Consider the following 125,505-nt stretch of genomic DNA (forward strand, 5'->3'; position numbering starts at 1 on the left):
GTTCCCTTCCTACAATGGCATCATTTAAGGCTGACTGCAAAGAAAACTGGAGCCTTTATAGCAAATCAAATCTCAGTGTTGGAAGGAAGCTCTTATGGAAATCAGTGCTTAGTTCCTGAAAAAATGTATATGCACAGCAAGTTTCAGCTCAGTTTTCCTGCCCATCCTTTAATTTGAGGCAGTCTGTCAGGTATTTTTTTTATCATCTTTTTGTCATTTCTTCTCTAGAAGGAAACATTTTAACTAACTTGTTTACAGGAGATTCCTATATGTTCCTAGTTCTAAACAGGACTATCAAAGAATTGCTTCATAATGAATGTCTAAGTCAATGTACATAGAAAAGATTGATAATTGAACCAGAGTAAGTAAAATGCAGTCCACCTCTCTTCAAGGGTAGTCTGGTACAACTATACTCTGATCTGACCAGAAGTGCTCCACAAAATGACTAATATGTCCATTTTTACAGGCTTAGAGAACTTCTCTTAGGGACAAATTTTTCACATACTTATTTATTACTGTTAGTTTTTAATGAGCTGTGATTTAAAATGCTCAGAAGCATTTAAAAACACTTTTTATTCAGCAAAATGTCCAAGCTCAAGCAGCAAGAGGCAGTACAGCAGGTAAGGGACTTGCCTTGCATATGGGCTAACCTGGGTTTGATACCTGGCACCAAATATGGTCCCCTGCCCCATCGGGAGTGACCTCTAAGCACAGAGCCAGGAATAATTCCTGAGAACAGCCCCCATGTGGCCCCATCTCCAATTTTACAAGGGTGTATTACTGTTACTCTGTTAAGATGCAATCACCAGTACTATGATTACAAACCATAGTATAATTTTATACTTAGAGTGAGTCTGCGCTCTCAAATTTTGAGCTCCGCAAAACATACTAACTTTGCCCCATTTCCCACACACTAGTTTTGCCACTAGTGCATTTGTTCAAAAACATTTGTATGTCTCCCTTGCAGGTGTGTAAAGTAGTCATGATTTCTAGGATAAACATTGACTGCTCATTGCAGAGGAAAATCTCTTTCCAAGTCTCAATTCCAGCCTATGAATATAAAAGGATACTGCCCTCCATTTTATAAAAGCAAAAGTTCTCAAAGAAAAAATACAAAGGAATACAAAATTACAAAGAAATACAAGGAAATTTTAATTTTTCAGTTCTTAGTTTTTTTTTTTTTTCTCCTTTAGCACAAAATGTGGTTGTCCATTTAACCTAAACACAATGTTATCTGCAGTGGCAAGTCCGGTTCTAACTTCAGCAAGTCTTACAACCCCATTTCGAAAAGCAACTTGAAAATGTTATTAAAATCAAGGTAACCGTACATAATTTTTCAAGATGTTATTTGAAGCTTAGCCATTAACTGGGAGGCACCAAAAAGGAAATCTGACTATAATTAACAAAAACCATTAATCCAGAAAACCAAACCCGTATTCAGAGGCAGTGAAGGAGGAATAGAAGAAACACCACCGAGATGATCAGGTGCTATTTGATTAAATCAGCGATTCAATAGGAGGCAGAGATAGGCCGAGAAAACCCTTTCTAAATAAGTGGATTTTTAAATTGCTAAATGGTAATAAATACAGATATACTTTGTTAATACCAGATAAAAATTTGTTTAGCTTTAGGAAAGTCCCAGAACAACTAAAATTTGCCTAATCTTTCTAAAACTACTTGACAAAGAGAGCAAGAATATCATAATAGATCAGTGTAATTTCATATTTAAAAAAAAATCTTTTAATTGTAAAACAGTTCTAGTAAGATGAAAAAATGTTGTATTAAAAAAACACATTTCAGTATTTGTGCAATGAAAAAATATTTTCAACTATGTTTATTTCACGTATGTATCTATTGGCTATTTAGAAATATAGAGATCTTATAGCATAAGAATAAGCGTTGATGCATTCTATTTTTCTGAACCTCTTTTAATAAAGGTTGCTAGATGACATAAAGCAAAGTTTATTTCCTAAAATATTTAGTACAAATCTAATTATTGTATCCTTCAAAAACTAAGATTAATCTCAGCAATAGGAAGTATGGACTGAATTAATCTTATACCACATAATGAAAATAAAACTAGGGCAATTAATATCTTATAAAACTTATGCTGATTTACTTCATATAAGAGACAAAGATATAGGAAATAAAAAAGGTGTGTTATATACTTTAATAAAATACAAACTATCAAGTATCAAGTTTTTGAGCTTAGAAACAATAGCCAAAGAAATAAAAAAATTCTTGATTTGTTGAAGGCAGGAATAAAAGGAATGTCCAACTTTATTCAGTAGTTTTGTCTATCATAACATTGTACAACATTGCATTTCCTTACCTTGAACAATGAGGCAGCTAACCCCAGGATCTTGGGATACATACACTAGGAAGGAATTGCAAATATTAAAACATCAGCTAATTCAGAGGTCAGGGATATATAGCTCAGTGGGCTCGAGCGCGTGTATACAGGAGGCCCAGGCTCAATTCCTGGCACTGTTTGATTCCACAAGTACCACTGGGAGTGACTCCAAGCACTGACCTGGGAGTAGCTCTCAGCACCACTGGTATGTCCCGAAAACAAAAATGAACAAATTCAGTATTTCTGTATGCATTTGAAACGTATAATAGATGTTTATAGAACAGTATGGAAGAAAAATGTTATTCAAAGGGGTTACATTCGTAAGCCCAGCACAAAGTATCTTCCATCTTTTTATGCTACTTTAAATGTTTAATAAAAACTGTCTTTGACATTTTCAAATCAAGATGTGGCTGTTCACTCAGCTGTGTAAATAAACATCCAGTGGACAGAGTAAATACAAGAAGGAAATAAATGGTATCAATAGATAGTATTTTGAGGTATATGTTTTTACATGTAAAAGTTGTTTCTTTTCTCCATTTCCATGTAATTTTATCTTGGGGCCAGAGTGATTGGACTGTGGGGAGGGCACTTTCCTTGTACTCTGCTGACTTGGGTTCAATCTCTGACATCCCATATGGTCCTCAGAGTTCACCAGGAGTGCGAAGCCAGGGTAAGCCTTGAGCACTACTAGGTGTGGTCCAGAAATAAAAGCAAAAGCAAAGTAATTCTGTCTCATTTATAAATCTGTCAAATACTAAAAGTATAAGAAAAAATCATAACATTACAGTTCAGGAATAACCACCATTGTTAACATTATATATTATTGTAGTGCCTTTGGGCTCATGAATTAAATTGTGCTTCAAGTAATTTTGTTTTGTATTCTCTGTCTGAAATGGGAATCTCAAGTATTATTAAAATAAAAAAATTTACTCTTGTAATTTTTTACCTCAAAAAGGTTGAAAACACACAACCAAGACTCATTGAAATTACTTTCTGCCTCTCTGAAAGAATGTTATAACCAGTCTAAATAAACTATTTCTTTTGGATTTTTGTAGTAAAGAAACATTAAAACTTGGAGGACTTAAGGAATTATATCACTAAACTTGTCAGGAATGACATAGACCAACTTACTATCTCTTGGTCCTCTGAACCAATCAATCTGCCAGCAGTCAAAGCCATGAAGAGGCCATGAAGAGAACAGTCCCAGTCTATGAGACACCTGTATCTGGTCTGTGTCACTCCTACAGAAGCAACAACAAAGTTTGGTGCTTATGTTTGACTGCTGAGTTGAGCATGGTTCTAAAAACAGTTTACCACTCCCCAGGTGTATGACTATGAGCTACTTAATTTAATTTATTTTACCTTAAGATATCAAAATAGCAGTACTTTGCTTCAAAGTATTACTAGAAAGATCAGGGTAAACAGTGAAATGTAACGTGCCTGGCCCTTGGTAAACGATCAGTAAACATTGCTTATTACAACTCCAACTTCATACTAAAGATCAACATCTCTGACTATACTGAATACTTTAGAAGTTCAAGTGAATTACATGGAACCACCTTACATCACCCCAACACTTTGGATTACTTAATGGATACATCAACCTTTTACAAAACACTAATTAGACAGTAATAGGCATTTGCCTCCAATGATAGACTAAGCTATTCTCATATCCACTAGCCATTTAACTTACAGCTATCTTCAACACATAAAAAAGAAAAGCAAGCAAGGGGATCAGAGCTATGATAGCACAGTAGGCAGGGCATTTGCCTTGCTGCCTTGGCTGAAGACCCAGTTCAATCCCTGGCATCCTATATGGTTCTTGAAGCCTGGCAGGAGTGATTTCTGAGTGCATAGCCAGGAGTAACCAATGAGCATCACCAGGTGTGGCCCAAACCTCCCCACAAAAGGGAAAAAAGAAAAGAAAGGAAGGAGGGAGGAAGGGTGGGAGAAGTAAAGGAGGGAAGGAGAAAAGGAAGAAGGGGAGGAAGGAATGAAGGGAGGGAAGGAGGAAAGGAGAGCAGGAAGGAAGGAGGGAGGGAAGGAGGAAAGAAAAAAGAAGAAAGGAAGGGGTCAGAGCAATAGCACAGCAGTAGGGCGTTTGCCTTGCATGCAGTTGATCCAGGACTGACCTGGATTCAATCCCCCAGCATCCCATATGGTCCCCTAAGCCAGGAGCAATTTCTGAGCACATAGCCAGGAGTAACCCCTGAGTGTCACCAGGTGTGGCCCCCCCCAAAAAAAATCCTGCAAAAAATGCAGGGCGGGGGCACTGTCTTCTTTCTCAAGAGAGGAAGTTTGATATGGAACAAGTGTCAGATAGGACTCAGGCCAAGAATACCAAGCCTGTTGCATGAGGGAAAGAGTCCAGCAGTGACATACAATCTGTGAGGGGGTTCAGGTCTGGTGAGGGCACATCTTGGCACCCTGGGAAAGGAGGTAGGTAGAGATGAACTTAAAACCCTGGGCTTTATAGCTGTGCCCTGATACTTACAGGGCGGGCAGAAGCAACAGTTCCTGGTGACCTGCTCTGTTCATGACTTTGACGATGGATTGTAACCTGATCTACTCAGACTGGGCAACACAAGCCTCAAGCTGTGCCACTCTTAGTGGCCACAGGACACTGCTCCACGCTACTGGGGACTGGTATCAGTCAATGGCAAGTGTAGCAAACACAAATATCTGGTAGCTACCAGGCCTGCTTGGGGTTCTAATTGCTATTCGGCACTTGTGAACATCACACACACACACACACACACACACACACACACACACACACACACACACACACACACACACACACACACGCCACCACTACCACCACCACCACCATGGCTGCTATCAGGCACCAGCGTGTTAAACCAGGGCTACTGGACCCTGGTGCTGTGGCTGCTGCAATTCACATGTGCCCACAAACACCCCAAGTTTGTCCAGAAAACACCAACTCCAAGCCATCAGCAAGTATGAACCCCAGACTGCTGCCTGGGCCTGTACAAAAATTAGAGCTTCGTCCCTCACCTTCATGAAGCAGCAGATGTAGAGGATCTCACCTCCACAGATGGGTGAAAACCTAGAAGAACCCCAAACACACAAGAGCTTTATTGACTCCCTGATGAAGACTTCAGAGCACCAGCAGTCAGTCTGATGTACAATGAATTGAGGATATAGTGTAAGAGACCCCGTCTCCCTCAGCAAGGACATAGAAAGTTTGAGGGAAAATATTATCAGGGTTAAATAACATAGTCATAAAAAAATAACATAGTCATTAGATTAGAATTAAAATACAATAGAGGGTACAGAGAATGGAAGGATTGGTGTTCCTTGCCAAGAAGGAACAGAGGCAAATGGGGCCCAAGTAGGGCTGGGGCGAGAGAGCTGCCCCCAGGGCTGAGAAGACAGAGATGGGCTGAGCTGGGTTTTTTGTTTTGTTCTGTTTGGGGGTCACACCTGGTGGCACTCGAGTTACTTCTCAGAAATCATTCCTGGCTGCACAGAGAACTGGTCATATGGGGTGCCGGGATTCGAACTACCATCCATCCTGGATCATCTGTTTACAAGGCAAATGCCCTACTACCGTGCTATGTCTCCAGCCCCATGAGCTGGCTTTTTTTTTTTAAAAAGCAAAATAAGGTCCACAAACTCTCAGCTAGACATTAAGAATAGAGGAGAGGCCTAAGAGTCAGATGTGAAAGGGAAATTTGACCAGAGATTGCTATGAACAGCCACATACTACTGAATTGGAAAACTAGAGAGAAGGCTGAAACAATACAGCTTTCAAGACTGGCTAAGGGTAAAACAGAAAATCTGAACAGACGGGGGCCGGCGAGGTGGCGCTAGAGGTAAGGTGTCTGCCTTGCAAGCGCTAGCCAAGGATCAGGACCACGGTTCCATCCCCCGGTGTCCCATATGGTCCCCCCCCAAGCCAGGGGCAATTTCTGAGCCCTTAGCCAGGAATAACCCCTGAGCATCAAACGGGTGTGGCCCGAAAAAACAAAAAAACCAAAACCAAAACCAAAAACAACAAAAAAAAGAAAATCTGAACAGAGCAATAGCCAGTAACCAATAATTTTCTCTTCTCTTCTTTCTCTCTCTCTCTCCCCTTTCTCTCTCCCTCTCCCTCTCTTCATCTCCCCCATTCAGAGGAATTCACTAGTGGTTCTCACAACTTTCAAAGAAGATCTATTAAATTACCTATCTTCAACTTTGCCCAAATGGGGCTGGAGTGATGGCATAGCAGGTAGTGCAATTTTTTTTGCACATGGCCAATCAGATTTCAATCCCCATCATCTCATATGGTCCAGAGCCTAGAGTAACCCTGAATCATCACCAGATGTGGCCAAACAATTAAAAACAACAATAACAAAACAACTTTGCAAAAAAAACAAACACAAAACAAAACAAAACAAACAAACAAAAAAACCCTGGAGAAGCAGGGATCATCCCAAAGAATTTCTATGAGGTCAATGTTACCCTGATACCATAAGCTGACAGAGACAACTTTAAAAAATAAAATTACAGGTGGGGAGGAGGGGAAAATAAATAAAATTACAGACCAATATCCCTGATGAACACAGATGCAAAGCCCTTCAACCAAACATTGGCAAAGTGATGCAAGGATGGGTCAATATAAGCAAATTAATTAATGTACCTACATCAAGTCAAATACAGATAAGAGCATATAATCCTATCAATACATGTCATATGTGAAAAGTTTCAACAGTCAGTTTTGATTAAAAAAAATTCTCAAAAAGGACAGCAGAGATGTATATAGGCGGTAAGGAGGGAAGTCGCTTGCTCTCTTGTGAATACTATCTCCCACACACCACTAGGGGTCACTCCTGAGCAGAGTCAGGAATAGCTCCTGAATACCAATATCACTGACCCTATTCACCCTACCCCACAAAACAGTCATTCTGCCCCCAAAAAACACAATCTACAAAATGTGGACAGAATGAACCTACCTCAACATTGTAAAGGTTATATGCACTACAGATCCACAGCCAACATCATAATCTAGTTAAAAAAAAAAGGAATATATTCCCCCGTACAAGATACAGCTGTCCACTTCCAATACTACTATACAACACCACAATGGAATTCCCAGGTATAAGAGAAGTAAGACAATTATTACTACATATCTGTAGACAATATAATAAACATAGAAAACTCTAAAAAAAAAGAAAACAAAAATTCTCCCCAAAACTTTTATTTGTTTTTGTTTTTTTGGAGGGCCACACTCGGTGGCGCTCAGGGGTTACTTCTATGTGCTCAGAAATTGCTCCTGGCTTGGAGGACCATATGGGATGCTGGGGGAATTAAACTGTGGTCCATCCTAGGCTAGCGCATGCAAGGCAGACACCTTACCAGTCCACACCACCATTCCGGCCCCTCTCCCCTAAACTTTTAAAATTAAAGAACAATCAAGTTGCAAGCAACAAAAGTGGACAGTGTTGATATTCAAACAACGAACTGGAAGATCAAAAAAATACTATATCCCATTTACAATTGCTAGGACTGGAGAGATAGTATTGGATAAAGGTACTTTCCTTGCATGCTGCCAACCAGGGTTAGATCCCTGAACACAGAGTCAGGAGTAAGCCCTAAGCACCACTAGGTGTGGCTCCAAAACAAAACAAACCACTTGCAATTGTGTTACCAAAAAGTCAAGGGGCTCTGGAGGGAGGGCATACTTGGGATGCAGGGGCACTGGGTTTGAGCCCTTCCATGGCATTGCAGGGTCCCCTGGACATTAAGCTACTGAGCACTCTAGGTGTGGCCCCAAAACTGAAAAACTGCACCATCACCAATGGTCCAGCAATTTCACTTCTGGGTAGCTAACCCAACACCACAGTAATTTGAAAAGATCTATGCACGACTTTGTTCACTGCACTAATTACACTAGCCAAGATCTAAAAATAACCCAAATATTCAATGAATAAAAGATGTGTAGAAAAAGTTGTGATATATAACATATATTAATATATAACTAATATGTAATATGTAATATATATCTCAACTTTTTCCTGTATGTATAGTATATACAAATAATGACATGCTATTTGGGTACAAGAAAGATGTTTTGGTTTTTGCTCCAACATGGGAACCAAAATGTCATATTTAGTAGCATAAATGAGTAGGCAAAAAACAAAATCTATAAGATCTCACTCAGATACTGTAGAAAGCAAGAAAAGAAATAGACAATGTTCTATGAAAACAAACCCACAGATACTGACAATATAACTGAATGGAGGAGTGGAACTCTTAGGAACTGTAGTAAAGGATTATTAGTATGTTGATGGTAGGAGTTACTGTAACATTACATCCTCAAGTTACTGTAACATTACATTACATTACAACTGTAAGTGTTTACATGCTTATTTTACTCCAATTATTTAAAAATATTATTTAAATTTTTATTTTATTTTATTTATTTAGTTATTGGGCACTCAGGTTACTCCTGGCTCTGAGCTCAGAAACCACTCCTGGCAGGCTTGAGGGACCATATGGGATGCCAACAATTGAACCCTGGTCAGAAGAATTCAAGGAAAGTGCCCTACTTACTCTGTTATCGCTCTGGTCTCTACCGCAATAATTTAAAACAATCTTTGAAAAATAAAAAAATGACCCACATTGATAAAAATAACTATGATAGGGGCCCAAGCGATAGCACAGCAGTAGGGCGCTTGCTTGCCTTGCACACAGCTGACCCAGGGCAGGCCTGGGTTCAATCCCCAGCATCCCATGTCATCCCCCAAGCCAGGAGCGATTTCTGAGCACTGCCGGGTGCTACCAAAAACAAAACAAAAAACAAACAAAAAAAACAACACAAAAACCCAACAACTATGATGGTGTGGAATTAATATGCACAGATCATATTCTTGAGTTTTTTTTTTTTTTGGTTTTTGGGCCACACCCGTTTGATGCTCAGGGGTTACTCCTGGCTATGTGCTCAGAAATCGCCCCTGGCTTGGGGGGACCATATGGGACGCCGGGGGATCGAACCGTGGTCCTTCCTTGGCTAGCGCTTGCAAGGCAGACACCTTACCTCCAGCGCCACCTACCCAGCCCCATATTCTTGAGTTTTAATGATCAGTCTCCATAAATCTTTAACATAGTAATTGTTAGGACTAGCCCATGCTAGTGTATGAAAACCAGACATGATATGAACAAAATTCTGTTTGACAAAGAAGAAAAATGCTAAAAAGACAAGGATTTTGTTTGTTTAATAAATTAGTAATATGGAGATAACTACTAGAAAAAAAAAGAAAAAAATCATGTCTTTTAAAGTTCACTATTTCTGCATTAAAACCCCCCAGTAAGAAGTTTATTTTAGGGCTGGAGTGATTAAAAATTTTTTTTTACAGTTAAGTTGTACTATATCTAGCCAAAAATGTTATATTCAAATATTTTGTTTTCTTTTTCTTTTTGGTTTTAGGCTACATCCAGCGGTGTTTGGGGGTTACTCCTGACTCTGTGCTCAGAAATCGCTCCTGGCAAGCTCAGGGGATCATTGGGGATGCAGGGGGTCAAATTCGGTCTGTCCCAAGTCAGGCCTGTGCAAGGCAAACGCCCTATTGCTGTGCTCAAATATTTTGTTTTCTATTATTTTATTTATTTATTTTTTGGTTTTTAGGTCAAACCCAGCAGCGCTCAGGGGCTACTCCTGGCTCTATGCTCAGAAATCGCTCCTGGCAGACTCGGGGGACCATATGGGATGCCGGGATTCAAATCACCGACCTTCTGCACGTAAGGCAAATGCCTTACGTCCATACTATCTTTCTGGCCCCATGGTATTAAAGCGAGCCAGCCAGGAGTCCAGATTTTCTGATCTGTAGTCAGATGTATTATCCATTGCGCCACTGGCCCACACTTATTATTTATTCTAAAAGCATACTGACCATTATGGTTTACAAGACTGTTTTTGGGTACAACTTCACATCTCCTCAAAATATATACCACATCACTCCTGTCGCTCAAGTACCAATATTCTAGTCAGTCCACTGGACACTCTCCTTCCCTTTCTTTTATTTTTGGTTTTTGAGCCACATCCAGCAGCGCTCAAGGGTCACTCCTGATGACTGATGAGCGGTACTCAGAAACCGCTCCTGGCAGGTTTGGTGGACCATATAAGATGCTGGGAATTGAACCCAGGTCTGTCCCAGGTTGGCCACATGCAAGACAAACACCCTACCGCTGTGCTATTGCTCCGGCCTATTCCCCCTCCCCTTTAAATCACTCCATCATTCTCTTTTGGTGACTTCATATCTGTGGTCAGAATCCAAGGGTTATTTTTCACATGGTTCTTTCAAAGTCTTTGTTCCTTTGCTTTGATTCTTTCTATCCTATCAACTGCTATTGGATTCCTTGTGACTAAATTCACCTATTATCCACCCACCCATTCCATCCCTTGTCACAAATGACCCCATCTTTTCTTTTTTTTTTTTTTTTTTTTTGGTTTTTGGGCCACACCCGTTTGACGCTCAGGGGTTACTCCTGGCTATGTGCTCAGAAATCGCCCCTGGCTTGGGGGGACCATATGGGACGCCGGGGGATCGAACCGCGGTCCTTCCTTGGCTAGCGCTTGCAAGGCAGACACCTTACCTCCAGCGCCACCTACCCGGCCCCCCCATCTTTTCTTATAGCTGAGCAGTAAGTACTTCATCCGATGCTCTCATCTGTCACTAGGCCTAAAAGGCACCTGGCCTGTTTTTGTATCTTGCCTGTCATAAACAAAGCTGCAACAATGATGAAAGTATTTTGTGTCCACTGAAGACTCTGGAGTTGAAGCACTGGATCATGAGTCCATTTTTAATAGTCTGAGAGATTTCCATTCTGCTGACATTCTTTTGGGGGGATCACACCCAGCTGGTGCTCAGGGATCATCACATGTGGTGCTGTGAAACAACCAGGTTGGTTGCATGCAAGACAAGAGCCTTCCCCAATACTATTTACCCTCTGGACTGTTTCATTCTGATTTTTGGAGAAATGTCTGTTTTGTGTTCCAGAATTTGATTCAGCTTAGATACCAACAGTGAGAAAGTTTTTTTTTTTTTTTTTAGTGAGAAAGATTTTCTTCTTTCACTCTTGTCAGCACTTTTTCTGTTCTCTCTGATATAGACCATTTTCAGAACTTAATGTTAGGTAAAAATTCATCATTAAAAATTTTTTTTTTTATCACACCTGGTAGCGCTCAGGGGTTACTCCTAACTCTATGCTCAGAAATCGCTGCTGGCAGGCTCAGGAAACTATCTGGGATGCTGGGATTCGAACCACCGTCCTTCTGCATACAGGTAAATGCCCTACCTCCATGCTTTCTCTCTGGCCCCCATTTCAAATGTTTTGAGGGATGTTCAGAAGGAATCCCTGGTAGTACTCCTGGTGAACTGTGTCAGCAGGCTGCAAATCTAGTGCCTTAACACCTGCAACTGCTTTCTCTAACTCTTCCTTCATCATTTTGACTTAATAACACTAGCACTTTTTTTCATGTTGAGCATCTGTGCCTCTTCTTTGTTTATTTATTCCTGTCTCTTCACTCAGGAAATATTCCTGGCATTGCTCATTCTCCCCAATTTTTATGAACTTGCATTTTTGGGGAGGTGAGGGACATACCAGGCAGCACTCAGTTTACTACTGGCAGGCTCGGGGGGACCATATGGGATGGTGGGGATTGAACCTGGGTTGGCTATGTGCAAGGTGAATGCCCTACCCATTGTACTATTGCTCCAGCCCTGGCTTGTGAATTCTTTATTAGCCCCTTTGCCAAATGTATTGCATAAATATTTTCTCCCGATTAGAACTGTCTTCAAAAAATCCACTGTTTTTGTTTTTTCTTTTCTTTGCCTTTTTTTCCCCGTGCTTTGATTCATCTTTATTTCAGGATCGTGCTTAGTGTTTGGTTGTTGTCTTTATTGCATTGGTGCTTTTCAGGTTTTTGTTTTTGTTTTGTTTTGGGGGGGTTGATTTTTCTTGTATTATTTTTATGTCTTCTTTTCTTTATACATTTCTTTTCTTAAACTGATATTTATAGTCTTCAGAAGGACTCCTCACATTTTTTACTTGTTTGAATTTTTGCTCCCCCCCTTTTTTCCTTACTTCCAAACAGAACGACATAACTTGAACCATCTTGTTCTGCCTCACAAATTGAGGGGGAAATCATGGAGGGCACCAAGACCAAACAGTCGTATGAACATTGAGAAGAAATAAAAAATGATCAGATTTGAACACCAAATCCAAAGCCGACTACAAAAGAATTGATACCCAATGTACAACAGGCTAGACACAAAAGGGACCTCTTATACTAGCAGCCCAGGGGGGCAAAGGAGGAGTGATATGGGATGCATGCTGGGAACAGGGGTGGAGGGAGGACAACATTGGTAGTGGGAATGCCCCTGATTCAATGTCACTATGTACCTGAGATACTACTGTGAATGATTTGTAATCCATTTTGGTCAAAATAACAATTGTAAAAAAAAATCCACTTTGGGGAGGTAGTTGGGTTTTTTTGGGTCACACTGAATTATATTCTTCCCATATGCAAAGCAAGCACATACCCCTTATACTATCTGTCCAACTCCCAAACCTACAGCATTTGTCTTCCATGCAGCTGGTTCACCCCCCACAACATCCCATGTGGTCCCTTGAGTCCGCTAGGAGTCATTCTGAGTGCAAAGCTAGGAGTAACCCCTGAGCTCTGCTGGGTGTGGCCCAAAAACAAACCTAAAAACCCCACAAAAACACTTTTTGAGGTGGTATATTTTATTATTAAACTTAAAACATAGAAGAACACTATTCAAGACTTTAAAAGTAGGAGAATAAATACTTAGTAACTGGATGACTTGTTATGATTGATAGCGGTAGGGATTTGACATCATTTCAAAAGTGTCCTACATTTCCTAAGAAACCATCACTCAGGTGGTCTTCGTTGGGACAGTTTCCTAACTGTGCACACAGAAGCCCTCAGCCCAAAAGACTTTCTTAGGTAAACCCCTGTCACAAAGAGGAAATTGGCTAGAAGAACATGAAAGAGTGATAAAATAACAAAAACTACCTCTCCCCTACACATTCAGAATGAAACTTACATACCACTAAATCCCTTAAACTGAAATATCAAATTATATAAATATATATTTCAAATGGTTATTTAATTTTGTTTTTTTTTGGGGGGGGGCTACAACCGGTGACACTCAGGGGTTACTCCTGGCTATGTGCTCACAAATCACTCCTGGGTTGGGGGACCATATGGGATGCTGGGGGATTGAACCATGGTCCATCTTAGGTCAGTTGCATGCAAGGCAAATGCCCTACTGCTGTGTCACTGCTTTGGCCCTGGTTATATATACTTTTATAAGTTTATCTTTGGTCTTTGGGTCACACCTGGGGTTCAGGGGTTACTTCTGACTCTGCACTCAGAAACCACTCCTGGCAGGCTGGGGTGACACTGTTGAGATGCTTGGGACAAATCTGGGTCAGCCACGTGCAAGGCAAACACCTTTCCCACTGTGCTATCGCTCTGGTCCATCAAATATTTATATTTTAATTTTTGCTTAGAATTTATCATAGGAATCAGGAACTTAAAGATACAGAGAAAGGAGGTAGCAAAGAGACAACAACTGACAAAATGGCAAACACCATGAAGTCAGGCTATCAATACTAACTTGTTATTTCAGGCTAGAAGAATCTGGAAATGAAATTAAAATTTGATAGAGTTCATAAAAGTACACAGGAAAATCTCTCAAGAAGAACAGACTTTATTTTTAACATAAAAGTTCTATTTTCTTGTGAGGCAGCAACAAGTGTTCAGATACAGGGAATACATAATACATAGTAACAGTATTTATCACCATTGGAAATGCTATCTTGGGAATTATTTTTCAGAAAAACAAACAAAAGGTTTTAACTGCATTTGAAAAAGATTTACAGGACTTCAACAGAGATAAACAATACAGACTTTTAAAAAACATAAATTATATTCTCAACAGGTTTGTATAAACAAAATATCATCCAGGGCTGCTCTGCTCATTATAAATTTAGGCAGAGTAAAACTTAACTCTAAAGTGTGGAGTTAAGTACTTTTTTTTTAATACAAATTCAGCACTTACACTGGTCTGATTTCAGAGCATCAAAATTCTAAGCATGAAGGAATGAACTGAAGTTTAGAAGAGTTAAATTCAGTAGTGGCAATTGTATTTCTTTTCTTTTCTTTTTTTCTTGTTTTTTTGGGCCATACCCGGTGGTGCTCAGGGGTTACTCAGAAATAGCTCCTGGCAGGCACGGGGGACCATATGGGACACCGGGATTCGAACCAACCACCTTTGGTCCTGGATTGGCTGCTTACAAGGCAAACACTGCTGTGCTATCTCTCCAGGCCCCGGCAATTGTATTTCTTTTAACAAAAAGACGGACAATCTGGTCCTAATTTTGGAACAAAGAGAAAGCTATTAAATTCTACTAAATCTTTTTCTAGTAAAAGTCAATCCTTAAAAAGAAAAGAAAAAAGCTTGTCTTGTTGCCAGTTACTCCACAGTTAGCAATAGCACCTTCTAAAAGGCTGATTTGGCTTTTTATCGATAGAAAACATTTAAACAAAAGAAAGAATATAATTAAAAAAATTATTTTGGCATTCATGCTCATCATATGAACCAAAGCAGCAAAGAGGGTATTTGAGAAACATACTGTTAATGAAAACCATGAGGAGTTTTAGAGTTTAGTCATGAGCAGAAACAGGAAATTGACTTGAGATTCATTATTACAAAAAAGAAACTGTGTAAGGGAGAAAATTGGCTGGAAAATGACAACATGAATAACCAAAGAACAGCTCCTGTCGCTTATATATACACTTCTACCCCTCCCCACTTCATTACAACGGAAGTACGTTTATTTCGGAAATTTAAATTATATTCCCTTTGACACGATTTTAACTTAATTACCTTCTGTACAGTTTCCTAGGAAATAACAAGATAATTATGGAATGTAATATTAGAAAATAATAGTATGCTTTGAGAGTTCACTCATTGACTTTTTTTCTTTTAAAGACCACATGTGAACTACTAAGGGTTAAGTAAAAGCTGAATGGATCTATAGTTAATATTTTCTCAAGACTGCAATAAAGCTTATATGTTTAAAAATTAGCCCTTTGGCACTGGCAGTTAAGAATTATTTGTACCTTGTACTTTTTTTTTCTCCAGTCTCCATTTCTCCCCAAACCAAGGGATATATATTTGGTTGCTATGTAATTATTTACCTGCAAATTCACATTCTCCTTACAAGCAAACATCTGACTTGAAGTTTTGTTTATAGAGTTATTATCTTAAACTTGTTCTTCCATTCCATTTTGAATTACTTCTTAAGTTAGGTTATATGAACCCCCACTAAAAGGTCTGACTAAAGTATACCACATAGTGAAAGGAAAAACTGTTTACAGAGGGATATTTAGATATAAAATACCCACCCCTGTGATTTGTGGAAGATAAAAGTAAGGATAAGGCAAGGAAAAGAACAGATACAACAGAATTCAGTTAATACTCAAACAGTAATCAAATACTCAATACTTAAACTTAGAATTTAACGTCCTCCTCTACCATTTGTACCAATGCACCTGATTTCAATTTTACCTTTTTAGTCTTTTACTCTGATAGAGTAATGGTAAATCAATGGTAAAATGGCAAAGAATAAAGGGCCTCAAAAATATAACCAAACAGGTCATTTAAACCCTGAATAACTAAGACTTTGATACTGAAGTCACAACAGAATAAGTCGAAATAAATCAATACTGGACAGAAAAGATACCAAAATCTATATGCCTTATCAACTGAAATGTGATGGATTAAAATGTCTGGACTTACCGAATTTTCCTCAATTTCCATCTTAAAGACAACTTCATTTTAAACTTGGGGGATATTTTCAATGCTTTAAATGTCTTAAAGGTATATGAGTATAAGAAATTCTTTCAGAAGATTTATTGCTACCAGTAGGTACTCTGATGGGCTATATCTGGACAAACTGATACAGTTCTAAACTGTATCCCTTGTATACATATTTTATTTCACCCTATAATGTGTATAGGGACTGAAGTTATTTCATCATAAGGTAATAGATGAAGGTCTTAGAAGGATGCTTTTTAAAATCCGTACCATTTGCTAATACTCATTTTTAAAGAGAGCTGCTCCTTCTCCTTAATGACCACCATGTACAGTAACATGAAACAGTGTGGTCACGTGATACTGGCCAGTGCTACTGTACCAAGGAGGAGCGCAAATCCAAAACTCGACTTATCTCTCAAGTGTCTGCTTTCCCCACCATGTAGGATGTTGGAAGAAAAACTAGCAAAAAGTTTTAGGCAACGTTATCTCAGTGCCAACCACCATAAAGAAAATGTCAGTTGCAAGATTGTGTGTCTACGGGTTGCTATTCAATGGATTACACTCCTGGCAAACTACTAACCCTGACCAAATCCACAAGACAACAACATCACAAAAGCAAAGGAGGAAATCCATGCATAGCCATTTTAGGATCTCTTGGGACTATGATACAGGGATAATCAAAGGTAGAATTGACACCTGTAGTACAGAAGGGAGATCGTGTGATCAATATTTCACAGAAAACCAAAGGGGCTCCTTACTCTTGGTCAGCAACCAACACTGGGCAGTTTCCTTTTGAGTCATTCACCAAGTTCCAATGACGAGTGAGAACAGATTAAAGCACTTGTCTTCAGACTACAATTTTTCTGACCACATGGCGAAATGTGTACAGGAGAAACGGCAGTTTTTACAATTTCACCCAATGCACAAACCTTGGACATCATAAAACATAAATCACATAATGTACTAATATTGCTTTTTCTCTCTCTCTTTTTTAATATATATAGACATGTTCAATGCATTTACCTATCAATTCTTGTTTGGGAGAAGAACATAGTCGTTAAGTTTAAGACTGTGGGAAAAGGTCAACGATCCCTTTGGTCCCAAAGCTGAGAACAGCTCAAAAAGCACATAGCTAGAAAGGGAAACGAGAAACAGAGGCCACCAAAGCAGCTTTTGAACATCCTGTTTGCTACGGTCCAGAAAATGTAACATTGGCATTATAAAAAAGTCATTTTCATATAAAAGATGGTTCCTGCAGCATCATCCACCTCTCCCTTCAGGAACCAGGTTTTTGGGGTGGGTGGGGATGGGGTGAGTGGGGTGTCCCTTTGTTTTTCTCTCCAGTCCAGAAGTCTCGTTGGACAAGGAAACAGAGCAAAAGCCAACAATGGGGGATTTCAGCTCTTCAAAGGTCAAGAGATGGTCCCGGTTTCCATCAGTGCTTTAAGAACAAGCAGGCTAAGCACTGAGGACTGGCTGTCTTGGGAAGGGGGAGCAGGACCTTCGGGGCATTCTTCCTTCCAGAAGCCACATTGTGGCCAGCTGGACCAGAGCACAGCTGAGTGGGAGCGCACGATGCCATGGGAGTCAAGAGATCTGAGCAGGTCCTCAGTTTCCCCACTGTGGATACACAGTGTAAGGACCTACCCTTCGGCTTCCTCGATGGGTTCGGGGGTTGGCAGCAGCGAGGCTGATGGCAGGACCGTACTTGTTCCTCGGGAGATGCGGTCTTGCTCCGTGTTTGTAGACAAGGAGGCCACAGCGATGGGCTGGAGCAGGGTGGTGGCCATGCCGGTGGTGACTGTCAGACTGTGGCCAGAGCCCTTGAGGGTCAGATCTGGTGTGGGCAGGAGGGGCTTGAGGATGCTGACGAGGCAGAAGGCAGAGCCGCTCTTCGGAATGAAATTCACTTTGTTTTTGTCAGGGCAGTAAAAGGCTGGGATTTCATGAAGTTGTTTGGGCCTGGATACAGAACAGACAACCCAAGACTTTTAAGTCATGGAACAGTGGACTTACACTTAAAAAAAAACCCACAAACCCACAAAATACAACAGAACAATAACATGGTTCATATCAAAAGCTTCCAATGCCATGAACCAAAGGAGAGTCTCAGTTACATAATTTATCCTACCAGCAAGGACACTGTTAAGACACTATTCACTGGTGCTGGTCAACCTGTTATCACATATCCTTCTCTCTGAAGGTCTAAGATGAACAATAAAGATAGTTTCATCCAACAGAAGCAAATCTAGGTGTTTAAAAAAAAGTTCCTCTACCATGATTTTATCCAAAGTCTAATATTTTGAAAGGAAACAGCAAGCAAATTAGTAACATATAATGCTGCCTTGTTACATGAACCTTTTCTAAGTTCTACATTGCATTGCTGAACTTCAACTGGCTTACATTTTCAAGAGCACTTAAAAAAATCTCTTTGAAGGAATTCTTGGATTAACTTGATGGTTTTCTGTGTAACATTACTATAATTCTGAAGTCAAAATAAAACAAATGGTGGCTTTATATTTGGAAGATTTTATTCAAGTCAAATCTTTCCAAGATTCACAGGCACTCATGCAAATTAATCACACTGTTAGGCAAGGATAAGGAAAAAAAAAATAGGGCATTTGCCTCACATGCAGTCAACCTGGGAAGGGATCAGGGGTGATTCCCGGCATTCCTTATAGGGCCCCAGCCTGCCAGGGGCTATTTCTGAGTGCAGAGCCAAGAGTAACCCCTGAATGCTGTGGCCCCAAAGCCAATCAATCAATCAATCAAGTTAAAAAATAAAAATAATTAAATAAATAAAGCCAAAACAAATAATAGAATAAACTGATATAGTTACTAGAGGGAGGAGGAGTTGGGAAAGAGGTGATAGAAATAAAGAGGGTCAACAGTCTGCTGATGAAAATAATTGACTTCTGGTGGTGATACACCATTGTTAAATCACAACACCTAAAGCAAAGTTACAAACCAACACTACTAAAAATCTATTTAAAATTAACTGCTAAGGGGCCGGACGGTGGCGCTAAAGGTAAGGTGCCTGCCTTCCCTGCGCTAGCCTTGGACGGACTGCGGTTCGATCCCCCGGCGTTCCATATGGTCCCCCAAGCCAGGAGCGACTTCTGAGCGCATAGCCAGGAGTAACCCCTGAGCGTCACCGGGTGTGGCCCAAAAACCAAAAAAAAAAAAAAAAAAAATTAACTGCTAAATAGGGGCTGGAGTGGTGGCACAAAACAGTAAAGCGTCTGCCTTGCTGGTGCTAGCCTAGGACGGACCTCGGTTCAATCCCCGGCATCCCATATGGTCCTCCAAGTTAGGAGTTATTTCTGAGTGCATAGCCAGGAGCAACCCCTGAGTGTCACTGGGTGTGGCCCAAAAAAAAACCAAAAAACCAACCAACAAACAAAAATTTAATTGCTATGAGGGCCAGAGCAGTGGCACAGTGGTATGGCGTTTGCCTTGCACACGGCTAATCTAGGATGGTCTGCAGTTCGATACCCTGGCATCCCATTCGGTCTCCCAAGCCAGGAGGTATTTCTGAGCGATTTCTGAGTAATTTCTGAGCGTCACAAGGTGTGGCCCAAAACAAAACAAAAAAAAAAAAAAAAGAAAAAAAAAAAAGAAAATTGCTGGAAATACCACAGAACTTAAAATTTAAGGTAGGAGAACCTAAATAGTTGAGTTTTAGTGGAAAAGCTTAAATCTAAAACTAAAGTATAAAGTTAAAATTCTTATTTTAGTTCTTATGCCTAATGTGATAAAAAAGTAAATGAACATCCAAGAGTGTGATTTCTGCTTTAGAATCTGGGAAACCAGGAAGAAATAATCAGCAAGAAAGTTGAATAGGGAGTGTCATGGGGGAGGTTGTTGCTGTGTACAGAACTATACTTCAATATCATGAGACTCCTTGTATCTTTATGTTTTAAGTATGTAAAATATTATTCAAGGGGCTGGAGCAATAGCACAGTGGTAGGGCATTTACCTTACACACAGCTGCCCAGAACGAACCTGGGTTTGACCCCTGGCATCCCATACGGTTCCCCAAGCCAGGAGTGATTTCTGAGCGCATAGCCAGGAGTAACCCCTGAGCACCACCAGGTGTGGCCCAAAAACAAAAATAAAATTATTCGAGTAAATTTTAGGTCACTTCATAGTACCTATAGCTTTACTGACTGCAGTAAAGTGTTCAGAAGGTGTTCAGAACACTAAAAAAGGTTAAGCGTTAATCTAGAAGACTTTAAGATATGATAAAAATAAAAATTATATTAAAATAAAGAAAAGAAAACAAAACAACAACAACAACAAAAACACAGCTATAATTGCAGAGAGAAAGAAGAAAAAGCATTAGCTAAAGCAAAATAATTTACAAATGCACACAAAAAAAAAAAAGATTGTAGGATTTGTTGGAGGTGTTTCAGATAGTTTAGGAGCCTGGCACATGGCCAATCCAGACTAACACCCCAGCACTGCATATGGTCACAAGTACAGAGCCAGGGATCAGACTACCACAGGGGGAAATCACCTGAAAAAAATTTTTTTCCATGAGGTCTAGAGGTAGCCAAAAGAGGACACAAAGCAAAGGATAGGGAATTTTATAAAGCAAAAAGAGGGCTTCAGAGAAAGTAATACCTGAGTTTGGTTTTAAAGAATCAACAAACAGGGCAAGAGACACAAAACAGTAGTTAAGGCAATTTGCCTTGCAAAGGGCTGGCCCAAATTCCATCCCTGGCACTGAATACACCCCCACACACGCCTCTCACCGTCTTGCCCACAGTAATCCCTGAATACAGAGCCAGGAGTAAAGTCCTGAGTACAGAGAGTCTGTCTTAAACTCAAAACAAAGACAGAGGGAAAGAATGAGTAGACTGGAAGTAAACATAAAGGAAGTTCCTAGTAGGCAATGCTTGTTTGTAGAAGTTTTAATTAATAGCAGATAATACCAATGGATCGTTTTAGCAAAATACTTTCACTTGTTCACTACTTTTTTTTTCTACAGTGTGATTTTAGGGCATCATGATTTCCATGTCACAAAAATATATAGATAATTAAAGTTGTTTGTTGTTTAGGGGTTATGCCTGTCAGTGCTCAGGGATTACTCCTGGCTCTGTGCTCCAAGGTCACTCCCAGCAGAGCTCAGGGAATCATATGGGATGCTGAGATCTAAACCAGGTTGGCTATGTACGTGTGTCTCTGTTCCTGTTGTACTCTATCTCTGGCACCAAGTAAATGTATTTTTAACTACTCAAAGAGGAGAGAAAGTTAAGGTTTTTCTATACATAGTGCTTGAATTTTCTTGTGAAAATTACCCTTTCATTCTTACACTTGAAAAAAAGTTATTATTAAAATATTTATTATAAAAAGAAGATTTATTATTTACTTCTGCCTCTAAATAATACCTATCCATTCATTGTTTTGAGATTATCTTGCTAAAAAATGACTTGAAACTTATGGTTTCTCCTGGACCTTGAGGGCAAAAACCTCACATTTCTGAAATAAAAGGCAACTTCCTGACCCTTCTTAATGACAGTCTAAAAATAATTTAACTTTCTTGCTGCTTTCATGAAAGTACCTATAAAATATATGACATAAATCAGTGGTAGCCTATCTACTACCTAGATCTAAACAACATAAATGGCAAAAAGTAGCAAAAGTATTACATTTATCCTAATTTCTACTATTGGAATCATTGAACTTCAAGGATTATTACTGAGAAAGACAAATCACCTAGGTGTATATATGACCTATACTTACACAACTAGAAGCTTTCACCTATAATTATGATTTCAAACTTTCTTCAATTTAACAACTATATATTCCAAAATAGAAATTTCAGGAATAGTTTTAAATTTTGTTATTTATAAGAATTTATTGCCAAAAGATTACATCTCAAAATAGATAAATGTTAAGTATCTGGAAATAGAAGTCTTTTATGTTTTTTTTTTTTTTTTTTTGGTTTTTGGACCACACCTGGTGATGCTCAGGGATTACTCCTAGCTCTGCACTCAGGAATTACTCCTGGCAGTGCTCAGGGGACCAGATGGGATGCCGCAGATCGAACCCAGGACCGCTGTGTGCAAGGCAAGCATCTTAACTGCTGTACTATTGCTCCAGCCCAATTTATGATAAATATTTTCTTACTGATGCAGAAACTTACCTTTTTAAGGGAGGTTTTAAAAATCCAGGCATAAAATATACACAAAGAAAATGGTTGCTTTATTTATGAATAGAGAGAGTGAGGAAGGAGAAAGAAACAGAGGAAGAAAAAAGAAAGAAGCAAACAACAGCTTGTTATGTTGTACATATATATTCAAATATATATTCTCAAAAGAGGCAAAGATATCTGGAAATCAAGGAAACCAGGAAACAACACGCCTGACTCCACTGCAAAAACACTTCCTCAAGAGAAAGACAGTGCGGCAGTGAAGGTGCTTGCTATGTTTGCACCACAAGACCTGGCTTCAGTCACACCCCAAGCACCAACAGTGATCTCTGACCAGAGCCAGAGAAAGCCCTACTTGGAGCGAGGCGAGGCCACCAAACAAAAGAAAAGAAAAAACACTTCAAAGGTGCATATATTTGTGTTTATCTTAGTTTCATTTTTTGGAATCTAGTTATCTACACATATTACCCACTCTGTCCTTCTTCCTTCTTCCTAAATACAAATAATGTATATAGCTCAGATGACTCATCAGAAGAAATTTCATAATCGACAGTTTTGTGGCAGATACCACAAAACACTGAACTGTATAAAAATATTATATCAGGGGTTAGAGTGATCTAGCACAGAAATAGGGCATTTGCCTTGCATATGGCCAACCCAGGACAGACTCAGGTTCAATTCCTGGCATCCCATATGGTCCCCCAAATTTTCCAGGAGAGATTTCTGAGCGTGGAACCAAAAGTAACTCCTGAGTGGCATAGGGTATGGCCCAAAAACCAAAACAAAAAAATTTTAACATATATTATATCAAAGTCTTTTGTAAAAATTTTTTTGAATTACCATGGACCAGCCCTTTTTTTTGCAATGAGTTGAATCTTAATTAACAATGACTACATCCAAATGCTGAAAAAGTTGAGAAAACTTCGTTTGGACTGTTATGTCTTTCAGAATAACTCCATTTCTTAAAAACCTCTTCTGGGGGCTAATGAGATAATACAGGTGTTAAGGCATTTATTTCCCTTGCATGCTGCCAATGCCAGTTTGCTTTCTGGCTTCGCATGTGATCTACTGAGCAAGATCAGGAATGATTCCTGAGCACAAATGCCAGAGCACCACTACCAGAACAGCAGCAATACACCTCTTGTGGAAATTTTACATGAGTATACAAAAATACCATGTGAAGTACAGTCAAAGATGCAGATTCCAAGTCCTAGATTCATACTTCCATATTCAAATAGATATTTGCATAATCAAATATCCCAAATATTTCTATTCCAAAGCCCTGGGAAGAAACTAGGGATCAGTGGTCCTGATACCTAGGCTGACCAGGCTGGCCAGGAGGACCACGAGACAGGTGGGGAGACACCCTGCTTCTAACTTCAACTGGCTTCAGCTATGGTTTTTAGACTGACGTGGTAAAAAACTAATAAGCAGTTGCTAACGCCGAGTTTTCAATTACTGTCTCAGAAGCAGACATGAGACCAACAGCTGGAGTTTCCCAGCTGAGAAGCGGAGGCATAAAAACTGCTCTTTTGTGTAGGAAGATAAATCAGAATTTAGGTTCAGGGAGGGGACTGAGAGGAACAAAAGTCTGCCTTATTTCAAGTAACTTGAAGATGTTCATGATGAAAGAAAAGGACAAATTGCTCTTACTCCATTCAGACAGAAACTGGGCAACCTCCACATTGAATGTTTGGGTTTATTTTTTGTTTGTGTGTTTGCTTGGGGGGCCACACCCAGCTCAGGGATTAAGTCCTGGCTCTTGCACTCAGGATTTTTCCTGGCAGGCTTGGGGTAATTATGTGGGATGATTGTGAGGTTGGGGGGAACTATTGGGATCCAAATCAGGTCAGCTGTATGCAAGGCAAAAGCCCTACCTGCTGTACTACCTCTCCAGCTCAACACACTAGAAAAAGCCAAGATTGACTCAGACTGGACAGAGAAGGCTAAGTACTGTTATTACACCCCATCATGCTGTTTAGTCTCATTAACACCTCACATCCTGTAGCATTACTTACAAAGCAAGAGGCCATAGTGATTGAAAACACAAGGCAGAAATATTTTCTTGGCTGAGTGTATGCTTTCAGTCTAAAATTGGAGTTTTTGAATCAAGTGCCAGCTAACAGATGTATGTGAGTATTGGAACCGCATAGTTAAAAAATTACCCTTCTGGGGCTGGAGCTATAGCACAGTGGGGAGGGCTTTTGCCTTGCGTGTGGCCGACCTAGTTTGATCATGGGCATTCTATATGGTCCCCTGAGCATCACCGCGAATGTCTTTTGAGAGTAGAGCCAGGAATAATCCCTGAGCAACACTGGGTGTGGCCCCAAAACCAAAATAAACAAATAAATTACCCTTCTATTAGAGAAAATGAATCTTCACTTTAAAAGAGTTCTGTATCTGTATTGAGGGTAGAGGGAGTGGGGAAGAGAGGAGGAAAGGAGGGAGAAAGAGTGGGGTAGAGAGGGGGAGAAAGGGAGGGAGGGAGGGAAAGAAGGAGGGAGGGAAGGACAGAAAAAGGAAGAGAGGGAAGGAGAGACAGACAGATAGATGGGAGTGGGGTGGGGAGAGCATGCTAGCTCAGCAGACTGGAGTGGAGGTTTCGTGTGCAGGAGGCCCAGGTCTCCTCCTTGGCGTGGACCACATGGTTCCCCAAGTACCACTGGAGTGATCTTGCAACAGAACCCGAAGTATTCCTGAGAAAAATCAGGGGCAATTCCAAACTACAGATGTATATATGCTCATCTCTTTATTTCATCTTTGGTTTCATAACAGCATCGTGGTTTTATTAGGAATAATGTACTTTCGTCACTATTGGAGAAATGAATATTAAACTAGGTTTAATACGTTAAATGTCTTATTTGAGACTTATGTTCAAACAGTCTGGCAGTGCTTAGGGCCTACTCCTGGCTCTGTGCTCAGGGATCACTCTTTGTGTGGGTTGGGGGACTCTGTGAGTTCTGGGGATCAAACCCAGGTAGGCCACATGCAGAGCAAGCACCCTACCCTCTGCATGGCCTCTCTAGTTCCAGTGCATTTTACCAACAGACACAGCAAACATAGCAGAGAACACAGACAGGGAGATATGGGCACACATGCGTGCGTGCGTGTGTGAGTGCGTGCGTGTGTGAGTGCATGCGTGTGTGTATGTGTGTGTGCGTGTGGGCGTGCGTGCGTGTGTGCGTGTGTGTGTGTGTGTGTGTGTGTGTGTGTGTGTGTGTGTGTGTGTGTGTGTGTAAAGGGATACTTACGAGCATTCCTCAAAGACTTTGACTCTTTCACAGCCCTCTGGAGGTTCCCTTTTGAACATGTAACTATTATTAGGTTTCGGTGAGGTCGCATATTTGGGAAGAGGAGAATTGTTTTCATTTTCTGCAATAAGGACACAGAGGGTTAGAAAGAAGTACTTCTACATCAAAGCACAATCATAAAAGACCTGAACTCTTCTTGGCCTGCCCCCAAGCCAGTAATTGAAGGTGAAGAGCAGTGTGTTTTAGTCATCAACATCCCCCCATACCTATTACAATTCCTAGGAAAAATATAAATGGTTTTTGTTAGATAAAAAAACATTAATATATAAAAAGATTTTTTATCTCTTCTTCACTTACAAACACCACCCTCCAATCCAGGCCTTCTCACTTAATCCATAGTATTAAGACACTGCCTTATCTTGCTGATTTACTTTGATTTCCATAAATTTACACATTTCCCCATGAAAGTAGCTGAAGTGCATCTGCACTGCATGTCGTGCATTGCTGACCTGCCTTTCTGAATTTCTCACTTTTATTTCTGTTTCTGTTTCTTCTATCTACTCTCAGTAGTCACAGTCTTATGCTCCTGTATGCTGGCCCCTTAAGTTTGCCTATGAACATCTCCATACCAAAAAGGTTCTTTTTCTTTCTTTCTTTTTTTTTTTAGTTTTTGGGCCACACCCGGTGGTCCTCGGGGGTTACTCCTGGCTCTCTGCTCAGAAATAGCTCCTGGCAGGCACGGGGACCATATGGGATGCCAGGATTCGAACCAACCACCTTAGGTCCTGGATTGGCTGCTTGCAAGGCAAACACCGCTGTGCTATCTATCTCTCCGGCCCCCAAAATGGTTCTTTTATGGGTTTTTTGTTTTGTTTTGTTTTTTTGTGGGGGCCACACCTGGTGACGCTCAGGGGTTACTCCTGGCTATGCATTCATCAGAAATCGTTCCTGGCTTGGGGGACTATATGGGACACTGGGGATTGAACCCAGGTCCATCCTGGGTCAGCCGCGTCCAAGGCAAATGCCCTACCACTGTGCTATTGCTCTTTTCTAAAAAAAATAAAATAAAATTCCTGCTCAGGGGCTAGGACACTTTTTTTTTTTTTTTGGGTTTTTTTTTGGGGGTCACACCCGGCGGTGCTCAGGGGTTACTCCTGGCTCCTGGCAGGCACGGGGGACCATATGGGACACCAGGATTCGAACCAACCACCTTTGGCCCTGGATCAGCTGCGTGAAAGGCAAACGCCGCTGTGCTAGCTCTCCGTGCTATCTCTCTGGGCCCGTAGGACACTTTTTTGCATGCAGCCAAAATAATGAGTTAAACTCCTGGCATCCCACATGATCCCTTGAGTACTGTCAGATCTAATTAATGAATGCATAGCCAGGAATAATTCCTTAGCATTGCCAGGAGTGGCCTAAATCTCAAAAAAGTTTTTTTCTAGTGCAAAATTTTAGAGAATTCCCTTCATAATTCCCTGTCATTCCTGGTCAGTGTCTATGTGTATCATGGTAATTCTAATAAAAAAATATTAGTTTGATGGGGCTGGAGTGGTGGCATAGCAGTAGGGCATTTGCCTTACACACACTAACCTAGGACGAACTGCAGTTAGATTCCCCTGTGCCCTACATGGTCCCCCAAGCCAGGAGCAATTTCTGAGCGCATAGCCAGGAGTAACCCTGAACATCACCAGGTGTGGCCCCAAAAAGCAAAAAATAAATAAATAAAAAATATTAGTCTGAAATATTATAAACAGTTCTCCAACTTTTCACTCCAAGTTTGTGTCAAACACTCATTTTGTACTGATATAAATCAATTTAATCCTTTTAGGAATATATATGTATAACATATATGTGCATGTTTTATATATATATATATATATATATATATATATATATATTTATATAAAATCCTAAAAATACTAATCTGAAGGTTTTATATTCCAACCAAAAACAGTAAAGCCAGGGAGCTGAAGCGATAGCATAACAGCCAGGGCATTTACTTTGCATGCGGCCAACACAGGACGAACACCGGTTTGGAGTCCAGCATCCCATATGGTCCCCCAAGTCTGCTAGGGGCGATTTCAGAGCGCAGAGCCAGGAGGACCCCATAAACGTGGCGGGTGTGGCCCAAAAAACAAACAAAAAAAAATTAAAAAATTAAAACACACAACAATAAAACCAGGACCAGGGACACTGCATGGCAGTCAGGGCACATACTTTTGCATTCACCAGTTTCCCACCCTGGCACTATATACCTTCTGAACAACCCTCCATGCTTTCACTGAACCAACTGGCCTGGTTGGCTGAGCGACACTAGGAGTGGCCCCAGGTTCCCTGAGGACTGCTTAGCAGTGAACCCATGGAAGGGAGAGGGGGGAATAAAAAAAAAACAAACACGACTAACAAAATGACAGTGAACAAAGGATTTTTTTTTTTGCGTAAATGTTCATTTTATTCTAAAAAAAAAGGGTATGTTTCTTATAACAAGTGAGAAGGAACAGCATAAAAATTCATAACCTTACCGAAATACATAGTCACCATAAAAACTGGTTTGAATTCCATTTCAAGAAAAAAAAAATTTTTTTTTTTTTTTTTTTTTTTTGGTTTTTGGGTCACATCGGCAGTGCTCAGGGGGTTACTCCTCGCTCTACGCTCAGAAATCGCTTCTGGCAGGCTCGGGGGACCATATGGGATGCCGGGATTCAAACCACAGTCCTTTTACAAGCAAGACAAACACCCTGCCTCCATATCTTTCCGGCCTCGAAAAAAAATTTTTTTTGTTTCAGTTATATCTCAGTATAAATGCTTCAGTGGCCTTCACTGTGTTGCTAGAAAAGGAAAAGAAAGACCAAGTGAGAGAGAGGGAAACTGGATTCGCTGGGGGTGGGAGACAGGTGCAGTGGTGATGGATGTGGTGTTGGAATGATGCCACTGAGAAATAATAATACTGCAAATCTGTTATTAAAACTATTGTAAATTGGGGCCGGAGTGATAGCATGGAAGTAAGGCATTTGCCTTGAATGCAGGACAGTGGTTTGAATCCCAGCATCCCTGTATGGTCCCCCCGAGCCTGCCAGGAGCGATTTCTGAGCATAGAGTCAGGAGTAACCCCTGAGCGCTGCTGGGTGTGACCCAAAACCAAAACAAACAAAAAAAAGTAGTATTGTAAATTGAAAAATAATGTAAAAAATAAAACAGGCTGGAGCATTAGCACAGTGGGGAGGGCATTTGTCTTGCACACAGCCAACCCCAGTTCAATCTCTGGCATCTCATTTGGTTCCCTGAGCACAGAATCAGGAATAACCCCCTAAATACTGATGGGTATGGCCCAAAAACCAAACCAAACAAGAATAAAAATGAATTACAATAATTTTCACAAGTGTGCTTGCTACTATTTTTTTTTCTTTTTCATTCCTCCCCCCTTTTTTTTGTGTCACACTTGGGGACACTCAGGGGTTACTCCTGGCTCTGTACTCAGAACCACATGGGATGCTAAGATTAGGACCACCATTTGTCCTAAAGCAGGTGCTTGCAAGACAAATGCCTTAACATTGTGCTATCTCTCCGGCCCCTTTTTCTTTCTTTTTTAAATTTTCTTTTCTTCTCTTCATTTTTTAAATTTTATCTTTCTATATTTTTCTATAACTTTGTTTTCACTTATCGGGAAACCAATGTATCATGGTCAACTCTGTCAACTATGTGATTTATTTTCTTTAATAAAAGTTTAAAAATGTGGGGCTGGGAAGGTGGCGCTAGAGGTAAGGTGTCTGCTTTGCAAGTGCTAGCATAGGGGGATCGGTTCGATCCCCTGGTGTCCCATATGGTCCCCCAAGCCAGGGGCGATTTCTGAGCGCATAGCCAGGAGTAACCCCTGAGCGTCAAACGGGTGTGGCCCAAAAACCAAAAAAAAAAAAAGTTACAAAATGTAAAGAAAAAAACCCTACCATATTTTTTGTACCATAAAACACACTTTCCCACCCCCACCCCCCAAAAGTGCATCTTATGGAGTGAATGCCACCTAGAGCTGAAGCCTGAGTGCAGGGGAGGAGAGAATCTAAAAACTGTGTGTGTCTTGTGGTCAGGTACGTCTTTATAGAGTGAAAAAATATGGTATTTAGTGGGTGAAAGAAAATGAAAAGAATGATATAAAAAAAAAAAAGTAAATACAAAATGGACCTGTTATACTGGTATACCAGGAGGCTAAGGGTGGAGATACAAGATGCATGCTGGGAACTACGGTGAAGGGAGATCAACACAGGTGGTGGGAATGGCTCTAATTCACTGTCACTATATTCCTGGAATACAACTGTGAAATTCACAATGGTCTCAATAAAAAAAAATTTTTAAAAAAGTTTAAAAGCAATAAATAAAAAAGTAAATATACCTAAAAAATTGGCCTATTTGCAAAGAAGTCTTTTTGTTTTTTTTTTCTGTTTTGTTTTGTTTTGGGGGGGCACACCTGGTGACGCTCAGGAGTTACTCCTGGCTATGTGCTCAGAAATTGCTCCTGGCTTGGGGGAGCATATGGGATGTCGGGGGATATGGGATGCCTAGGCAAGGCAGATGCTTTACCGCTCCATGCCACTGTTTCGGCCCCTGCATAGAAGTCTTAAAAACTTCCCTCCTAGGGCCAGAGCGATAGTGCAGCAGTAGGGCGGTTGGGAGGCTGATCTAGGAGGGGCCTTGGTTCGATCCCCCATGTCCCAAATGGTCCCCCAAGTCAGGAGCGATTTCTGAGTGCAAAGCCAGGAGTAACCCCTGAGTGCCACCAGGTGTAGCCCCAAAACAAAAACAAAACAAAACAAAAAAAAAAATCACAACAGAAAACTATCCTCACCAAAATATGTGTGTGTAGAGAAAAAGAAACACCTCTCCCCACTGAAACTACTTCAGGAAATATCATGATGGGCTTCTATTCCTTTTAAAAGCATATTTGAAAAGTTGGATTTGTATTTCTTTTGGAATTTAGGATGTTTGTTTAACAAATTTTCTTCCTTTAAACTGTAAGCCCTCCTAGGGGAAGATGTCCTGCACCAAAATGTGAACATATAGTATCTGGCACTTTATTGTTAAATAAAAATATACCAAAAAAAAAAAAAAAAAGAATCAATGTCAAAAGAGGAAATATTCACACAGGATCGGAAACCAATCCCTCCCCCGCTGTACCTTTATCCCTGGGGTCCCCAAGCAGGTCGTCGACTGAGCAGGGACTCTCCTCACTGCCCTCGTTGGAGATGGTGAGGAAGGATGTGGGCGACACCGACTGGGAGCGGCTGCTGTTGTTGCTGCCCCGCTCGGCACCACCCGGGGTCTGTGTGTCCACGCTGCGGGTGCTGCTGCTCCTTTGGACCAGCGGAGGCGGCGCGCGGTGCCCGTCGGGAATATCCTGTGGCTGCAATAAGCAGAGGACTCAGATACTGAGACTCAGCCAGGAGGGTACCCAGACCCAGGCTCCCGAGTCACCCCCTCACCGCAAGATCCACATGTGGAAAATCCCTTCCTAGGATGCCCTGTTAGATCCCCCCACCCCCGCAATGAGCTGCAAGTGTGATGGATGCCTTGGAGCATCAATTACATTAAATAAATTAAATCACAATGAAAATTATGTGAGAAATGAGTTTAGGGGCCGGAGAAATAACATGGAATAAGACACTTGTCATGCAAGTAGCTGACTCTGGTTTGATCCCTAGCACTACTTAGAATCCCTTAAGACCCACCAAGGGTCACTCCTGGGCACAGTGGCGGGAATAGCCCATGAGCACTACCAGGTGCTCCCTCTGAACAAAAGGCTTAATTAAATGACCTGATTAAAGAAGGACAAAGGTAAAGAGCAGAACTGTATGAGGGAACACTGGGCTCTATCCCATTTCAGAGAAAAACGTGTGAGCTCCCTAGTTAGCCTAGGCCCTGAAAGTTTTGTCGAAGAAACCTTTTTTCTTCAGTGAGGAAAATTCCATCAAAGCAGTGCTGATTATTTTGGGGTGCTGGAGGGAGAGGGACTTAAAGTGAACTTTCTGAGGCAAGTTTGTACATCTCACTTAATAGGGAAATCAGCTCAATCACCTTTGGTTCATTTAACTTGATTCCATCAGAGGTTTCCCTATCATGGAGTATGGAGAACAGGGACTGGGCACTTGTGTTTTCTCTAAGTAACCAACTTTGATTCTTTTTTTTTTTTTTTAAAAACATGAACATTTAATTTACATTTTGAAAATTTGCACATAAATAACAATGTAAACCAATACATAAAATTAATATAGCCTGTTGTTCTAGCAAAGTAAAAAGCCAGTAACTTTGGTCAGTTTTAACTTTTTTGTTTTGTTTTGTTTTTGGACCACACCCATTTGACGCTCAGGGGTTACTCCTGGCTATGCGCTCAGAAATCGCCCCTGGCTTGGGGGGACCATATGGGACGCCGGGGGGGTCGAACCGTGGTCCGTCCTACGCTAGCGCTCGCAAGGCAGACACCTTACCTCTAGTGCCACCTTCCCGGCCCCAGTTTTAACTTTTAAGAGAAGGGCCAACTTTGATTCTTGAGAAGATCTTAAGTGTCATCAAAATATTGGTTCATGTGCATTGATGCCTCTGATGAGTAAAAATTTCCATGTACTCTATGACATATAGTTAAATATAAACCGAAACTTTTCTGTGTCTCACACATGACTCATTCTTTTTTGTTTGTTTGTTTCTGGGCCATATCAGGCAGAATTCAGGGGTACTCCTGGCTCTTCGCTCAGGAATCACTCCTGGCAGGCTCAGGGAACCCTACGGGGTGCCAGGGATCAAACCAGGGTTGACTGTGTACAAGGCAAACACCTTAACCTGCTGTGCTATCGCTCCAGCCCCAACATGACTCATTCTTATCTCGTGATTTTTTCTTTTTAGTTTTAGGGCCGGTGTTGCTCAGGGGACCACATGGTGCCAATAAGTGCACTAGTTCAAGGAAAGTGCCTTAGGCCCTGTTCTTTCTCCACGCCTGACTCATTCTTATCTGTATTATAGTTACTAGACAGGATCATTGGAATTACACTCCATGATGTTATAATTAACCAAAGAGTGACTAAAAGAAAAATAAGGGACAGACTTATCCTTAGAAGGCAATGAATATTCTAACCCAATCCCAGGCCCCTAAAACTTAGTAATCTAAGTTTTGTTAAATGGATCAAATAGCAAATGAGAAATATACCACCTGCCTAGGTATGTTTTAATAAAAAGTTTCATGTGATTCACATTTAAGCTACATCACAATCCCTAACAGGGAACTGAAGCACAGTTCAATGAAGGGTGATTTGAAGGTTCTAAGACACATGGTGGTAGCAAGCACCTTAATAGTAGAGGAAATGGGACTCTGGAGTGGTCCTGCAGTAGCAGCACGTAAAGTCCAAAACAAAACTGGCATTATTGTAAAATCAGATTGTGTGTTTTTAGAACTAAGATTTTTTTGTTTTTGTTTTTTTTTTGGGGGGGGGGCACACCCAGTGACTCTCAGGGGTTACTCCTGGCTCTGCACTCAGAAATAGCTCTTGACTTGGGGGACCATATGGGACGCCAGGGGCTCGAACCGCAGTCTGTCCTAGGCTATCACTGACAAGGCAGACGCCTTGTAGATCCACACCACTGCTCTGGCCTCTAAGATATTCTTAAGCCTTGGCCCTTTGGTGGTGGTGAAGATGTAGTAACCTAGTACATCAAAATCACCAAAATTAACTACTGTAACCAAGTAACCATAACAATTTTTTTGAGTTAAAAATTTTAAAACAATGAGGTCGGAGAGATAGCATGGAGGTAGGGCATTTGCCTTGCCTGCAGCAGGTCAATGGTTCGAATCCCAGCATCCAATATGGTCCCCCGAGCCTGCCAGGAGCGATTTCTGAGCATAGTGCCAGGAGTAACCCCTGAGCTCTTCCAGGTGTGACCCAAAAACCAAAATAAATAAATAAATAAATAAATAAATAAATAAATACATAAATAAATAAATAAATACATAAATAAAAAATAAAAATTATTATTTATTAGAAGAATTAGATTTATTTATATTATTATTAAAATTCTGTAAGATGCAAAGAAATAAATCATTTTCATTTGCTTTCATTCCAACCTACATAAAAATAGAACTAAAATTGTGAAATATTGGGCCGAATGATAGCACAGCAGTAGAATGTTTGCCTTGCATGCGGCCGACCCAGGACGAACCAGGGTTTGATCCCCAGCATCCCATATGGTCCCCCAAGTCTGCCAGGAGCGATTTCTGAGTGCAGAGCCAGGAATAACCCGAGTGCCGCCGGGTGTGGCCTAAAAACCAAAAAAAAAAAAAAAAAAAAAAAAAAAAAAGAAATATTTAAAATATTTAATAATTAGAGTTAATGTATAAGAGATGGTTCTAAGAGACAAGACATATAAGTTGGTCTTCCGTTCCCTGGCTCTCTTTAATTATTATCTCAATCTCTTAATAAATCAAGTTAATGTGCAATGGATGGTTTTAAGAGACAAGACGACTTACTATAAGTTGCTCTTCCTTTTCCCCAGTCTCTTTAATGATTATCTCAATCTCCTGATTCAATCCTTCCACACTGTTCCGGAACCGGGAGCCAGTTGATTTGGTGATGGGAAGTACTGGAATAAGTGTACACTTTGGAACAGTAGCCTGAGAGAAAGTGGGTGCATCAGGAAATAAGAGAGGATTAGTATAATTTAATTCTGCATTCTGAAAACTCTTATCTCATAGATGAAGTTATTCAGTTATACAAAACTTTTTTCTTTTCTTTTCTTTTTGGCCCACACCTGGTGACACTCAGGGGTTACTCCTGGCTATGTGCTCAAAAATCGCTCCTGGCTCAGAACCATATGGATACTGGGGATTGAATCAAGGTCGGTCTGGATCAGCCATGTGCCATGTGCAAGACACACATCCTATGGCTGTGCTATTGCTCCAGCCCCTATACAAAACTTTCAACACTAGATTTTTCTTCAAAGACTAAAAATATTTTCAATAACTAAAAATGTTATCATTCCATTGAGTACAAGTAAATAATAATTTTAAAAATAATTACCTGAACGTTATTTTTTAATATTTGTATATTAGAAGAGAATTTTCTTTGTTTGTTTTGATATTGGTGGCTTTGGGTCACACAAAGTGACTCAGAAGTCACTCCTAGCAGGTTCGGGGGACCATATGGGATGCCAAGAATCAAACCAGGGTCGGTCCGGGGTTGGCTACATGCAAGGCAATTGCCCTACTGCTGTGCTATCACTCTGGCCCTTGGAGAGAATTGCTATTCAGGGGCATACCGGAAAGCATTCAGAGGACACTACTAGGACTCAAACTGTGTCCCAGTCCTGTGAATACTCTTCCCAGCACTAGAATTTTTATTCTCCAAGAACATTTTTTACTTGAGTCACTGTGATTAACAGTGCCGATGTTAGGGTTTCAGAACAACCTGCATCTGCAACTGGAAGGCCACTCTGGAGACCAGAGATCAGGTCTGTTGCCTTCTCATTTGTTTTTCCCTTACTGGGCTTCTTTATACCCCATGTATAAAGAGAGAACATTTTGTATGTAATATTTTGCTTTGTTTTTGTTTTTTGGGGAGCCACACCCAGTAGCGCTCAGGGATTATTTCTGGCTCTACACTCAGAAATTGCTCCCGGCAGGCTCAGAGCACATGGGATGCTGAGGATCAAACCCAAACTAGTCCCTGGTCAGTGTGTGCAAGCAATCACCCTACCTGCTGTGCTATCACTCTGGCCCATTGTACGAATTTTTCTAAGAGTATTCCCATAAATTTACACAATTAAGTTATGAAAGAAATAAAAGAAATCTTTGTATTTGCTGGGTCATTTAAAAGTAAGTTGTTCTGACCCAACTCTGAAAGTTCTTTGGGTTGTTTATTTTGGGGTATTTGATTTTTTTTTTGTTTTCATCTGTTTTTGTTTTGGGGACACACCCAGCTGTGACTGGAGGCTATTCCTGACTCACTATGATCAACTGAACAGAATTTCAACAGAGACAAACATGAAAGAACATTTTTAGTTTGTCTTGCCACAAAGAGCAGGGGAGGAGGAGGAGGTGCAATGAGGGCAGAGAAGAGACCACTATGACAACAACAGTTGGAAATGATCACTCTGGACAAGAACTAGGTGCTGAAAGAAGATAAATAATATGCATGATACCCCTTCAGGAACCACCGTTTATAAATAGTAAAAAGGAAGAGGAAAAGAGAGAGAAAGAGAGAGAGAGAAAGAGAAAGAGAGATATTGAGTGAGAGAAGAAAAATGCCACAGAGACGGGCCCGGAGAGATAGCACAGTGGTGTTTGCCTTGCAAGCAGCTGATCCAGGACCTAAGGTGGTTGGTTCGAATCCGGTATCCCGTATGGTCCCCCATGCCTGCCAGGAGCTATTTCTGAGCAGATAGCCAGGAGTAACCCCTGAGCACTGCCGGGTGTGGCCCAAAAACCAAAAACCAAAAAACAAAACAAGAAAAATGCCACAGAGACAGGCAAGGGAGAAGGCAAGTGGGAAACTGGAGACACTGGTAGTGGGAAATGTGCTCTGGTGAAGTGTGTTGGGTATGGTATAAAAGGTAATACAGTGGGGCCGAAGAGATAGCATAGAGGCATTTGCCTTGCAAGCAGCTGATCCAGGACCTAAGGTGGTTGGTTCAAATCCTGGTGTCCCCTATGGTCCTCTGTGCATGCCAGGTGTGGCCCCAAAACCAAAAAAAAAAGATAGTACAGTGAGTGGGGTGATTGTCTTGCCAACCCACGTTTGATCCTGGGCATCCTCAGCACCACCAAAAGTAGTTCCTGAGCAAGGAACCAGGAACATTTATATTATGTTCATTCCCCTCAGCTCCATACCTTGTGCCTGACTTAACTCAATTTACCTGCGGGCTGCAGGAGGCAAAGTTGGGGTGATCCTTGAGTGCAAAGTCAGTAGTAAGCCTTGAAGATTGGGGGGTGTGACCCAAACAACTAAAACAAAACAAAACAAAAAAAGATTCTTCTAGGGCAGGGCCACAAAATGTTGTACGAGTTTGAGACCGCTGCTTCAGACCATCATGGTGCCTAACTTGAATTATAAAAGCCTATAATTACAATGTTTTTCATCTGCTTTCTTCCATATTCATTCCTTATTCTGAACTCACAAGACTGTTATAAAGTGCTTGTCTATTCACCTATCAATACACAGCAGTTAAAAAAAAAAACCTGGGGCTGGAGCGGTGGCGCAAGCTGTAAGGCATCTGCCTAAGATGTACCACAGTTCTATCCCCCTGCATCCCATATGGTTCCCCCAAGCCAGGAGCTATTTCTGAGAGCATAGCCAGGAGTAACCCCTGAGCGCCAACAGGTGTGGCCGAAAAACAAAACAAAAAAAAAACAACCAAAAAATAAAACATCCTGCTGCTTCCAAGACAATGTCCAAATTTAACACCTGAGACAGGGGCCGGATTGGTGGCGCTAGAGGTAAGGCCTTGCAAGCGCTAGCCTCAGAAGGACCATGGTTCGATCCCCTGGCTTCCCATATGGTTCCCCCAAGCCAGGAGCGATTTCTGAGCATATAGCCAGGAGTAACCCCTGAGCGCCAATGGGTCTGGCCCAAAAATCCAAAACAAAACAAAACAAAACAAAACAAAAAAACACACCTGAGACATGGGGATTCTCTACCACTGACCTCTCCAGACTAATTTCTTACAGCTCCCCCTGATCATGAAGGAACCATGATTCCTTCTACTTCCAGTAGAAATGTGTCACTTCTATTTAGGCTTCTGGAATCAACTCAGACACCCATTTCTCAAAGGAGTCTTTCTAGATGGCTACATTGCCCTCAAGTATAAATGTACTTTATTAATCTTAACTTTTCCCTCTCAACACACTCATTACAGAACTGCTATTATTAACTGTTAATTTACATGTACTTGAGACCAAGCAGGGGTAAGCCCTAGAATTTCACTTATTACTGTGTCCTCTACTGCATATTACAACACCAGTCACATGGTATATATTTAATAATTGTTGCACAGATGGGTAAATAGCTATCCATCCAAGGACAAATATTTCAAAGTGATACTTTTCTCCACTGAGCACAAGTCAAAGCAAGCTACACCCATGACTCAGTAGACGGCATTTTTCACATTCAGAGTCCAAGCGTTTCAGTTCACATGAGCACCATTATTTCAGCTCTCAGGGCGTGCAAGGGTTTCACAAGCAGCTACGAGCAAATCAATGACAACAGACCACAAGGTTGGGGTGTTTGGTATGACAAGTGCGTGAAATTCAAGATACATTAATTTTTCAAGTGACTATTTTCTAGTCTTATCTATGTGTCAAGAGATGTTTTAGAATTAAAGAAATATGAAAATTGTTACAAGCTTCCATAATCTTTATTAAAAAATTCAACTTGCAAGAAAATCATAGGATTTTTTTAGTTAATTGTATTATTTGGGGGGGGGGTTTGGGCCTTGGGCCACAACTGACAGCGCTCAGGGGGTTACTCCTGGCGGGCTCAGAGGACCAAATAGGATGCCAGGAATCGAACCCAGGTCTATCCCAGGTCGGACATGTGCAAGGCAAATGCCCTACGGCTGTGCTATCACTCCAGCACCTAATTGCATTATTTCCTCCCTCCCTCCTTCCCTCCTCCCTCCCTCCCTCCCTCCCTCCTTCCTTCCTTCCTTCCTTCCTTCCTTCCTTCCTTCCTTCCTTCCTTCCTTCCTTCCTTCCTTCCTTCCTTCCTTCCTTCCTTCCTTCCTTCCTTCCTCCTTTCCTCCCTCCTTCCTTCCCTCCTCACTTCCTTCCTCCCTTCCTCCCTTCCTCCCTCCCTCCCTCCCTCCCTCCTTCCTTCCTTCCTCCCTCCCTCCCTTCCTTCCTTCCTTCCTTCCTTCCTTCCTTCCTTCCTTCCTTCCTTCCTTCCTTCCTTCCTTCCTTCCTTCCTTCCTTCCTTCCTCCCTCCCTCCCTCCCTCCCTCCCTCCCTTCCTTCCTTCCTTCCTTCCTTCCTCCCTTCCTCCTTTCCCTCCTCCCTTCCCTCCTCCCTTCCCTCCTTCCCTCCCTCCCTCCCTCCCTCCCTCCTTTCTTTTGTTTTTTGGGCCACCCCTGGTGACGCTCAGGGGTCACTCCTGCCTATGCACTCAGAAATCACTCGTGGCTTAGGGACCATATGGGACTCCGGGGATCAAACCGAGGTCTGTCCTGGGTCAGCCGTGTGCAAGGCAAATGCCCTACCACTGTGCCATCGCTCCAGCCAAGTATATCTTCTTATTTCTTAATTAAAATAGCTTTGGAGTTATAGCACAGCAATAAGGCATTTGCCTTGTATGCAGCCAACACAGGATGGACCCCAGTTTCCCAGCATCCCATATGGTCCCAAGAGCCTGCCAGGAGCGACTTCTGAGTGCAGAGCCAGGAGTAACTCCTAAGCGCTGCCGCCGGGTGTGACCCAAAACCCACAAATAAATAAATAATAAAAAAATAGCTTTTGTATGGGAAAAATTATTGAAAATTATAAACCATAAATCTGTGAATTTAATTTCACAGATTACTATTTTAGTAATTAGTTTGAAATATATAACTTTTTTTCTCTCAAAAACTATACATAAATGAGCCAGAATAGTAGCACAGTGGTAGGGCATTTGCCTTGCATGCGGCTGACCCAGGACAGATGCAGGTTCAATCCACGGCATCCCATATGGTCCCCTGAGCCAGCAGCAATTTCTGAGCACAGAGCCAGGAGTAACCCTGGAGCACCGCTGAGTGTGGCCCAAAATAACCGAAAATTATACATATAGGGTCAGAGAGGCAGCACAGTGGGTAGGGTGTTTGCCTGCACGGGGCCGACCTGGATTCAATCCCTGACATCCCAAAACCTGCCAGGAGAAACCCCTGAGCGTCGCCAAGTGTGGCCCAAAAACCAAAAATAAAATAAAATAAAATAAAACCTATATATATATATATATATATATATGTATGTATGTATAAGAAATAGGTAGAAGTCTTTTTTCCAAGAAACCCCAATTTCAATTCAATTAAACAAAAATGCTCTATCCTGAGGATAGAGTAACCAAGTATAGGGCTCTCCTAAAAAATCTGAGCTCAAGGCCATTCCCCGCTATAAGAAGTTACAATTATCCTGAATTTTCAGCTAAGGAAACTTAGACTCAGAAAGGAAAGTTTCTGTTTTGACCCCAAAACCACTGTTTCTCTTTCTACATTCTTTTGTCTCCATCAGACTGAACTGATGGAAGATTTTTTTTAAAAGGAAATATCAAAAAGCTCTATCTTTTAGAAGCCATAGGCCAAATCATTATAAACTTCACCAACAAATTTTAAAAATAAAAGACATAAATTTAGTGTTTCAAACGTGCTTTTTAAGCAATTTGTCCTAAAAGTTTCTTCTGGAAAACAACAGATTTCTTTGTCTTGATTTTGCATTTCTGGCACTCCTACCTGACCCTCTTTGATGGCTGCATGGTTGCCATGGAAAGGTGACTGTCGTTCTTTATCCCGGTGATGCCGGCTGCTGTGTTTACTTCTCTGCAATTGCTGTCGAAGTTTTGCGATCTAAAGAGGGGAAAATTAACAAGCGCATCAGATGTTTTTCAAAGTACCTATAAAACATACCCTTACTCAATAAAATCTGGTAGAACTACTCAAATTTTTAATCCATAAAACAAAATCTAATTTGCTGCACCAAGTTTGCTTACCTATAGGCAGGCATCTACGCAGGTATCTCTTGGAAAGAGATTTAAATTATGTTCCAGCGCTGTTCTGAATATGCAGATTTCCTAAATGCTAACCAAATGAAGCTTTCGGCATCAACAGTTAAGTTACATTACAGCTCTCACAAAGCGCTCAAAAATAGTAGCCCTACCAAAAGTCGTATTTTATTTAGGTCTTAAAAAATTTTAGGAATTAATTCTTGATGGTGCTCAGGGGACCTTATAGAATATAGGGATCAAAGCCTGGTCAGCCACATTCAAGACAAGGCCCTCTCAGCTTCACTCCTCCAGCCACAATTTTTAGTCACCTAACTTTTAATAACCTCAAAATTTATATAGTATTTAAAAATCAACTATAGGGCCAGAGCAATAGCAAAGTGGGTAAGGCGTTTGACATGCACTGGCTGATCTGGGTTCAGTCCCTGGCATCCCAGATGGTCTCCCAAGCCTGCCAGGAGTAACTTCGAATATAGAGCAGGAGTAATAATCCCTGAACAACACTGAGTGTGGCCCACAAAACTGAATCCAAACAAAAACAAACAAGTTAAAAATCAACTCTACGAAGTGAATTCAGACATCAACTTTAAATTACAAATATTGGGGCTAGAGCAATAGCACATCAGTAGGAAGTTTGCCTTGCACATGGCCGACCCAGGATAGACTCGGTTCAATTCCAGGCATCCCCAAACCTGCCAGGAGCAATTTCTGAGGGTAGAGCCAGGAGTAACCCCTGAGTACCACCAGGTGTGGCCCCAAAACAAAGAACAATTTTTTTTTGTTTTGTTTTTGGGTCACATCGGCAGCACTCAGGGGTTCCTCCGGGCTCTATGCTCAGAAATCGCTCCTGACAGGCTCGGGAGACCATATGGGATGCTGGGATTCGAACCACTGTCCTGCATGCAAGGCAAATGCCTTACCTCCATGCTATCTCTCTGGCCCCTAAAGAACAAATATTAGTTTTTATTTTGACATAATGTTAAAAAACAGAACTCATTAATTAGTGGCACAGAAAATGATAAACCTGGCATAGGAACTTAATCAAATTGATTACATTGGGTGCATGAATTCAGAGCTATTGCCAAAGAAACATTAAATAAGAATTTTTCCTATCACTACCATTTTAGACATTTTACGTTTATATTAATATGCATGCTCTTTTATTTTTTTTGGGGGGGGGAGCACATCCAATGATTCTCAGGAATTAATCCTGGTTATGTGCTCAGAAATCGCTCCTGGCTCAGAGGATCATTTGGGACACGGGAGATCAAACCCAGGTTCATCCTGGGTCAGCCACATGCAAGGCAAATGCCCTACCGCTGTGCTATTGCTCCGGCCCCAACATGCATGTTGTTTTTTTATTTGTTTTTTTTGTTTTGGGGTCACACCCAGCAGCGCTCAGGGGGTCCTCCTGGCTCTATGCTCAGAAATCGCTCCTGGCAGGCTTGGGGGACCATATGGGATGCTGGGATTAGAACCACCGTCTTTCTGCATCTAAGGCAAAGGCCTTACCGCTGTGCTATCTCTCCAGCCCCAACATGCATGTTCTTAAAAGACAGTGCTACCTAATCAGTGGATATATACTTATCTATGGTATTTTTATATCCAGCCAACATCATAAATGCATTTCTCTTTTCTCAAGTAAGCAAAACATCAATTTCCCCACAACAGGGAATAAACTGGAACCTGAAAAATCCAAACTTTCCCAATGCTCAAGAAACGAGTCAATGAAAGGATAAAATTTCTACATCCACACACTAACACCACTTCCTTACCTCCTTCAGCTGATCTGTACTGCCCCAAGATGCTGAACGTTTGTGGGACCCTTTCTTCTTTTCATAATATTCTTCAGCCCAAGCGGCCTCCGTCTGGTCAGAGGAAAAAGAGGAAAGGGACATTTTAATAAAAATTATATAGCAATAATTCAGATACCTTTCTTTGAGGGGCTCTCCCATGCAGTGCTCAGCCAACCAGGATGGAGAATACCCAGACTTGATGATGACAGCTCAGTGATGCTGGCTGCCCCAAGGTCATGGCCAGTGGTGTTGCTGGACATATAGGAAGGGCACCCCAATTCCTGGGCCGTACTGCCCAGCCTAACATACCACTGAACAGTGCAGTGATACCTCAAAGTATGATGCTAAGTGTAAAAAGGAAACTCTGTATGATCTTTATCTATATGTGGCTTCTTTTTTAGTTTTTAAGTTTTTTTTGGTCTTTATTTACATTTTTATTCTGAAATGTCCCTGGCACTACGATCTTGCTACTTCCTACAAAAGGCAATACCACATACTCATTCCCCCAGTGCTGTTCAGGCACAAGTCAGCCTGGTTCTCTGAGTCTTCATGAGTCCTGGCAACTTGAGGAGATTCATTTTTATTAAATGTTTAGCTTCCAGTTATGCAGTTACATACCGGCAGTGCTGGTGGGTTACTCCTGGCTCTGTACTCAGGAATTACTCCTGGCAGTGTATAGGGATCATATGGGATGCCAGAGATTGAACTCAGATTGCCACAGGCAAGGCAAATGCCCTCTTCCACTGTACTAAGGCTCAGGTTCCAGGGAATGTAATTTGTTTTTCATGGAATGTAATTTTATGGAAGAGAACTTGGCAAATGTTGCCTAAATTATAAAGATGGATACAATTTTGACTTGGGAATTCATTCTGCAGATATACAAAATAGTTACCATTATATAAAGAATTACATATTATAAAAGTCTGTAAACAAAGCACTGGCTACATGAAGGGTGGTATATATTTACAACAGAATACTATGCAGGTAATATAAGACTATGCTTATATGTATCAGAATAAGGAGATTAATACTATTGTAATTAAAAATATCAAAAGATATTGAGAAAAATACAATGTATACACATCAACTACCTTTGTTTCAAACTGCTAGAAGAATACACCTATGGAAAGTTGGGCAGAAAGTACATGGTAACAAAAGAACTATCATGGAGGGAATTCATGGGAGAAAATACTTCACTATGTAACCTCTGCATATCTTTTGTGTACTAAATTGCATGAATTAATTATGGCCTATTTAAAAGTCCAATCTGAGGGCTGGAGTGATAGGTAGCACAGTGGGGAGGGTATTTGCTTTGCATGCGGCCGACCAGGGTTTGATTCCCAGCATTTCATATGGTTCCCAAGCCTGCCTGGTGTGATTTCTGAGTGTAGAGTCAGAAATAACCCCTGAGTACTGCTGAGTGTGGCCCAAAAACCAAAAACAAAACAAAGCAAAAAAAAAAAAAAAAAACCAAAAAAACAAACAAAAAAATCAAAACCAAAAAAACCAAAAAACTAATCTAGATATGTTAAGAAATGAAAAATCACTGATAATAAGAGACAGTCTATAAGGATAAAGTGATGTCCTTAAATGAAAACAAGATTGCAGAAGTATACATAGAATATGCTATATTATAAGGGGGGATTCCTACTTATATATTCACAACAAGCAGGGAAATAACATGCTTAGATAAGGCACATCCATGGATACTAACACCATTAAGTAAAAAAAAAAAAAGATAATTAAGTAATCAAGTGGAGCATCAATGGTATTCCAGAGACCCGCTACAAAAAAAAAAAAAAAACCAAACAAGTGGCTATTGTACAGTATGTACTAAAGATTGTAGCATAAAATATTATTAACACCAAGGATAAGCTGTTTTATTGAAAGGGACTAATGACAGCCTAAGCACAATGCAGGAATCTCACACGATTAATTTATTTATGATTTGGGAGCTATACCCAGTGGTGCTTAGGGCTTACTCCTGGCTCAGTACTTAGAGATCACTCTTGGGATTCATTAGATCATATGAGGTATCAGGAATCAAACCTGAGTCAGCTATGTGCAAAGCAATTACCCTTCTTGTTATATTACCTCTTCAACCCCTTAAAATTATTTTATATGTTAGAGAAACATTAACAAGAACTGAATGTTGCATGATATGAAACTGTTACTATTTCGAGTAAGCTAATACTACTGTGGTGATTCAGGGTATTTATCCTTAGAAAATATAGGTTGAAGGGGGCCGGAGTTATTGGAGCAATTGGGCATTAGCCTTGCATACAAATCCGGGACCGACCCAGGTTCAATCTCTGACATCCCATATGGTCCCCCATGCCTGCCAGGAGCAATTTCTGAGCACAGAGCCAGGAGAAGCCCCAGAACACAGCTGAGTGTGGCCCAAAACAAACAAATAAAAAAATACACACAAAAAATAAACACACACACACACACAAAGGAAATATAGGTTAAGGGCCCTATAAAGTATGTTATCTGAAAAACTTTTCAGGAAGTACAAAACATACACATAGGTAAGCACAAAGATTATTGGACGTAGCTAATAATCTAAAATGCTATATATAAAGATAGCTATAATACTAAACTTTTTTGGTATAGTTGTATACTTTCTTTTTTTTGGTTTTTGGGCCACACCCCGCGGTGCTCAGGGGATACTTTCTTAAGGAAAACCTAGAAGTATAAAAAAGAATCAAGTGATGTTAATATTTTATGAAAATCTACTTATCATAACTTCATAAAAATAGTTTAATACAAAAATATGACTATTGGAAAACCATCATTATACATTACTATTTTCTAGTTTAAGCAAAAGAAATCAATAAATGTTTAAACGAAGGATGAAATAATCTGGGCCATGTGCTATTAGTTCCAAGTCTTTCCTACACATTACTCATTAGTTATTAAAGAAATTCATGGATCAGAACTCATATCATTGCTATTGCATCATTATTGCTAGCATGACACTGATGTGCAGAGAGCAACTCTCTGAAAGTCTATCAGTGTGAATCTCATTGTGAAAAAGCAAAGCGATGAACAAAAATCGTGACAATTCAGCAGAAATAATGGTTTGCACTCTTAAAATACATCAATGTCATGAAGAAAGACTAGCTGAGGGGACCTTCCAGATCAAAAGCTACTAGAGGCAGGATGTCTCAATGAACACAGAGAGCAGGGCCAGCCATGCAGCACAGTAGTCACGACGATGTGGCAGAGTCATGTTTTGATCCCCAGCAAATCCATCAACAAATGCAGCCTTCAGGGGTCCTGGCCAATCCAAGTTCAATCCCCAGCACCCTAAATGATCTCCTCTGAGCACAAAGACAGGAGTAAGCCCTGAGCACAGCCAGGTGTGGCCCAAAAACAAAAATAAAATTTACACAAAAAATAGCAAGGTTATCAAATTTGGTAATTCAGTTAGACCTTAAACCCTGAACATTGGCATAATGTTCATAGGAAGTAAAATTGAGTTTTATTAATTACATGTTTCCATTTTATTCAACCTTGATCTGTGTAGTGGAATGCCATTAAGTATCTATTATGGAGTCAAGCACTAGATTCACTGGAGGACTCTGTGGAAATACAGTTATTCTCAAAGAGTTTTACCTTGTAGAAAAAGGAAAATAAACAGCCAGTTGTGATACCATGTTGTAGACAACCCTTAAGAGAGGCTTTCGACGGGCCCGGAGAGATAGCACAGTGGCGTTTGCCTTGCAAGCAGCCGATCCAGGACCTAAGGTGGTTGGTTCGAATCCTGGTGTCCCATATGGTCCCCCGTGCCTGCCAGGAGCTATTTCTGAGCAGATAGCCAGGAGTAACCCCTGAGCACCGCCGGATGTGACCCAAAAACGAGAGAGAGAGAGAGAGAGAGAGAGAGAGAGAGAGAGAGAGAGAGAGAGAGAGAGAGAGAGAGAGAGAGAGAGAGAGAGAGAGAGAGAGAGAGAGAGAGAGAGAGAGAGAGAGAGATAGAGAGAGAGAGAGAGAGACAGAGAGAGAGAGAGAGAGAGAGAGAGAGAGAGAGAGAGAGAAGAGAGAGAGAGAGAGAGAGAGAGAGAGAGAGAGAGAGAGAGAGAAGAGAGAGAGAGAGAGAGAGAGAGAGAGAGAGAGAGAGAGAGAGAGAGAGAGAGAGAGAGAGAGAGAGAGAGAGAGAGAGAGAGAGAGAGAGTGAGGAGAGAGAGAGAGAGAGAGAGAGAGAGAGAGAGAGAGAGAGAGAGAGAGAGAGAGAGAGAGAGAGAGAGAGAGAGAGAGAGAGAGGAGAGAGAGAGAGGAGAGAGAGAGAGAGAGAGAGAGAGAGAGAGAGAGAGAGAGAGAGAGAGAGAGATAGTGAGAGAGAGAGAGAGAGAGAGAGAGAGAGGCTTTCGGGTCCAGAGTGATAGGGCGTTTGATTTGAATGTGGCTGACCTGGGTTTGATACCTGGCATTCCATACAGTCCCCTGAGCCTCCCAGGAGTGATTTCTGAGCACAGAGCCTGGAATAACCCCTGAATGCTGCCAGGTGTGGCCCAAAAACAACCCCCCCACACACACAAAAAAAAAAAAAAGAGAGAGAGAAAGAGAGGCTTTCAACTCAGAACTGTAAGCACAGGAAAAGCCTTGATGAATGGAGGAGGGGATTAAAGTATTAGAGAATGTTACCCAGGCAAAATATAGGAAAGCAATCCAATTTTGTTTTCTTTCTTTCTTTTTTTTTTTTTTTAAAAAGGGGGGGGGCAGAGAGATAGCATGGAGGTAGTGTGTTTGCCTCGCATGCAGGTCATCCCATATGGTCCCCCGAACCTGCCAGGAGCAATTTCTGAGCCTGGAGCCAGGAGGATCCCCTGAGTGCTGACAGCTGTGACCCAAAAACAAAAACCAAAAAAAAAAAAAAAAAAAGAAAAAGAAAAAAGAAAACATCAATGAATAAGTATGCAGGATTCTGCAAATTCATTGAGAACTGGAATATATTTTCAAACTGATTTATGATAGGGGCCGGAGAGATAGCATGGAGGTAAGGCATTTGCCTTTCATGCAGAAGGTCATTGGTTTGAATCCTGGCATCCCATATGATCCCCCGAGCCTGCCAAGAACAATTTCTGAGCGTGGAGCCAGTAGTAACCCGAGCGCTGCTGGGTGTGACCCCCCCAAAAAAATTATTTATGATAGGGAAATCAGTTACAGAACCAAGAAATTCTTTAAAGGACAGCAAGACAATGCCAGGCTCCATTTTTGATAAAACAGATTGGCCCGTTTTAAAACCAACATAATGGAGTCACCAGCATGGGGAAATCTGATCTCTAATGTGAAAACATAAAAGAACCAATGGGAAAAGCAAATAAAAGTTTAGATCCTCTTAAAATCCTAGCAAAGACAAAGTTTTTGAAGAAGTAACTGAAGTCAGGAGATGCAAGTCTCAGAGGGTCTAACACTGTCCTTTCCTCTTAATAGAATGTTCCACTTTTTTTTTTAAATTCCCAGGTGTATTTTTTTTTATTTTTATTTTGACCAAAGTGGATTACAAATCTTTCACAGTAATTTTTTAGGTACACAGCGACATTGAATCAGGCATTCCCACCATCAATGTTGTCCTCCCTCCACCCCTGTTCCCAGCATGCATCCATATCTCTCCCTCCTTTACCCTCCGGGTTGCTAGTATAAGTGGTTCCCTCTGTGTCTAGCATGTTGTAGATTGGGTATCAATTCTGTTATCGTTGGCTTCGGATTTGGTGTTTAAGTCTGATCATTTTTTTACTTCTACTTAATGTTCATATGACTGTCTGGTCTTGGTACCCTCCATTATTCCCCTCAATTTGTGAGGAGGAACAAGATGGTTCAAATTATATGGTTCTGTTTGAAGGACAGAAAAAAAAAATGGGGCAAAAATCAAAGAAGCAAAAAATGGGTTCCACTTTAAACCAGTGGACAAATTAAAAATGCCAAGAATTAATTAGTCATCAAGTCCAAAATGTTATGAAAGCAAATCTACTGAGCTAGGGACTAGTTCAAGGGTTAAAGCACTTGCCTTGCACACGGCCCACCGTAGAGTTCAATCCCCCACACCACCAGGAGTGATCACTGAACACAGAGCAAGGAGCAGCAATCTCAGTGCAGCTGAGTCCTCAGAGCCTCAGTGCCACCAACTCTCAAAGTGTCTCTACTTCTCCAGTGCTTTCTGAACAGTTTTAGTGCTGCCAATAGTTGTTTTTTAAACTACAGATCTGAGAGTGTATCTAAAGTGAAAAGCAATCTTTAATATAAACATTATTTGTTAACATGTAAATAGTTATTGTCAATAGTTCAACATGAATTTAGCCTCTTATTTTCCAAGCTTTAACTGCATGAGGCTTTACAAACATAATACCTTACAAAATTTTTGTTCTTGGATCACAACTTCAAGCCAATATATATGAAGGGGTGAAAAAAAAATGACCAAACTCCAACATCTAAAAGGAAAATAGGAAAGTCAAAAAACTAGAAGGCGGGCCCAGAGAGATAGCACAGCGGCGTTTGCCTTGCAAGCAGCTGATCCAGAACCAAAGGTGGTTGGTTCAAATCCCGGTGTCCCATATGGTCGTTCCCCCCCCCCCCCCCCCCCCGTGCCTGCCAGGAGCTATTTCTGAGCAGACAGCCAGGAGTCACCCCTGAGCACCGCTGGGTGTGGCCCAAGAACTAAAAAAACTAGAAGGCCCAAAAATGTACTCAGGATTTTTCAAAGCAAAATTAAATTTTATGCAGAAAAAAACCAGTCATCTATCATAAATCATGTACTCACATATATGCACATAATTTGGCAACTATAAAGTAAAAGAGCCTAATGGTAAAGAATGCTGGAAAAAATGCTAACAATCCAACCTTCTATTTTTCTCCCCCTAACTTGATATGAAAATTAGGCATATTAAATTCATGGCAATGCACCATAATTACACTAGATATATAAATTTGTCAATCAGTTTTGGAGAGCAATAAATTGTCTATTAAATGAACATGGGGGGCCGGAGCAATAGCACAGCTGGGAGGGCATTTGCCTTGCATGCAGCACACCCCGGCATCCTTATGGTCTCCCAAGCCTGTCAGGAGTAATTTCTGAGCGAAGAGCCAGGAGTAACCCCTGAGTGTGTCCCAAAACCAAAAACAAGACCAAAAAAAAAAAAATGAACTTGGATGCTGGATGACAGGAAACAGGTAGGAGACAGGGCAGAATGAGGCTTTGCACAAAAATTCAAAACATAAACAGTCAATCTTGTCTTTTAGGCAATGAATTCATAGGTCGCACCACCTCTACTGGCCAACAGTAAGTGAGAGAAGTGGTCCTCAAACTTTTACCAACAATGCCCGCTTCATCCTTGTTTCCTTCCTGGACTCAACCCTGTCCTACCTAACAGTGGCTTAACAGTCTTAAGTGATGTCCTGTTCCCTCCCCTCACATTTACACAACCTCCATCTGTGACCCACTTGAGAAACACTGGGCTAGAGCACTGGGCTTAGTCCCAATCTGAGGGGCACTTTGATGATAGTTGGGAGCCTAGAATTTTAACTCACTATATATAGTCCGAGTTAAGTCACAATTGCTTCGGAATAAACTTACTGAACTACTTTCACAGATCAGCAGTTCCCAATGGCCTGTAAGAATGCATATTTTCATGGAGAGAAGCAAAATATCTGAAATCACTCAACCTGAAACTGCAGAGGAAATAAAGGAGGTTGTAGGACTGTTCAAGGAAACACACCCACACTAATTTAAACATGATGCATGGAGTAAGCAAAAAGCCCAAAAGGGGGCCTGGGAGGCAGATTGGTGGCAAAGCATTTGCCTGTGTGACTTCCGGTACCATCCTATCTGTCCTAGTGCAAGGCCAGCAATCCTGAGACTGCAACAACCTAAGACATTTCCAGAGCACCGCAATCAAGTGTACGAAAGCCCCATGCGCGGCCCCTAGAAAGCACCTCAACTCCCAAGATGTAACCCCTCCGATGAAGATAAGAACCAAATGTAGCAGCAACTGCAACCACATGTGGGTAACACCCAGTTGCGAAATGACAGCATAAAGGGAAGGAAATCAATGTAAAATATCAAAAACCGATAAAGCAGGTAGTGACGATATCCATGTTTCACAATGCACGGCCTCATAAGTTCAGGAAAACTTACAGATTTAGTGTAAATGCAGAACTCTTCAGCTTCAAGGTCAAAGTTTCTGAAAAGATTCTTTTCTTTCAATGAGTACAAACTATTTGAGTTTTGGTTTGCACAGCTACTCCTGGAATAAAAACTTCAAGGTAATTTTAAAAGCAAGCCTCTTCCCTAACAATGGGATTCAGTTTCAAGAGTGTTAAAAATACAGAAGACAAAAAAGTCACTGGTAACACCTAAAATTTGGAAAATTAGTATGCAAGTCCCAAACCACTGCAAAGTGTATTTCCTAGGCTCAGTAAAGGGACAATTTTAGAAAATGCTGGGACCAAGTAGCCATCAGTGATGGAAGACTCAAAATTGAGGGACCAGGAGAAAAGAGTGATTCAGGCACACTCAAGTTCTAGTCCCAGAACTGCCTGGTCCCACAAGCCTAACAAACTCGTCTCCAGAGAACCCCCACCCCCAGCACGGTCAGGATAGCCCAGGGTTCCCTTAACATGGCACGAATTACTAAACAACATCACAGACTCAGGCCCTTACAATGGTTACCAGCCTGGTTGGCCACAAAAATCGAGGAGGAACTGCCCTCCAAAGAGCACCCCACAAAGAAATAAAAGAGAAAAAAAATACCTCTAAACTGAAATGTATCTCTCTCTTTTTTTTTTTTTTTTTTTTTTTTGGTGTTTGGGTCACACTCAGCAGCTCTCAGGGGTTACTCCTGGCTCTATGCTCAGAAATCAATCCTGGCAGGCTGGGGGGACCATATGGGATGCCGGAATTCGAACTAACATCCTTCTGCATGCAAGGCAAAAGCCTTACTTCCATGCTATATCTCTGGCCCTGATTTTTATTCTTCACTATTATAAAACTTCAACTGTTCTCTGCAATGTCCCTTCTCCCAAATTCCTTAGATATTTTTTGTCAAGTATACAAGTGTAATGATGAAAATACAGAAAAGGCCAGATACAGTTCTTGTGCCCATGGTTTTAATCTAAGGTAAGAGTATGAAGAACAGTCAATGGTATTATTTTAATACTCTAATATTCATTTTAATTTAATATTTAATTTTGATATTCTAATATTCATTTTAATTGTAACATAAACGTAAGATGAAAAAATTAAGATCTAAGATCCGGTGACAACAACTGGTTATGTGGTTTAGGACTAAACTTCCTATTTGTAAAATGAGAAAGTAGATTCAAAAGATCTCTTAAAGTCCTTTATAATAAAAAAATTAATATAAAAGTATTCAATTGTTTCCAGAGTCTGCTAAAATATTTACATGTATAAAAAGTATCAACAAGTTAACATAATCCCTGATACCCATCAATGCAAAATTTTTTTAGCATAAAAATATACGGCTGGGGCCCGGAGAGATAGCACAGTGGTGTTTGCCTTGCAAGCAGCCGATCCAGGACCAAAGGTAGTTGGTTTGAATCCCGGTGTCCCATATGGTCCCCCATGCCTGCCAGGAGCAATTTCTGAGCATGGAGCCAGAAGTAACCCCTGAACACCGCCGGTGTGGCCCAAAAACCAAAAAAAAAAAAAAAAAAATTACACACGGCTGGCTGGTATGTAAAGCAAACCCTCCTATTAAAAATAATTAATTCTAGGGACCGAAGCTATAGCACAGCAGGTAGACTGTTTGCTTTATATGCAGGTCATCCAGGTTTGATTCCTGCCATCCCATAAGATTCCTCCAACCCAGGTTTGATCCCTGCCATCCCATATGGTTTCCCTGAGAAATCACTGCCAGGAATTATTTTGTTTGTTTGGTTTTGGGCCACACCAGTAGCACTCAGGGGTTACTCTTGGCTCTGAGCTCAGAAATCACCCCTGGCAGGGTCAGGGGACTATATAGGATGCTGGGAATCAAACCATGGTTGACAAGGGTCAGCCACATGCAAGGCAAAAATGCCCTACCATTGTTCTATCACTCTGGCCCCTACCAGGAGGGATATATGAGTACAGAACCAAGAGTAACCCCTGAGCACCATTGGATGTGGCCCCAAAACCAAAAAAATAGTAATAATAATTAACTCCAGATAGTATAACAGGTATGGTGTATGCTTTGCCTTGCACACATGACTGGGGATCAATTCCCAGCACTACATGATCCCCCTAAGCCATGACCAGAGTAATCCCTGAGAACAGAGTCAGTAATAAGCGTTAAGCACTGCTGGGTGTGGCCAACAAAACAAAACAAAATTGTGCTAATTAAGCCACATTCAAGTGTGAGTCACCAGTGGTATGCACTTATATTAATGTAGTAAAAATACTGTTCTTGTCTAAATTATAAAAAAAAAAAAAGTGGTAAAAAAACAGGCTGGAGTGATAGCATAGCACTAAGATGTTTTAATTTGCACATGGCTGACCCAGGGTGGATGAGTTGTATCTCCAGCATCCCATATGGTTCCTCGAACCTGCCAGAAATAATTTCTGAGCGCAGAGCCAGGAATAGCCCGAGCGCCACTGGGTATAGCCTAAAAACCAAAACCAAAACCAAAAAAATAAAAATGGGGAGGGGACAGAGAAACAGCACAGCAATAGGGTGTTTCCCTTGCACGTGGGCAACCCTGAATGGACCTGGGTTTGATTCCCGGCATCTCATATGGTCTCTGTGCTTGCCAGGAGCAATTTCTAAGTGCAAAGCCAGGAGTAACCCCTGAGCGCTGCCAGGTGTGGCCCAAAAACCAAAAATAAATAAATAAATAAATAAATAAATAAATAAATAAATAAATAAAGTAAAATAAAGTAGTGAAAAACACTTTTATATGTAAGTCAAGACAATAAAACTCACAGATACATGGGTCTTTGGGCAGAAATCTTGGAGCACCCTCAGGAGAGGAGGAGAGGAGAGGAGAGGGCAGAAATCCTGCCCTGCTGAAGGCCCTGGAGCCACACCCGCACCTCCTAGTTACTACTATGGAGATGGTCCAACTTCACTACTTTGTGACTAATCTCTACAGAAAAAACTTTCAGGTACACCAATTTAGGGCTGAAAACTCTGGGGTCTTTATAGAATGGGGGAGGACAGCTTACCCCCAGCTGTACTGTATTCCTGTACTGCCACAAGTCCCAACAGCCACACCTCCATCCCACAGCGGCAGCCTCATAAACAACAGCCCAACTTCATAGTTCTGGTGACTCATCTCAGAAGAGATGCACATGGCCAAGCCACTGAAACCCACGAAGGATGAGTCTTGTGGCTGAAGATGCTGCAGCACCCTGAGAGGTGGGGATTGTGGGGACGGGCCTAGAATTGTCCTGGTTCTGCAGATCTTGGAGTTCCTGGAGTACACAGCTGTATATGGAGGCTGCAAGACATCTCCAAATTCCACAATACTGACAGCCCAGTAAGACCACAGCAAATTAGATGGAAGAGTAGCAGAGAAGCCAAGTAAGCACAATAAATGAAAACAGTAATGAAGGCTCTTCTAGTAACAACAGCTCAAAAAACCATCAGACAATGACTTGAATGATCTCATGTGAGAATATAACAATGTTCACAAATTCTCTTTTACTGAAATATTTTTTGATAACTGCTAGTTATTTTGTTGTAACAAATAATGTAAACAAGCAGTATATTGTAACAATATAAGTATTTTGTGCCTTCTAAAAGGGCAGGCTTTAACAAAATAAAGGGGCAGGCTTCCGGGGTAGGAAACTAGGGACAAAGATGGAGAGAAGTTGATACTGATGCTGGAATTGGTTCTGGAACAGTAAATGCTCAAAACAACTGCATTATGAACAACTTGTAAAACATGATGTTTAAATAAAGTTAGTAAACACGTGAAATGTTTTTGAAATTTTAAAATCGGGGCTAGAGCAATAGCACAGCACAGAGGGCGTTTGCCTTGCCATGCAGCCAACCTAGGTTCAATCCCTGGCATCCTACAGCGTCCCCTAATCCCAGCAGGAGTGATTCAGTGATCACAGAGCTAGGAGTAATCCCTCAGTGCCATTGTATGTGGGCCCAAAACAAAAATTTAAATTTTAAAACAAAAAGTTATCCATGTGCCTCAGAATTTCTGTTAAAAACACAGAGTCAAAAACAACTGGCATCAAGTCTGCAATTTAGCAGGTTTTGCCGGTGACCCTAACACTCTAGCACTCCCACTAGGAGTGACTTCTGAGCAGAGAGCCAGGAGTAACCCCTGAGTGCTGCCAGGTGTGGCCCCAACCCCCCCCCTAAAAAAAAGTAAAGAAAAATAAAATACAGTACGTTAATAATACCCAGAGACAATAGAGATGAGGTTTGGAAGGACCAGCCCATGATATGAAGCTTACCACAAAGAGCCGTGAGCACAGTTAAGAGAAATAGCTATACTAACAACTAACATGACAATGATAGTGAGAGAAATACAATATCTGCTTGAAGAATTGGGGGTAGAGGAGGTGAATGGGGGACATTGTGGTGGGAAAGTTGCATTGGTGAAGGGTGATGTACATTCAATGATGAAAACCCAATTATGAACATTTTTGTAACCACATTACTTAAAGAAATTATAATTAATAATAATAAAAGAAATTAATGCACTGGCCTTGCAATGGTGGCAGTCTCAATCTGGTTCGAATCCCAGATACCACCTATGATCCTCTGAGCATGCCAGGTATGGTCCCTGAGCACAAAGCCAGGAGTGGTCTGAGAACCACTGGGTGTGGTTCGAGGGGTTACTCCCCCATTCCCCAAAAGAGGAATCTGACCACAGAAGGGCTGAGTCATTGGTATAAGTGGTAAAAGAAGGGTATAAAGTCAGTGGCTGAGGGTATTCCCCCATAGTGGTTGAGTTTTTTACCTTGCATCTGTGAGGCCCTGAATTCAATCCCCAGCATCACAAGGTGCGGAAAAAAAGATCAAGCACCAAGTAGAACAAATAATGAACAAAATAGTTCCAAGTAAAACTCTCTGGAGAAGAACTCCAGCAACCTACCTGCGTAGCTTTGTCCCGCATGCAAGGTGCAACCTGGCCGTGGCTGTCACGCGGCCAGTGCCCTGCAAGGTAGGGGGCAGCGAGGGTATCCAGGGAGGAGGTGCGGCGAATGATACTCGATGGACTCGAAGAAGGTGGACGGGTTTTGTCACCTGTAGCAAAGATAAATATATGTATTTAAAAAACACAGATTAGGCAGGAAAAGTAAAAAGTAAGTTTTTTTACAATGAGTAGGATGTTTAACTTGCACACAGACAACCCAGAGTCTATCCCTGGCACCATATATGCCCCCTGAGTGCTGCAAAGAATGATCCATATGCACAGAGCAAGGAGTAAACCCTAAGCACCACAAGGAATGCCCCCCAAACAACACAACAACCACAAAAAGAATATATGACAGTTAAAACAAAAGATAAAGGCAAAATGTCATGTTGATCGATTCAAAATCTTATTTTTGTTACAACAAATACATTATAAAAAAACAACAACAACATTATTTCGGGCCAGAAAGATAGTACAGTGAGTAAGGCGCTTGCTTTGCATGTCACTGACCCACGTTCAATCCCTGACACCATGTACAGTCGCTTGGGCATGGCAAGGAGTGATCCCTGAGCACAGTGACAGTAGTTAAGCTCTGAGTACCACAGGATGTGAACCAAAAGACAAAAACAAACCAACAAAAAAAAAACATAACAAAGGGCACTTGCCTTGCACACAGCATCTACAGCTAAATACCCAGCATCCTATCCATTCCTTGTGCAACATCACAACTGATCCATGATCAAAGAGCCAGGGATAAGACTGACTACCAAAAACAAAAACAAAAACAAAAACAAAAAAAAAAAAAGGGGGGGGGCCGGGCGGTGGCGCAAGAGGTAAGGTGCCTGCCTTGCCTGCGCTAGCCTTGGAGGGACCGCGGTTCGATCCCCGGTGTCCCATATGGTCCCCCAAGCCAGGAGCGACTTCTGAGCGCATAGCCAGGAGTAACCCCTGAGCATTACTGGGTGTGGCCCAAAAAACCAAAAAAAAAAAAAAAAAAAAAAAGACTGACTACCCTGGGTGTGGTCCCAAAGGAAACATATTAACTTGGCTAGATGAGCTATAGCATGCAAAAATAAGCCTTATTTTAAGCTGGTATGTATTTACATGTAAGCAAAAAATAATTTTTAAAAAAGAGGTAGTAGGGGGCCAGGAAGGTGGCGCTAGAGGTAAGATGTCTGCCTTGCAAGCAGACGGACTGTGGTTCGATCCCCCGGTGTCCCATATGGTCTCCCCAAGCCAGGGGCGATTTCTGAGCGCATAGCCAGGAGTAACCCCTGAGCGTCAAATGGGTATGGCCAAAAAACCAAAAAAAAAAAAAAAAAAGGTAGTAGGACATGATATAGAAATGACATAATACAAATACCCCAACAACTCTTTTGTCTTGATCAGTAACAAGAAGGCTTAGTACATATAAACTCTAAAGATTAAATAAAACTAAAATAGTAATATAAACATACACACATATGGTTTTATTATGTCATCATTCTATATCATTCCTTGCTCTTAAGAACACATAAAATCTTTTCTTTTTAGACAGCTCTCTTCTATTTATTTGTGTAACAAATGTCTTAATCAGTGTCTTGCAGAATTGTGAGTATACACAATTTCTGTCCGTGTGACCCACATCGCAAATTCAATCATTGTTGTCAGCAGCTGTGTTGCTGCTGAAACAAAGTGCTGCTTCCTAGACAGGCCTCAGATACATAATTTTCTTTTAAAACCGCACGATTATCTCACTAAAACAATGCCTAATTGCTACAAAGACGAACCATTTCTTCACAGTTGTTTCCATGTCATAAACAGAAAATAAATGTAGCTCACATCTATCAACTGGAGAGGCATGTACCCATATCATAAACCAAGGGGTGACGAGCAAGAAACATTTCCATGAATCTTCCTCTAAGAAAATAATCTCTTTTTGGAGAGTCACAGATTTTTCTCAGTTCCGGAGGGGAGAGTAGAGCAGGAACACACATGACTTCGTAAGTGGTGCATTCATTATAATAACATCTCTAGGAACTCTGTTTTGTTTTTTTTATTTTGGGCCACACCCAGCAGTGCTCAGAGGTTACTCCTGGCTCTGCATTTAGAAATCGCTCTTGGCAGGCTGGGGGACCATATGGGATACAAAGGATCAAACCGGGTCCATCCCAGGTCAGCTGCGTGCAAGGTAAACACCCTACCGCTGTACTATCACTCCTGCACCTCTAGAAAATTTCTGGCACTTGCTGATTCAGTCACCCATCACGCACTCACCACAGATCTTACTAATGGGACTGGTTGCATTTAAGTATTTTTAATTATCTTAGAGTTGACTTTTCATCCAGGCCTCCTCACAGTGTTAGATTCTTTATAATAAATTAAATCAATAAGAAAGTGACACAGTCACTTATAAAACAATAAATGGGTCAAACAGACAGCACAGCGGTAGGGTGTTTGCCTTGCATGCAGCCGATCCAGGATGGATTGGCATCCCATATGGTCCCCTGTGCTTGCCAGGAGCAAAGTCTGAATGCAGAGCCAGGAATAACACGGTGTGACCTCCCGCCCAAGTAAACATTTCTTTTTCTTCTCAAGTTCCTTCACACAACCATTCATTTAAACATTTACTAAGAGTTTGGGAACCATAGCTAAGCCCTGAAAATAAAAAGTAACTCACAAGCTGCTGTAAAGAATACAACTGTATGGAGCCAGCGTGATAACAAAGAAGGGCGGGCATCTGCCTTAATCGGGGTCTCAAACTCAATTTACCTGGGGGCCGCACAGGAGGCAAAGTCGAAGTGAGGCAGGCCGCATAAGGGATTTCACAATAAAAGTCTTCAAACGTCATTATTAACAGCTTTAATTATTTCTTCTGAATATGAATAGAACATTAAGTGAAGATCATGAACAGTTCTTCTGAACATGGCATCTTTTGCCTATTCCTTGCTGCCAGAGACTTGACAGTGCTTCTTCTCACAAATCTGAACCACATTTGGCTTTAGAGAGGAAGTAGTTGAGACCCTCAGTGTGGCTGGAAGATGATCATCATTAAGTCTAGAACTGTACTTTGACTTATTGAAGTTCAATGTGGAGAATAACTTTTCACACAAATATGTGCTCCCAAAAGGCACATGGTGCGCTTGAACATTCGGGAAAGCTCAGGGAAGCTGGGGGGGCAATTCTCTCAAAAATTGCCCATGCGGGCCCGGAGAGATAGCACAGAGGCATTTGCCTTGCAAGCAGCCAATCCAGGACCAAAGGTGGTTGGTTTGAATCCCGGTGTCCCATATGGTCCCCCGTGCCTGCCAGGAGCTATTTCTGAGCAGACAGTCAGGAGTAACCCCTGAGCAATGCCGGGGGTGGCCCAAAAACCCAAAATAAATTAAAAAAAAAATTGCCCATGCATGTCTGCTTTTCCACTAATCTCCCTGAACTTGATTTTGAGATCAGAGTTGCATTGCAGGTCAATAAGCTCCATTTGAAGCACAGGGGGGGCATCTTGCACATCAAAGGAAAAGGGGTCCACAAAAATTTGGAAAGTGGCTCTGTGCTTTTTGAAGTCTGCAAATCTGTGATCAAATTCCTTCTCTAGCTTAAAAAGAGCATCAACATATTTCTCACCACTGAATGGTATGCCTGCATCCACAAGTTCCTTGCATGCTGGGAAATGGCAAAGGTTTGTCTGAGAGAGCTGGGATTTCCATAACACAAGTTTTGTGGAGAATGTTCTCACGTTGTTATAGGCGGCACTGATAAGCTGCCCCAGGCCTTGTAACATCTTGTTTAGTACATTTAGCTTATGTGTGATGTCAACAAGAAAAGCTAAGTCCATGAGCCATTTGTGATCACTCACTCAGAAATAGCATTCCCATCCTTCTCCATGAAGGTTTTTTTTTTTTTTTTTTTTTTTTTTTTGGTTTTTGGGCCACACCCGTTTGACACTCAGGGGTTACTCCTGGCTATGTGCTCAGAAATCGCCCCTGGCTTGGGGGGACCATATGGGACGCCGGGGGATCGAACCGCAGTCCTTCCTTGGCTAGCGCTTGCAAGGCAGACACCTTACCTCCAGCGCCACCTACCCGACCCCTTTTTTGTTTTTTTTTGTTTTTTTTTTTGAAGGTTTTTACTTCTTCTCTCAACTCAAAAAATCTTTTCAGGACATTTCCCCTGCTAAGCCAACGTACCTCGTACCTCGATGAAATAGAGCACATCTCCATATTCTGACTCCATTTCCTCTAAAAAAAGCATGGAACCTCCTGTGCTTTAAGCCCCTGAATCTGATTTGGTTGATGCATTTCACAACAACAGACATCACACTGACACATGGCAGGCATTTACTTGCAAAGGGCCTGCTGATGGATAATGCAGTGAAGAGCAATGGCCTTCTCTACACCCTCCTCTTCAAGTTTTTTTTTTTTTTTGAACAAATGCCACCAGTCCATTTTTCCTCCCTGTCATCTATGAAGCTCCATTGGTTATTATTCCAACAAACCTCTTCCATGGCAAACCTGCATTCTCAATGGCATCACACAGATGCCGAAATATCTCATTAGCGGTGGTCTGGCCATGCATTGGAATTATTGTGAGCAGCTCCTCTGTCAATTCAAAATTGTAATCAACACCACGGACATAAATTGTGAGCTGTGCAGTGTCTGTTATATCTGTGCCCTTGTCAAGAGCAACTGAGTATGCATCAAAATATTTGGCTTTCTCACACAGGTGATGATAAATGTCACTTGACATGTCAGAAATGCACTCTGCCACAGTATTGGCAGGAAGGCTGATTTTGCTAAACTGATCTCTTTTCTGGACAGATAATACTTGCAGCCTGTAACATGCATTTTTTAACAAACTCTCCTTCTGTGAATGGTTTCCCTGCTTTAGCAATCATCTCATTAACCATGTAACTAGCTTTGACTGATGCAACATTCTCTTTGGCTGCTTTCTTGAAGAAATCTTGTTGCCTCATTAGACATGCTTTAAGACTGGCAACCCGCTTGGCTCTCTCATTTCCTTGATATTTTGCACATTCCTCAGCATGTTTAGTTGAATAATAGCGTTTCAAGTTGTATTCCTTGTGCACTGCAACTTTCTCTGAGCAAATAAGACATGTGGGGATGCCCCTGTGCTCAACGAAGAAATACTGCGTCTCCCACTTTCTGAAATTTCTGTGCTCATCATCAATCTTTCACTGCAAGCTTTGATGAAGTCATGATGAAGGTATGACAAAATCTAATTCTGTAATAAACTTCTCTCCCTTCTCTCCCTTAGGCCTCTGATAATGCAAGGGACAGCGCGCAGGAGCAGCGGAAATGACGTCTGTGCTAGACGCAAAGTATTCACAATTATTCGCTTACTGAATATTCGGAATAAAAGATCGCATTAGTAAGAAAAAATCGCTAAAAATCGCATTAAACATTTGCATATCTCAAATGGAACTGCTCGAGGTATGCGAATGTTTAATGCGATTTTTTTCTTACTAATATGATTTTTATTGCGATTTTTACCGAATAATCGTGAATACTGCGATATTTGAAGGCTGGTCGCGGGCCACAAAATGTTGTATGAACGGCCTGCGGGCCGTGAGTTTGAGACCCCTGCGTTACATGCAGCCAACCCTGGTTCGATGCCTGACAGCTCATATGGTCCCGCAGCACTGCCAGGAATGATCCCTGAGAACAGAGCCAGGAGTAATCACTAAGCACTGCTGTGGGTTTCCACCAACCCCCACAAAAAGCAAAAAGATTACAGCTATAAAAATTAAGAATAAGAGTAAGTCACAGTCTGCTGTAGAGAGTACCTAGAACTTGTTATTATTCCATTGCAAGCCAAGCAAAGGATTTGAGGCCTACTGAAAATAGTTTAAAGATGGGAAGGTAACTCACTAGTCAAACATGACTCAGATTCCCCATCCGTGGGAACAAAGGCTTCTTTACGAGGAAACCCAGAGGAAGAGCCAGTGGCAAGACCCTTCATGCTCTGGTCTCGCCAGCCTCATGTTCCTGCCTGCACAAATCCCATCCCTCCTGTGCTGAGTGAGTGAACTCCAGCATGTGCTAAGCCTATGCACAGGCCTCGGTCTCCTCCAAGATTATATGTACATCCCTTTCCCTTCTTTGACTAATTACGGTTAACATTTCAAACTTCCCTTACGTGTCTGAACTGAAATTCTACACCAGTTTTGCTGATTCCTCTAGAAAGTCTTCAACTGGGAGTGGTAGAGCACCTGTGGGTCAATTTCCAAGACTACAAAAACCAAAAAAGATAATCTACCATCAATAGCTACCCAAATCCAAGAAACACCTCAACTCCTACTTCAAAACCTTTCTGTGCACTGCTATCGCATAGGCTCACCGAATCTCCATCAAAACAAAAAGCAGAAAAGAACAACAATGCAAAAAAAGCAGAAGTAAAAAGTCTCTTTATGTCCAAGTAATAATAGTTTTTCAATTCAAGTGATAACTGATAGCTCATCCAGAACTATAAAGAAAAATCTTTTGCTTGGCATTTGTTTCATTCATAAAATAGTTCTAATGCACCAAGAACTACAGAAACAATGAAAAGCTAAACACAACTGGTGATGACTGAGTGATAATACAGACCAGGCATTATGTGAACTGCTTTAGATGTGTTAGTTCACATAAATGACATAGTTAACACTCTGAAGTAGAGCTTACTTATTACTTAATTCATTATCTTTATCAATACTTAGTATGATTCCAGATTCTTCAAGATCTTGGTGATTATCATGAGTAACCTCACTTTCCAGACAACGAAATTGAGCTTTGTTCAAGTGAAACAGTCAACCACTGTGCAGTAAAAGGCAGTAAGAGAGAGCCAAGGCTTGAGTTATCTTTCCCTTTAAAACTAGAATTCAAGGGGCAAAAAGACAGTACAGTGCATTGGGCCCTTGCCTTGCATGTGGTCATCCCAGGTTCAATCCCTGGCACCCCATATAATTCCTTGAGCTGGCAAGGAGTGAACCCTGAATGTAGAGTCAGAAATAAGCCCTGAAGACTACTGGATGTGGCCTCAAAACAAGGCAAAATTCTAAATTCAAGAAATACATAATCCACCATTTTAGCCTCATACAGAAGCCGGAGTCTAACGACAAATATGGGTAATTGAATATATACAACACAGGATGAAAAGTATTTGAAAATGATACATTTGCAGCATTCCAAGGAAGACTGAAGAGTGGAACAGAATTCCAAGGATGGGGGCATATACTTTGTACACAGGAAGCTCAGGTCTGATCCCCTGAACCTGGGGACCTAAAGAACACCACAGGGAGTGACCTCAAAGCACAGAGCTGGTAATAGCCCCCAAGTACCACAGTGTGATCTGAAAACAAACAAACAAACAAACAAACAAATAAATAAAAGAAGTACCTACAGAGAGCCCGAACTGTATTCAAGTACCAGAACCAAGACCTTGGGCTTGATACCAGCGACCATGTGGATCCCAGCTTCAGCAAGGAAGGACCTCACTATAACAGAAGAAGGCACAGCTCGAGAATTTGACTGCTAGCAACAAGAAGAAACCTGTTGGTAGCTTTAACTTTGCTTAGAAATCTCCTCATCTTCATTACCCAACTCACAAGGCACATTTCCTACTTTCAACACCACTGAAGGCAAGAGTTGCTAAACTTGAAGTCTCAAAAGAACGAGGATTCCCCCTTCCTCTAATTTCAACAATACAGTTCTCATTTTACATGGAGCCCTCACCCACAGCTTCCTCAAAGTCTAAATTCCTATCTATAGTTTAAGAAATTAATCTTCATCATGATTTGCAACATGATTCCAATTTCCACCCAAAGCCTGGTTTTAATGTCCGTCACACCTTTTTACATACTCATTATGGTTAGCACCCCACTTGTAGATACTAAAATCTGTATTACTTAATTATCTTGATTTAACAAATTATCCAAAACTTTAGGTGCTTTTGCACCAAAAAATCCTCTCGGATTTCTTGGGTGAGAACTCCAGGTGAGATTTAGCTGACTTTCTGAAAAGGCCTCTCCAGGAGACAATGCCAGCATCAGCTAAGAACAGCAGTTCCCAAGGTTCAAGTGGAACATCACCTGCTCAGTCAAATGCCAAGAGGCAGATCTTTGGTCACTGTTGACTACTGTTGGCCACAAGCATCCTTGCCACTTGAGTCTCTCAAAAAGAATATTTGAACAAACTGAGTTTCTACCCTGATAAAATGAACGTGCAGAACAGGAAAAGAAATTTTTTTAAAACAAGAGAAAGGAAAGCAAGAATCAAGGGACAATTTTGTTCTCATCTCAGAAGTGACACCCTCTCTATCTGCTGTGTTCTCCTGCTAGAATTTAGTCACTGAATCCGGCACACACACACCAGGGCAGGCCCCATACAAGAACTTAAACAGCAGGAAGCAAACTCCATTGGCACCATCTGAGAGGCTGACTACGTGCAAGAGGTCATGCCTCCCTGAGGCTCAGCCTATAAACAAGGTCTAGCCAAAGAGTAGAGTGCCCAGAAGAGATGGTGCTGTTCTGGTTCTGAAAAATAAAAACAAGAATCTGCTAGAAATGAAAAAGAAAAGTGCAACCAAAGGGAAACAAAAGAAACAGTGCAATGTAGGTTCAGGGTCCAGAACCTTTGAGTGGTACTGTGACACCCGTAGGGGCTGGAGAGTACAGGAAGAAAGGCATTTGCTTTCTGATCTGAGCTCAATCCTCACAACCCCACATCATCCCTGGAACCCACAAGGAGGTGTACACAGAGCCAGGAGAGATCCCTGAACACGGCTGGGTGTGACCCCCAAACAAACAAAAGTGGTATTTATAAAAGGAGCATGCAAGGTGATGATGAATGAGCCAGAGAATGTCTTGAATGTTGTGATAGAATTTGGGGTTTTTCCCCATATGTACCAGTAGTAACATGTAGCATTGTTCCTTTTTGCATAGGCACATTAAAAAGGGGAAATCTTACATGTGCAGACAAGTTCTTATCTAATAGAGATAGGAATACATACATTTTATATTGCAGTGGGGCCTTATACCCTGAACACTTGTCATATTGACTTGACTTAGTCTTCAGAAGATTGGACATCGACTATTCACCCCTAAACCTTGGATCCCATCTATGGAAACAGTACTGCTTTCTACACCAGCACCAGGAATTGGACTTCTACCAGGGAAGGCTCTACTGCTGCCCTGGCATCAATTTACTCCAGAGTGGGTACATATGACACCCTGATGACTTGATAATAGCAAAAACCTGCTTTAAAGGTAGGGTTCTCTGCACTGACACCTAAAGGTTAGATGAAACCAGAAGATGCTGTGTCACCCTTACTTCAACCTATGATCTGTATAGAAACCTGACAGCAACAACCGCGATTGTGAAGAGTTTTTACTGGGACCACAGAGAAAGACTTTGGGGTTAGACAATTTAGTATACCTGGAGCCTGTAGTTGGTCTTATACCAGGATACTTCATGGGTAAGGTCTCCTGTTTCTTAGGCCAAAGGTTTTCCTTTCTATTCTCCCCATATTTGCCGTGCCTATGCAAACAACAACTGCCCCACACATACACACACCCCTTTTTTTGTATTTTTTATCTCTTTAAAATAAAAAGAGCTCACTAAACCTTCTATGATTGTGCTAATAACTTTATTGTAGAGACAATAAGTTTCACAAATATACTTGCTACTGAACTTTTTCTTTTTTCTACTCTTCCATTTTACTTTTTAGTTTTTCTTTCTATTGTCTTAATAACTTTGTTTTTCCTTATCTTGAAACAAATTTATTACGATAAGATAGCAACTATGTAATGCATTTTCTTTAAATTAAAAAAAAATCTAAAAAAAAGGAAAAAAGGGGAGTTGGAGAGATAGCATGAGGTAAGGCATTTGCCTTGGATGCAGAAGAACGGTGGTTCGAATCCCGGCATCCCCTGAGCCTGCCAGGAGTGATTTTTGAGTGTAGAGCCAGGAGTAACCCCTGAGCGCTGCCGGGTGTGACCCAAAAACCAAAAAAGAAAAAAAAAGAATATGGAAGTTTTATTAGAAAGTAATAAGGTAAGTAACATTACATATGCGTTTTTGGGATTTTGGGGGGGGCACACCCAGTGATGCTCAGGGGTTACTCCTGGCTATGCACTCAAAAATCGCTCCTGGCTTGGGGGACCATATGGGACTCCGGGTCCTATTATATAAGCAGTCCATCCTAGGTCAGTCATGTGCAAGGCAAACACTCTACCATTGCACCACCACTCCAGCCCCAACATATGCATTTTAGAACCAATGTTAGGACCAGAGTACAGATGATAAAGAATTGAATCAGGAAGATATCCTGAGGAGAAGTTGCAATTGAATCCAAATGAGCAAGTTGTCTAGAATTAAAGAAGAAACACCTTACACCATACGTCCAGAGGTCAGCAGTACTGGGTCTGCTGACCAAGTCTGTGTCCACTATATTCTGAGGCTCCAGAGAACACAGAGGTACAGCGGAGGACAAAGTTGGAAACAATCCAGGTCCCACTTCCATATAACTCCAACATTATGTTAGTCAAACTGAATTAAGTTACTTCACTGTTCTGAACCTTTCCTATTATACCTACATAAGAGTTAGGGCTGTGTGAGACTCTTTATGTACAGAGACTGAACATTAGAAATAGTATAATCTGGGGCCGGAGAGATAGCATGGAGGTAAGGCGTTTGCCTTTCATGCAGGAGGTCATCGGTTCGAATCCCGGCGCCCCATATGGTCCCCTGTGCCTGCCAGGAGCAATTTCTGAGCCTGGAGCCAGGAATAACCCCTGAGCACTGCCAGGTGTGACCCAAAAACCAAAAAAAAAAAAAAAAAAAAAAAAAAAAAAAAAAAAAGAAATAGTATAATCAATATGATGTCCCCAAATTCCACATTTAGACAACTTAAAGTATTGTTGGTTTTGTTTTAAACACTTTGAGTTTGTGTATACCTAAAGGATATATTAATGGGGCCGGGAAGGTGGCGCTAGAGGTAAGGTGTCTGCCTTACAAGCGCTAGCCAAGGAACGGACCGCGGTTCGATCCCCCGGCGTCCCATATGGTCCCCCCAAACCAGGGGCAATTTCTGAGCACATAGCCAGGAGTAACCCCTGAGCGTCAAATGGGTGTGGCCCAAAAACAAAAAACAAAACAAAACAAACAAAAAAAAAGGATATATTAACTAGCAATTTTATTCACCAGTTTATGGATGAGGATGTGAAGCTCTGTGACAGGAGACATTCAGAAGCCATCTGTATATGACCAGGTTAAGCCATGGGTGCATAACTGATATCATAATGAAACAAAATCATTTTGGGAGACGGACAAGTTTGGGAAAGTTGACTCCTTGGGGCTGCCCTAAGAATTAGATAGAAAGAATGCATAAAATTTTTGACATAGCAGTAATATCCAGGGACAACAGAAATGAGGGTCAGGAGGAACACTTCAAGGTAGGAAATTTGCCATGAAGAGTGAAGCAGTACAGTTAGGAAAGAGAAGGGACCACCGTGACAATGAGAATTGGGAAAAAAATCACTCTGGAGAAGAACTACATGCTGAAAAGAGATAAAACAAGAGTAATGCAAACCATGGTGTCTAAAAGGGGGGAAAAAAGAAAAAAGAGATAAGAGAGGAGTAAAATGTCTGCCCCAGAGACAGGCGGGGGTGGGGGGGAGGATGTGAGAGAAACTGGGGACATTGGTGGCAGGAAACATGTACTGGTGAAGGGTGTTGGACACTGTATGGATGAAATTCAATCATGAACAACTTTGTAACCACACTGTTTAAATAAAGTGATTAGTTTTAAAAGAACTCTTCACATGTAGAATCCACTGTATTTCCTTATTAATAACCAGTTCAGTAAAATGAAACAGGCAGCAATATCAGAATTGTATCATAGAAAGTAAAGAGGACATAACCCTACAGAAAATGTTCTTTATGAAGAAAAAGAAATAAAGTCCATTATGAACAAAAAAGGGAAAGAACGCTTTAAGAAGAGCAGCCCGTGAAATTATTCACCCTTTACTTCATCAGTCTAAATGAGGAACCAGTGGCGGTTTTATACTAAATTCGAGTCCAAAGCAAACAGTAAGAGGAAATGTTTTGTGGTGAGGCCAGGACTCAGCCCTCCCCATAGATAGCAGCAGCCAGCTGTCGCCAAAGTTCATCTACCTTAGTTCCTAAATGCACAGCAGCTCCTTCCTCAGTACGCACTGTCGTTTCTAAAGCACTAAAATGCACAAATTCGTCTGCAACCAACAAATAGTTGATCATAGCAGGATCCTTATATCAATCTCCAAAAACTGACAGAAAAGGAATAAAATTTAAATAGTAAAAGTTAACTAGTAACCATAACCTAAATATCAGATGGCAAAGGATACTAGAGTTACCTTAATTATCAGGGTAGCCACCCTGATGTATTAATAACATGCCATTCGTATCAACTCTCTCTCTTGCATTAGACATAATTTAGAACCATCTGACATATAATTCCACAGATGTGCACACAAGCTATTATGAACCTATCACTTCTATTACCATCTATTCATCCAAGTGTTGACTACCTTGATAGTATTCATTAAAAATTTTTTAAAAATCCCATTTACTAGGGATCTTGTATACAAATAAATGAGGGTCTGAAGGCACACAGGAGCAGGGATAAGTGTCCTGCCTTGCATGTGGCCAAACCAGGTTAATCCCCATAATGCCATTTTGTCCCTCAGCACTGCACCCTGTAATTGTAACTAAGCAAAGCCAATGTGTTATCCAGTATACTAACAACACTCTGGCCCAATAAAATTTAATTAATACAATGTAGTAATTTAACCTGGTATCCTCAAAATTTCTCAAAATTTGCCACAGCCTAAAAGAGCCAGAGGAATATAATGGTTGAAACAAGCTCTAACACCACATCTGAAGCCTTGATCTTGGGGAATTAGACTTTGTTAGTACTTTGTATGTCTAAGCTATCAACCCTTTATCTGAGATGTTGAGAGCAAATATTTTCTCTCACCCAGCTGTCTTAGTTTTACCCCATGTTTCTTTTACAGAAGCTTTTCGTTTGATGTAGTCCCGCTTATTCAAATTTGATTCTGTAGCCTTTGCTACTGGCATCATATTGTGGAAGACTACTTTGAAGTCTAGGTCTTGAAGTGTTCTGCCTATGTATTCCTCAATGTAATTAATGGATTCAGAAATCGCCCCTGGCAGGCTTAGGAGACCAATGGGATGCCAGGGATCGAACCAGAGTCCATCCCGGGTTGGCTGCATGCAAGGCAAAAGTCATACCACTGTGCTATCTCTCCAGCCCACAATTTAAAAACTGTTTAAATGCCATTTTCCAACCTGTTTTGTCACTTTTTGTAGACCACTTCATTTACTATCTTACCAAGTATTTATTTATTCTCTATGCTTTTCGTAGGACTATAGGGAATCTTGTATTGAATAGACTGAGAGGTGCTATGAAACGCCATCTAGAAGTAAGAAAAAGGCCTTGGTACACATTATGCCTTACTTCTGTGTTTTTTCAAACCATTTAACTCAGCACAACTATTGCAATAGGTATTCAATAATGGTTACATCAAAATTACATAATGCGGTGGCAAGATTTTTTAAAACAAGTTTCAAAATTAAAAAGACATATGAAATCCCATACTGAGTAAGTCTGAAATGGATTCTATAAATTAGTCTTTATGAAACTAAAATAAATACATCCTAATTTAGAGAAGTTATTACTACTTTTTCTCTTGATGCTGGAACACTGTATATCTAAAATCCAGCTATAAATAGTATTTTAAATCATGGTGTTTAATAACTAAAATTATTTTAACAAATACTACTACTCTTTCTTTCTTTAAATAGTATTTTTAAATCATGGTGTTTAATAACTAAAATTATTTTAACAAATACCACAGTTCGATCCCCTGACATCCTATATAGTCCCCCAGCCAGGAGCAATTTCTGACCGCATAGCCGGGAATAACCCCTGAGCGTCACTGGGTGTGGTGCCCCACCAAAAAAAGCAAATAAAACCCCACACTCTTCAGTACAGCATGTAAAATACATGTGTTGCACACAGATTACCTGGGTTTGAACCCCAGCATCTGGTATGGTCTCCCCAGCCCCATCAGGAGTGATCCCTGAGCACAGAAAAAGAAGGAAACCCTGAGCACCATAAGGTATGGACCAAAAATCAAACAGTAAAAAGTACCAATAAGCAAACTTTTATTGATAGAATTATCTATTTCATGTTAATTTTAAAAATGTATTTGCACTCCAAAAAAAAAGGGGGGGGGGGCCAGAGTGATAGCTCAATGATAAGGTGTCTGCCTTGCATGTGGCCGACCCAGGACTGACTTTGGTTCGATCCCCGGCAGCACATATAGTCCCTCAAGCCTGCAATGAGCAGGCTATTCACATTATTTTTATAAAGTTCTGTACATACAAAAATAGGTTTTTAAACATATTTTTTATTTTATTTTATATTTTGTTTTATTTTATATTATATTTTATTTTATAGGTTTTTAAACATATTTTTATTTTATTTTATTTTATTTTATTTGTTTCTGGGTCACACTCGGCAGCACTCAGGGGCTACTCCTGGCTTTATGCTCAGAAATCGCTACTTGCAGGCTCGGGGAAACATATGGGATGTCATGATTCAAACCACCGTTCTTCTGCATGCAAGGCAAACGCCCTACTTCCATGCCCTTAAACATATATTTTCAATTTATCATTGATTTACAATCTCATGGAGCTTGTGGAGTTTAAATTTAATCATCTATCTAGCTCTATAAATATATAATATATAATATAATATATAAATATATATGTAATATTTACATATACTTTTATCGGGTACACTACCTCCACAATAAGGTTTTTAGGAGTCCACACCCAATAATGCCCAGTTATTACTCTTGGTTCTATGCTCAGGAATTACTCCTGGAGGGCCCCAGGGACCATATAGGATGCTGGGAATCGAACCTGGGTCTGCAGCATGCAAGGCAATTATCCACTGAACTATTTTCTCCAGGACGACCGCCTACACACACACTTGATTTTTCTAATGAAAGATTTTTCTCATAATGAGGATATGAAGAAACACAGTGAAGGAAAAAAGAAAAACATCAAAAGCCATCCAAACTGGAGATTTGTCTAACAAACTGAGCTTAAATGGGAGAGTTCCTAAAGAGAGAAGTGCTGGAAGGATGCACGAATTCTATATAGTTCCCCCAAGCCTGCCAGAAGTAATTCCTGAGTGCAGAGACAGGAGTAACCCCTGAGCATCGCTGGGTGTGGACCCCCAGAAAATTACTACAAAATATTCAAGTAATCTCAAAGAGGAGAGTGTAAAAGTAAAAACAGAAAGGAATACAACAAATAAAATAGTACACAATATCCAAACAATAATTTAACTAAATGTTAATGGCCTAAACACAGTAATGAAAATAGAGAGATCATTACATCAATCTTGGGGCTGGGTCAGTAATTCAAAAGGCTGGAGCCCAGCCTCTCAAGTAATCTCCCAATAAGCCAGAAGCAGCCTATAAGCATGCCCAGCCGCAAAACATGCTCCATGCAAAAAAAAAAAAAAAAAAAAAAAAAAAAAAAGTCAATGCCCTAAAGACATGGCAATTCTAAGTATTTCTTCACGTTAAAGTTTCACAACCCAGAGAACTGAGCTTTAGCAGGGCATGTGGGAGCTGGAAAGGAGAGACCTTTAGGGCTTTGGTGGAGGGAAGTGAACGCCCTAGTGTCGTGGTGAAATGGTAGATGCAAGAAACCATCAACCGTATTGTAAACCACAGTATCTCAATAAAGAATTCTTAATATTTTAGGACCCAAATGTGCAATTATAGGCAAAAGAATAAAGAAGTTGTGGTTTAATATGCACTGTCATACTATGCATGCTGCAAGAAGAGATGAAATCACCTACTTTGCTGTAACTTGGATGGCACAGGAAGGGGGGGACAGGAGGGATCACATTGAACAAAACAAGCCAGAGAGAGAAGAGCAAGCACCAGATGGTCTCACTCGTCTGCAGTGTAGAGGGAAACGAAACATGGCACAAGTTATAGCAACTGGCACCAAAGTGGGCACTGGAGCACAAACTAAGATGATCTGATGAGGGAGACCTAGAGGTAATACAGGACCATGGCAGGGAGGAAGGTGTAGGGTGAAGGGAGGGATTGGATACTCTGGGTGATGAGGTAAGTATACTCCAAGACCATAAACGTCAACATCACTGTAAAAGCATTAACTATAATAATTTTCGGTTTCAAAATGCATGAAATAAAAAAATAACAAATTAAAAAAATTACTTTTTTGGGGGTAAAATTTTGTAAAATTCAGTATTCTCCATAACTGACAAAATAACAAAAAATTCAGCAAAAATAGAGAAAGATAGAGAAACCAACACCAATAAATTTTTCCTAGTTGTCATTTTATAAAACTCTCTGCCACCAAACAGCAGTGTATATAGAGGTACATGAAGTACTTTGTGTTTGTAACATAAAAATATAACATGCCACGTGTTAAATTGTACTCCTAAAACATGATGTTGTAAGCTAAGGTAACCTCAATAGAAAATATATTGACATAAAGACAGGAATAAACAGAAAAGTAATGGCAATGAAATATAAAGCTGCTCATTGACAAAGATCTATAAAAAAATAATAAAGGTAAGCCATTAGGTGTACACTGTGATAGTCCAAGTGGGTAGGTTGTTTGCCTTGTACACACAGAACCTGGGTTCCATCTCCAGCATCCCATATAATCTTCCAATCCCACCAGGAGTGATTCCTGAATGCAAATGCAGAGCCAGAAGTTAGTCCAGACCTTCTCCAGGAGTGGCCCAAAGACCAAAAAAAGATAAGCCATTAGCTAGATCAAGAAAAAAAAAAAAAAGGATGTTTGTTGCAGCACTATTTACAATAGCCAGAATCTAAAAACAACCTAAGTGCTCAAGAACAAATGAGCGGGTAAAGAAACTATGGTACATCTATGCAATGGAATACTATGCAGCTGTTAGAAAAAAAATGAAGTCATGAAATCAGCTTATACATCATGGATGGACATGGAAAGTATTACGCTGAATGAAATGAGTCAGAGGTAGAGGGACAGATATAGAATCATCTCGCTCATCTGTGGGAAAAGGTATGGCAAAAATATCCAGAGACAACAGAGATGAGGACCAGGAGGACCGGTTCATGGTAGGGAGATTGTCGCAAAGAGAGGTAAATGACTGTGACAATGATAGTTGGAAATAGATCACTCTGGACAAGAATTGGATGCTGAACAGGGATAAAGAGATCTGCATGGTACCCTTCATTAACAGTAGTGCAAACACACTGTGTCAAAAAAGAGGAGAAAGAGAAGTAAAATGTCTGCCCCACAGGTAGGCAGGGGAGGGAGGGTGGGGGGAAAGTGGGGACACTGGTGGCAGGAAATGTGCACTGGTGAAGGGTGGTATATATTCTATGACTGAAATTCAACAATTGAACAATTCTGTAACCACAGTGCTTAAGTAATCATAAAAAAAAAAAAGAGGGGCCGGAGAGATAGCATGGAGGTAAGGCATTTGCCTTTCATGCAGGAGGTCATCGGTTCGAATCCCGGCGTCCCATATGGTCCCCCGTGCCTGCCAGGAACAATTTCTGAGCCTGGAGCCAGGAATAATCTCTGAGCACTGCCGGGTGTGACCCAAAAACCACAAAAAAAAAAAAAAAAAAAAAAAGAAAAAAGGAAAACACAAGTTTCTAGTGTCAGGAATAAAACCCCCAAATATAATTCACCAAAAGTGAATATAAAAAACCTAGAACATATTTATATTATGTAATACTACTCAGAACTAACAAAGATGAATTGGTACATGCAAAACATGAATAAATCTCAAGTACATTATGCTATTCAGGTAGACTCAAGAGCCTACATACTACAGAATTCAATGATATGACTACTATAGGAAACTATAGGAACATTAAAGCACACTCGTGGGTTGGGGTAAGGGGAAGTCATTTAAAAGAGCTCAAGTCAATGTTTATAATATAGTCAACCTTATGTCATACTTACATAGCACAGCCCTAATTAGCTCCAATTATATTTTTTCTTTTCTTTTTTCTTTTTTGGTTTTTGGGCCACACCCTGTGACGCTCAGGGGTTACTCCTGGCTATGCGCTCAGAAGTTGCTCCTGGGGGCCGGGAAGGTGGCGCTACAGGTTAGGTGTCTGCCTTGCAAGCGGACGGACCGCAATTCGATCCCCCGGTGTCCCATATGGTCCTCCCAAGCCAGGGGTGATTTCTGAGCACATAGCCAGGAGTAACCCCTGAGCGGGTGTGGCCCAAAAACCAAAAAAAAAAAAAAAAAAGAAGTTGCTCCTGGCTTCTTGGGGGACCATATGGGACGCCGGGGGATCGAACTGCGGTCCGTCCTAGGCTAGTGCAGGCAAGGCAGGCACCTTACCTCCAGCGCCACCGCCCGGCCCATATTTTTTATTTTCTATTTGAGGGTCCAGACTCATTAAAATATTAAGTCACATTTCAAATATTTAAAGTAGAAGATTTGGGGGCTGGAGCAATAGCACTGTGGCAGGGTGTTTGCTTTGCACACAATCAACATAGGACGGACACCAGTTCAATTCCCAGCATCCCCATTGGTCTCCCGAGCCTGCCAGGAGCAATTTCTGAGCGCAGAGCCAGGAGTATCCCTTGAGCGCCGCCGAGTGTGACCCAAAAACCAAAATATATAAATAAATAAAGTAGGGGCTGGAGCAGTGTCGCAAGTGGTAGGGCATTTGCCTTGTGCGTGCTAACCTAGGATGGGCCATGGTTTGATCCCCCGGCATCCCATATGGTCCGCCAAGCCAGGAGTAATTTCTGAGTGTATAGCCAGGAGTAACCCCTGAGCGTCACCGGATGTGGCCCAGAAACCAAAAAAAAAAAAAAAAAAAAAGAAAAAAGAAAAGAAAAAAGTAGAAGACTTGTATAGATAAAACATTTTTTTTTACCAAGGAAAAGCTGTTCAATAACCTTTTACGATACTTAGTTTTAAATGTAATTATCAGTCAGAAACATGGTTGTTTTTTTTATTTATTTATTTTTTTTTTTGGTTTTTGGGTCACACCCAGCAGCACTCAGGGTTTACTCCTGGCTCTATGCTCAGAAATTGCTCTTGGCAGGCTCAGGGGACCATATGGGATGCTGGGATTCGAACCACCGACCTTCTGCATGAAAGGCAAACGCCCCACCTCCATTCTATCTCTCTGGCCCCCATAATGATTTGTTCTTTTTTTTTGGGGGGGGGTCACACCCAGCAGCACTCAGGGGTTACTCCTGGCTCTATGCTCAGAAACCGCTCCTGGCCAACTCAGGGGATTATATGGGATGCTGGGATTCAAATCACCATCCTTCTGCATACAAGCCAAAAACCTTACCTTCATGCTATCTCTCCGATCCCCAGAAGCATACCATTAAAAAAAAAAAAAAGTATCAGACTGATCAAAATAATCTCATCAATCAGTACTAGAAAGATTCAACTTTCCAGCATTAGAAGAATTTCCAAAAAAGGACTTCCATAAACATATTGTATAAATATATTAATATATTAATATATAACTTAAAAAATTGTATGTTGAAGGCTCATACTTGCTTCTGTATTTATCTTTAATTTGTTCTTTTTGGTTTGGAAGCTCTGGGTAGTACTGAATTTTCTCTTGAATACTACTTTTCTTTTCTACTACTTTTTTTTGTATTTTTGTCTGTTTGGGGGCGTTTCTCAATGGAGGCCATTCCAGGTGATCCTCAGAGCTCACTCCCAGCTCTGCCCTCAGGGCTCCCTCTAGGCAGGCAGGCTCTACATTAGTAATGGAACCTGGGTCAGGCGCCTAGGTCAGAGCCTTACCTGCTGTGCTGTCTCTCTGGCTCCAAGAAAAACGTTTTTTTAATATACTGCTGGGGATATAATCCAAGGTCTCAACATACATTGAGATATGTGCTCTACTATTGACCCACATCTCTAGTCCTGAGAAACATTCAGACAATAGCTCGAAGGCTTTTCTTCAGGCAATGAAATAGACTCATCTAAGTTTCTAACATGAAATATTACGCAACAGATACAGAGCAATTTCATCACTGCAGAAAAATTTACTGAACAACACTGCTCTATCCCCACTACACTGCAATGGAAAAGTACATAATAACAAATAGTGGAGATAAAAGGAGACCATTAAAAATACTCTATGGTGGGGCCGGAGAGATAGTACAGAGGTGTTTGCCATGGAAGCAGCTGATCCAGAACCTAACGTGGTTGGTTCGTATCCCGGCATCCCATATGGTCTCCCATGCCTGCCAGGAGCTATATCTGAGCAGACAGCCAGGAGTAACCCCTGAGCACCACCGGGTGTGGTACAAAAACAAAAACAAAAATACTCTATGGTTAAGGTGATCTAGACATCCCTCTTCACAACATCCCATTTCCTCAGGTAGGGACTATCTATTTTTACAATGTATGAAACAATTACTGATTTCAAGAAAAATAAACTCAAGTTTTTTTTCCCTAACAAGAGTTAATAGTGAAAACTATGCAAAATAAGCACCTAAATTGGCCAGATATAAAAAAAAAATCAGTCTGCTGGGCAGAAGCAATTGAGGATGAGGAAACTGTCTGGCCCACCCGGGTTTGATCCCTAGCATCCCATATGATCCCCCCGAATACTGCCAGGAATGATTCCTCAGTGCAGAGCCAGGAGTAATGCCTGTGCACCATTGGATGTGGACCCAAAATAAAGACAAAATAAAGAACAAAATAAAGAATAAAGTTACAATCCAGTATTTTAAAAAGATGAAATCAGTCTGCAGAGTTATTTTATATCTCAATTTACTGATCAAAAAATTTAAGGAGGTGGGGATTTTACCAGAAAAATGGAAAATATTTCCATCAAAAGAAAGTTTCCTTCAGAGCAAAAAAGATGGGGGAAATCATACTATATTAACAAGACAGCTTCTAGACTAAGAAATGCCAGATATATTCTCAGAAATATTTTAAGACTCTGCAGGGAAAACTGATCTGCAAAGGAAATAAGCCTCCATTGGCTTCCCTGCATTATCATTAAACTTTCCAGAGGCACCAATCTAGCATTCAAACCCAGATGGAATATCTAATCATGTTGTGTCTTAACAGAAAACTACAAAAACTTTAACATAAAAGACAAATATAGAACTCTCTCTCTCTCTCTCTCTCCCTCTCTCTCTCCACCCTCTCTCTCTCTCTCTCTCTCTCTCTCTCTCTCTCTCTCTCTCTCTCTCTCTCTCATTATGTACAAGGCAAAGAAAACTTTAAGAGAAAAATGTATATTCTCTATAAGTGTTTTTAGGAAATGTTCAGAAAACCAGAATATCAAATGTCCTTAGGAGATAAAAATATACTAAAAGAATTGGCAAGATATATCTGTTAGGAAGGACAAAAAACAGAGAGAGGTGGAAAATGGAATACAAATTAAGAAAACTAAGTCAGTTCAACAGTAGAGGTTCCAAAGGGGAAAAAAAGATGACGAAAGCAAACTTTCCAGGAACAAAGGATCCCTATCCTTCCCTGCAAAGGACAGAATGAGAATGTCAGTCTTCTTAAGAGCAATTCTAGAAGCAAAAAGATGCAGTATTTAAATCTTCCATAGAAAACAATATTTCCAACTGAGAATTCCTCTCTCTCTATACCACCCACGTAGTCCTGCCTCTCTCAAACTATTGAAGGTGACACACCAACAAAACCTGAGCAGAGATTAGGGTATTCAAACAGGTGACAGGTGAATAAATTCCCCAACCCGTTCCAAGAATATGCCACCGATTATACCAATCAGACCGTTTAGAAGAGAGGGAGGAGATCTGGCTTGGTGGCAGAACACCTGCCTCAAAGATGTGAGGCCGTGGGTTTGGCCCCTGAAGCACCAAAAAAAAATTTTGTGATTGCATAGAAGACTCTAGAAGGGTTATGGTCAAGAAAAAGACTAAGGGCCGGTGAGGTGGCGCTAGAGGTAAGGTGTCTGCCTTGCAAGTGCTAGCCAAGGAAGGACCGTGGTTCGATCCCCTGGCGTCCCATATGGTCCCCCCAAGCCAGGGGCAATTTCTGAGCGCTTAGCCAGGAGTAACCCCTGAGCATCAAATGGGTGTGGCCCGAAAAACCAAAAAAAAAAAAAGAAAAAGAAAGACTAAAACTACAAAACACTTGATGAGATTTAAAATGTTTAAGGAGGGCCACATAACACAGGTTGACCCAGGACAGACCTGGGTTAGATCCTAGGCATTCCATATGGTCCTCCAAGCCTGCCAGGAATGATTTCTAAGCCGAGAGCCAGGAGTAATCTGAGTGCCACAGGGTGTGGGCCAAAAACCACTAAAATAAAAAGCTTAAGGATCTGTTACATCAAGTGTGCATATGTGTATATATATTGTATAAAGCTACATAGAAATATCTAATATATAATATATAACAGCTACATAGAAAACGATGCAAAAAACCCAATCAGGTCAGGAATGTCTCTCCATGGAAGATTATACATGCCTCCTTTGTCTAAGGAACTGACTTCAATCCTTGGCACTGCTAAAACAACAAAAAAAAAATCAATTTTAATTTCAAGATGTATAAAAAGTAAAAGAATATACAGTTGTACCATATCCCACAAGACTGATTCTGCTCTAAACAATATTAACATAGTCATTATAATTTAAACATTAATAACGATTTAACCGGGGCCGGGCGGTGGCGCTGGAGGTAAGGTGCCTGCCTTTCCTGCGCTAGCCTAGGACGGACCGCGGTTCGATCCCCCGGCGTCCCATATGGTCCCCCAAGAAGCCAGGAGCAACTTCTGAGCGCATAGCCAGGAGTAACCCCTGAGCGTCACAGGGTGTGGCCCAAAAACCAAAAAAAAAAAAAAAAAAAAAAAAAAAAAAAAAAAAAAAAAAAAAATAACGATTTAACCACAAAGACCCTGTAACTATAATGAGATAATTGGGAAGAACAATGAAGGAGTCAAGTTACCTTTTACGTTGTAAGGACTACTGGGTATAAATCATAAAATTGAAAATATATGAATCCTGAGGGAGTCCAGTACATTATTCCGAAACTGAAAGATAAACACCAGAAGAAACCACCATGAATTGAAAGTGGTTGTCTGGGGGGGGAAGGGAGCAGATATTTAATTTGATTAGAAGTAGTGCTATTTGTCATTTTTAATTATGCGTATGTACTCTTTAGGCCTAGTTTGGATTCAGCACTGCACCATCTCCCCAGGACACCAGAAGCAACCCCAGAGCACAAAGCAGGTTGAGCCTTTAGGTACCTCCAAGTGTAGCCAAAATATTAATAATGATAATAATAATAATAATATTTTTTAATTTAAACCATTGTGATTTACGAAACTATTCCTAATTCGGTTTCAGACAGACAATGTTTCAGGACCAATCCCACCACCAATGCCAACCGCCCTCCATCAATGTTCCTAGAATACATCCCACACCACACACCTCTTTACCCTAGCCTGCCAGCATAAGAGGCCCTTTTAATTGTAATTGTTAAAATTTGGGTCTCATAATTGCATTGTTGTTGTCTTTCACTGGACATTTAGTTCTGTTCTTTCTTAACACCACCAATAGGGGCCAGAGCAATAGGGCAGTGGTAGGGCGTTTGCCTTGTACAGCTAATCTAGGACAGACCTCGGATCGATCCCCAGAGTCCCATATGGTCCCCCAAGCCGGGAGCGATTTCTCAGCGCATAGCCAAGAGTAACCCCTGAGTGTCACCGGGTGTGACCCAAAAACAAAACAAAAAAAACACCACCAATAATAGTAATTTTATTACCTTACTGCTTGCGCCACCGCTCCAGCACAGTAATATTAAATGAAGTTATTGTTAAGCATCCCCGCCTTTTTGGGGGGGAGGGGTTGGCGGCCCTCAGGGGTTGTTATTCCTAACTCTGTACTCAGAAATCACTCCTGGCAGGTTTGAGGGGGACCATATAGAATGCTAGAAATGGAACCCAGGTTGGCTGTGTGTAAGGCAAATGCCCTCCTTGCTGTGCTACCACTCCAGCCCCAATAGTAATAAATTTAAATTTAAAGATATACCAGCATTGGCTGAGAATCATCAGTGGTTTAGGCTGTGGTTTTGGCGGGGGACTCAGGACCACCCAGTGCCCACAGCCAGCAGCGCCTCAGCTCACGCCCACTCTCTAGTGTGGAAGGTAAAACCCAGATCCCCGAGCTCTGCTGTGTGGCCCTGAGCAAGCCCCCAACCTCTCACCTCTGGCCCCTCTTCTATTCGCGGGATCTCCCCAAGAACACAAGCCTGAAATCTTCAAATGGCAGAAGAAAGAGGAATTGGGTTCCCCCTTGCAATACAATTGCTGACCAGCAAAATAAATGAATGCGCTATATCTATATAAAGTATTCAGACAAACATGCTAGTTTCTCTTAAAGAAATCTGAACCCAAAAGCATCCAATTGCTCCCCTTGTAGTCAGTTCTCCATTTGTACAACAGATGCCTTCCACCCCTCCATCCCAGAGGAAGAATTACGCCAGTCTCTACCCAATGCCAAAGTGAAGTCCCACCTCTCCTTCTCCATGGCTCTTCTCTGTCCTTTCCTGAGTCATCTTCTGCCTCCTGTGACTCCTTTCCCCAAATCTACCAACATGTTTGTTTGTTCCCCATCCTCCTAATAAATGAGCCTGAACTTAAACCTTAATCCTATGTTGTCTTTTCCTTCCTTTCAATCACGCAAGCAAGAAGCTTATATCCCAGAGCAATATGCACTCTTGCCCCTTTACTCCTGGTGGTGGTGCTAGGTGCCTAGAACTTAGTCCTCCAACGTGATCTTTTCTTAGATTTCAGCCTCTTTTTTCCTCCCCATCCAACCAGTGCCCATGATCCTCCACATGTCCTGGTTCCTTCCTTCTACTCTTCACTCCCCCTTTTTTGATCCCTACATTCAACTAGTACAACAAATCAAAGTTGCCAAAACCTTTTTTGGGGTTTTTTTTGGGGGGGTCACATCCAGTAGAGCTCAGGAGTTATTCCTGGCTCTGCATTCAGAAATTGCTCCTGGCAGGCATGGGAGACCATATGGGATGCTGGGATTCGAACCACCATCCATCCTTGGTTGGCTGCACACAAGGCAAACACCCTATACTGTGCTATCTCTCCAGCCCCATCCAAAATCTTTTTTTTTAATTATTTTCTCATGAAAGGAAAGCATATCGCCATGCTCTCTCTTTTATTTAAGCATTACTTCATTTAATAGATTATCACGAAGTTGTTATACAATTATTTATTTTATTTTTATACCATAGTTACAAATTGTTGTTTTTCAGATTAAGTTGTTCATGATTAATTTTTAATTGAAGTACAGTGAGATACACACTGATACAAAGTTGCTCATGACTGAGTTTCAATCATACAAGTCCAATACCCACACCAGTCACATTTCCCACCACCAATATCCTCCTCAGACCTCCCTCCTGCACATCACCGTCCTTGCCATTTTCACAACCTTTACACCTCAACTGAGGCTCCCAAAGACTGAGCCACTCTTCTCCATTTCTCCCATCTTGAACTTAAACTCCACACACCCTAAATACACATCAACTTAATAGTCTTACTACGTAAGTGCTACTACTAGTAAACTTTTCTTCTGGGCCACTCAAGCCATGCTCAGGAACTACCAGCACTATTTGTCATATTGGCTCAGTGGTCTCTAGTGCAGGCCCCGTGATGCCTTCCTGTTGTTTCGGGTCCAGCAAAGCTCAAGGGGCGTCAGAGCTGCAACCAGTAGTGCCAGGTGGGAAAGAGAAGTGTGGTCCAAATTCAGGTCCTCCTAAGAATGTCCTCCCAGGACCCCTAACAACTTTACTGGGGGATCAGGGTGTCCATTCTAAATAGTGGGCAGGCAACAGGAGGACTCTCCCTAATAGTCCTTAACCAATCAATCAATAACTGAATCAGCCAGAGTCTCAAGAACCCTCAAAAGGCTGAACCCCCTTAGGACAATAACCAAAAAAAAAAAAAAAAAAAGAAAGAAAGAAAAGAAGCAATACTAAAATTTCATACACCAGGGCCCAGAGAGATAGCACAGCGGCGTTTGCCTTGCAAGCAGCCGATCCAGGACCAAAAAGTGGTTGGTTCGAATCCCGGTGTCCCATATGGTCCCCCGTGCCTGCCAGGAGCTATTTCTGAGCAGACAGTCAGGAGTATCCCCTGAGCACTGCCGGGTGTGGCCCAAAAACCAAAAAAAAAAAAAAAAAAAAAAAATCATACACCCATACAAACTGATACCATCAGTCCTCGGAAGTGGGTTCTGGGTGCTGTGGGTACTCTGCCACTCGGGCATCTCCCCATCTCTGTAAAATATTTACAATTAGTCTTCTAGGGGCCAGAGAGATAGCATGGATGTAGGACGTTTGCCTTGTATGCAGAAGGACAGTGGTTCAAGTCCCGGCATCCCATATGGTCCCCGAGCCTGCCAGGAGCAATTCCTGAGCAGAGAGCCAGGAGTGACCCCTGAGTGCTGCTGGGTATGACCCAAAAACCAAAAACAAAAAAAAAAAAAAAAAAAGAATTAGTCTTCTAATTTTCTTGAAGTAGATTTAAAAATTTTTTTCTCATAAGTTAAGTTATATGCTTTTAACAGTGTTAAAGTTCATCACAGTAGGGGCTGGTGAGGTGGTGTTAGAGGTAAGGTGTCTGCCTTGCAAGCGCTAACCAAGGAAGGACCGCGGTTTGATCCCGCCACATATGGTCCCCGCAAGCCAGGGGCAATTTCTGAGCCCTTAGCCAAGAGTAACCCCTGAGCATCAAACGGGTGTGGCCCGAAAAAAAAAAAAAGTTCATCACAGTAGGGGCGGAGGTAAGGCGGAGCCTGGAGGTAAGGCGAGGCGGAGCCTGGAGGCAAGGTGTCTGCCTTCCAAGCAGAAGGACTGTGGATCGAATCCCGAATCCCGGCATCCCATAGGGTCCCCGTATCTGCCAGGGGCGATTTCTGTGGTAGGTAGAGCCAGGTAGAGCGCTGCCGGGTGTGACCCAAAAACCAAAAAAAAAAAAGTTCATCACAGTATTAGGCAAATTTAACAGTAAGTGGCATTGCTGAGAGTTGGGCCATGACAATCTACTCGAGCTACTAACCATACTAACATCCTACTTCCTACTTCTATTCCATATCTTCTTTTTTTGGCGGGGGAGGGGTTTGGGCCACACCTGGCAGCACTGGCTTTTTCAGAAATCGCTCTCGGCAGGCTTGGAGGACCATATGGGATGTGAGGAATTGAACCAGGGTCTATCCAGGGTTGGCTGTGTGCAAGGCAAACACCCTACCGCTGTGCTATCACTCTAGCCCCTGTATTGCAGACTTTCTAAGAGAATAACTCAAATGACTACATCCTGCTAGCCAACATGAAGAACAGTAAGGTCCTATTGAACCTTATCTCCACTAGTAAAACGGACTCTACAAAACAAGGTTTCCCTAGAAGGTGTGAAGTTAGCAGCAATCCTCCAGATAGATATTAAAGAAACAGAATTATTGACAGTGTATTCCACAAAGTACTATAAAGCAGACATCAAAATGACACAGTTATGATAGGTAGCCTACTACTTGCTTCCTGACACGTAATTTAAGGAATCTTCTTTACTGTTCCTTCCCAACTCCACCACTATCCAAAACAACCAAATTCATAAGCATAACGAACATAATAAAAATAAATAATAAATAATGAAAGGGAGAATGAATAAGACTACAGCTTGCTCTCTACTATGCAATTTGTACTGCGAATGCCATTTTTACAGACTTTACTCATACCCTTTTCTCTAATGAGGCGTTTTAAAACTGTTTTCTGGGGCTTCAAGTAACTATTTTTCTTTTTTTTTTTTTTTTTTTGGTTTTTGGGTCACACCCAGCACCGCTCAGGGGTTACTCCTGGCTCTACGCTCAGAAATCGCTCCTGGCAGGCTCGGGGGACCATATGGGACGTCGGGATTCGAACCGATGACCTTCTGCATGAAAGGCAAACTCCTTACCCTCCATGCTATCTCTCCGGCCCCAAGTAACTATTTTTCAAATGGAGCAGGCACAGTCACAGGATGGATGGTGTTTGCTAAGAGGTTGGCCAGCTCTCAAGAACCAGATGGTCTGAGAACTTTGTTTCTTTTCTCTTTTTCTTTTTGGTTTTTGGGCCACACCCAGTGGCATTCAAGAGTTAGTTACTCTTAGCTCTGCCCTAAGAAATAAATCCTGGCAGCCTCAGGGGACCATATGGGATGCCTTGGATGGAACCAAGATCGACCTCATGCAAGGCAAATGCCCTACCCACTATGCTATTTCTCTGGCCTGCTTCTTTTCTTTTTCTTTTTTTAATATTACCTTCTGATAATCCAGACTGAAATCATTTCATAGATAAAGAATAGCAACTTTTGGAGCAAAGGCGATAGCACAGCAGGTAGGGTGTTAACAGCAAAACTAATGTGACACTTTATTTAAGAAATGTGGTACTTGACTGACCCAGGGTCAATATGGGTTCCCCCAGCACCAGATATGGGGTTCCTGAGTCCCACCAGAAGTGATCCCTAAGCCCAGAGCCAGGAGTAGGCCCAGAGCACCACCATATTTGGTCCCAAAACCAAAGCCAAAAAAGAATTGTGAGGCAGTTTCTCAATTTTCTCTTATTTCATTCCTTTTTTGTTTGTTAGGTTTTGGAGCCACACCCAGCAATTCTCAGGGGTTCCTCCCGGCTCTACACTCAGGAATCACTCCTGGAGGCACTGGGCAACCCAGTAAGATGCTGGAGATCAAACCCGGATTGACAGGGTACATAAAGTGCCCCACCCTCTGCACTTTCTCTCCTGCCCCTCTTGCTTAATTCTTAACACCAAACAGCACAGATATCATTATCTCATTTGTGGATGAAAAATTTAAGGGTTGACAAGTTATTCATTGGACCACAGAGATGGTCAAGGAGTTTGCCTTGCACCTGGCCACATGGGATTGTTTCCCAGAATCACATATGGTCCCCCAAATACAGCCTGGGGACACTGAACAGAGCCAGGAACAGTCCTTAGAGCTCCATGGGGGTGTGGCCCCCAAACCAAAAATCAATATAATAACACGTGTCTGGGATAAATGTCAAGATTGGCTTTTTAGTGGGAAATTCTGGGTTAGCGTATGATTAGCTCAAACCCCAGCTGAACAAAATACTTAGTAGGGGTCTGGCAGAATAGGAGTGAATCTTCTTCCCAGATCCATGAGAAACCTTCAATTAGGGATCTTTTATGTAAGATCCAACTCAGCTGATAGAACCCCCAAGAGGCTGACAGCCCAGTTGAAATAGACTTGGAAATTTAAGTCATCCTAGATTTACAGAATTTTCTCCCATCGAGTACTAATCAGGCCCAACCCTGCTTAGCTTTGGAAATCAGATGAGATCGGGCGCTTTGAGGGTAGTATGGCCATATACCAGATCTATAGAATTTTCTAAGGCCAGCCCCTCCCTTCTACTAAGCAGAATTGCTGTATGTCAAAGAGGCTGCAAACTGACAAGAGGAACCTCCCAGTAATCAACAGGGAGCCCAACTCTGATGCAGCCCTGATCATCAAGTCCAAAGTCTAACTGCCTGAGGATGGAGCCTTAGTACAGCAAGGAGGGCATCTGCCTTGCATGCAGTAGACCGGGGTTCCATCCACAGCATCTCATATAGTCCCCTGAGCCTGCCAGGAGTAATTCCTGAGCACAGAGCTAGGAGTAACCCCTGAAAGCCTGTGTGTGTGTGTGCCCCAAAAAATCAAATAAACAAAATTCTAACTACTTTAAGACCACCATGCAAAATAATAATAATAATAATAATAAAAGACCTCCATGCAGTGAAGAAAGGCAGAGATAGTTCAGAAGCTAAGGCACTTGCAATGCTTACAGCCAAATCATATCTAGCCATACATATGATCCCTGAGCACCACCTGAGAAGTTGGGTGTGCTCCCCCAAATAAAAGGAAAGGGGGAAAGAACATAGTAGAATCACTGCTGTATTTTGTTTGCATTTTAGAATGTTTTCTAAAACATTCTAGTAATTCTGAAACATTCTAGTAGTCTGGTAATGGCAGACTAGATTCTCTGAGTGTTTAAGCCATTTTACACTCTCACCAGCAGTGGATAGTAGGTTTCATTTTTATGAAACTCTCCAGCTCTTGGCTTTTAAATTTGCGCACAAATTATATCTCTGATCTTTATTTCTGTTTTAGGGCCACACATGGTGACACTCAGGGGTTAAAACTGGCTCTGCATTCAGAAATTACCATAGTTTTTGTACCATAAGACACACTTTTTCCTCCCGTAAAGTGCATCTTATGGAGCAAATGCTGCCTGGAGCTGAAGTCTGAGTGCAGGGGAGAAGGTGCATCTTACAGAGTGAAAAATACGGTACTCCTGAAGGGGCTTGGGGGGTCCATATGGGCTGCCCAAGATTGAACCTGGGTCGGCCACATGCAAGGCAAACATCCTACCCACTATCTGCTGTGCTATCGCTCTAGCCCCTGATTTTTTTATAACTTGTATTTCACTAACCTAGTAAGGCTACACATCATATGTTAATAGAATTTTCTTCATTTTTCTTATTTGCCTGTATCCTTTGGTCATTGTTCTACTGGACTCTTTTGTGAGATGATTTTACTGTTTCCTCATATATTCTTTAAAATCATCAAAATATTAATTTTTATTACTTTTTAAAAAATGTAAATCCAGGGTTTGGAGCAATAGTACAGTGGGTAGGGTGTTTGCCTTGCAAGCAGCTGGTCCAAGGTCAATGCCAATATGGTCTCCTGAGCACAGCCAGGAGTCATTCTTTGAGTTCAGACCCCGGAGTAGGCCCTGAGCACCACCAGATGTGGCCCCAAAAAGCAAAAATCAAAAATGGAAACCTAGTGCAATGGTTAAAAAGACTCTTCCATCTTTTCTTTCCCTGCAGATTTCGTATATGAATAGTCTAGTCTAGTCTTCTGCACACCCGAAATCTGAAGATATTTTGTCCTAATCTGCATGGAGATAGACTGGAAACAGAAATCCATTCTGTAATCAAGCTAGCAGGTGCTTCAGTCTTCAGAGGCAGTATTTCTTTTCATTCCTATTTGGCACTACTCTAGAGAATTGAGGAGTTTTAGTAAACTTGGATTTATTGGGAGGAGGGGAGTGAGTTAATTAGTTTTTTTTTGGGGGGGGAGCACACCTAGCAAGGCTCAGTGGTTATTCCTGGCTCTGCACTGAGGAATCACTTCTGGCATATTGGGACCGTATTGGATGGCGGGCATCAAACCCAGTTTGGCTGCTTGCAAGGCAACACCCTACCCATTGTACTATCGCTCCAGCCTCAATGAGATTAATTTTATGGCATAGCTATTTTGGAATCATAGATATGAGAATGGCACAATGAAGACTGGCAATCCCCCAAAACTAGGGTCCTTCCAGAGATCAGAAGAAAAACGCGCTCCTCCACACATTGCCCCATACACGGCCACTAATAACCCGCTTCTCCCCCAAACAGTTGCAGTACCCTAAGGACCCAACAGCTGGGAGGGCAGTCAGATTCTCTTATCGGATTGCGTTTCCTTCCCTTCCACCTGGCCCCCTTTGCGCTGCAGAAGGTTTCAGGCAAACTGAAGCAATTATGTTTACCAGTTATCTCTGAGCATTCCATCAAAAACCAAGCACTTGTAATTCTGGTGTCCTATATTGTTTCCCAGGATCTGATACGCATCAGTGTTTCTCAACCTTTTGTGGACCTTGTTTTCTTGCTGTGTAGCCCATGGCCCCATCCGTTGGCCCAAATTTCAAGCAGTGTTCGACCATCAGCTGTGGCCTCCTTGGCCATATGACATCTGGTTAGAAGCCCTGACTTACATTATGGGTTATATCTTTGATAGAATATAAAAAGCATGATTTTACCATCCAGCAAATTCAGATTTCAACTCTACCACTTGTTACTTTACCTTTCTAAATAGCTGCTGTGAGAGTTTTTTTTTTTTTTTTTTTAAAGAAGATCTTTAGGTAAATCACCTACCCTACGGAAGCTTGGTAAGTGATAGCTATTATTTGAAGAGGAAGTACATCTGGTAAGCTTGACCAGTTAAAAAAAAAGGAAAAGTTTGCATTTTCACAAGGTTTATTAAGCCAGTAAATGTGTCTAAATTAGAAAACGTTATTGATCTTTTTTCAGGGGAATTGTCTTCCCCACACACCCCAAAAATGTGTGCATTGTCTAAACTGTTTCAGAAAGATTCATTCTAATCCGTTTCTGAAAACCTTAAACCCACATCAGGGCTTATTTGATTAGGGAGTCCTGGACCAGGTCTGAAATTCCCAGCCATTTCGCCAAACAGATTTAACAGGGACGAGAAAAGGCAAAGGTACATGTGAGAGAGGTATTAGTACGAAATAAAAACCCAACCCACTTCTTTGTTCACTAGATTGACAGCAAGGTAACTGAATGAGAGCTCTTACCTCTTTCTATTCTCCTAATCTGTTTCTCTTTTGAGTCACTTCCTACGAAGGACTACAGTGGAACCCAATTGCATTCAGTTATTTCTCTTTCCCAATTAATTTTTCCAACCATAGCGAAAAGCAATTCCATCTCAAAAAATCGAGAAACAAATCGCTTAAAAAAAAAAAAAAAAAAGAAAGAAAGACTACGAGTTTACAAGCTCAACGCAAACGCAAGAGCCTGGCCCAGGAAGCGCGGTCATTCATCACTTCCCGTTCCCCTCTCCCTCATCCATCAGGTCCCAAGTCCCAAGCCCAAGACTGGGGCAGCTCCCAGTGGGTAGCCCAACACGTTCCGGCCCCCCGAAACCCAACTGTGATGTGAGATTTTAAAAAAGCAACAACACTCTTAGGCCGCAGCCCTGGACTGTTCTAACGCTGAAACCAAGTGCGGGAAACCTCCCGCAAGCAGGGCGGCCAGGGAGGATCCATCCGATCGGGTTGATCATTAACGCGCCTGGGATCTGCACGGATCGAGGCGGCATCGCCGCGGCAGCCGGGGACCAGGGCGCACCCAGATCTGGGAGGTCCCAGATTGCTGCCCCAACCCACGGCAGGGGGACCCGGGGCGCACCCAGCCCAGGGTGGGCCCGGACCCGCCCCAACGCCAGCGGGCACCCGGGGCAGCGGGCCAGGGGGACCGGGAAGGACCCGACCAGCCCCAAGGAAGCGGGATCCGGGGTTGGCCTGGTGGGGGGACCAAGGCGCACCCAGCCCAGGGAGGGCCCGGACCTGCCCCAACACCAGTAGGCACCGAGGGCGGCGAGCCAGGGGGACCGGGAAGGACCCGACCAGCCCCCAAGGCAGCTAGGTGGGGGTGGCTAGGTGGGGAGACCAGGGCGCACCCAGCCTAGGGAGGGCCCGACCTGCCCCAACGCCAGCAGGGACCAGGGAGGGACCAGGACGCACCCCGGTCCGGGAAGGACCTGGCCAGGCCCCCATAGCAGGGGCCCCAGGGGGTGTCTAGGAAGGGGGACAGCCAGGGCGCACTGGGCCCGGCCGCAGCAGCAGGAGCGGGGCCCCCGGGTTGCGGGGGCGGCGGGGCAGGTGGAGGCCGATCGCTCCGTCCCCGGGCCCCCCGCAGCCCTGCATCCCCGCGCGCCCCGCGACCGTACCTGCTTTGCACACGGGCGCGCTGGGGCTCCTCTTCTCGGGGGAGGCGCGGCGGGGCCGGACGCGGCTCGGGGGCGGCGGCGGCGGCGCGGCGCTGCCCTCGGCGGGCCACAGGTGGGTGGGCGACGCGCTGGGCGACGCGGCGGGGGGCCCGAGCAGCGGCGGGGGCGGCGGCGGCCGGGGGGGGCTCCCGCGAGGTCCGGGCGCGGCGCCGCGCGTGGGGCTGGTGCCTCGCGTGGCCGTGGCGGACGCGCCCGTCTGCGTGGCCACCGTGGGGCTGGTCCTGGCCGCGCCGCCGCCGCCTCCACCGCCGGCGCGCGTCGGGCTGGTGCAGCGCGAGGCCGTGCGGGGGGCGCCGCGCGTGGGGCTGCCCGGCGGCTGCGGCGGCTGCGGCTGCGGCTTCAGCTGGAACGGCACCGTGGCCCGCATGGGCTGCAGGCGGCTCCCCGCGGCCCCGGCCGGGCCGATCGCGCCGCTGGCCAGGGCGGCCGCGGGCGTGGGGGACCCATTGCGCCTCACCCGCTGCGACATGGCCCCGTCCCCGGCGGGCCGGCCGGCGGGGCGCGGGGGCGGCGGTGCGGGGCCGGGCTGCCGGGTCCGGGGGGCGGCGGCGAGGTGGCGCAGCCGAGGCCGCGGCGGCTGCTCCTCATCAACAATAGTGTCCGCGCCGCCCGCCCCGCCCGCGCCCGCGCCCATTGGTGCCGCGTCAGCCGCGCCTGGCCCGCGCCGCCGTGCCCATTGGCTGCGCGCCGCGCGGACCCGGCCCCCCGGGGCCGGAGCGCTCCGCCCGGTGTGCGCCGCCGAGCCCGGGAGCGCGCGGGATGGAGAGCGCGGGGGAAGGGAGCGGGAGGGTGGGGTGCGTGCGTCTGTCTGTCTGTCTGTCTGTCTGTGCCTATGTATGTGTCTCCCTATGCCTGTGCGTGCCCAGGAGCCGTGTGGATGCGGTGCGCGCGCTGCCTGCGTGCACGGGGGTGCATTCGAGCGCGTGCGTGCATGTATATGCATGCGTGTGCGTGCAAGGCGCGCGCGTGTGCCTCCGTGTGCACACGTGCGGGTGCGTGTAGGCGCGCACGCCCCGCCACGCGCGTCCCTCCTTCCCTTCCTCCCTTCCCGCTGGGCGGGGACCCCCGGAATCTTGCGCGAGGGGTTTTGCAGCCCCCCGAGCCCCGGGATGCTTGATGCCTTCTCCTCCGTCCACCCACCCATCCATCCATCCAGACCCCCTTCCTGGGTTCCCAACCCCAGGGACCATTGGCCCAGGATGTGAGAATCGCCTGTGCCTTCCTGTGTGGGTTCCCCCCCCCCCTTCTTCATCTTTTTGTTCTATCTTATTCCCAGCCACGTTCGGGCAGGGCTCCAGAGAAGAAAAGATGGAATGAATGTTACCGTCATCGAAAAGAAAATTGAATCCTCCTCCAAGTGCCAAACACCGCCGGGATTAAATTTGCTTAGTTAGAATGCGGGTTTAGATTTTGGTCGGTGGAGTCCGGCGCTACCGCCCTCCGTGTAACAGGAATTTGTTTTAATCACCTACTTCACAGCTCTCCAATCCCTTTGGAAAGGCGCCGGTCACCTTCCTTCCAGCTTGTAAAGTGCTGTCGTTTTCAAAAAGGCCTGATTCGGGCCTTACGGTCGTTACTGGGGAGAGGATTGAGCAAATCATTCATATTTTGTCCAGTGGAGAAAACAGCTTTCCTCAATCCGTGTAAAAACTCAGAAGAGGAGCTAAGAGGTAGTTTAGCTCTGAAGATCTAAATAGGTAGATCTTTTCTTAAATATCTTTATTTAAACACCTTGATTACAAATATGATTACAAATATGAAATGAACACCCCCCCTTCACCAGTGCAACATTCCCATTACCAATGTCCCAAATCTCCCTCCTCCCCACCCCAGGTAGATCTTTTATCCTAATGTGTGACCCTGGTGGAAATGGGCCCTCACCAGGCCTCAGAGCTGTGCTGAAGGCCTAACCCTATTTTTAAAAAATAAAGCAAAGAGAAAAAAACAGGCAAATAATGCTGGGGACAAAAGCATAGTGGGCCTCTGGAGATACATCACATAGCCACCTGTCATACTAAAAATTGTTTTAGGGGGAGGGAGCCACACCCAGCAGCGCTCAGGGTTACTCCTGCTCTGTGCTCAGAAATCAGGTCCACGGGTATGCAAGGCAAATGCTGTCGCTCTGGCCCCCCAAATTGCTTGTTTCATCCTATATTCTTATATTCTTGTTTCTTCCTTTTTCTCTATAAGAATATAGAGAATAGGGGCCGGGCGGTGGCGCTGAAGGTAAGGTGCCTGCCTTGCCTGCGCTAGCCTTGGACAGACCGCGGTTCGATCCCCCAGTGTCCCATATGGTCCCCCAAGCCAGGAGCAACTTCTGAGCACATAGCCAGGAGTAACCCCTGAGCGTTACCGGGTGTGGCCCAACCCCCCCCAAAAAAAAAGAATATAGAGAATAGGGGCAGAGAGATAGCATGGTGGTAAGGCGTTTGCCTTGTATGCAGAAGGACAGTATTTCGAATCCCAGCATCCCATATGGTCCCCCGAGCCTGCCGGGGGCAATTTCTGAGCATAGAACCAGGAGTAGTCCCTGATCGCTGCAGGGTGTGAACCAAAAAAAAAAAAAAAAAAGAGAGAGAGAGAGAAAAGTATTATTACTCCTGGACCTGAAATCCTATTAGATCATGTTTCCAGTGATTTGGGACCTTTGAGACCTAAAATATTGGAACCTCTGGTCTCTCATTGTATGCGACCACATGAGCTTCAGGCCTCCAGCTTCCTTGCTTAATCAGTAATGCTGGGTAGGTCTCCACCAATTCCTTATCTGCAAAATGCAGTTGAACAACATCGTCTTCATACAGTTCCAGCGATTAGGAACCAAAAGCTAAGTTTACAAAATCTGGTTTGCAGAAGGTTCTCAGCATTCCAAAGCCTCCAGCCCATCTCTTCCCTTCACACATTCCCCATTCTTTTGTCTCCCCTAGTACAGAGAAGACCTTCTGTTCTTGAGTGAAGGGCCCTCTATCTTCAGTTGCTTGACGCTCTGGATAGACCTGAGACCAGTTATCAACCAACACAATCTCGAGTGAAGACCAGAACCATTATTCTTCGGGACCAAGAAGGCATTGGAAAGGACCAAAGCCTTCTTTCTGTGTGGAAGGCCCGAGTTTGGTTCCTGGCATCACATGGTCCTTTTTAGTACCATCAAGAGCCACCTTGATCACCATGCTAGGAGTAGCCTCCAAGCACCACCAAACAACAACAAAATGAAACAAAATTAAAAACCAGCTTCTCACTGGGCTGGAAATAGCAGACTGCCAAGATCCGTGCAGAGATCTAAGTCTGGTCTTTAAACAATGGGTAGGAAAGAAACTTTTAAATAAGGATGTCATGGATTATGTCTGGCAGATTGTCCTGCACTAAAATAGGAGTTCCATACATATTTGCTGAATTAAGTCAAGGGATGATTAATTTTTTTGTTCTGAGGCCAGATGCAGTGGTGCTCAGGATTTACTCTTAGTTCAGGGATCACTACTTGGGTCTGGGGGACTATATGTGGGTGCTGGGGATAGAACCCAGGTCAGGATGAACAAGGCATGCACCCTACCCCCTACACTCTCTGGCCCAGATAATTGCTTCAAATGTCACCAAATTAGAGACCTATATCTGTTGTCACTTTCAGCTTCTCTGAGCTAGAGCACTGATTTTAGCATAGTTTATTAAATCAATGAGTTTCAATGTTGTTAATTTGTTCCTGAGTTTACCTTTCTGGTTCTGTCTCCTATAGAAACTCAAACCCCAGAGCTGTAGAAAATGTCTTTTTTCATTTTAGCTGACAACTTCCCTCATTCATCGGGTAGGGCTTGACTCAAAACAAATGAGAGCACTTCAAGGAAACAGGCATTAACCATGGCAGGCCCTTTTGTGAAAGTAGAAAATCATCAAAGAATACTTAAAAAAAAAATTAAAAGGCAAACAAAACTCCACCCTGTTTGGATACCTTAGAACTCTTCTGTCTGTTTTGAAGATTGCACAGCAGTGCATAAAGCATAATATCATCTACTCTTGCCCTTGACTTCATTACTGAAGATTCAGAGCAAACAAGGCAAACCCACATGGCATTCTGGTCTTCAGTCTGCCAGTTTATCTCTGAAGAAAGATAATCTTGTATTTCAAGGATTAACCAAATAAACATGTCTCCTTCTAGTTTAATCCTGTTCTTCTTAGGATATAATTCAAATTTTTCATTTTTCTCCCCAACCTTTAAGTGTGGCTCTATGAAGTTAAAGAAACCACATGTTGGGATTTGGTTTCTCTCGATTTAAAGGAAAGAAGACAATGTGATGATATTCATTTGCCTCTGTGCTTTTCAAACACTTAAAAAACACTTAAAAAAAAAAAAAAAGAAACTACACTCAGTGAGTAAAGAAGGGCAGTTTCTGAGACAAAGCTTCTCTACCTGTACTTTTTAACCTGCTATCATTTTAAAAAGTAGAAGCAGGCATTTTCTTGTAAATCTCTAAAATATTATTGAGTGGAAGATTATACAGATGCTAGATGGTCATTGTCAAGTGGTAAATTTCTCATTTTGAAAAGAAAAAATAAAAATTATGTACTTGCCATGGTTGTAGCAAGCAGAAATGTTTATGCATTCTAAGCAAATAATTAAGAGTAAATACTGGGGGGCCGGGCGGTGGCGCTGAAGGTAAGGTGCCTGCCTTGCCTGCGCTAGCCTTGGACGGACCGCGGTTCGATCCCCCGGTGTCCCATATGGTCCCCCAAGCCAGGAGCAACTTCTGAGCACATAGCCAGGAGTAACCCCTGAGCATTACCGGGTATGGCCCAAAAACCAAAAAAAAAAAAGAGTAAATACTGGAATTATTTAAGGCAGATTTTGGAAGGGTTTTTTTTCCCCCAGTAGTGCTTATATGTTATTATTTTCTTTTGTTTTTGTTTGTTTTTGGTGTTTGGGTCACACCTGGTGGCACTCAGGGGTCACACTTGACTCTACACTCAGGAATCACTCCTAGCAGGTTCGGGGAACCATATGGGATGATGGGGGGAGTGTGAACCTGAGTTGACTGCATGCAAGGCAAACACCCTATCCACTGTGCTATTGCTCTGCCCATCTGTTATTTCTTTGTTTTGTTTTTGGGTTTTTTTGGGGGGGAGTCACACCTGGCAGCACTCAGGGGTTACTCCCGTCTCTATGCTCAGAAATTGCTCCTGGCAGGCTCGGGGGACCATATATGCCAGGATTCGAACCACTGTCCTTCTGCATGCAAGGCAAATGCCTTACTTCCATGCTATCTCTCCGGCCCCCTCCTACGTTATTTCTTTTAAAAATTATTGGGGGGGGGCAAAAATTTTTATTTTCGGTTTAATTAGCCCACACCCAACCATGCTCTGGAGTTACTCCTGGATCTGTGCTCATTTCTAGCAGTGCTTAAGAGACCATAATTGGTGCCTGTGGTTGGCTCAGGTGAACTGTGTACTAAAGCAAGCACCATAACTTCATATTTTGGGTTTGGGTTTGGGGCCACACCCACTGGTGTTCAAGGCTTATTCCTGGCATGCTTGAGGGACTATATGGGATGCTGGGATCAAACCCAGTGGGGCTGCATGCAAGGCAAACATCCTACCTCAGCGTATCAACAACAGATGAGTATATAAAGAAACTGTGGTATATCTACACAATAGAATACTACACAACCATTAGGAAAAATGAAGCATGAAATTTGCTTCATGGTGGACATGAAGATTATTATGCTGAGTGAAGTAAGTTAGGGGATAAGCATAGAATAATTTCACTCACTGTGGGATTTAAAATATATAATATGATAATAATATCCAGAGATAATAGCTATAAGGGTCAGGAGGTCCAACCCAGGGAAGGAAGCTTATGACAAAGAGTGTTGAGTGCAGTTAAAGTAGAGAAGTGTCCACCAGGACAATGATAGTTGGAAATGATCAAGAAAGTGACATGTAAGGCCCCCTCCATTAAGAATAGTGCAATTCACAGAGTCAAAAAGGAGAGAGAGAATGAGTGAGTGAGTGAGTGAGTGAGTGAGTGAGTGAGTGAGTGAGTGAGTGAGTGAGTGAGTGAGTGAAAGAGAGAAGCAAATTGCGTGCCCTAGAGACAGTCAGGGGTGGGATGAAAGGAAAACAGGAGACATGGATGGAAGGATGCACTGGTGAAGGATGGAGTACATTCCCAAAATGTATCCCAAATGAGCAATTTTGTAACCACGATGCTTAAATAAAGCAATTAATTAAAAAATCCCAGGGCACATCTGAATTTCATTGTGGTCAAAATAATAAAGGAATGGATTTTGTGGAAAAAATAAATTAGTAAAAGGAGAGAATTCGTAGACTGAGACTTCAGAGTTATGCTCCTTACTAAAATCTGACAACTACTACAGTGAAATTTCATTTTATACTGTTTGGTCAAGACCTCTATAATTTCACCCAATCTGGTATCAATTTGGGGGGGGGCTCATTCATGGCGGGTTTCATAAGGAACACCAGGAATCGAACCTAAGCTGGCAACATGCAAGCAAACACCCCACCCACTGTACCGGGTCCCAGCTCTCTGGAATTACAGTACTCTTCACTCACTGATTTCTCCTGGTCACTCTTGCTGTCCTCACGATCTTATTCTTGTTTTGTTTTCTTTTGGGGTTGCACCTGGCAATGCCATACAAACTCCTGGCTAGGCACTAAGGGATCACTTCTGGTGATCTAAGGGATCCCAGGTAGCAAACCAGGGTCAGCGATGTGCAAAATGAGTGCCCTACCTGCTGTACTCTTACTCCAGCCACTCAGTCTCACTCCACTCATCTGAGAGTACAGCAGGGTGCCTCGCAAACAGTTCACTCTCTCATTCTTGGAACATCATTTCACTGTGCTCAGAATTTCACCGCAGACTGCACGGCCATCGATTCGCTATCTGTTTGATACCTCTCCTATATTTCTCAGGTGCTGGAAAACGGGTTTACATCTGGGTTCATCTCTTCGTCATTCACCCCTAACCATCCATCTGATTGCTCTTCAGGGTTTCCGCTATCTACTTAGTGGTCTAAATATTTTTTGGCAGGGACCAGAAGGCTTTCTGTTGGCCTCCTGACTATTCCAAGGAAACCACAAGTGAAAAAAAAAATCATATAAGTGGATGTCACAGCACAAGCTAACTGGGCCACAGTTAAAAAAAAAAAAATCAATACTGAGAAACACTATCCACTCATGGAATCATCTTGACTCCTTACTTTTTTTTTTTTTTTTTTTTTTTGGTTTTTGGGTCACACCCGGCAGCACTCAAGGGTCACTCCTGGCTCCAAACTCAGAAATCACTACTGGTAGGCACGGGGGATCATATAGGATGCCAGGATTCGAACCAATGACCTTCTGCATGAAAGGCAAACGCCTTACCTCCATGCTATATCTCCAGCCCCTGACTCCTTACTTTCTAATGTCAAGCCCAATGACTGGCTTTATATTAACCACATGATTTCTAAGTTTTTTCTCTTGTGTATCCACCACTGTCCTGCAGATTATCTGTCCCCAATGACCTATGCCCTTACATTTACTGAGCCAGACTCTCAGCTATCTCTACAAGTCTACTTTCCAAGGACCCACTTTTCCAACTCTTCATTTCACCTCTGTAGTTTGGTCCCTTCTACATGTCCAGTGGTCTTTGAAAACCCCCAATTTCATCTACCCCACTCTATCACCTAAAACTTTTCATTTCTCTTAGAATAAAATTCCCAATCCTGAGGCTTCCCGCCTGTTCCATGGACCCATCTCTTCCTCTGAAGGTTCTGGTCTTCTTCATTTCTCCCAAGTACTTCATACTCTCTCTCATCCTGAGGCCTCTTCCTAGAACACTCTGGTGACTTCACTAACTCCTGATCATTTTTTTTAGGTCAAAAGGTCTAGATTGTCCTATATATCCTTATATACTTATAAGGATATAAGTATATCCTTATATTCATTCACTTCCTCTGGTTTATATTAGTCACCTATTGCCTTTTATCATTATAACACAATTGTAAAAGTATGCTCTGTGTTTCCTCAGTGTTAAAGTCTACAAAGATCTTGGTTTTTTTTTCACTCAGGAAATATAAATTGATAGCTTACTATGTACAGTGATGTGCAAGGCACCGAGTTAAGAACAATAAACCAACCCATAAACATCTTGTCTTCTTCAGTGGTATCTGCTGGAGACCAACAATAAGAAAAACATGACCAGACATGCTCACACAGAACCACACATGTGAATAAACGACTAATTGCAAAGTTCTAAGGAAAATCACGTAGTGCTGTGAAAGAGAACAGTGTTGTTTTAGCTACCTAAAAGGAAAGACCTTCCTGGAAAAAATACTTTAATACCTAAAACATAATAATCTTTCCATGAAAAGATTATTCCAAACATGAATATCTACATGGAAATGAAGAAAATGAAGACTCTGACTAGGTCAGCAATAATAACATGGTAAGTGCATGGTGCATTTTGAATAAAGCTGATTCCACTTAGCTTTTGGCTATGTCCACACAGTGTTTCAAAAGTCGCTAAAACATAAATTTAAAACAATCTTATATTTATTGAAGACTGAAATAAATGCAAAGAGAAACTGCATGAATCTTTTTTTGGGTCACACCCGGCAACGCTCAGGGGTTACTCCTGGCTCTACATCAGAAATCACTCCTGGCAGGCTCGGGGGACCATATGGGATGCCGGGATTTGAACCACCATCCTTCTGCATGAAAGGCAAACACCTTACCTCCATGCTATCTCTCTGGCCCTGCATGAATCTTGGTAAACATGATTTTTAGAAATTTTTGTTTATTTCATATTTACTCATTCACAGTCCTGTAGCAATATCTAAGCTCCCTTTTCTCTAAATATTATTCCCAACAAACTAGTCCAGACCTAAACCTAGCTTCCTTCACTCCCTTCCTTATCCTCCTTTGCTCCTTTCTTTCCTTCCTTCTCTCCCTCCCTCTTTCCTTCTCTCCCTCATTCCTTCCTTCTCTCCCTCTTTCCCTCCCTCCTTCTTCCTTCCCTTCTCTCCCTTCTTTCTTTCTTCCCTTTCCTCCCTCCCTCCTTCCTTTCCTCCCCCTCCTTCCCTTTCTCCTTCCTTCCTTTCCTTCCTTCCTTCCCTCCCTCACTCACTCCTGTCCTTCCTTCCTTCCTTCCTTCCTTCCTTCCTTCCTTCCTTCCTTCCTTCCTTCCTTCCTTCCTTCCTTCCTTCCTTCCTTCCTTCCTTCCTTCCTTCCTTCCTTCCTTCCTTCTCTCCTTCTGTATTTGGGTCACACCTAGCAGGAATCAAGACTTACTCCTGGCTCTGTGCTCAGGAATCACACCTGGTAGTGCTTGGGGGACCATAAGTAGTGCCAGGGATTAACAGTCACCTGCAAGTTAAGCACCTTACTTGCTATACTATCTCTCCTGTCTTTCAAACCAATTCATTCTGACAAACATGAAACAATCTAAAGTCCTCAGGAATAAAATCCTCCCCAAAGGGCAGGGGACTCAAAGAATACTTACACATTAACTTGTATTCATGTTTCTTCTCTCTCTTGTTACGATGACTTTCACACTGTGTAAAAGTAAATTCCTTCCTACACTGTGTGTGATAGGAGAGCAAGAAGAAGTAAAGAAAACAGTGAGGCAACCACTACCCTGAAATCTGGGCTAGGGGAATGCAGGAGGAAAACAGGGTATATTCAAGAGACAGCTTCTAAGTAGAACGAGACTTGCAGGTGACAGGAAGTGAAGGTGAGCAGTCAGGATCAGGAAGACTAGCCAGGCTGCCGCCCAGGGCTCTAAATGGATCAATGGTTTGTTGATAAAGTGGTAAGAGCCCGGGGATAGAATTTAGTCCCAATTTTAAAATATTATGTTTGAGTTCTTAGGAATTGCTTAAACATAGTTCTTCAGAAAATAGTTGACTCTATGACTAGACTTAGGTTCAAAGAAATCAGGCCAGGAGGTAGACATCTGTGAATTTACCAGATAGAAATGTTCTTTCAAGTTGTGTGTGCAAATGTGGCCAGATTTATCACTGTTTTTGGCCTTAGTACTGTGTCCTGTGCATGCTAAGTGTTCAAAAGCGTTTGGAATTCAAACTCCTTCCTGTCTTATTCACTCTTGTTTCCTTAAGCTGTGACATAAGGCAGATACTCAATAATTTCCTGGGAATAGAATGAATGACTTAGCCATTCTTAATAGCAAAACAAGTTTTTGAATCCATGTTTGTTAGACAACAAAGACTCTCAGCTAGAATGTAACTGGAGTTTGGCAGATAAATCTCAAAAAGAAGAGAAAAACATTAAAAAAAAAGTGAGAAAGGCAAAGGTAAATCCATGGCATCTCAATTCGGTAAATAAAAATAAATAAACTAGAGGCTAACTAACTTGCCTAAAACTAGAACCCACATCTTTTGACCCACACTGCCATTCTTTCTCCATAGTAGAAATAATTTTTTTGACAGACTAGGTATTGTGCACCTATCAATTACTCTACCTGTGAAGAAAGAGAAATCCAAATAGATTACGTTTGGCAGTTGTGAGTGTTGTCATTAAAAACAATCTTCTACGCTTCTTCCTTGCAAGCTTTCCATCAAGATTCAGTTCAAATAACATGTGGCCATTTCCAGTTCCCCAGAGCAGGAAACTGGTTCCCTCCTCTCTTTGTTCATTGACATGGTGATGCCAGAGATCGAGTTTCCATTCTTCCAGCAGTTATTCTATCTTTTCCAAAGATTTTTCAAACCTGCTATTACAAGATACATGAATTGAACAAAGCTGTGGATAGAACAGAATGCTCTGCCAATATGGCTCTTCTTTTCTCTTTAAGGATTATAGTCCTATTATAAACTTGTATGTGCACGCATGCAAACATGCCTTGTTAGTTCTCAAAATTCTCCCATGAAAGTAGCCACTGAAACGAGAAGCTGGGATGAGTAGGGGCAGGTCAAAGATGTTTGCTTTTCCATAGGTTCTCTTTGTACTATTTTTGAGGTTTTAAAGTATGCTCATATATGTTTTGTTTTGTTTCACAAAAATAGCCAACAGTAGAACACATACTTTCTTGTAAAAATAAAAATACATAAAAAGTTAAAAAGCTCTAAATTTAAGGATATGCAAAATCTGTCTAATCTACCTGACATTATGTAAAAATTTGCATTGCACTTAAGAATTAGTGTCATCAGGGCTGGAGAGATAGTGCATGAGTAGGGTGCTTGTCTTGTACATGGTTGACTCGGGTTCAACCCCCAATATCCCATTTGGTCCCTTAAGCATCTTCATGAGTGACTCTGAGTACACAGCCATGAGTAACCCTAGAGCATTGCTGGGTGTGGACCAAAGAACATAAAATAAAATTAATGTCAGGGATCAGAGACATAGCACAGCAGTCAAGGTGCTTGTCATGCATGCAGCCAATCTTGGTTCAATCCCCTGCACCACTTAGTCCTTTGAATACTACCAAGAGTGACCCCTGAGCACATAACCAGGAGTATCTCTAGAGTCCTCCTGCGTATGATCAAAACACATGCCCCACAATAAAATAAAAACAACAAAAGCAAACCACACTTAAAATAAAACAAACAGAGCCAAAAAGAACGTATATATAGGGCAATTGCCTTGTGTGCCCCCAACTCTGGTTCTATCCTTGGCACTACATATGGTATCCAGAGCGCCCACCTGAGTACAGAGCCAGAGCCAGGAATGACCCCTGAACACCTCTGAGTGTGGCCCAAAACCAAAAACCAAATTTTTTAAACAAAGGGAATGAATATATTGGGGCTGGAGTGATAGTACAGCAGGTAGGACATTTGCCTTGCAGATGGCTGACCCAGGTTTGATTCCTAGCACCATATCTGGTCTCCTGAGCCCCACTAAGAGTAATCCCTGAGTGTAGAGGCAAGAAAAACCCCTGAGCTCTGCTGAGTGTGTCCCTAAACAGAACAAATCAGGCCAAACAAACAAAAAGAAATAGGAACAAAAGTAATGTTTCATGTACTCACAGAATTTACCTGACAATAGACATTACTTAATGTTAGTTCCAATATACTAGTATTTTTGTGTTTTTTCTATTGTGTATTTATTATACTAAATTATTTGTTATTAAAATATGTTTTCAAATCTATTTTGAAGATAACATTTATATCATTTATTCTATTCCTGAGCACAAAGCTGTTTAAAAATCCTTTCACTAGATTGTGTTAAAATCAGCCAGGAGGTATATTTTATTCATCTTTTTTTCTCAATATCAAACACAAGAATTTAATGAATGAGGACTGTGAACAGAAGGTATGGGAACATTGATTTCTACACCCTGGAGTAATCATATTAGAAATTCGTCTGTGTTGATTTTTATGAGTAGACAGAGTTCATCCTCACTGTGAACAATCCGATAGAGAAATTTTTAAGTATAAAATGAAAATCTGCAGTTCTTCATCTTTCATTTTTCTACAAATAAAGTCCTATATATTTATAAGAGCTTATTGGTGGGATCACAATATGAATGTGAGTTTGAACTGCCTTTTGTTTGTTTGTTTTTGACCACATACAGCATTACTCAGGGATTACTCCTGGCTCTGTGCTCAGGAATCACTTTTGGCAGGTTTGGGGGATGCCGGAGATTGAACCAGGGTCCCCGCTGTGCTATTGCTCTGGCCCCAGAACTGCCTTTTCTCTTAAACATATAACCAGAGGTCTGGAGAGATAGAATGGAGGTAGGGCCTTTGCCTTGCATGCAGAAGAATGGTGGTTCGAATCCCGTATCCCATATGGTCCCCAGAGCCTGCCAGGAGCAATTTCTAAGTTTAGAGCCAGGAGTAACCCCTGAGCACTGCTGGGTGTGACCCCCCCTCAAAAAAATATAACCAGTGCATCTTTTCTCCCCAAAGTATCTTTCTCTTCCTTTAGACTTTTCTTTCCTCCTCCTTTGGCTGCTCCTGTTGTGATGGCTGAGGGCCACTGAGGCTTCTTGTGGTGTTTGCATTTGGTCATGGTACTCATTGAAGGCTACACTCGTTAGGGTACTGGCATGAGAGTACACATGCTTGTCAGCATCTCACTCATAAGTTTGTAGTGCTCACACACACACACACACACACACACACACACACACACACACACAAACATGCCTGTGTGCCAAGATTGCATATTCTATTCCGGTGCTGAGGGATCTGCACTTGGTGCACGTGGGTGGTCCTGGGCATCACACTCATGGTCTCAAGACTGATGCTTTTAGCCACTGAACTCTTCCTCTCTTACTGTATTTTCTCATCTGACACCTTGAACTAACCCATTTCCTAGATGAGTAACATTTTTGACCGTGACTTAACCAAGTTCCTAGTTGACTTCCAACTTTTGTTGTTGTTGTTGTTTTTGGGGGGGGGTTGTGTTACACCTGTTGACGCTCAGGGGTTACTCCTGGCTATGCCCTCAGAAATCGCTCCTGGTTTGGAGGGACCATATGAAATGCTGGGGGATCGAACCGAGGTCCCTCCTAGGCTAGCCCTTGCAAGGTAGACGCCTTACCTCTAGCACCATGGCTCTGGCACCCCAACTTTTGTTCTTATATACAATGATATAATATCATTAAACTTAGTGCTTAGCATCCTTGTGGATTATTTTAAATTTAATTTTGTATAAAACCATACTTATATATGGTTTAAGAAATTAAGTCATATTAGAGAGCTGCTTTTCCCTAGTTTCTTCTCTCTGTTGTGGTGGTGGCCAGAAAGAGGTGACATTCACTCTTAGGGCTCATCAGGATGACACACTTCCGTTGTGGTACTAACACTTACTTGGAGAACACACACATCACTGTGGGGCCGGAATTTCAAACATCTGAGCCAGCAGACACTGCCTGGGAGGTGGAGACTGAACTCAGCTTTCCTGAGCCCCAACTCACAAGACAGGTTGCTTTCTACTAAGCTTTCCCCATCTACCTAGAAAACTGATTCACTCATATAGCCTGTTGTTTCATCTTCTTGCCCTTCCTAAATACTCATTAAATCTCTCTGCAATGACTGGTGTTGAACTTCTTTTGCCCCTCAAACATATGTTCTAGAACTTGTGAATAGCAGTCAGTCTGGGACTTCCTTCACCTTTTTGGCTTTACATAAATCACACTCTCACAACCCAGGATCTCCATCAGTCATTACTTTTTCTTGATTTTATAGTATCTTCCTAAGAAAGGTTAAATAGGAGATAAAGTCTAATATTGCATATTTTTAGACACTGGCAAGTATTTTTTGCTTCATCTTACACATGATTGATGATATGGATTTGGAGAAAATCTTTACTCAAAAACTTGAAGAAACTTGGGGGGCCTGAACAATAGCACAGTGGGTAGGGCATTTGCCTTGTACACAGCTGACCCAGGTTCAATCCTTGGCATCTCAAGCCTGCCAGGAGTGACTCCTGAGCACAGAGCCAGGAGTAATCTCTGAACAATGCCAGGTATGGCCCTGCCACCCCAAAAAACAAAATTTATTTTTACTTTTTTTTTTTTTGGTTTGTGGGTCACACCCAGCAGTGTTCAGGGGTTACTCCTGGCTCTATGCTCAGAAATCGCTCCTGGCAGGCTCAGGGGATCATATGGGATGCTGGGATTTGAACCACCGACCTTCCGCATGCAAGGCAAATGCCTAACCTCCATGCTATCTCTCCGGCCCCAAAAAACAAAATTAAAAAAAAAACTTGAAGAAATTGTTTCTTTGCCATGCAGCATTCATTTTTATTGCTAATCAAGCAAAAATCCATTGTAATTTATGATCCTTTATCATATGATCCTTTATTACTGCCCCCCCAACCTGGAAGATTGTAGTATATCTTCTGTTAATAATGTTTTGAAATGTTGTTATGTAGAGACCTTTTGCGAGGTTGTTTGTTTTCTAATTACCTAAGGTAGACAGCTAGATGTTTTTCAAATAGGAAAATTATTAGTGCATTATTTAACAATCACTTACTTCCCCTCAAAAATATTTTTTGGAGGCTGGAGATGGGGAAGGTGTTTGGGCCCCAATGTGTGGAGCTCAGATGTTATTTCTGGCTCCCTGCTCAGGGTTCATTCTTGGAAGTACTTGAGGGGACATGCATGTTGCTCTGGATTGAACCAGAGTCAACCACAAGCAAGACTGTCACCTTAACCTCTGTCCTCTCCCTCTGGCTCCACACATTTCTTTTTCATTTTCCTCATCCTTTTCCATGCCTGAATAAGAAGAAGCCTTGGGACAGGAGACTCATGGTCTTCCCCTGCCTTACTAGCTGCTTTCTAGTTAGGTTTAGTTCACATGAGAGCAATTGACAGGAAGAAAGAGAGATCAGATGTTAGGAAGAAAGAGAAGTCAAAGTTTTTCTTCAGGGCTGAATGGAATGGGGCCACACTCCAGTGCTCAGGGTCCTTCCATGGTACCAACTGATGGAAAAGAGATCTCAGATCCAGGAAAGGCAAGTCTCTGACTCCTGCACTGAATTGCCACTTCTCTCTGGCCCCACCTAAACCCCTCCCTTCTCAGTAACAGTCTTATTCACCCCCATTTATTCAACCACCTCCAAATTTGCCCCTTTTGCTCTTGGGAGGGTAACAGCCTCTCATCACTGCTAATCTGTGATATGAAGCCATTTTCATTCATTCCCTTAGTTCTTCCTCCTCGCATAGTGATATCAATTATATCCCTTCATAAAAACCCTTTCTGCAGAACCATTGGGATTGCTAATAGTTAACTCCCAGTTCTAACTCCCACTTTTTTCTAAGAAATACTGAGCTTCTCATTTTATCTTCTATTTGCCTCTTGTAATTTCATCTCTTAGTTTTTACCTTTGGAGTTTAAAATTTTATAGCTTTTGTCTTCCTACTGTTCTAGGAATTTCTCATGTCAGCTATCATACTTTTCATTAGAAAGTGCTCCTTTTATTTTTATTATTTCTTATTTATTTTATATAATAATATATTATATTGTAATAGATTATATATTTATTTATATATTATATATTTATATATTATATATTTTATATATTATTTATATTATAAAATATATAATAATATTTATATAACAACATATAATATATAACATATTATATAATTTACATAATTATATATTATAATAAATATAATGTTATAATAAATATAATATAAATAATATATACTATTATCTATTCTTTTTTGTTTGTTTTTGGGCCACACCCGTTTGACGCTCAGGGGTTACTCCTGGCTATGTGCTCAGAAATTGCTCCTGGCTTGGGGGGACCATATGGGACGCCAGGGGATCCAACCAAGGTCTGTCCTACACTAGCGCTTACAAGGCAGACACCTTAACTTTAGCGCCACTTTCCTGGCCCCTATCAATTCTTTTTATTATTATAACTGTCCCTTGTTCTTTTTTTTATATTTTCTGAATAGATTTATCTTCAAGAATCATCTATTTCCTTGAGGCTGGAGCGATAGCACAGCGGTAGGGTGTTTGCCTTGCACGTGGCTGGCCCAGAACTGACCTGGGTTTGATTCCTGGTGCCCCCTATGGTCCCCTGAGCCAGGAGCCATTTCTGAGCACAGAGCCAGGAATAACCCCTGAGCATCACCAGGTGTGGCCCAAAAACAAAAACAAAAACAAAAAGAATGGTCTAATTCTGCCTTTCATTATGGAGACATTCCTCACCAATATCAAGGAACTTTCACACAACAACTGATTGTCAAGAGAAGAACTCTCAGTGCACTTTGTCTCCTGGTGGACATGTATGAAGTCAGCAAGTACCTGCCTCATTGCAAATTCCCCAAATGATCTTATTGTTGTTTTTTTTTTTGGGGGGGGTCCATACCTGGCCATGTTCAGGGCTTACACACTCAGGCATCAGTCCTGGCAGTTCACAGGGGACCATAGAGGGTACTGGGGATCAAACACTAGTCATCAGTGTGCAAGGCACATAAATACCCTACCCAACTTTACTACCACTCTGGTGCCCAAATGTCCTTTTTTTTTTTTTCTTATTTTATTTCTACCTTTTCTTTGTTTTATTCTTGTTGTACAACAAAAACTGTTATACACACTTCATTGCTACACCAGGAATCTCAAAACAGTGTTCATGGCATTATACACAGTAGGCCTAGGCATCAAACTCATAGTCTGATTACTTGCTAGGCTATATAGGTGCTATACAATTGATCCATCTCTGAGTTCCCCCAGATGTTATTTTTCTTGCGCTATTAAAAAATTTTTTTCTTTTTTTGTGGTTTTCTTGGGTCACACTCGGCAGTGCTCAAGAGTTTTCCTGGCTCCGTGCTCAGAAATTGCTCCTGGCAGGCACAGGGGACCATATGGGACACCAGGATTCGAACCGATGACCTTCTGCATGAAAGGTAAATGCCATGCTATCTCTCCGGCCCCACGCGCTATTAAATTTTTAAAGATATTCTGTCCATATCTTTGCATTCTTCGAACCGAGTACAACTAATTAGACTTAAGTTCAGAATGCTCTTTCATTTAATGGAAGTATTTTTCTGGAAGAAATTCCTTGAAGTGAAATTGTGGTATCTGAGGGTATGTGTTTTAAAATGTGATAGATTTGAGTGCAATTCTGGAACAACCAAAGAAGAAAGTTTAATGTGGTTTAAAAGAACCAAGCAAATGCATTTTATAAGGTTTAAATGTCAGCAGAATTTAATAAAGTGCTTTCCTTATGAAATTAATGTTCTAAGAGGAAAAATAGACTGAAACAAATTCTTCTTTACCATGGATTCTACTTGGCGTCGGAATTAGAGCTAACACAGGATATTAGAAAGATTAAATGTCTAATCTTTCTGGAAAACAAAATTAAGATTTTTTTCCAAAGAAGTCATTTGATTGGTATTGCAGTTGAAGTGAAATGAAAACCTGTAAAGAAATTCTTGCTTTCTTACCTACCAAAAAAAAAAAAAAAAAAAAACTAACAAAAACAAAACAAAGAAAGTAGCAACTAAAAATTGCTTAAACTGGATTATCTTTGGTATCTGATATTTGAGCTTATGACTTAACTATTCACAGGAAATCTGACCTTAGGGTGGTGATTGCTCTATAGGATTTGAGAATAATTAGGGCAGAAACTATTTAACCACACCTCTGAGGCAGGTCCCATGAAGATAGTAGCCTCTAAATTAAATTCAGGTTATAACTACCCTGTAGGATCTAGCTATATGGTTATCTAAGTCGGTTTATTCTTTTTTAAAATTGCTGAGCATTCTTACCACATAAATTTGCTCCATATTTTGTCCTAAATTCCACACTGCAGAGCAGACAGTAAGAAACTCTTTATAAACTCTACTCAAGAGTGGCCAAATCCCAGCCAGAAATAGACATTTCCCTTCCAAAGTGATTGCGAGAAAGTCTTTAAGTTTTCTGTCTCTACGGTGACATCTTGATGGAAATAGTTGAGAACCAGTACATGAAGATAGCTTCACCCTTTCAGATTCACTAAGAACCACTCAGCCTGAGCTCCCAGCCACTATTCATTGCGGTGTTATAGGAATTACTTTGCCATTGCTGAACTGCACCTAGATTTCTTAGGGAAACAGAAGAGAGAGAAAAAACAAAACAAAACAAAACAAAACAGCCAGTCTACACAGTGCCTAATCATCCTTCTTACCTATGGTTTTATACTGCAGACACGGTGGATTTGGCCTAAAGAAATGCAGTCAAAACTATCTATTTGTAAAAGGACAATTTGAGCATTGGCTCATAGTCTAGAAAATTTAAATTTCTATTATATGCCAGAAACCATACTCTTTCTCCCCCCCCCCTCTCTCTCTCTCTCTCTATCTATCTATCTATACATATAAATATAAAAACATATGTATTTATTCATCATGGAAAATAAATATTAGTGAATGAGTTATTTAATGAGCATCAATATTCCCAATAACTACTGTTCTCTTTTATCGACATTACTTAGCCATACAAGAATACAGTGAATTCAAAGGACGGATTAGCAAATCATGACTTCCTAAGACACACAGTGGGGAGCAGCTTGGGCCCCCATTTATGATACCTCCAGTAATTAAAGGGGACTTAATTGAGTCATGGTACCTTGCAAGATGACTTAGGTAGCTAACATGTGAATAAAGTTAACCACTTACCTCTCCCTGGGAGTGAAAGCAGAGGCCTGCCCAGACTTGGTATTCAGAAAACCAAAATAAGACTAAGCCTTATATGACTCAGCTCATAAGTAGTTATTATATTTAGTGTACAAACATCTCTTCTTGGATCTCCCTTTAGGGAGAAAAAGGTTTCAGAGAACTAGCAGCCTATCTCTGACCTATCAACTCTGAGGGATCATCATTTGTGTTATTTTTTTCATGCACTTTAACTTTGAAGCAATAGCCTTTTTGTTTTAAAATTTCTTTCTATTGCAATAATATTGGTTTATTAGAATATAATGTTTTAGAGCAGGGGTCTCAAACTCAATTTACCTGGGGGCCACAGGAGGCAAAGTTGGGGTGAGGCAGGGCCGTAAAAGGGATTTCACAAAAAAAAAGTCCTCAAACGTCATTATTAACAGTTTTAATTATTTCTTCTGAACATGAATAGAACATTGAGTGAAGATCATGAACAGTTCTTCTGAACATGGCATCTTTTGCCTATTCCTTGCTGCCAGAGACTTGACAGTGCTTCTTCTCACAAATCTGAACCACATTTGGCTTTACAGAGGAAGCAGTTGAGACCCTCAGTATGGCTGGAAGATGATCATCATTAAGTCTAGACCTGTACTTTGACTTATTGAAGTTCAATGTGGAGAATAACTTTTCACACAAATATGTGCTCCCAAAAGGCACATGGTGCGCTTGAACATTTGGGAAAGCTCAGGAAAGCTGGGGGGCAATTCTCTCAAAAATTGCCCATGCATGTCTGCTTTTTCACTAATCTCCCTGAACTTGGTTTTGAGATCAGAGTTGCATTGCAGGTCAATGAGCTCCATTTGAAGCACAGGAGGGGCATCTTGCACATCAAAGGAAAGGGGGTCCACAAAAATTTGGAAAGTGGCTCTGTGCTTTTTGAAGTCTGCAAATCTATGATCAAATTCCTTCTCTAGCTTAAAAATAGCATCAACATATTTCTCACCACTGAATAATATGCCTGCATCCACAAGTTCCTTGCATGCTGGGAAATGGCAAAGGTTTGTCTGAGAGATCTGGGATTTCCATAACACAAGTTTTGTGGAGAATGCTCTCACATTGTCATAGGCAGCACTGATAAGCTGCCCCAGGCCTTGTAGCATCTTGTTTAGTACATTCAGCTTATGTGTGATGTCAACAAGAAAAGCTAAGTCCATGAGCCATTTGTGATCACTCACTCAGAAATAGCATTCCCATCCTTCTCCGTGAAGGCTTTTACTTCTTCTCTCAACTCAAAAAAATCTTTTCAGGACATTTCCCCTGCTAAGCCAACATACCTCATACCTCGATGAAATAGAGCACATCTCCATATTCTGACTCCATTTCCCCTAAAAAAGTATGGAACCTCCTGTGCTTTAAGCCCCTGGATCTGATTTGGTTGATGCATTTCACAACAACAGACATCACATTGTCACATGGCAGGCATTTACTTGCAAAGGGCCTGTTGATGGATAATGCAGTGAAGAGCAATGGCCTTCTCTACACCCTCCTCCAAGTTTTTTTTGAACAAGTGCTACCAGTCCATTTTTCCTCCCTGTCATCTATGAAGCTCCATCGGTTATTATTCCAACAAACCTCTTCCATGGCAAACCTGCATTCTCAATGGCATCACACAGATGCCGAAATATCTCATTAGCGGTGGTCTGGCCATGCATTGGAATTATTGTGAGCAGCTCCTCTGTCAATTCAAAATTGTAATCAACACCACGGACATAAATTGTGAGCTGTGCAGTGTCTGTTATATCTGTGCCCTCGTCAAGAACAACTGAGTATGCATCAAAACATTTGGCTTTCTCACACAGGTGATGATAAATGTCACTTGACATGTCAGAAATGCGCTCTGCCACAGTGTTGGCAGGAAGGCTGATTTTGCTAAACTATCTTTCTTTTCCAGACAGCCTGTAACATGCATTTTTTTTGTTTTTATTTGGGGGGCTACACCCGTTTGAGGGGTTACTCCTCTGGCTACGCACTCAGAAATCGCCCCTGGCTTGGGGGGACCATATGGGATGTGTCGTCCGTTCCTTGGCTACCGCTTGCAAGGCAGACACCTTACCTCTAGCGCCACCTCGCCATGTAACATGCATTTTTTTTAACAAACTGTCCTTTTGTGAATGGTTTCCCTGCCTTAGCAATCATCTCACTAACCATGTAACTAGCTTTGACTGATGCAACATTCTTTTTGGCTGCTTTCTTGAAGAAATCTTGTTGTCTCATTAGACATGCTTTAAGACTGGCAACCCGCCAGTCTTGATATTTTGCACATTCCTCAGCATGTTTAGTTGAATAATGGCGTTTCAAGTTGTATTCCTTGTGCACTGCAACTTTCTCTGAACAAATAAGACATGTGGGGATGCCCCTGTGCTCAACAAAGAAATACTGCGTCTCCCACTTTTCCTGAAATTGTCTGTGCTCGTCATCAATCTTTATCTTCACTGCAGGCTTTGATGAAGTCATGATGAAGGTATGACAAAATCTAATTCTGTAATACACTTCTCTCCCTTAGGCCTCTGATAATGCAAGGGACAGCGGGCAGGAGCAGTGGAAATGACGTCTGCGCTAGGTGCAAAGTATTCGTGATTATTCGCTTACCAAATATTTGCAATAAAAAAATTGCATTAGTAAGAAAAAAAATCGCATTAAACATTTGCATACCCCGAATGGAACTGCTCGGGGTATGTAAATGTTTAATGCGATTTTTTCTTACTAATGCGATTTTTATTGTGATTATTTGGTAAGCGAATAATCGCGAATACTGCAATACTTGAAGGCTGGCCGCGGGTCACAATATGTTGTATGGAGGGCCGCGAGTTTGAGACTCCTGTTTTAGAGAGATAATGTTGCCATACTATGCCCACCACCAAAATGCTAATATCCCTCCATCACAGCCTGCTGTACCCCCTTACTGTTTTAGTGGGTTTCACCTCCTGGTAGTAACCTTAGCTCTATGGTCAGAATCTTAGTGTTTGCGCTACACAAAAACTGGGGGGTATTCTGTTTATGACTGAAATCCAACTACAAACATACTTGTAATCACGGTGCTTAAATAAAGATTTATGTTAAAAAAAAAGAAAAAAAGAACTGAGTCCTGAAAGGAGACAAAATAATATGCATGATATCCCTTTATAAATATTGCAAACCACAGAGCCTAAGAGGAAAAATGGAAAAAGAAAGAAAAACAAATGTCTGCTATAGTTGGGGTGGAGGGAAACTGGGTATTGTGGCGGGAAATGTGCACTGGTGAGAATAAGTGTTGGCTGGACATTATATGACTGAAACTCAATCAACAACCTTGTAACTATGTAGCTCACAGTGATTCCATTAAAAATTATGTATATAGGGGCCGGTGAGGTGGCGCTAAAGTGTCTGTCTGCCTTGCAAGCGCTAGCCAAGGAAGGACCACGGTTCGATTCCCCAGTGTCCCATATGGTCCCCCCAAGCCAGAGGCAATTTCTGAGCGCTTAGCCAGGAGTAAACCCTGAGCATCAAACGGGTGTGGCCCCAAAATAATTATGTATATAAAGGGGCCGGAGAGATAGCATGGAGGTAAGGCATTTGCCTTGCATGCGGAAGGGCAGTGGTTCAAATCCTGGCATCCCATATGGTCCCCCGAGCCTGCCAGGAGCGATTTCTTTCTTTCTTTTTCTTTTCTTTTCTTTTCTTTTCTTTTTTTCGTTTTTTTGGTTTTTGGGCAACACCCGGTGACGCTCAGGGGTTACTCCTGGCTATGCACTCAGAAGTCAAGTCGCTCCTGGCTTGGGGGACCATATGGGGCGCCAGGGGGATCGAACCGCGGTCCCTCCAAGGCTAGTGCAGGCAAGGCAGGCACCTTACCTCTAGCGCCACCGCCCGGCCCCATCGCGATTTTTTTTTTTTTTTTTTGGTTTTTGGGCCACACCCAGCGTTGCTCAGGGGTTACTCCTGGCTGTTTGCTCAGAAATAGCTCCTGGCAGGCACGGGGGACCGGGATTCGAACCAACCACCTTTGGTCCTGGATTGGCTGCTTGCAAGGCAAACGCCGCTGTGCTATCTCTCCGGGCCCCCCATCGCGATTTCTGACCATAGAGCCAGGAGTAACCCCTGAGCGCTTCCAGGTGTGACCCAAAAACCAAAAATATAAAAAAGAATCTTAGTGTTTGTTTTCATTGAACATTGTTCTCTGTTTCTGGGCATTATTTCTTTATCTGCCTCATGCATAAAATCACCTTTTTACATTCTCCTATTTTGCTTAGCTTAACACCCTCCACTTGTATCTATTTTGTAGCAAAAAGGCAGACTGAAACTTTGCTGACAGCTGAGTAGTATCCATTGTGTATGAATGTGAGTATATATATATATAATATTATATATTTACATGTTATACATATTTATCATGTAATATATTATTTAATATATAGTGTTATCTATTAGTATTAAATATAATGTTATATATTAATATACAATACTATATATTATGTATATACACATATTCTACATCCTCTTTATTCACTTAACTATCATTGAGCATTTGACTTATTTTCCAACAGAGCACCTCGATGAACATAGGTATGAATGTTTTTCAGATTAGTATTGTGTTGGTGTCTTTCTGGGGCTCACTTGTGCAAGAAAGGCATACTGTGGGGGGGGCTCTCTATCCAATAGTATTCAGGAGCCTTGGGGGGGCCACTATCTAGCCACCCCATCAATTGGTTCAAAGGATGCAGTGCTACAGGTCCTAGAATGCAGTGCTACAGGACGCTGAAGTTCTTTTTGGTTTTTGGGTCACACCCAGCAGTGCTCAGAGTCACTCCTGGCTCTACACTCAAATCTCTCCTGACAGGCACGGGGGACCATATAGGATACCGGGATTCGTACCACCGTCCTTCTGCATGCAAGGCAAACACCTTACCTCCATGCTATCTCTCTGGCCCCAGGACGCTGAAGTTCTAAAGATACCAGGGTCACCCCTGAGGTGGTAGTAGGGGGCTCCAGGGCCCCACCCTGTGATGCTTAGAAGTTCTTATGGTTCTGAGTAACTCACTTCTGACTACTTCCTGGAACCAAGCCACATCCTGGTCTCCCAAAAATTCTGCTTTCAAATTCCTGAGACATCTCCACCTTCTTTTCATAAGAACTAACCCAGTCCACATTCCTATCAGCAGTGAAGAGAGTTCCTGTCTTTCTCATCCTGGCTCATCCTTCTTTCTGTCTTTGTTGGAAGTGATTTCTTGTTGTGCTTTGATGTGTATTTCCCTGATAGCCATCACCAAGTCAGCATGTCCTTGTTGACCACCTGACTGTCTTCCTTAGTGGGTTGGTTGCATCTTCAATTGTTTTCTCCCCATTGTTTATATGAGGTTCTTTATTTCTTTATTGACTTTTGTGAGTCTTTTTATATTTTATTTTGATTTTGTTTAGGGCTTACACTCAATGGTGCTCAGGAAAAACCAAAGGGTTCACAGGTTTGAATCTGGGGCCCCATATATGTAAGGCAATCCACAGACCCACACCCCTGGCCCCCAAGTTCTTTATATATTTTCTGTCAGATATACATTGTACAAATATTCTCTCTTGTTCATCTGGGTGTCTTTTTATTTTCATGATCATTTCTTTAGCGATTTAGAAACTTTTTACTTTAATGTAATCTCGCTTGTTTGTTTTTAAGTACTATTCTTTTAAAATCTGGATTTTTAGTTTTAAAAGAATAACTCAATTTTAAGTACAAAGAGTTCTGAGGAGGCGTTGCTGCATAGATTACTTCTCAATATGCCCATAGTCTATTAATAGTGAGGGAAAAAAGAGGAAGCCAAAAGGGAAGTTCATTTCATGCTCAATATATAAGTTAATAAAATGACCATCTAATTTCTGAGCAGACAGCCAGGAGTAACCCCTGAGCAATGCCAGGTGTGGCCCAAAAACCAAAAAAATAAAATAAAATAAAATAAACATAAATACATAAAATGACCATCTCACTCTCCTCCCTGTCCGCTATCCAGAGACTCTCTGCTAACCAAATCTTGAGTTTCCCTCCCTTGACCTCACTTTAAAAAAATGTCTTTCTACTTCTTTTTAAAAATTTTTTTTTTTGTTAAATATTACTAACAAATTCCCTCTCCTTCCTCCAGACCCTCTCCATTTATTTCCACAGCTGTGGTGCTAACCTGGGTTCTGCTGCAAACTTTTTCTTACTAATTTTGATCCAGCAGGAAGAATACTTTTCCTTATACAATCTCAGCCCCCATCTCCATGCTGTGTTCCTGGACTTTCTGTCACACTTCCTGTGACCAAATTCTATCAGATTCAAATTCTTCATCTTAGCCTTGAGGTCTGTTTCTATAAAGTTCCACTATGATCTTTTCCATTCCCTTTTGGTTCAAACTCTTTCACACAGTTTGCCAGTTAACATATTTTATTTTCTTTTTTAACTTCTATCTTTTTTGTATTTTCTGGAATAGAACTCAGTGGAACTTTCTTTAATCAGTTCAATCCTTTGTAAAAAAAAAAAAAAAAAGAAAATTCCCTGGATTCTCTGGATAAATATGTTCATGAAATCAACAAAATCAAGTACATTTGTAGTGACTTTTCTTCTAAGAATCCTCCTCAGATGCGCCCCACCCAAATTTGATTAGGGCAATTATTTCTTTTATTTTTAATTTAATTTTATTTCTCTTTATTTTGTTTGTTTTTGTTTGTTTTGTTTTTGTTTTGTTTTTTTTGGGGGGACCACACTCGTTTGATGCACAGGGGTTACTCCTGGCTAAGTGCTCAGAATTTGCCCCTGGCTTGGGGGAACCATATGGGACGCTGGGGAATCTAACCGTGGTCCTTCCTTGGCTAGCGCTTGTAAGGCAGACACCTTACCTCTAGCGCCACCTCACCGGCCCCAGGGCAATTATTTCTGAAACCTGACTGGAAACTAAACATTATGCTCATTTGTATTTGTTTGTATAGTACTTAGTACTGAGTATTTTCATGCTTTCTTAAGCCTTCTCTCAGCTATTTTTTTTTTAGTCCTCAAGGCCAGATACCGTGGCTTCTCCTCCTTTTTAATCTTCCCTCATGCTTAAGGCAAGTGTTTCATCAATGTTTGTTGAGTGATTGATGGTGTGAAAGTATCAACGCATCAGAGAAAAATTTATTAAACGCAAATAGTAACGCAACACTGAGCGTTGGCTCCGCTAAGTGCAGGTCCCACAGGGCTGTGTTCTGCTACTTTGCACATACATAATTTTCATAATCAGACAAGCCACTTGCCTCTGACAAACAGGGCAGCCTTTCAACGGTGGCCAGAAAACTGATCTCTTGATTCTCCACTGCTGGGTGTGGAGGCAGGTAAGCGTCAGAGGGCAGGGGCAAGTCTGCCGAGGCATGTTGAGGGTACTTTGCTAACTCAACACAAAGCCAATAAGTTCACCCTTCAGAGAGGAATCAAGTGGCCACTCTCTTCTGTCTGTAAAACCTGGCCACTCTCCCTCCTGCTCCACAGAAAATGTTCTCCAGAAAGACACCTTCCTGATCCTAGGGAGCCTTCTCGACCTCTCTCCCAGTTTCACAAGAAACAAAGGAAGATGGAATCTGTGGATAGCATCCAACTGCATGAGAGCGAGCTGCAGAGAGGAGGAGGCCTAGAACTATCTAAAGGAACCCCTGAAATAATATCCAGAAGAACTGAATCACAGATTTTAAGCCACATGTCAAGTGCTTCTTTGGGAGAATGAAGAAAGAAAGAACTGAACCCATTGAAGTGAACACTGACTCATACCAGTTACATGAAACAGAACAGAGTAGGCCCATAAACAGAAACACCAAAAGGCAAGATGGATCCAGTGCCACAGAGCTCAGGGGTGGCTTTTACTGGAAAGGTTGAAGAAAATTTGATCTTCAAGATCAGACATGGGAAGAGATAGAGTCACAGGATTTTAGAGTCCCTGGAAGCTGGTTCTTTATTTTGAGAAGGAAGAACTGAGTTCCAGAGAAGAGCAGTTTCTCAAGGCCACAGAAGTGGTAACACAGGGTTGAGTGCTTAGGTCTCCTGGCTGGAGAAGACCACTTAGCAATACAGGAAGATTTGTTTTTGCAGCCTGGGAGACACTCATTTTACATTCAACATGAATAAACTTAGAACCTTCTAGAAGAATAAGGGTCAGATGCTTCCACCCTCACCAAAACAACAGTACCTCCTTTTCTAAAATAAAAGTGTTCCCATTTTTTATTGAAAAGTTTGTTGTTTTTCATAATAATAAAGCATGTGAAGAGAAAGGGAAGCAAACAATAATGCAAAGCAGAAATCTGGAGCTGGACAGATAATGCAGAGGGCAGGGCTCTTGCCTTCCAAGGGCTGAGCTAAATTCAATCCCCATCATCCCAGAGGAATACCTAAGCACAGAAACCAGGACAAGGAACCCTGAGCACTGTAAAGTGTGACCTGAAAACAAACAAACAACAAAAACAACAGACAGACAGACAAACAACAAAAGCCAAGCAGAAAGCTTTCTTAGGGTGAGGAGTAGTTAGTCACAAGTTTGGAGCCTGGGAGCCGGGTTTCCCCCGTTACTCGAAGCTCTGACTAGGGTCATGCACCATCTCTGCTCCTGAGTTCTCATGTCTGCTAAGCCAAACAACTGATTCTTGGGGTCACTTTTCCCTCTGGGGTGTGAGACTCAGAGGCTCATATTAGAGCAGGATCCAAACTTCAAAGCACAAACATAATTTTATCTCATTGAAAAGAAAATAAGTCTATCTAGTGGGACATGGTACAGAAGTTAGGGCAACCTGGGTTCAATTACCAGATCAAATTCCCCTGAAAATCAGCAGGTGTCCCCAAAGAACAGCAGGTGTGGACCCCAGAGCACTTCCAAGAGGGTCTGAGTTTCCCCTAGCACTGCAGAACCCAAGCAACGCCACATTTTCAGGGGTTTGAGCTGACCTAATTAGCCCAGAATTGCCACTGAGGCCCCTGAACCTCCTACGCACTGCCTTGGAGTCATCTCCACACACACCCATGAAAAGAAAGAAAATAAACATCTAATGAGGTTAATAGGCTACCAATTGTGATTGTGATTTCAACTGCATTGACATGAAGCACTTGCTCTGTGCTAGGCCTACCCAGGACTCCCAGGATGAACACACGCCCCACTGCCAGCCTAAACAAAGGATCCACAAAAACTCTTTTATCAAATAACATCCGGGTCTGACCAAAGATCCCACGAAGTCCTGACTGCTCCGAGGCTGACTTCCTGGTTTCTGTTCCATCCCTTCATCCCCATCAGCTCTCAAACGTCCTCAGGCAGAGGGCTGAATGGTCAGTGAAAAGCCACCTGCACAGGCTCAATGGCTAGACGCTTGGAAGTTTCGCCCGAGATGGTTGTAAGGAATGAATTTAAACAGTCTTGACCTCAGATCTTATTCTGGATCAAAGCAATGTGCCAGGAATCTGGACTGTCCCTCTGTTCTGAAAAGGGGCGGGGGTGGGGGTGGGAAATCAGCCTAAATGTTTCTAACAAATCGAGACAAGAAGCGGCTTATGGGAATAGGTAGGACAGATCATTCATGTCAGACAGGTCAGAGCTTGACCTGGTTCAGTCTCTGGCACTCGCAGGGGTCACTACTGAGAACTAATAGATGAATTCAAAACTGCTTTCACGGACCAGAGCGATAACATAGCAGTTAGAAGTTTGTCTTGCACACGGCCAAGCCAGGTTCGACCCCAGCATCCCATATGGTTCCCTGAGTCTGCCAAGTATGATTTCTGAGCACAGAGCCAGCAGCAACCCCTGAGTACCACCAGATAGGACCCGAAACCAAAAACAAACAGCTTTCAAACTCACTTTCCAAGAGAACAGGTTTCTTTTTCTTTCTTTCTTTCTTTCTTTCTTTCTTTCTTTCTTTCTTTCTTTCTTTCTTTCTTTCTTTCTTTCTTTCTTTCTTTCTTTCTTTCTTTCTTTCTTTCTTTCTTTCTTTCTTTCTTTCTTTCTTTCTTTCTTCTTTCTTTCTCTCTTTCTTTTTCTTTCTTTCTTCTTTCTTTCTTTCTCTCTCTTTCTTCTTTCTTTCTTTCTTTCCTTCTTACTTACTTCCTTCCTTCCTTCCTTCCTTCCTTCCTTCCTTCCTTCCTTCCTTCCTTCCTTCCTTCCTTCCTTCCTTCCTTCCTTCCTTCCTTCCTTCCTTTCTTTTCCAGCCACACCTGGTGACATTCAGGGGTTACGCCTGGCTATGTGCTCAGAAATCGCTCCTGGCTTGGGGACCATCTGGGATGCCAGGCGATCGAACTGTGGTCTGTCCTAGGCTAGCGCACACAGGCAGATGTCCCATGATCAGGTTTTTTAATAATTCCCAACCATTTCAACTTACTTGGCGTGTTCCTTCTGACACCTACATTATTGTGTGCCCATCAATGCTTTCTTGAAATTATTTTTCACATAACTGCTGACCATTTAAATTATATACTTGTTTATGGGTCACATCTACTGTTGCTCAGGATTTACTCCTGGTTCTGTGCTCAGGGATCACTACTGGCAAAATTCAGGGATTATAAGGGGAACCATATCCCCAGGGGACCAGGGCAAGTACCTTATCTCTGTCTTCACACGCCCACCCTGCTGAAAATGCTACAAGACTCTCTGGGCTCTTCTGCCTTTCCTCCCACTTTGCCATATGGTCTTACTGGCCTTCTGTCTCTAAACATAGTCCTTGTCCTTGAACTTTTCCTGAACCCTCTCTAAACACAGTTCTCTGTCTTGGGAATCTGATTTCATTTCCAGAGCTAGTGTGCCTTTTAAATCGGAGGATTTAAAATCAGAGGAAGCGGGCTCGGAGAGATAGCACAGCAGCGTTTGCCTTGCAAGCAGCCAATGCAGGACCAAAGGTAGTTGGTTCAAATCCCGGTGTCCCATATGGTCCCCCCGTGCCTGCCAGGAGCTATTTCTGAGCAGACAGCCAGGAGTAACCCCTGAGCAATGCCGGGTGTGGCCCAAAAACCAAAAAATAAAAAAATAAAATAAAATCAGAGGAATCATAAGATTCCTCCTTTCAGGATAGTTCCCAAACTGTGTCGGAGACGTTGGCAACATGCCTAACATAAAATGATACCCCCTCTACTCTAAGAGTCGGGTTCCAGGTTCCATTATCCCTGTCTACTACCCACTTACATGGATACTATAGGCTAAACTCATCATTGCTCCATGTAAAGACTTGGCCAGTTCAGTTGACTGACTTTCAGTTCACTAGATAGCAATTTCAATGCCATGCAGATATTTTACAAAAAACAAATGCTCATATGCAGAGGCAATCTCATATTAATTTATTATATCTTATTTTAGGTGGCTGCTCTTATTCAAATGAAGTACCCAAAGTGGAGGTAATGGGGAACAGGGGGAAAGGGGCAAGGGAGAAGGAAATTAGAGAAAGTGGTTATCTTCACTGATGCAGAAATGACAGACTTCAGAAGAAAACTTGCAGCACATTCTGTCCTGAGATGTGAACCATTCCACTTGGCCTCCAGGACTGGGAATGAGAGATCAGGCCTGACCACAGGCGCTCTTTGCTCCTCTGAGGATCCCACGCCACGAGTTTGAAAGCAGAGTTCAGGGTCTGTCTGATCAGAAGCCTTAAACCAAGATGAATCATTCCGTCATAATGTGTCAGACTTCGGCAGTGTTTCAGGATTAAGGAGGAACCTTTGCAAACCTCCATCCAGAAACAAAGGCCTCACCGAGGACCCTTCATGGCACATTACACGCGTGGCCCCTCAGCAGAGCGCCAGAGAGAAGCAGCTGAGGACGCTGAGGCTCCTCTGAAAGGCCCCTGAGAAGCAGAAAATTGAAGATAGCTGGGGACAGAATAAATGAGAAGTTTCTCAAAACAAGCTTTAAACACAGGATATGCTTCCCTCTTTTCTTCCTTTTTGAGGAATGAATGTATGTGTGTGGTGAGGGAATGGGAATCCTTTAAAAATGTGATATAAACTTCTGTGGAAACGTTTAAGCTGTGTAGTTAAGCAAAACCAAGAAAAAAAAAAAAAGAAGAAAATCACCCCACGGGCTAGAGAGATAACACAGTGGCAGGGCATTTGCCTTGCAAGCAGCCAAGTCAGGACAAATGGTGGTTCGAATCTTGGCATCCCATATGATCCCCTATGCCTGCCAGGAACGATTTCTGAGAGCAGAGCCAGGAGTAACCCTGGGCGCTGCTGGTTGTGCCCCCCCCCCAAAAAGAAAGAAAATCATCGCAGTAATCCCCCAAAGAAAGTTACCATTGACTTCTTGAGCCATTTTCCTGTGTATTTAGACAGAATAATACATAATAAATATATAAATGATACATAATAAAGCATAATACACATTATTTTTCAACCTGAACCAATATACTTCTTGAAATTAATTACTTGTCAAATATTTTATATAGTCAAATATTTTAAATAGCCATTATTTTGTTTTGGGGCCACACCCGGTGGTGCTCAGGGGTTACTCCTGGCAGGCTAGGGAGGCCATATGGGATACCAGGGATTGAACCTGGGTTAGCTGTGTGCAAGGTAAATGCTCTCCCCGCTGTGATATCACTCCTGCCCTTTTATAGCCATTTTTTTTCTTGTCACATCTGGCGGAGCCCAGGGTTTTCTCTTGACTTTGTGCTCAGAAATCACTCCTGGCAGGCTTGGGAGGAGCATATGGGATGCCTGGAATCGAACCACCGTCACTCCTGAGTTGTCCGTGTGCAAGGCAAACACCCTACCACTGTGCTAATTCTCCAGCCCTATACAACTATTTTTAATGGGCACTATTTGGGCTGAGAGCTAGCAGCGGTTAAAGTTCTTGTCTTGCACACAGCTAACCTGGGTTTGATCTGTACTATAAATGGTCCCCCAAACACTGCCAATAGTGATCTGAGCATAGAGCCAGGAATAAGCCCTGAACATCTCTGGGTGTGTCCTACACACATACACACACACATGCACACACACACACACACACACACACACACACACACACGCACACACACAGCAGAATTATGAGAAATAAATTTCTGTTTATCACCTAGTTTGTGGCGCTTTGTTACAGCAGCCCAAGCAAAATAGAGGCTCTTTCCAATTTTTTCAATTAATGAACATCCTTTCATTTAACACTCTGGGCATAGGTCCAATTATTTTCTGGGAATTCATTTCTAAACACAAATTGTTGGGTCAAAGGATTAGTATCTGTTTTAGGCTTCTGACACATATTGTCCAGTTGCTCAGGCCAAGGGTGTGGTTTCCAGATATTCCCAAGGCCACTGTCAGGTGCCAGAGTTTTTCATGGTTTTTTTCTCTAGTAGAATATTTAAAAATTTTTCCATTAGAAACATATTGTGGGGTCGGAGTGACGGCACAGCGGTAGGATGTTTGCCTTGCATGCGGCTGACCCAGGATGGACCTGGTGTTGATTCTCGGAGTCCCCCAAGCCAGGAGCGATTTCTGAGCGCATAGCGAGGAGTAACCCCTGAACGTCACCAAATATGGCCCAAAAACCCAAAAAGAAAAAAAAACATATTGTCTTTACAATAACAAAATAGACTTTGTGCTGTTGTTATTGTAGGAGGCTGTGATCTCTCTCCTGCCCCGGAAGCAGTATCAAGGGCTATTCCCAGCTCTCTGCAGAACTTACTTGTGCTACAGGGAACCAGTTGTGATTCAGAGGTCGCCTACAGGCAGGGCTGGTGTCTTATCTGTTTTACTATCTTTTGGGCCCTCCTACTCATTAAAAAAATTATTATTAGTTTTTGTTTGTTTGTTTGTTTGTTTGGTTTTTGGGCCACACCCGGCGGTGCTCAGGGTACTCCTGGCTGTCTGCTCCGAAATAGCTCCTGGCAGGCACGGGGGACCATATGGGACACGGGGATTCGAACCAACCATCTTTGGTCCTGTATCGGCTGCTTGCAAGGCAAACGCCACTGTGCTATCTCTCCGGGCCCTATTATTATTATTTTTGCTTTTTTTGGCCACATATGGTGACACTCAGGGGTTACTCCTGGCTATGCGCTCAGAAATCGCTTCTGGCTTGGGGGACCATATGGGATGTGTGGGGAGCTGTGCATGCAACGCAAATGCTCTATTGCTGTGCCACTGCTCCAGCCCCCCAAATTTTAATTTAATAGGGCTTCCCCAAGCAGTGCTGGAAGGCCCACACTGAAGGGTGGGCCTGGAAGTTTGGGGTTTGCTCCTGGCAGCCTGGGGTCACCAGGACTGCACACAAGGTGAGGGAGGGTAAAGAGACAGTTATGGTAGAGGGCTCGATCATAAGGCCTTGCTCATACTTTTGAGTTCTCTCTCTCTCTCTCTCTCTCTCTCTCTCTCTCTCTCTCTCTCTCTCTCTCTCTCTCTCTCTTTCTCTCTCTCTTTTGATTATCAGATGAGGTAGAGAGAGAATATTAACTGTGTTTGCCATTATTGTTAATGCTTTCTTTTGTGGTGTTAGAGATCAAACCTAGTGTTTCAGTCATGCAAGGCATACACTCTGTCATTAAGCTACATCCTGTGTCCTGCATTCATTTTCTTATATGAAAGAGAGACATAAAAAATTTACATCTGGGGCCGGGCGGTGGCGCTGGAGGTAAGGTGCCTGCCTTGCCTGCGCCAGCCTAGGACGGACCGCGGTTCGATCCCCCGGCGTCCCATATGGTCCCCCAAGAAGCCAGGAGCAACTTCTGAGCGCATAGCCAGGAGTAACCCCTGAGCGTCACAGAGTGTGGCCCAAAAACCAAAAAAAAAAAAAAAAAATTTACGTCTGGACCAGAGTGATAGTACAGAGTGTTATTACATTTGTCTTGCACATGGCTGACTCAGGTTTGATCCCTAGCATTCCATATAGTTCCCCAAACTTGAAAGGAGTAATTTCTGAGCCTAGAGCTTAAATAACCCCTGAGAGCCACCTAGTATGGCCCAAAACCCAAAAATAAAAATTTACACTTTGGACTGAATTAAAATTAAATTTCCATGAAATAGTAGTTTGAATAAAAAGAACTGAAAGCGATATGGAAATTCCTCCAAAAATTGGAAATTGAGACTACGGCCATACCACCCTGAACGTGCCCGATCTCGTCTGATCTCGGAAGCTAAGCAGGGTCAGGCCTGGTTAGTACTTGGACAGGAGACAGCCTGGGAATACCGGGGTGCTGTAGGCTTAAAAAAACAATGGAAATTGAGCTCCCATACGATCTAGCTATACCTATATCCCTAGGAACACAAAAATACAATTCAAAAATCCCTTCTTCACACCTATATTCATTGCAGTACTATTTACAATAGCCAGATTCTGGAAACACTGAAAATGCCCTTCAACAGATAAATGGTTAAAGAAACTGTGGTACATATACACAATGGAATATTATGTAGCAGTCAGGAGAGAATAAGTCATGAAATTTTCCTAGACATGAATGTATATGGAATCTATTATGTTGAGTGAAATAAGCCAGAGGGAGAGAGATAGACACAGCATAGTCTCACTCATCTCTGGATTTTAAGAAAAATGAAAGACATTTATGCAATAATTCTCAGAGACAAAAGAGAGGCAGGCTGGACGACATGAAGCTCACCACAAAGAGTGATAAATGCAGTTAGAGAAATAACTACTTTGAGAACTATCATAACAATGTGAATGAATGAATGAGGGAAGTAGAAAGCCTGTCTAGGAGAGGGTGGGGTGGGGAGGAGGGGAGAATTGGGACATTAGTGATGGGAATGTTGCACTGGTGAAGGCGGGTATTTTTTACATGACTGAAACCCAACTACAATCATATTTGTAATCAAGATGTTTAAATAAATATATTTAAAAAAGAAAAGTAACAAAAAGAACTGAAAGCTTATAAGATAATGGGGAGATGATCGATAGACCAGAAAGAAATATTCTTAAAAGATGTATCTGACCAGGGAATGTTATTAAAAATATACAGAGTAGTCTTCAGTTTCAGCAAGAAGTAGTCCAGAGAGAGACAGAGAGTGAGAGAGTAGAGGATGTAGATATTTGCTTTCTAGTCAACCCCTGTTCAATCCCCATCACTAAATACTGCCAGAATTAATTCGAGCACAGAGTTTGGATTAAGCTCTGAACAGAACTAGGTGTGGCCCAAAAAAGAAAACCCAAACAAACCCCAAAACTCTATTTTAAGAAAGCAACCTGATTTTTTTTTTTTTTTTTTTGGTTTTTGGGCCACACCCTGTGACGCTCAGGGGTTACTCCTGGCTATGCGCTCAGAAGTTGCTCCTGGCTTGGGGGACCATATGGGACGCCGGGGGATCGAACCGCGGTCCATCCAACGCTAGCGAAGGCAAAGCAGGCACCTTACCTTTAGCGCCACCGCCCGGCCCCGCAACCTGATTTTTTAAATTAGTAAAAGACCTAGATACCCCACCAGAATCAATACATAGAAGGTAATCATGTATATAAAAAGATGATAGCATCATATTATATAGTACATTGAAAATTAAAACAGCAATGAGATACCACTAGACATCCATGAAAATGGTAAAACCCCAACACCAACATTATCAAGAACTATTTGCAACATTTTCTGCTAATGGGAATACAAAAGTACTAAACACTTGGGGAAATAATTTGGAAATTTCTTATAAATGAAACAATCTTGCTACATAATCCAGAATTATGCTTTACCTTACATGAACTGAAATTTTCATGGGAATCATCAAACTTGCATATGTTTACAGCAACTTTGTAAATAATCACTAATATTTGAAAGCAGCCAAGAGGTCAACAAAGGATAAATAAATGATCATCCATCCATACAACTGCATATGATTCAGCACTAAAAAGACATGAACTAAACCACAGAGATAGGACAGGGGTTAAGATACTTGCTTTGTACACAGCTGACTAGGTTCAATCACTGTTATATGGGGTATCTCAAGCATTTCCGGAAATGATCCTTGAACACAAAGCCAGAAATGAGCCCAGCTGGGTATAGCTCCAAACAAGACAAACTATCCAACCAAGAAAAGATATAAAAGATACTTGAAAAGAGACAGAAATTGAGAACAGATCTATAGAACTTAGCTTACCACAGCAGGAAAGAAAGGTTATGGGGAGATGGCACTTGGTAAAGGTGGAAGGGAAGGGGGCAGACATTCTGGGAGGATGTGATGTTGGAACATTTCATGGATGAAACTCCTTCTTTAACACTGTTGTAATCAAGGCACCTCAAATAAAATGAAAGCAAAAAAGCATATAAAGGAATTGAAAAATAGAAAAACAATGGGAAAATAAAAATAAAAGAATGCAAAAAAAATAAACAACGGGCCAGAGTCATATTCTAGTAGATAGAGCATTTGCCTTGAACATGAACAACTTGATCCCCAGCATTCCATATAGTCCCTTGAGCCCATCAGTAGTAATTCTAGGACTTAGAGCTAGGAGTAAACCCCTGAGTGCAGAATGTGGCTCCAAAATGGAAAAATAAATACTTTTTTTTTTTTTGGTTTTGTGGTCACACCCTGCAGTGCTCAGGGGT

General features: G+C 42.0%; 1 protein-coding gene and 2 pseudogenes across 1 annotated transcript; 2 read left to right on the forward strand and 1 right to left on the reverse strand.

Annotated features, from left to right (window-relative positions):
* Nucleotides 1–16,175: 16,175 nt before the first annotated feature.
* Nucleotides 16,176–89,403, reverse strand: FAM117B (family with sequence similarity 117 member B). The gene is made up of 8 exons (XM_049773216.1): nt 88,875–89,403; nt 55,183–55,334; nt 42,106–42,198; nt 40,062–40,175; nt 34,121–34,264; nt 30,787–31,012; nt 25,621–25,741; nt 16,176–18,174 (listed from the first exon to the last, which is right to left on the reverse strand). The coding sequence occupies exons 1-8, from the start codon at nt 89,401–89,403 to the stop codon at nt 17,856–17,858; spliced, it is 1,698 nt and encodes a 565-aa protein (XP_049629173.1). The 3' UTR covers nt 16,176–17,855.
* LOC126010275 (uncharacterized) lies at nt 79,324–79,456 on the forward strand (annotated as a pseudogene).
* Nucleotides 89,404–123,045: 33,642 nt separating the features above from the next.
* On the forward strand, nt 123,046–123,165 carry LOC126010312 (uncharacterized; annotated as a pseudogene).
* Nucleotides 123,166–125,505: the final 2,340 nt, after the last annotated feature.

This window comes from Suncus etruscus, chromosome 5, assembly GCF_024139225.1.
Source record: "Suncus etruscus isolate mSunEtr1 chromosome 5, mSunEtr1.pri.cur, whole genome shotgun sequence".
Classification (NCBI taxonomy): Eukaryota; Metazoa; Chordata; class Mammalia; order Eulipotyphla; family Soricidae; genus Suncus; species Suncus etruscus.

Coding starts and splice junctions, on each gene's coding strand:
- FAM117B (XM_049773216.1), bottom strand. CDS start 89,403: ATGTCGCAGCGGGTGAGGCGCAATGGGTCCCCCACGCCCGCGGCCGCC. Junction 40,176..42,105: donor GTACAGATCAGCTGAAGGAG/GTAAGGAAGTGG, acceptor TCCCCTCTTTAG/ATCGCAAAACTTCGACAGCA. Junction 34,265..40,061: donor CAGCCATCAAAGAGGGTCAG/GTAGGAGTGCCA, acceptor ACTTTCTCTCAG/GCTACTGTTCCAAAGTGTAC.